Here is a 143,123-nt window from a genome sequence, read left to right on the forward strand (position 1 = left end):
ATAATATCGTTATCGCTATCGTTATTAAAGAAAGATACTCTTAGAGATATATTAAAAAAAGTATATTAGACTATATTATTTCTTTAACTAGCCATTTATCTAACTTCTAAAATTATTTATATATATTATCTCTATCTACCTTTATATTAACTCTCTATTTATTTATTATTATTAATATATCGACTAATAAAGATCTACTATCTATTTACTTCTATTTCTTTATATTAAATATAATTTTAATATTAGAACTCTTTAACTTATAAAGCGTTATTATAGTTTTTATAACTAAGTTAACCTCTTTAGCCCTATTCTCTTATACTTTTATTTTCATAGTCTTTTATCTATTTATTTTCACTATAATTTTTATATCTCTTATCTTTATCTCTTTTATCTCATTTATTATATAAATCTTTACTTACTTAATTACTTCTTTAACTATTAAGACTTCTATCTTTCTCTTATTAATCTTAATCTACTTTTTCTTCTTTATCTACTTAATATTTAGCCTCTTATTAATTATAATTATTCTCTTAAATTAATATCTAATAAAAGAATAAAGCTTAAATTTATATTTATTTATTTAATATAAATCTTATTTTATTATTAATATTAAGAAATCGTTAATAATAATAATAATATCGATTTATTTAGTCTATTTTTATACGATATTCGTATTTAGAAAGATATTCGACTCGATAATATTAGTAATATTAATCTTATTATATTTTTATTTTTATTTCTCTTAACTCTATTTAAGTAATCTCTTATATATATTAATTATCCTCGTATTTAATATATAGTTTTTTACACTTATTAAATCTTTAAATTATATATTTAAGATTTTTATAAATATAATTTTTTTATAATAATTATAGTATTCGATAGTATAGATCGCTATAATCGATTTAGTCTTATCGAAATACTTTAAAAAGAATTCTCGAATATAATTACTCTAAGATCGATTAAGAATAATATACTATTCTTTTAATATATCTACTTACTTTCTAGCTTATATTCTTTCTACCTCTATTATAAAAATAGCTAAATTCTTAAATAATAAATTAATTAGATTATTCTTAATAAATTATATAAAGTTATTATATAGATTTAATACTCGAACTATATAACTAGCTCGCTATTATATACTTAAAAGAGAATAAATATCTTTAGATAATAATTACTATATAATAAAATATATATTAAGATTATTAATACTTATATTAAAAGCGTCTATAATAATAAAAAGTCTAATTATTAAATTTAGTCTCTTAAATTTAATAGCTATAGTTTTTAACTTCTCTTTATCTATTTTATTATTATAAGTATAAAAAAGTTTTTTCGCCTTTCTTTTTATCTAATCTATATTAAGATATTATTAAGTTAATTAATTAATAATATTATAATCGAGTATAATATAATTAATATATAAAATTATCTTAGTAGATATATAATTCGATAACTATATTAAAAAATAAAGATCTTTAAACGAGCTCGATTTATATTATAGAGGCTTAATACTAAATATAATATCCTCGCGATTAATAAAAGTCTTTATAATCTCGATAAGTGTATTATTCGCGAAATTAATACGCGGTTAATAAATATTTAATATCTAATTATCTAATATAGTCGAGATTTTAAATTATAATATATTAAGAGTTAATATCTTTATTTTATAAAATTTACTATAATTAAAATAAAAGCTATCGCTCTATTATTATATTATATATATCTTATTAATAATAATAAAACTAAATTATAAGATAAATCTTATATTCTTTATAATAATTATATAAAAGTTTTTATTATCTATAAAGATCTCGAGATTAATAAGAATATATATATAGATATTATTAGCGATATTATATAGATTTTTATTCTTATTAATCTAAGTATTTAGAATAAAAACGCTAATATTAGATAATATATTAATCTTTAATTACTAATCTAACTTTAATATATTAAATAAATATATAAGAATTACTATATTACTCGATTTTAATAAAGATAAAAAATAAAAAATAAAACTCTTTTTAAAGCCCGTTTTCGCTATTAGAATAGCGTTTTTATCGTTAAATAAATAGCGAATTATATATATCTATTTCTTTTTAAATCTATTTTTAATCTTATTAAGATTTATCTACTATTACTAACTCTATAAAATAATTAGAATATAATACTACTTACTCTCTATATTAATTATATATTTTAAAATATAAGTTATAGCGTAACTAGTTTCTACTATTATATTAAAGATAAAATATTAAATATTAATATTATTAGCGATATATAAATTATTATTAAAACTATTATAATTACTTAACTCTTTCGCGCTTATATAATATTTAAAATTTTATTTATTTATAAGCGAAGAAGAGTCTATATCGTTATTTATAATTTGAGATTATATATAAATATTAAAATATTCTTCTTTCTACTTTTATACTCGAATATTAAATATATAACTTTTTTTCTTTTCTCTAGAACTAATTCGCTAAATATCTTAAAACTTTATATTTATTAAAAGAAAGAATATTTCTATAAGCTATAAAGAGATTAATATATATAATTTAAAAATATCTCGCTATCGTTATTAAAGAGAAAATCGCGTATCTAAGCGCCTCTTATAGTCTTCTTATTTACTTTAATTTATTTTAAATATATTAAGCGCGTTAAAATTATTTAAAATATATATTTTATACTTTCTTTAACTTCTAAGTAATATATTTTTAAGTTAATAAATATATATATAGAAGAAATAACTTTAATACTTAATTTTTATTAGATAGTAATATAATTAAATTTATAATCTAATTATTATATTTAACTTATTATATAATCTTTTAATAATATTAAATATAATACGCTATTATCTAGAATTTAATTATCGAAGAGTAATTAACTAAAGATAAATATTATAATTATTAGCGGAGAATATATATTTAAATAAGTTTATATAATAATAACGAGCTATTTAATTATAATAAAAAGTTTATATACTTATTTAACAATCTTAAAAGATTTATTAATCTCTTAATTAATATTAAAAGATAATATAATAATAATTAGAAAAATAGAGAAAGTCGCGATTTCTCGATAATAGAATAATTATTACGATAAATCTATATAAATTAATAATTTATATAGCAATTCGAGGGTTTTCTACTTAGACTCTAAGGGAGGGGTATACCGTAATAAGCTTGCGATATAATTGATTCCCGAAGCGAGGCACGAGTGTAGGGCTGGCTATAGGTACCCCGGCTAGCCGTGAGTCTGAATTACTGAGACTAGCCGGGTCTAGGTACGTCACTACTCTACTTTAAGTCCGTGTACGAATTAAGTCCGTGCCGATTTTTCCAGAGGTCTCATTAAATATCAACAGTGCTGCTCATGCTCCAGCCTCTGCAATCAACTCAACTTTATCACCAGTCCTCGCCCCTTTGGTAGCATACACACATCATGGCACTTCAACCGAAATCCGCGGTCAATGTCGTCTTCGGCGCCATGACCATTGGCAACGGCGTAGAGCAATCGCGGGTTAGCGACCTTGGTGAAGCGAAGCAGATCCTCGACATTTTTCAGTCCTACGGCCATAATGAAGTTGACACATCGCGATACTACGGTAGTGGCTCCTCCGAAGAATACCTGGGCAAGCTCAATTGGCAAGAGAGGGGCATTGTGATGGACACCAAGTTCTACCCGACTGTTGGGCGAGGCATGGATAAAGAGCAATGGACACACAGACCAGAGCATTTGAGGGAGAATCTGCAGAGGTCCCTCAAGGCGCTGAATGCGAAGAAGGTCGATATGTGGTACCTGCACGGACCGGATAGGACGACTCCTTACATCGACACCCTGCGAGAAGTCAATGAGCTACACAAGCAGGGTCTCTTCGACAAGTTCGCTATCTCAAACTACATGGCCTGGGAAGTAGCTCAGATCTGCGAGATATGCGAAGCACACGGCTGGGTCAAACCGTCCGTCTACCAAGGCATCTACAACGCCCTCAACCGCACCGTTGAAGCGGAGCTGTTCCCTTGTCTACGCCATTACGGTATGGGCTACTACGCATACAATCCACTCGGTGGTGGCTTTTTTACAGGTGGCTTTTCGAAAGATGCGCAGGTGGAGAAGGGCTCGAGATTCGATCCGGAGAAGTGGCAGGGCAAGATGTACAGGGCGAAATACTTCAAGGATGAATACTTCGAAGCGCTCGACATTGTGAAGCCGGCGGCGGACAAACATGGGCTTACGATGGCGGAGGTGGCGTTGAGGTGGATGACACACCACTCGCAGCTGGGGAGGAAGTATCCGGATGCGATTTTGATTGGGGCGAGTAGGTGAGTAAAGGGTGACGAGATTGCCTCCGAGGAAAGAGCGGCTGATTTCTGGCGTAGTACGAAGCACATTGAGCAGAACTTAAAGGACCTCGACAAAGAACCACTGCCTGAGGATGTAGTGAAAGCGTTGGATGAGGCTTGGGAGAAAGTGAGGTCCGTGACTAGCAGGTATTGGCATTAGGCCGAACGACATGGCTATGAGCATTCCCTGCGCACACAGTATTAGCGTGATGACTTTGCCGTTGCCCTCCAATTCCGCATGAAGCCACACTTCGCCATCTCCTCAATCCTCCGCCTTGTTCCTTTGCCTGCACTTCACTGCCCCTCCGGATTCATGTGCCAAGTGCCGAATTCGGTGCAGATAAACCGCTACAGAAGCCTGGCGAATGGTCTAGCGAACGCTGCGTAAATACCGCGCAACGCTAAGTACGGTTCTTATCCTGAGACCCCAATTTAGCAAAAGCTTCTTTACTCGCTATCTGATCGTCATGCCCTCGTTCCCGCCTTGTCACGAGGCCTAGGGTATATGGAACATTCTGTCTCCTGGATGTGGGCCTTCCCTCCCCATCCTCCAATCTACTCACCCAGTGCACTCACTCTCTGTACCCTCCCAACCAACCCCTCGCACCAAAGATACACAGGCGTCACTCTCCCAACGACCTCCCCCCCCCACCACCCCCACCACCACCACCACCACCACCAAAAACATGAAGCTCCTCTCCCTCCACCCCCCCGACCGCTCTCGCCCCCATACTCTCCGTCACCATCGCCATCCCGTCGACGACCCCGTACGTACCCCAACCCCCCCCCCCCCCAACATCCGGCTAAAAGCGAAAACAAAACCACAGCCCACGCCCTCCTTTCGACCCCGCCGCATGGGCCCGTCCGTACAAGCGGGCCCGGTAAGTCCGCCGCCTGCGGCATTGTGGCGCGGGGGATCCGTGCAGCTTGTCGCAGTGCGGGTAAGGAAATGGTCGGTGTCTGTCTTGGGGTTGAGCTGGGCCCCGGGGGGGGGGGTAGGAGGGAAGGAAGGTTGTTTGTTCCTTGGTTGTCTGGAGGAGGATTTATATGCGGGCGGGGATGTGGTGGTGAGGTTGGGGTTTGTGTTGGTTGTGGTGGAAGCAGGTTCGGAGCGCGTTTGATGAGGTGGAGGGGCTGTGGAATGATTTGGGTGAGTGGGGGGGGTTGGGTTTAGTCTTTTGCACTTGTTGAGTGGTGGAGACTTGTGGTGTGGGTCGGTCGGTCGGTCGGTTGGAGGACGGGGGGTTTGAGTGTATTTTATATATCCTAGGCCATATCCCATATCCCATATTGAAGCTTATGATTATGTTTAGTGGCGGCTGATGATGTTGTTTGTTTGTTGAAGCGAAATTGTTTTGTTCCAACCATGCTGCTCTGCGCTACGGGGTTCGCTATGAGTTGATTCGAACGTTGTTTTGTCATGATATTGGACTATCATCTTTTAGGAAAGTGTGCAGACATTGCAGATGAGATGAGAGTAGGGCCACAACGCAATGAGCTGGAGATTGTAATACTGGAGACAGTCATTTTGATCTTGCCCTCGTCTGCTATAGAAAAGCACTAATCAAGACTTAGATGTTGCAGACGCGATACTGTTGCCTGAACAGCAATCATTGGAACTAGCCGGTGTTTTTTCGCCGTCCTTTGACATGTGACGCATTCTAAGTCCCCATTGCTTGAAAAAACAGGTTACGATTGTCGCAGGCTTTATTGAAGTGACTATGTCGCCCCACTGGAAATTTAAGGCTCATGTCGACACCCCTTGCGGCGCCACCCAAATTTGATCTCTTGTCGTGTGCATGTCTCATTCGCTCCAAGGTGGCAGTCTCAGTATGTCACATAGAAGATGACATCTTATATCGAGCTGGGACGCCAATAACCTCCTTCAGTCTCCTACACGCTCTCGCCTTTCGAGCGATCGTCGCCCTTATGCTGTCCACGCTGCTGATCCCCCTCCGCGATCTCTTGCAATGCCATGGCGTCGCGGAGTCTTCGCAGTGGCGCTTCGAGTACTTAGTCGGCGTGTCCTTCTGTGTTGGTCTTTCTTCGGGCATTAGGAAATGGGAATATTTCCAGCTCGTCTATTTCAGAGTCGAGGCTTTTTATCTTGAATTGCAAACGTTCATGCAGGTGGTGTTGGTTGTAAATGGGTTGTTGATGTTATGGACGGCATTGCTTCGCAAGATGCCCGGTTTTGGCTTTATGGGTAGCGCCACGAACTCTTCTATTGGTGTATTGGAGGACTTCGGTCCGACAAGATTGGATGCACCAGTCAATGATGATTTAATGTGCGTTGCCGCGACGTTGAGAGGTGGCTCTCTGGGAAAACTATTTGAGTTGAAGACGAGAGGTAAGAGAGGACTGTGGGTCCAGGACCATCCGAGTCCTTAATCCTGCGGAGTGTCGCTTTCTAGTCTGAGGTTTGCGCTCTCGATGAACTGCTCCCTGTACTCGTTGGCCTTCTCGCTCGCATTCCTGATTGCAGTCAATCCCTCGTACAACGACTCGGGAGAATCGAATAGAGGTACACTCTTAAGCGCAATCATGTGTGTATGTGGAGGAGAGCCAGATCCTTCAGGCTGCGTGAGATGGTGGGTATACAGGTTGAGAAATTGAGCGTAGTAGATGGCGCTTATGGTGTATGCATTGCTGTCGTAAGCTTCTGTCCTTCCAAGACACTGGAGGCGGTGCATGCCTCGAGCTGCTAACGCGCCAACATGGCGAGCTCGTCTCTCCGCTACAGCAAAGGAGCCCCCGCCATCGTTGATTTGCACGAAGAAATTTGGCAAGAAGGGAGTGTCTTGGCGGATTGAGGGAGTGATGATCGTCCTCAGTTTCTCTCGAAGTAATCGATTCTCTAGCCCCGCGTGATGCCCTTCATAATAGTCAGGCCGAGCGTCGAGGATTCTTTGCGTCAAAGGCTCCAAGTTATCAAATTTTACCCTTTTGCCCGAACGGTAGCTGTTTTTCTCACCCATCAGCTTTGGGAGCACTTGGATCATCAGCTGGCCTTTGTCGTTTCTCGCATCATCGGCGGCCCTTGACAATGCCTCATACTCATCGGACATACGCAACGACGAAAGTGATGCCCGAGGCTGCTTTATGGCTTCAACCCACTCTTGGTGATTCGCAGGCCTTTTCCCATGGTATTTACATCGGAAGAAGTGGTTCTGGGTAAGATGGTGCTCAAAATTCGAGTCGTAAGCCGACGAGCCTCCTGTCTCCTCCTCTTCATCTACGGGAGACTTACGGTCTGGCTTAGACTTGCTAGCTTTTCTTGATGACCATAGAGTCGGTCTTGACAAGACTCCCTCGGGGTTTCGATGCTAAAATCCGATCAGTAAATGGCTGGATTCCATAAGCAATGAGGCCCAGGGAGAATCTCAACATTTCTTATGTCGGAAAGATCAGGACCACCGTGGCGCGCAAAATGACATACACTTCCGTAGCGTCCAGGATGCTCGACCGCAGGAATTGTTTTAGGAACACTCGTCTTCATCAAAGCGTTTTGTCGATTTAGTTCTCTTAGACAGTCGGAGGTCAAACGCAGCGTCGACAGCGAGTCCCAGTACGACCGTTCAGCTCGGTCCCAAATCCGATAAGAGTTCGTGCTCGACGAAGAAGACTTGCTTTGATTATCTCGATGTTCGATTGATGCGTCTCCGGTGTCTTGCTGGTCAGGCGGAAGGGTTCTCTGCTTCCGCTTTCGCCCCGTAGTCGGTGCTTTCGAGTCAGATACAAGTGTAGGCCTCGGCGAAGATGGGGGAGATGAATCGCAATGCCGGGTCCCTATTTTCGAGTGGGCACTGACCTTTTTCTTTCGAATCTGCTGGGGCTTTGCCATGATTATCTCGGAGATCCAATGCTACCGTGCTAGAACCAAATTCTTCGCGGAACCCTCATTTCGTAGACTTCTTAAAGGGTCCAAATCTCTTTCAAGTTATAGATGCTCTTACGGACTAAGTGTTGAAACAGAACATCATCAGATGAATAACCTGTATTGTTACGATTTTGAATAAACATGGTTTCCGTCAATTGGATTTTGTGGGATATTCTGGATCTTATCATCGTGCCACGCACTTACCTTACCTAGCTGATTCGGTCGTAGTACAATCTAGCGGTAAAGTCAGAAGTAGCCAAAGTACCTAAAGAACTTTGATGTAAAGCTAAGGTTTCGCGTTTCCCTAGCTTACATTATGACCATGTATGTAACGCTTGAAGTGTTCTCAGAACAGTGAAGAGACCTTCCCATAGGGTTTTGAGCTTCTGTATATCAGACCTGACATCTCTTCGCCGAAACAGTCAAGTTCCCCAACAGATATTCGGTCAACATTCGGAAGCAGAGTGAGCAACAGGCAGTTTGCTGCCCCTACTTCACCGTCGCCGATTTCATCGTGCCAAGCCTTCATTTCATCCTTGTCCGTACCTGGTGAGTCAATTCATTGAAGATGACATCGCATATGCGCCTGACTTCACTCAGTACTCCGAGCTCCCTGGCTCTTCTGCGATTTTGGTCCGAAAGCGTGCAATTCTCCACGATGACAATCTTAGGATAGAGTCGAAGACATCTGCTCTCTGCTATTGCCTGGATTTTCCAATAGGCTGCTAGACACTCCGAATTTCCCGCGTCCCAAACGCGAGGCGAATCGAACCTGGAGTACAACTCTTTGTCCACTTTATGCTGCCTCAAGGTCGCTCCTGCGAGGCTATGGACTAGCTCGCAGCACAGAGCAAAATTCTCGATGTCATACGACGCTGTAGTCTCGACGATCTGAACTTTGATTTCGCTGGGGAGACTGAAGAAGGTAACCACGGCGGCTGCCTCGAGGAGGAAGTGCGAGGATGTAGGTCTGACATCTTTGGCACTGGTGACGGAGTCTGCTAGCTCTAGTGCTGGTGATCCGCCTGTTAACAACGTTCAGGTGGACGAGCTTCTGAGGCGATCCATGCTCCAACTGAGGGCGTACGTGTGTGCTCACAACATCAGAGTCAGGCCAATCTCTTGGGACGATGCCTTCGAGAAGTACTGTCTCGTAACCCCTGCCCACGATGTCAGAAGCCTTGGAGATGGACCAGGCTGTTGATGACATGAATGGCGAAAATGTTGATGAGGAACGAAACTAAGGATCGACGAGAGGGTAGCAGGGTGTGTGACTGGCGTTTCATCGTGTGAGACCCCATGAACTAACCCGAACGGTCGATTACTTCTACGTCGACTCCCCGCTTTCGTCACCCTCCATTCACTACATCTCATACTGTCATCTAGTAAATTGATTGTGAACGAAGGAGTGGATAATCTTGTCGAGGCTCAAAACTCGTTTAGTCATCAACACACAAGAAAAAGTTACGTCTACACCCCTGGCACTTAGATTACTGTCCAGGCGTATTGTAAAGATCCAAAGTTCCGACAGGACAGAAAGCGTCAAAAATTGCGCATGGACCAAACCAATGTATCCCTGGCCCAACTACCAGAGCCAGGTCAAAAAAGCCATGTTGGGGCATCAGTTGGGACGCCTTTCACGTTGCCTTCTTTGGCAAGCAAGCATTCCCATATATATCCCAGCGTAACCATCCTCATCTCTTGCAGTTGCGTTCGGTGGCAGCGTAAGCGCTATTACTGGTCTTGACAGTAGTGGACGCAGAATACGAGGTCCTGCCCATGTGTATTATGCCCGCCACACAGCGGAGTTCCAGCATGCGAGTGCAACCCACATGGCATCTTCGTTCTGAATGGGACCAACGCTGATCTCGTCAGGTCCTGATGATGGAAAAATATAGCCTCCTAGCTTCCGGCTCCGTCGAAAACAGGACCCTCTTCGCCGAACTCGTCGAAAAGAGATCGTCTGCAGTGAAAGGTTTCTTTGATGCGACGGCCTCGAGTCCTGTATCCACACCTGCAGGATACTGTTCGGACTTCTTTTCCATTATTTGAAAATCGGCCCAGACTCTGATCGGCACTCCCGCAAAGGATCCAGCCCTCTTCCAGAGGTCTATAAAGGAATCTGGGCTGTGTCGGTAGATGGTCCTAGTTTCTCCGTCCTCTGTTTTGTCGAAGGGCGGCTTCAGTGGCTGCTCCATAGGAGGTCGCACACCAGCTTGGGAGCCAAGTATCAGACTTCCGGGTCTATGGGAAAGGAGACGGATGATGCGCGTTGCGACTTTTAGCTGGTTCTCGTAGTCGAAGAGATGAAGGAACATGTTGATAGCGATGATATCGGTTTGACCTGGGCCGAGCTTGGTCATCAAAGCTCCTTTCATGAAGTCTTCATTGTCAGCCAGGACGTCATCAGCCAAGAAGTGATGAGGGAAGGTATCCCTGTCACGCCATAGCTCATAGGAGAGGCCTTCGTATTGTGGGAATACATCGGAAGCATAAATCTTTTCTGAGGGTGCGCCATCAAATACGAGCTTTCGGAGATCTTGCCCCATACACGATCCCAGATCGAGCAGTGAATCTCCGGTCTTCAAACGTGGGAGGACCAGATTGTGGTAGAGTGGGTGCTTGGCTAGGCCGAAGCTGAGGAACCAGAACTCCCCAATGCATGGCCAGGGAAAGATACCCCAAGCTTTATCTCTCTATGAAGCCAACAAATCAGCCAACGTGAGTGGTTGCGAAAGGCCTTGGAGCTTACTATTCGGTAGATATGGTTTTCGACGTCTTTTGGTGGGACCTTGGCATACTGCTCGAATAGAGCACGTGCATCCACGGTCAACTCATCTGTGAGAACGTGATGATACCATGGCCAGGATACGCTGCGTGCACCATCAGGGACTGGGCCATCGAGCATGTGCGCCATTGATCGTCCGAATGTCAAGTACTGCGTCTAGGTAGGCGTGTAGATCTCGAACGGGGCGGATGACTCGATTTAATGTGAAGAATTGTTGATGATAGATTAGAACAATGTGAGAAGGTAGTTATATGCAAGGCTCGGAGATGAGGTCACAGCAGGAAGGTGCTTATTCATCCGTGCCCCCGTTCTGGCCTGAAGCAGGACCTTGCGCGTAGAATATGTGTTAAAGATGAGGCTGTTGTTCAGTCTTGTCTACCTATTCCATTCATTATAATGCCGTGAACTTGTTCAAAGCTCTAGAGTATGACAGGCACAGCGGGTTGTTCATCTGGCGTCCCTGAGGACGCGCGGATGAGGGGTTTTCGTATTGTACATCGAGCTCGCCTGATTACGAATAGATGATGAAAGTCATGAGTACGAAGGAAGGGTGACACCAGTTTCAAGACGCTCATATGTGACGTCGCAGAATTGTTTGATCTACCAATGGAACAGTACTGTTGGTGGAGCTGTTGGCTATCCTCTTACCTGCTGGGAATTTTCGAAACCCACTAACTCGGCTCGGCCCGATTGGCTGTCACGATTTGTCATTCGTTTCACGTTATCGGACTAGCGTCGGAAGCTAGTCTACCCTACGAACATTAAGGTACCTGACCTGCATACATGGTAGAATGAGGGCTAAGACGCTGTGGAAACTTGACATGTGATAATGCAGGTGGTTTCAGTGCTGTCGCCATCAGCTGGGGAAGTTCTGGAAATCGCTGTCGACTTTCCGCAGACTCTTGTTGCATCGGAAGCATTTCAGATATACGAGTAGAATCAAAAGCCAAAAGTATTCGGATCGCTATGGAATGTATGGACGTCTCTCAAGCTGACTATCCGGTAAAACAGAACCCCAAATCAGATCACAGAAATATCACATCCGTCTTGAAACGTAGAACAAACCTTTCCGATATACTTTGATTGCCCACATCTCACTCACAATCATCATCCATTGACAACTCACCACTCAAATCTACCAAAAATACCATTCAAGATCACTATGCCTGGCAAGATCTATGGGCACCCTCATCCTCGGCGTCGGCCCCGCAGGCCTCGGTCTCGCCCGGGTCAAACGTACCGCCCTTGTGCTCTCTCCCTAAAGTTCCCGCAACAATGGCATCAAAGCCATGCACACTGTCCTCGATTCCGATGGCGCCCGTCCCACGGAGTCCCGCAGGAAAATCAGAAAGCAGATGGGTAAATATGGAGACAGTATCGAGTTTGCCGAAGGCGAAGTTATCATGGTTCGGAAGGCTTACTTTGAGAATGGATTTCAAGGGTCTCAAATCGATGAGAAGGGCGGTAAAGTGTGCAGAGGAAGGAACATAGTGCTAGCGACGGGGACAAGAGATGTCTTCCCGGATATTAAGGGGTACGCCGAGAATTGGCCCTGTAACTTGTATGGTTTTTATCTTTCCACACACCGTTGCAGTACTAATGCAGGTGTTGCAGCTAACCAATGGTTTTTCTGCGATGGCTTTGAATGCTCTCATTGACCTATCGGACAGATCGGATTCTCTTCAACGAATCACCTCAACCATGCGATGATGGTCTGTTATTTGAGCGGTGACAAGCCGAACGTCACGGTCTTCACTAACGTCCATCTTCGGGAGATCCTGCATTGAAAGAAGCTATGGATGCGGCACAATCTACCGGCTATATCTTCGACGAACGGATCATCATCGAGCTGACCCGTACACCCAATGAGCAGAAGAAGGTAGGTAGATGTCCATTTCGGAGACTGTGGAAGCGTACGAATGGGTTTATTGATTGACAAGCCCCCCACGTAACCAGTGGGGTAACAGGTGATGGTCGACGGGCTTGGCATGGAGATCATTCGTACTATGTTCGGAAGCTACTTCAAAATGAACGAGCCATTTGGGGAGACCAGCGTCAAAAGTTGCTTTGTTGCGGGTGACACAGGCACTCCGATGACACAAATCACCATCGCTGTCGCTCACGGTGTCGCAGTTGCAGATGGAGTCTCGGCACAGCTATGCGCAGAGGAGGGTGAAAGAGTCCTGACAAGAGATAAAAACGTCAGCATCGACGAAGTAGATGTTGCTGAAAAACATACTACTCAATGTATGAAATAAGCGCCTTTTGGATAGCCTAGACCTATTGCAATGTTTCATTCTATCCAGAAAGCTTCGATAGAAAGAGTCTGTCCTATAATCTTGAGACGCCCCGCTCGGTACTTGCGGGGAGAAGAGTCTCGCGCCACGTGCAAGAGACTCGAGTTTGATGTCGCAAGTGGCTCAGATCACTTGGTACAAAACCATTGTAGATGGAGATAGTGGCTTCTCAGACAACACATGGGCCAACCTCGAACCCCGCCAATTTCAATTGGCTGAGCTGGTGTTGGGGCATTTGGTGATGATCAGGCTTATTTCGCATGCCGAATATTGGAAAACGCATCCATGGATCCCTCCAATATTGGTGGAATCTTCTAGCAAAATAGGTGAAGTCACGAGGCCGATCTCCGGGCATGTTTGTGTATTTAGACTGGAGCATGGCCACCTTCATACTTTCTTCCTTATCGTCTTCAATGGTCTTCTAGATCAGCTAGTTCGAATGGAGCTTAGTCTAGATTACTCAACAACCGGTCCCAACATCCTGGTCTTTCTGCACGATACATACCCCTTCCAATCCCTGTCTTCATCACCCTCTTCCATCGTCTTTGACTCGTTCCCTCATCCTCGCTCCTACCGTGGGACGGAGTGAAGTTCCTTGTTTTTGTTGGGTCCAAGGACAGCCTACCGAAAATCGTTTTGGGCTCATTTCCAGCGATCTTTACTCTTCAGCGATCCTGCAGAATGGAAATCCTCGGACTGCGCAATAGACTTTGATTCCGCATATTGAGACAGCTTGATTTATCTTGAGAACGTTATTTGGGACCAAGGAGCCTTGCTAAGACCCTTACCTCCTTCCTTTTTCGGACGGGCATGCCAACGTCTTTGCCGCCCGTTCCAATATTTCGTCGCATCTTAACCTGGCCGATGATGCAGATAGCTTCATTGGCGCATTCTGCGGCTTGTGCGTCTAGGTGCGCCGTGCTCATTGGCCTAGCCGACGGCTTCCTTCTTTGGGACTCTGGCCTTGCGTTGCCCTGCGAGGACTGCTGCAGTCCATCGCGCATGCAGGGCATGTGGCTAAAGTCAATTGGGTGATATCTCCAAATTACCGTTGCAAAACAGGGCAACACATGTGCAAGACAGTTGGCCACAGCTTCCCCACGCTCTGCCTCCACACACTTTCTCCGTCCTGCGCTATCGCGATGCAGGTCGGAATTGCGACAGGGTCGGCTCTACGAAAAGTGGTTTATGAATCTCTGTCTCCACACATTTTCTCCTACGTTCGCTATCACTATGCAGGTGGGATTTAGGGCAAGGTCAGGTCTTCGAGGAGAGGTTTATCACCATGCAGGTGGGGTGTTGGGGCAGGGTCAGGGCTCTTCGAAGAGAGGTTTATTACTCTCTGCCTCCACACATCTTCTCCTACGTACCCTATCACTATGCAGGTCGGACTGAAGTCACGGTAAGGTCTTCGATGGGTGGTTCATTACGCTCTGCCTCCACTCATTTTCTCCTTTGTACGCTATCGCCATGCAGGTGGGATTCACAGCAAGGTCAGGTCTCCGAAGGGAAGCTTATCTTCAACGTCATGATTTTCCCTCGCATTTGCGGCAACGATTCTGCTATAAAGATGGCATCGTCTTGTTAAATTCACGTTCCTCAAGATTACAAAAATCCGTCTGAACGGAAGCAAATTTGAAAAATATCATCCTCAATTACTCAAAATGCAAGCCTTCTTCCATCTGCTGCCTTTGCTGGCGACTTTCGTTCCCACCTCCGCTGCTCCGTCAAAAGCGCTCGAGGCTCGAGATCCTCAATGCGGCATGTACGACAGCGTCTACTCTGGGAGTTACTCTCTCAACACCAACGAATGGGGTGAAGCCACCGGCACAGGCTCCCAATGCTCTCAAATCAACGGTCTGGATGGCAATTCTCTTGCATGGCAGACAACCTGGTCATGGGAAGACAATGTCAACAATGTCAAGGCGTACACCAATGTCGCGTCCTCATCCACGTCTTGCCAGCAGATCAGTTCCATTAGTTCTATCCCAACGAGCTGGTCGTGGAGGTAAGTGCCCTCACAGACCCTGCTAGCTGCACGCACTGACATGATACGCAGCTACACTGGCTCAGACATTCGCGCCAACGTTTGCTATGACACCTTTGTCGGCAGCTCCTGCGACGGCGCCCAAAATTATGAAGTCATGGTCTGGCTCGGTCTCTACGGCAGCGACCTCTACCCCCTCAGCAACAACGGTTACCCTCCCACCCCAACCGCCTCGCCATACATCGGTGAAACCCAATTCAACCTCATCATCGGCACGAATCAAGAAGGAACAAACGTCTACACCTTCGTCGCTATCGATGATGCTACCGACTACAGCGGGGACCTTATCGCTTTCTACAACTACCTTGAGGCGAACGAGGACTTTCCAGGGAATTATTATATTCAGAGCATAACGGCAGGGTCGGAGGTGTTCACGGGGAGTGATGCGATGCTATCGACGTATGGTTTTTCGATCTCGCAGAGTTGAGAGGCGGCATGGAAGGAGAGTGCAGAAGGCAATTGTGTGAAGAGTATCATCAATGCGAGTTTGGATTTTCTGAAAGGCTCTCGACCGTCCGACCCTAATGTCCGGATTCTTCGTTCAGACCGTTCGTCTAGGACGGTGCAGGACTAGTCCGAGCGAGGTGGGCGGACGCACGGTCTGGACGAATAGATCAACAGTAATGTTTGTAGCGAATACTTGGTTAGATTTCGGGCATGTATGCGAGTATGATTGATGCACTTGTGGTGGTAATGTTAGGGCTGAGCTCGAAGATCTCTTATCTAGCATAGACAATTAGCTTCTTGAGTTATATATCAGTCGTTTCGGTACCAGCTTCTGAACTTGGCGGGACTATTATCACGGACAGTCAGGTTGCAATTGGACGGTCCAAGGTACTGGACGCACCACGGACGATGAAATAGGCTCAATTTGGGCTGTTCAACGGCCCTGGCCGGACGGTCCGGACGATCTGGAGCCTTGGGGCTTTCTGGTCTGTACCTTGATACCGAGATACTCCTGCAGTACTCGATGGATATGTACTGCAGCCAACCGTCTTTGTACCCGTCCCAGAGCACAGGACGAGGCTGCATACCAAACAACATTTCTCATCACCCACGGAAACTCACGCCCTAAGATATGCACTCTCTATATCAATTAAAAATTGTCCTGTTCATTCAATCAATCTGCTGTGGAGTGGCATGATGCTAGAATGGCGATCAGGCCGACTGATTCCTGATTATACATCAAAGAGAGTCAAGATTTCATATAGGTACGATGACTCACCGTAGCACATGCAGAAGTTGTTATCAAAGCGTCAACATCTCCCCTCAACAGCAATGCCAAGGCCATCGCTGACTAAGCTCTTTACTCACAGCTCGCAGGGTCTCCAACCTCTTTTTTTTTTAGCAGCAGACACCATACCATCCCGGCTTGAGCAGAGACCAGGGGAATTGATCAGGCCATTCAGTGAGTAGCATCTGGCCGCTGTGCACAGAGAACTAAACGTTACCGGGGTCCTCAGTGGAGCAAAGGACCGCAGACTTGCCGTCAGACGCCATCTCTTCATCATGGCAAATGACGGCTACTACACCGGCTACGATGGGCAGACCCGCTTGGAGGGGATGAAATACTACAATTCAGTGCTTCTGGCAGCCTGCAGCACCGCGGGGACAACACTGCACTCCCGCGCATCCCGTGCACCTCGTCCACCCTGTTTGCACCCATTGCCAGCGCAGCATGGATTCTTCGAAGCCAAGTGGGATGCTTTCAAAAGAATGGAGCTTGGCTCAATATCTCGAGATCCGCATACTCTCGCTTGGGAAGATCCGGGAGCCCAAAGCGCCGTCAACGGCCCCCGCTTGAGCCATCCACTCCGGAATCCACAACGTGCGCCGGCCCGATATCAGCGACGCTTGCCTCGCTCACTCCGTCTTCGGCAAAGCCTTCTCCTGCTTCGCCTGCCCAGTCGAGATGATCTAGCACGACGCCCTTCGTTCCTGCAATGACCGCGCCGTCTACCCATGCTATGGCGGCACCGTCGTCTCCACCGAGGAAGGCGCCAGGAGCGCCAGAGCGTTGGGCCCGACGATGCGGAGCGTGGTATTGCAGAACCGTGGCGTGATTGCTTGTGGGCAGAAGGTGGATGAGGCGGTGGCTTTGTTCATACCTCGTGATGAGTCTTGCCATGCGCAGACGATGGCGAATGCGGCAGCCGGGATGGGAGAAGGTGTATGTTGGGAAGGAAGAGGTGGAGATGACGCACATGAAGAGGGGGGATCCGAGGGAGATGTGGCTTGCTTTTCGCCGTATTACGATCAGGCTGTGAAAGAGGATGCGTCGGGGCTGGAGTGACGGAGAGGTAGAGATTGATATCGTTGCAACCTTCTCTTTCAAGCTTCTTTCAGATCTTGTATATACTTTTTGGCGCGGAAAATGAGACTGGGATTGGCATGAGAAAATGAAGTCAAGTTTTAACGTGGCCATCACCGTCTATGCCGCTATCACTATCTTTGCAGCTATGCAGATTTGAAATCACTTCCTCACATGCTCGCACGTATACACGACGCCAATGCTACCTCAACCCGAAACTCACCTGCCCGCCTACAAAAACTCAAAGCCGAGCTCCTACGACTGCATACTTCTCCTTAGCTTTCACATCCAGCCTCCTAGCCAACTCGGCCGCAGCGGTCCCCGCTCTCCGGCCAAAGACGGCACCAGAGGTCAAGCCTGATCCGCCTGGGTAGTTATCGTAGAACAGGGCGCCGAGCATCTCGCCAACGCAAAACAGGCCCGGCACTTCGTTCATCGAAGTCGAAGAGATGACGGCTGCGGTTTCCGGATTGACGGCCAGGCCCCCGAATGTGAATGTCACACCTCCGGTAACTTTGACGGCGATGAAGGGTGCTTTGTCGATCGGTAATGCCCAGTTTGATTTGGCCAAGGCTAGTCCGGAGGATGACGATTGGGTTGACATGCCGTCTTTGATCGCTGGGTCCCATTTGATGTTGGGGTTCTCCTCGCGATGTTTGTAGACCGCTGCGTTGTAGTCTCCGAAGGTCTGAATGAAGGTTGAGCGGTTCTGCATGCCTTTCTCGCTACAGCGATCTGCAAGCTCCTCGATTGTGTTGCCGCGGAGTTTCTCAACGACGGCGTCCCGGTATTCTTCGTCACGGAGCCATGGGATTGTGCGCGAGTCCCAGACTTGGAATGCGATGCCTTGAGGTTGTTGGAGGATGGCGCGGCCAAATTTGGCGTAGGTGAAATTCCTCATGTCTACGCCCTCGTCTACGAAGCGGAGGCCATCAGCGTTTATCATTACGCCTAATGGATATCCTGACTTGGTGAATTCGTTTGATACAGCACGGTCACCACTGTTTGCGGGGGCGTTGGCATCCCAAGCCGTGCTGTGACAGCCCGACCAATTCCCTGCTTGTTTAGCGGAAACATCGCGCATTGCGATCTCGAACAAGTCGCCGGTATTATAGGGGGTCCCCCGCACCGACGCGAGGTCCCATCCTGGCCCCAGATACTGCGAGCGCATACGGGGATTAGCCTCAAAACCGCCTGCGGCTAGGATGGTGGCTCCGGCGTTGATGGTGAAGGATCGGCTGGCGTGCTCGACGTCGACGGAGATAACGGCGCCACTGATGGGGTCCCGGTTGAGGCGTGTTGCAGCTGTTGAATAGAACACTTGGACACCATGTCTAGCGGCTGCGCGTTTGTGGTCTTCGATCAGGCCTTTACCGCCGTCTTGGGTTTTGAGAGCCATGCCGCCCCAAAACTTGTATCTGCAGGCACTGCCGTCAGCGAAACTGATGCCAAACGCCTTGCCAGCAAAGCTACCTACCGGCCATTTACCATATACGCTTGTCGGTTGAATGATAGTTGAAAACGAATGCCATTACGAGCCAGCCATTTGATAGCACCATTTGAGTCATCAATAAGAATTTTGCTCAAATGAGGATCTGATCTCCCCAAGCATATGCGTGCCATGTCTTTCGAAAAGTCTTCGCGGGTGTACGGGTCAAGATCAATGATTTTAGCGGTAGCATCGTCGCAGTTGTTGACGACGGAGAGAAGATCTGAGAGGCCATCGTGGACAGTTCGCATAGCTCCTGCTGTGAAGTAGGAATTGCCGCCAGCCCAATCTTCCGGGCACTTGTCAATGATTACGACCTTCTTTGCTCCAGCTTGAGCTGAGGCTATGGCAGCTGAGAAGCCCGCGTTTCCCCCACCGACGACGAGAACGTCGCAGCTCTGAGGAAGCGAGGGCATGGCGTGAGGTCTATAGGTAGAGCTGTCCGCAAAAGGTGTTACTGAAATGCTCCTATGATTTCAATTCGAATCACAGCAATCGCAGATGTGGATCAACTAGCAAAAGAAAGCTGTATCCTTCTTTTGAGACACTCTCTAGTGGACTTTGCACCACGAGAAACTGGTCTTCAAGGGTCTGACTTGGTCCGCATGTACAGAAGAAAGCAGCACCAACGACATGGATCACTGCGTAGACGGGATCTCTGACCTGCACTTGATTGCTATGGATAGCTCCGTGCTAGACGGAGCGTGATTCTCTGATGCTGGGAAACCAGCGGAACGAGACCATCAGTTGAACAAAACGGTACGTCAACCTGTCTTGCCTCCATCGACGGTCCGTCAGGTCCCGTCGAAGTTTGATATACGAGCCGATTCTGGAAGTCGAAGGTAAAGCGGAGGAGCAAACAGACCCCGCTTTTCGGCACTCGTGCCGAATCGCCAACGCCTTTTGAAGAGCATCCTCCATATGAACCCGTAGACGTGTTATTTTACATTGTTGGTGTGAAGTGGTTTTGTCAAGAACCGGTCGTAAAGACTTGGTAAGGAGTCTTCTGGAGAGCAGTGGACAAAACTCAGAAAAGACTCAGGCTTTCGAACAATACCGCTAGCTCGTGTACGAGTGCTAGCGCTGTATGTATGAATAACGTCCTGCGGCTAAAAGCTTGTTTTCGCGTAGACGCTACTACGATTTTGCGGCATCCAAAAGGAGACCGTCTACGGCAATAGTACATGCATTGCAAGGTGGGAAGCGGACATTAGAGAACGCTATTCTATCACTGAAGAACAGCTCAGCTGACCAGCGAGCTCACACGCTTAAGTTTATTAATATTGTTGATGGCTCAGTGCGTCTGCCGCCCTACGACTTAAGCAACGTCAGGAAAAGCTAGGATGATTTGCAATCTTCGCAGCAGAAGTTGCAAGCAGATGCTTCAGGCATGGATCTGATCCCGGAGGACGACTGTATCAACGAAGATGGTGGTGACTCAAACCAGGATGTCATGGACAACGTATCAGTCCTCTCATTGGGGGAAGAGAAGCAAGCCGGCGTCTTCGAGACAACTTCGGTAAATCAAGGTCCTCCAATAGAGGTTTGGGCTCCGAAGCCACAGCTAGGAGACAACGCCCGGTACCAGCTCATCGCTAATGCAACTTTACAACGTCAAAAAGGGTATCGTCTTCGCCAGTTACATGAGGTTGATGGCATTTCATGGGAGCTTATGATGCATAATCTCGACTGTCATTGGCATCCACAGCATCACAAGTTTCTCATCACTTATCGGCCAGCAATCATGCGAGATATTAGCTCTGAGAGGTCCTGGCTGCTCCAAGTTTCTGCTCTATGCGATCCTGGCCTGTAGGAGCAACTACTCCGGAAGAGTGTCGATTCGGGATGACCCCAGCGATCCAACAACAGCCGGAGGTCGATTCTTCAGACAATGCGACAAGGTGTTGAGCCAAGAGAAGCTCTTAGTCCAATCTAGCATCCCAACAATGGTTGGACTTCTACTAAATTGCTCGATGTTCAACTCTCGCGGAGAGATCTCCAAAGGCTGTATATACACAGGATATGCTTTTAGAAAGGGGTATGAGCTTGGGTTGCACCACGACAACATAGCGAACGCCGCAAACGGGTCTTCTGGGGTGCTTAATCTGTGACAACTTGCAGTGCCTGTACTTTGGGCGACCTGCGGCTATCTACATGCGGGAAGCGCACGTCTCACGCAACTTCTTTGAAACATGAGAAGAAATGAATATCTGGACTCCGTACGTGAATAGTCAGAGTCCTAATATTAACAACACGATGTGTGCACCTTTGGATCCATCCCCATTCTTTTCTGTCTCCACTTTCCAGCAGTTGTGCTTTCTCTCTCGGATCATAGCGCACAACATGAACCGCTTCTATGCCGTCGGAGCGTCTACCGCCATCTCCAGCTCAAGCTTGCAATCCATAGACATCAGTCTCACCGCCTGGAGTAGAAATCCAATACAAGACTTACTTTTCAAGCCCGGGTCTAGTGACACCAAACCCGCGCACCGCTCCGTTCCTCGGAACATTGTCATGCACCATGACACCTATTGGTCGATGGTCATCTTGCTCCATAGACCGTTCATCTCCAACAATCATCTGCGGTCGGCCAGTACTCCCGCAAATTCTTGGAGGTAATGCACCGCTCCGGCGCGCAAGATCACCAGTAATATGCTTGCCTATCGATCGATGTATACACTGAGAGGCGCAACACATGTTTTTGCGTATACTTTCTATGTGGCTTGTACTCCTCATGTCCGTAATGTTGCAGGATATGAGGGCGCGAATGGCGGCAAGTACACGTCTTTGGTGCACACGAGCCTGCAGGTGCTCGACAAATCGAACACACCTAGTTCTGGAGTCTCAAAGACGGCCAAGATCGTCAAGAATCTGATGATTGCCAATGGGCTTTCTCTTGTGCCGGATAAGTCATGGCCACCTTTTGGTCCGTTAGCGTACCGTCTGAGTTACGTGGAGAACAGTCAACTTGAGCAGAGATTCGCTGACTATGACTCATAGCTGGAGCAACACCATCATCTGTTGATCTGGATGCAATACTCCAGATGTTTCCAAGCTCAGTTCAACCATGCCTGACAACACTAGCGCCAATAGTTTTCAAGTGAATAGTAGCAATAAGTTGAAAACCCACAGTGATTATGACTATAGTATAAAAGGGACTGCTTTCCAACCCAATTTAAAGCACTAGACCTCTTCGCACAGAATCCGCTTTCTGGCGATCTACTTCGTGGCTTTAGGGAAGAACCATCGGCTTTCTCGCAGCCTGTCTATTCAAGATAACTGAAAATCGGTTCACTGGTCCACAAGAATCTTGCAGAATGTCTATCGTCGCCTGCATTCGGGACGCACGCACAGTCACTGTTCGAGTATCCATTTTCGCCAATCACACAGGCCAAACAGCAGACACGGCTATTTCTATATTGGCGCTCATTTACCACTGCATCTCTGCACACGTTGTATCGAGTGCGGCGCTACTGTTGTACACACGTGGGGATTCGTACGGCAATTTCTAGAATAGCCTCGTTTTGTGGTCGAACAGAGACTGGAGCTCCGTACTAGCGTCATAGTCCAGTAAATCGATGCTGTGACACCGACTGACAGGATCAAAAAGGCGCTCATCGACGACGTTTTGCTCCGCGAGCAGGCTGAGTGGCCTGTATAGGGGGCTCGGTGAGTGGTATGTCAGCGGTGAGGATCGGGTCGTATAATGTTTTTGAAAACGGGCTTGTAGGATCGGAATGTGCTGATTAATGCGGTCACGACTTTTGCGACGCAGTCGTTTGATACGGTGAAGATGCGGGTGCGAAGTCCCAAGGGGGAGGGGGTCGGCACAGGGAGGCAATTAGTGGTTTGCACAGAGAGGCTGGCGTAAGAGGGTTGTGGAGGGGGAGTAGTATGCGGTTGGGGAGGTTGGTGTTTAGTGGGGGGATTGGTGTCACGATTTATGGGTATGTTGCGACGGTTTTGTTGTCGAAGGCGGATTATTGTTGGAGGAATCTTCTTCCTGTCGGGCGAACCGTGTGCTGTGACACCCGGCAATTTTTCTGGGGTAAGAGTTTTCGTCACCTAGATTACGTGTTCGAGCTTGGATCACTGACACGGTAGTGCCTGCAGTAGGAACCTCTTTCCGAAGGGACCACGTTAGCGTAGATCCTGCTCAGATATGATTCCAAGAAGCTTTGCGGTGTGGGGAAAATTCTTGCGAAACAGAGCACAGTAAATGGTCATGTACGGACTATCGAATCCGGCTTTGTTTGTAGATTCACGTGGTAAGAACTCGCTAGTCTATTCTGTGATTCCCATAGAATACATTGCCGCTTGGTCTGCGTGAACAGAATCTGTAGAATCTTGCACTCGATGATGGAAAGATGTTGGCACAGAGAAACGAACCATCTGAGATCCTTCCCCTAGAGGCTAGCCCGCCCGTTTGACTCTTTGCTCTGCGGCGCTACTGAGGAAAGAGTTTAGTAACATACAGACAGTATGATAACATTCAGAGGAGCGATGAACTTACATCGTCTTCCGCAGATCTCTCGTACCCCATTCTTCTATGCTTCTCTTTCTTCGCGCGAATTCTCTCCTCCTTCGCCTCTTCTTGGTAGGCTTCGTCTTCACCGTGTACGAATCTTCTGTGTTCGTCGTCCCTCCGTCGAAGTCTCTCTTCTCTTCACTCTTCTTGCATGATCCTGTCGGTATTGTGTTTTTTTTTTTGTGGTTTTAATCTTTGAATATCATTGTTCCTTTTGTAGTGTGTGAGTTTTTTCCATGTACATATACTATGCCCCCTATTACATGATTTACAATACCGTTGTTCGCTTTATAGCCTTTATGCCGTGATAGATATGCATAATTATATGTCCCTTTATTGGGCCTAAAAATTGAAATCATTCCATTCATTTCGACAGAAGGGGATTATAAAGAAACAGATTTAAACAGGCGTTGAGATTTTCAATAGGATGTGAAGCCAGTGTGAGCCAGTACCGAAGCCGTGCGGATCATGCCCGTACCGATGAACATCCAAGATATCACTTATACCCTACAACTTAGCAGGTGAAGGTACAGTATCGATGCTTTCCATCCCGATCGAATAATAAGTAATATATACCTAAAAAGGCCATAAGCCTCTGGCACACATACTTAAAAACTACCCCAAAAACGACAAGAAAGTAATAGATTAACGATTAGATCCTAACTGTTAATAACAAAAAAAATAAATTGTTTATTTTTTATTTTATTTATATAATTGGTATGACCCTTACGATGTGCCTTTCCAGAATAATGCCCTATATAATCGTGGTCATACTCGCTCCGTGTATCAATATGCCTACAAGTCACATCGACCATGTTCTCCGCGTACGGCGCTAGCCGTCGGTGGTGGTTCAAAGTCATCGGGGGGTCTCCTTTGAAAACTCAGTATTAGCATAACCTCTTCGAGACAGGACCTTGAACAATGGGCTACTAAAAAGGTGTAATGAAGGCCTTCTGCTCCCGGTATTGTCTCGTAACTCGCAGCGTTGTCCCTAACATGGTTGGCTTCGTTAAACTTACCCTTGTAATCCTCGGTCTTGTGCTTCTTTCTCGGAGCCTTCGGAACTTCTTTGAATCTATCGTTGTATTCTTGCTCGGCCTCATAAGCGTCTACATCGTATGACTTGTATTGACGGTAGCGATCTCCCATTGGTGTGCCAACTGGTGGAGTATCGGGGCTTTCAATTCGATATCCAACGTCTGTTAAGGCAGCTATGGATGTTCACAGTCAGCACCTAACTTTCCAGTGATAGAACTTGCTATTCACGCCATAACATGACTTGCGACCCACATGGTGGGTTCGATTCGGGGTAGATTTCCATGAAATGTACGTACGTGAGCTCCCAGCTATCGGCGCTATGTCACCGTAGTAGGACGGATTGTAACCCCTGGCGAGTATTTCGGAGTCAATATGCACTTCCCCAGATATGGAATCGGCTGGTACGAAAATTCTAGGGACTAGAGCAAGGGTATCAAACCTTTCACCCGCTCCATAAACGTACCTAGTTGTGCGCTCCGAGAGTCTAGGATCAGTGCGTCTACTCCTAAGCGGCCATGTCCCAGGATTATCAGTCCGGGCTCGAAGGTCAGTTGAAGTAACCGGGAGGTTGGAATAATAGTCATCCGTAGTGTCATAGTCGCTCGGAGCCGTATAGTAAGAGCATATGGAAGAACCAGAGGTCGATGTTGAGCGTGGCATGGTGCCAACGAGTGAAAGATATGGCTAGGTAGTTGACCACGAGAGAATCTTTCTGTATGACTGTGGGCAGGCCTCGAAATGTTTGTGCGGACTTTATAGATATATGTAATAGAAGTTCTTGCGGGAGGGCGAGCCCCTCCTTTGGCGGGTTGAAGTTCCTATTTTGTCAAGCGAGCTCATAGAGACCCAGAAACCTGTGGTCCTGGCGGCAGAGCTTACTTGTCTGTAGGGAAAACTAGTGTCTGGTCTGCTTCTTGCTTCCGAAGGTCGTCGGCTTTCTACTGGCAGCAGCGCCCGACCGAAGCGCGCCAGGCTTGCCATGCAGCCTCCACCAGCAGATCGAGAACTCTCTTCCGAGCGAGACATAACGTTGATTGGAGCCGGGATTTTTGAGTCGATGTTGAGACGACGAGCGCGACCTGCACGGTGAACGCACAACATCATGTGGGGTACGCACAGCATCTGGCCACATGATGTTCTTTTGCCACCTCTGCAATGAGGGGACCACTGCCAGTAGGGTGCTTGCATTTTGGCGATGCCACCCGTTTTAGACACTAGCTTTTATCACGCAAGAGCGTGCCATGCAGGGCATGCAGAATGAGAGGCTTTCATCCGAGCTTATGCTGTTTCCTATAGGTCACCGACCAAATCCTTCGGGCTTGGCAGTCTACCATTCCCAAATTCTCCATTGGTGAGGGTGTTAAAAGATTGAATAATAGGCTGACAGACATTCGTAGTAGGCCGGCGGTGATGATTGTGGCAGGGACGTTCCTGGTAGCTGCATCTCCGTACTATGTTAGCCTTAACTTCAGCATCAACAGCCTCACTTGAATTATCCGGCGATGCAAACATCCTTTGATCCTGCAACCGCATCTGCTTTTTATTTAGGATAGTACGTGTCTTCGGGCAAGTCACCAAGTGATTGGCGGAGAGAACCTTCTCTTCCGGCGCTAAGCCCGCTGAGGCTAACTAGCGCGGCTCCCTGTTTTCGATATTCTGACTCTTTCAACATCTACAACTCAGCAGTGCATTGTTCAACAGTGACCAGCCGCGAGCACCTTTTTCTCATTCAGACAATCTTTGTCTCGTTGAATGTGCCGTGGTGCCCGTGCATCAACGATGGATGCTCAACTTCTACTCCCGCCTGTACCACCTGTACCACCAAATCCTTTTTTATCTCTTACGCTTGAGCTCAAACAAATCATCTTCTCGGCACTGCCAGATACTAGAAGCTTGATATCACTCATCCTGACATGCTCATCCTTCTATCACACCTTCCTCGATGCTGAGTCTCTCATCATCAAATCTATCCTACGCTCTCAAATCGGATTGGATCTCATATTCGACGCTACCATTGTATTCAAATCCACGACGCTTAAAGCGTATAGTAATGACGCAGCCATCGAGCTTCTTAAGTCGTATACCAAGCAGGATCTCGCATGTCTGTCCCAGATATGGAAGCTTCGTGATGCCTTAGCCGTTGGCGGCTTGCACGATAACATCGAGTTCTTCTCCAGAGATTTCGCTTCCTTGGCGCTGTCTATTGACCCTGTGACTGGACTTGACGAGGCATCGCCGTCTCCGCTATCATTGCTAGAATCCACTCGAATCAAACGAACCTTCTATAGGTACGAGCTCTTTTGCAACATATTCCGAAAACGTGAAGACATCCAACTCGGTAAGGCCGCCAGCGAGAGTCCGCAGAGCATCTTTTTCTCAATCTGCGCGCCTTGGGAAAATGAGCAGTTAGCTTGTGTCCGAGACTATCTCTTTAAACGTTTGTCTTTACGTATGTGCTCCCAACAGCTCCGGCCTTCATACAATTAGCTAATGAATCCAGCTTTCAACGAGGTGGCTGAGCATGACGTTGAGTGGGGACAGTTGGAGATGAATTATCTTGATGACCAGGATGAGCTATATGACTACTGGAAAGAACACTACCTTTCTCTTGGCCTGACATACCTTCGCCAGCTTGTTACTACACCCGCATTCGATGACCGTTGCCGTCTCTTAAAGGAGCACAAAAGAGGCCCCGCTTGCTCACTCTTTGACGCTTTAGAGGCACAAGGCTATGGCAACGGCCTCTCAATGCTCGAAAATTACACGGAAGAGGACGAACACGTTCATATCACTGCTCAACTTGCCATTGACGGTGACAAGGGTCCAGAAGAGGCATGGCGGTGGGCATATGCAGGGAACACCAATGCGGCTTGGTACAACATCAGTGAACAGGGAAGTCTTCGAAAACGGGGCTATGTAATGTGGGACTCCGCTCGACTTGCTCAATGGGGTCTCTTAACTTACGAATGGGATGAGCTCTCTCGAGATTCATTTAATAGTGAGGATCACCGTCGTCGCATGGATGAGATGAGGGGTTCCTTCAAGGCAAGACACGAGATATGGTGCCGCGGCGGCAGAGGTTGGTGGAGCGCCAAGGACGAGAGTCGTGTTGTATGGCCTCCGCCAGCTCCACCCGAGAGAGCCAAGACAATGGAACCCAAGAGATGCTGGGGAAATAGGGACGTGTGGGCTACCGATATGGAGACGTGGAGGGAGAATCTCTGACACCACAGATATTGCTTAGAGGAAATCAATGAACACCCTTGAACACCTTGCATGACTGCCATCTGCACTGAAAAGGCTCCACCGCCTAACGAAGCTCGTCGTCTGGTCGTCGAAGCCTCCCGATAAGACTGAGCTGATCAGCAAGAGAAGGCCGAATCTGGTACTCGACGATGCTGTATTTAACCTTGCCGCGCACTCTTCAGCTACATTCAACCAGCACAGCCACACTCGCCATCGAACATGGTTCCAATCTCACGCCACAACTGGGTAGATTGTTATCTTATTTCACTACGAAGAGACCCTGATGACGGAGTTGCTGCGCCTCCCCCACGGCCCGACACGCGTGGCTTAACCCGATTGGGCTACAACTTCAACAGCGCATGGGTTCTGCCTTGGTCTGGGTCGTAATTTCCTATAAATCTTGAAACGCTTTCACTCAAGAGTAATCCTTGCTTTCATGATCTACGAAATCAAGTTAAGATCAAGCACTCGCCCACGACAAAGTTCAATACGGTAGTCCTCGCTCTCCACTCACGGCATCCCTCCCGCGTACAATCAAACTCTCACCCAAACCCACCCTCTTCCCCCTCTCCCACAACCAAACAACCAACCAACCATGGCCCGCACATCCCCCCTCCACTGGCTCGGCGTCACCTTCCTCCTCCTCGCCGCCATCCTCCTCCTCATCACCACCATCTCCGCCCCCGTCATCGGCGACATCGCCATCTTGAAGGTCACCCTCGCCAACTCGAGCGACCTCCGCCACTCCAGCGTCACGTTCGGCTCCTTCGGCCACTGCGTGCTCGACGTCGCCCCCGCGCGCACCGACCAGGATTATTGCTCCCCGAGGAGCCTGGGCTATAAGCCTGCGGACGTCATGGGCGCGGTGGACGGCAAGTTGGGATTTCTCCGGTGGCGGTGATTTGCGACGGGGGGGTTTGGACTGATGGTTTGTGATTGTGCAGGCACGGTGTTTAGTCGGGCCAGTGCGGATGGCGTGGATGGGTTGACGCGTGTGATGGTTCTGCATCCGATCGCGTGCGCGATTGCGTTCCTGGCGTTCGGGCTGAGCCTGGGCGCGGGGGTTGTGGGGTCGGTTCTCGGCGCGCTGGTTGCGTTTGTGGCGTGGGTGGTGACGGTGGTGGTTATGGCGGTTGATTTTAGTCTTTTCGGGGTGAGTCCTTGGTATCTTTTCTTCCCTCTCTCTTCCGCCCCCTCCATTTTTTACCCTCCTTTCTTTGGCGGAAGAACGATGCTCATAGACAACAACAGACCGTCAAAGACCACGTCAACAAGCAGAATAAAGGCTCTCATGCCTTCTACTCGGTCGGCATGTGGACCTGTCTTGCAGCCATGGTGCTCTTGTTTCTCGGCATGTTCATCGTCCTCTTCACCTGCTTCGGTGCGAGGAAGGAGAAGAAGTCGGGTTCTGGCAGCTACGGTCACAAGACGAGTGCTGATAGTGGGGTGGGCTATGATGGGTATGCGACTCCGCGGACTACGAGGAGGACGAGGAGGAACAGGTGGTTCTGATTATGGAGAGGGGTAAGTGCAGCGATGTTGGGCGTTTGAGCGGTTCGGACAGATGTCAGCCATGCAAGGTGTTTTGAAGGTGTTTGCTTGATGTTTTGGCTCAGCTTGTGGCTATCTGATATCTCAAATGTTTTACTCCGGTCGCTTTAGCATCTCGACACTCCTCGCTTCTGCTGAGTTTGCGCAGACTTTTTGGAGAACTGTGATCGCCACTTGAACATTCACTGGTCTCTCCCTTCCCCCCCAGCTCACACTTTGAGCTACCTGATCCTCAGTCCCCGAAACCGCTTTGATATCCCGTCCGTAGCCGACTGGCTGATCCAGTTCTGTAACGCTCTTCCGCGAGGGGCATTGGAAGAGTTCTTCAATCCCGGTCCAGAATGTTACATTGCCTTAGCCTGATGTAACCCCAAATCATGTATCCACTAGCCATGGATCCTCGAACGCACCGAACCAGCCAGCTAGATACGCGGAGGATCCAAAGCATAGTGTATCACGCCTCGGATCCCCACCGCGGAAGATCATAACGTTCTTTGGTGTTGTAGCAGCAGTCTGGGGTGCTATCAGCGTGCGTCCAACGCCACGCATCTCTCGGGCCCTTATCGTCATCACCTGTGACTTATGGAGTGATCAAGAGGTCTTTCCCCTTCTCAGCGAATCCTGACATTGAGGAAGAAATCTCCATCGGTGAACGGCTGACCGGATAAATTTTGGTTCGTTGTACGTCTTTGCGAGAACGAGTCGGTGGAGGTATGCTGGACCGAACGAGAGGCAGCCATTAACAAGGTCCTGATTACTCCAGTCCGTAACGAAACGGGCTTTGCGGTTTCCCCGCCCCATCGTAGGCTCGGCTACATGTTTAGAGCTAGATCGATCAGCTTCCCGCAAGCTCTAACTGCGAGGACGAGAGGGCACATACATGTCGACAAGAGTGATGTAGTCTGCCACAAGATCAAAGGCTGCCTCTCTCCTTCGGAAAGTGACTCGAGAGGACTGCAACGTGGTCAGGGCATCTTGCACTAGGCTAGGGTCGATTTTGTATCGAAAGATGTTGGTGAGAATGAGAGCTTGTTATCGAGGAGGCGTCGTACAAACAGGAGCATGTCACCATAAGCGCATTCAATAATGCCACATCTGCTAGTGATGAGAACAGGGCTTGCTTGAGCTCGGCTGGGAGACCAAGGAGAGTGTTTGGAGGCGGTGGAGACGTTGCGGTCGATGCCCGAGTACAGAGGAAGCGTTGCGCTCTTCTGTATAGGAAGCCATGATGCAGTCAGCCCTGACCGTTCCAGAGCGTAAATTTTACTAGCTGCTTTTAATATGACAGAGCCGTCTCAAATAGATTTCCTGAGAAATTAAAGAACATGACATCGTTTCCTTATTATATAGCCATCATAATGATTCGACTCACTTAAAAGGTAAACCCTCTCTTGGGAGATATTGGTTGGGGAATGAAATTCGGTCGTCAGTTTTGGGGGTAAGACCGCGCTAGCAGTAATTATAGCCCCAGCATGCGTGACGATTGAAGGGTCTAGTAAAATTGGTGAGGCTACCAACACACAGCTGCCTGGAGTCTTGAAGGGATTGTCGCCGAGTCAGGAGAATCCAGTGGATGTGGTAGCCTTTGACGCCAACGGACCGTGTCGTATCATTCTTTGACGGGATTAATGCCACAGAAAATATAGTTTTGCGACCAAGATGTGAGAGAAAAGCCAAAGATGCCTGGTATCAGTGATTGGAAATCCATAATCTTGAGGAAACTGGACAGTGACTGGAGATATGCCAGTCTTTTGAGTATCTCAAAGAGCCGTCGTAATTAGGCATGACCCTCATGAGATGGCGGTTGTGATACTGATGAAAAGCACATCTTCTCTGGAATGCAAGTCACAGGGCGTCTATCCAAAAGCAACCATATCGATAGACCCACAGTCCTGAGTTCGAAAATGCATTGAAAGTGCATCCACGGAATAAGGTTGCTGTGAATTTTCCACGTTGCGCTCAACCTTGGTCCGGTTGGATTAGCTCTTCTCCAACTTCACCAATCTTGAGGGTGCCAATTGGCTGTTGTACTAATTTCACTGCGCGCTGCTGCATTGAGGCTGTGGTGGAATCGAAGTTTGTAGACGATTCGCCCAGCTTCTTCCATATCTTGCGGCCACAAACACAAAATCTATCTCTTGACGAAGATCGTGCTAAGCGTGTTTGACGCGATGATCATACAGGCTATGCCTTGAGACTTATGTGCAAATGAAGGCCAATGAATTTGTCTTCTGGATAATAGTCTCGAGAAAAGTTGAATATGCTGCCTCACGCTTATCCGCTTCGGGTGTTAGCTCGCTTCTAGCCGCCGAGCTTCCTGAAAATAGCCTCGCCGTCAAATTGGATTAGATTTTCCGCGTTTCAACAGCAATGCCTTCAAACAATTCCCAAGACGCCGGAAAATGCCCAACTCCTCAAGAAAGTCATGAATGAGAGGACAAGAGTCAACGCACTCCTAGGCAGCAATGATCTCAGACCTTTAACGCCTGGCCGCATGCATGAGCGCGTCTCAAGTCTCCCTTCGCTTCCGAATCCTCCATAACGCCTAACGTTGGGACTCCTATATAATCATGGCAGATCTGCAGCATAATCGAAAGGTCGGAGCTCACTCAAATCAAGAAACTTGGCCTTGCGATTCATCTTCGCCAAGGATTACAGTTGCACCTGACTCCCAACCTCCACCTACAGGGCGAAAGCGAAGACCCGGAACCCTATCCTCTGAGAACCAGAGTACTCATTCAGAACCATCCAATCATTCGAATCCTCAGGCAAAAAGGCAAAGGGTCTCGAGCTATCCTTCTTCCAATTCTTCTACCCACTCCTCGACCGACTGCTCTTGGTCAACCTGGGACAGGGCTGAACGTTCATACTGGGATTCGCTATCCCAATTGCGGCTGACATCGAATGCTTTACGTGAATTGAATCGACGGAACGCTCTGCTACGTTTCAAGGCCACTCCAAACGGGGAGAGTACTATCACCCGCAAGCAGCTCCCTACCGGCATCACTCGTTTTGCGCGGCGCGGTGGTCCTGATCTCTCAGACATCAGAAGAGTTTGCCCTCTTCCTCCTATCGAAATAGTCTTGCACTGATAGCATTTTAGCATCGAAACCCTGAGGGAGTCTCATCTACGCCAGACCCAATGCCACGAAATGGCAAGGGCAAAGCGAAGCCAGGACCGAAGTCCCCGTCAAAAGCAGGAGAGAAGGAAAAGAAGTCCTCAGCCTACGACGGCAATTACGAGCAGCATCTTATTGACAACAACGTCTTTCCTACGGACCGAGGACACAGAGCTGTAAATCACCAAGATTGGGAGGAAGTACTGATACAACCTCGAGCTTCACCATCCCGCAGCTCCGATAGGTCTTACAAATCGTTCAGAGAAGCCGCTACAGATGCGCGGGACGAGGTCGAGGTCATGAGCAATGCATTCCCTAAGCTCGTGGGAAAGTCGAAATATGCATCTGGTCTGAATGTACCCTTCGGAAACCTCGATTACATCACCGAAAAGATCGTCGTTCCGCAGCCTGACTGGTACCAAGGAGAACTTGCAGGGGAAGGTAATCGAACCCTTCGACGACTGCTAGACAAAGCCATAGTTCCATCAAAGCGCAAAGAAAGGCCCTTCTTGCCCACTTACTTTGCTGAAGCCAAGGGGCCCGACGGTTCCTTTATTGTAGCTAAGCGACAAGCATGTCTCGATGGTGCCTTAGGCTCTCGAGTCGTGCACAGTCTTCAGTCTCTAGGAGGGACGGGGGGCTTACGACGGCAAAGCTTACGCGGCAAGTGCGATATACCACGGTGAAGGGGATCTCAAACTGTATACCCATCATATGACACAACCCAGAGGACCTGGAACCCTTCCGCACACGCATATGACCCGAATCAAGGCAGGCAACTTAACTGATTCACCTCAGTCTTTCCGTGAGGTTCGAACCGCGTTCAGAAACGTGGGTGACAAGACCCACGAGTATAGAGTACAATTCATCAACGAGGCGAATCGCAGGAACGGAATTGTCAGTCCCCCACCGCCTACAAGTACATCTAGATCGACCCGCAGGCCGCTTTCCTGCCAGGCACCCATCTTCGAGTCTAGCGATTCTGACTCTCACAATTCTTCAGAAGAGGATAGCGATGACGACAACGACAAAGTGTCTTCAAGATTACGGTCCAAAGGAAAGCTACTGAAACCAAAAATCGTCTCCGCTGCGCCCAAAAGAGTCGCCAGAAGAGATCCATCTCCAGCGCCAAGGACCCGACGAAGGAAAGCCCCAGCTTCCAGCGACTCCGACCCAACCAGTTCGTCAGAAGAAGAAGAGTCCGGAGCGCCTCGGAGACGACATCTGCTAAAGCCCAAAATCGTCACCATTGCTCCTGGAAAAGCCACTAGGAGAGAACCTTCTCCTCTAAGGCGGGAACTCCGGCCAAGGAGAGTATCTCGCCGCCCCTAGATCGAAGACACTCATACAACATGCACGGGAGACTTCAGACCTTCTTATCTACCGATCCTTCGCGTTGAGAGGGAGGCTCATTGTTACGTATTCATCCATTCAAGCATCTTGACATCTAGTACCGATCTACCTGACAGTACTGCATTGTACGAGATATCTGCTGCCTGTCTTTGTTTGTCAGAGCTCCATTTCCCATCAGCGCCTTCAATTCAGCGATACCCAAGCCCCGCATGGCTGTATTTCAGTTTTTCAATTTTGGGCGATTTATAAGTAGATAGAAACCTATATAGCAGCCTTAGGCAGAACAATAGAATCTTCTCCAAGGTAAAGGTGATTCCCCTTGACTGAACAGAAACACGTGCACGGATCAAATACATAGATAGCCCCGGATGCGTACACAGGATTCCGTGGCGGTTGTTCTCATTGCTTGCGTCGTTTGTCGACAAGCTGAGATCCCTGCTTTCTTACCTTGTCGCCACCATCCACAAACTCAGAGACCTGAGTCAACGCACTATTTAACATCCTGACAGTCACAGCTCGTCGATGCCTCCTCTTGATGCATGGCTGAACACGGTTCATCGCCCAAGCAATCTTCAACAATCTCTCATCTCCATCTATCACCACCTGGGCCATTGACATAGGTAGACCATGCGACTGATGATATTGTTGTTACCAAGGTATTTCAAGCGTTACAGCAAGTTTCAGGATCCGTCTGGATGGTCCTACTGTCAGCTAGAGACATCCGCGCACTCAAGTTTCGCGAACTTACGCGGCATTTGCAGCCCGGTGTGTCAACGAAGAAATAGCGATCTTTTGGTATGAGATTACGATCCTCGATGAACTTCTTCAGACTTCCCTTCTCATGATCCAACGCCCCTAGTATTTCGATCCGCTTGGGGTATGGCCTTCGACGATGGCGAAAGTCTTTCACGAACCCCACAGCTTCTTCTACGAGTCGGCAGCACGGGCTTTGCTGACGTCTAGTCGGAGCAGGTACAATTTCATCATGCAAAAAGCCTCAGCGATCCCGCGCCATACTCTCAACATGTTGGACCGGTAGCTGTCATGTATAAGATCCAATCGCTCGATTGGTGGAAGTCGCTCGAAGGGAACATCCCCAGGAGCCATTTCATCATGGTAGTCCCGTTTCGTCCCCTCGAACATGTTGAAGGTGGTCTCTTCAAAGTCGCGCATATCAAATGCACAATCCAGCTTCCTGATTGGGGGCGGAACAGCCTGGATGTGAGGAGAAGGACGCCCTAACATATACCACCACGCAACACCTGTCAAAGTCCCGCCGATTGGAAAGTAGAACGTATTGTTCCTCTGTGAGAAGAGGACAACTTTAGCTTCAGCCCGCAGTTGACCGTTCACCCTGAGTAGTTGCCACATCGGTTTCTCGTGACTCCAACCGCTAAAACGATTCCGAATGGACTTTTCCCTACCCAGTGCAACATTTTCACGAACTAGCAGCAGCCTCAAGATCTGATCGCGGACCTCAGTGGGGAGGTCGAAGTAACGGAAAGGTCCTTCTCTCTTGAAATTGGGGTCAGGGTGATCACCGACGCATAAGGCCGCGACTCTAGACATCGTGGCCGTGTACAATGATTTGAAGAAACGTAGAACAGAGATGCAAGAAGCTAAAGTTGGAAAGTTATTGATGAAAGTTGTTTGGCAGATTTTCCCAGAATCGATGCCCGCATGACTAGCGCGGAATGCACAACTTTGTGCAATATCTCAGAGTAATTAGCGATTTCGAAATGGATAAGATTGCTTGGCAAAAAAAATCGCGCCCCCCCTCCGGCTTTGCCACCAAAAATCCAAAAAATCCAAGAAGAAATTATGTTTTTCTTATCTAAAATTATGAATATTAATTGTCAAGAAGTTTTTTCTTTTCTATATTAAATCTAGTTCCTTTAACAATAGTTCTATTAGTTTTTTTTTGTCAATTTTTTTTAAATTGAATTTTTATCTTTATTAAGTAAAGTGACGAAGTGAATATACTCTTCTATACAAAATCAAGATTATCAAAAATATTCTCTTTAAATTAATCTGAAAAAAAAAAGTAATAGAATTAATAAATTAGTATAACTTTAATATAAATAAGATTAATAAATAGTAAAAATTCATGAATATAGATTAGAAAAATATGGTTTTTCCTGAATTTTCTTGGATTTTTGGTTTTGGTAAAGCCGGAGGGGGGCGCTTTTTTTGCTAAGCAATCTTATCCATTTCGAAATCGCTAAAATGCTATGTCAAATTGGAATACCATCCTCAATCCCGCATGGTCGTTCATCCTCTATAGTAATGTCCATGCAATGAACGGAAGCACCAAAATCTCAACGTACCATAATCGCTCACTGCCAACTGCGCTTCTCCAACTCCTCATCCGTCCCTTCGGCTTCCTGATCTCCAAGCCCGGTAAACCTTTACCATCAGGTTCTCCTCAATTGAAGCCACCCGCATCAGTAGCCCTTCAATGTAATGTCTCCGAACGACGAATAGATGAAGTATGGATATACGACCTGACCGCAAAAAGCCATGAGGTCGACCGCAATAACCAAGATCGGACACGACGAGTATATTATATTGCTGGTGGTAGTTTTTGCATGCCCCCTTCGTCCGATCATTGGAAGTTCCTGACGGAATTGAGCGAGAAGATACCCTCTGCGGTCATCAGCCTGATTAGTCCCCCGCTTGCGCCGCATAGTCCTGCTCCTTTGATATTTCCCCGTCTCGTAAAGCTGTCCAAAACGCTCTTGAGCAGTGAGAAAGATGAGAGGGTCACTTTCGTCGGTGATTCTTCTGGAAGAAATGTCGTCTTGGCTGTGATGCTGGAGACCTTGAAGAGCAGTGCTGACATCAAAAGTCGCAACAGTGGGACTGTGGGTTAGTGGGTCCATTATGGGCTATAGCGTTGGTGGCTGTTTGATTAATCGTTTCATTATTATGCGTATACATGCGATATGCGATATACGATAGTAGAGAGATAGATGAACGTGGAGTATTATTTATATAGTACTAATTAGTAGTTCTTTTTTAAATTGTTTTTTAGAGTCATATTATTTTTTTTATTATTGAAGGATATTTCGATTATTTTAGTATACGGTATAAGCTATTTAGCTATTCTAGTATTTAAGACTATTATAGTTTATAAATATTTTAATTTATTTTAATTCTATTATAGTATATAACTATAAGACTACTTAATATTTCTAGTATATGAAATTATTTAATATATTAGTATTTAAGATTATTATAATTATATAGATATTTTAGTATTTAGTTATTAGAGCTTATTAGCTATTAAAGCTATTTTAATTATTAAAGTTATTTTAGCTATTTATAGCTATACGACTATACGACTTATTATTACTATTTAGATATATACTTTAATTATTTTATTTATAATTATTTATTTTAGCTATCGTAGCTATATTAAAATTTTAATTATTTTAACTATTAAAGCTATATAACTATAAGAATAGTTAGCTATTATAGCTATATAATATATAGTTTATCTATAAATCTAAAAGTTTCTACAAAATTTGAAATTGCTAATCGCGCGTTTATCGTAGAAATTATAAAATTTATTAAATTAGTAAATCTAATTAGAATTCGTCTAAATTTCGTTAATTTAGTAATTATCTTAATCTTTTTCGTTAATTTTATTAGTTTAATAATAATATATATAAAAAGAAAATTTAATAATCGACGTTATAATAATAAGATTCTATAACGATAAGTATTAACGCTAACTTAAATTTAACTATAAAATTAAATAATTTAATAAAATTAGTTATATAGATAATACTCTAATATAGCGTATAATAATACGTATATTAATAATAATATATATTAATATTATATATATATAGAATAATACTTAGAGTATATTAAAGTATATTACGTAAAATTTTAAAGTTATTAAAAATTTTTAAAATTACTAAATTAATAGATTAACGAAAGAATTTAGATATAAATAAAGTCTACTAAATAGACTAAATCGTACTAATCGTACGGACTCGACGATCGTACGAAATTAATTTTTAGATTTGGATGTTTTTTAATTAAGTCGACTATCTTAGATATCGTGCTATTTAGTTTTTAGTTATTTTAATTATTTAGTATTATAGTTATATTATTATTTTAGTATTTAGTTATTATAGCTATATAACTATTTTAGTATTTAGTATTTAGTTATATAAATATTTTTAATATTATAGCTATTTTAGTATTTAAGTATTAAGCTATTATAGTCATATAACTATTTTAGTATTTTCAGCTATTTAGCTATTATAGCCATATAACTATTTTAACTATATAGACTATTATAGTATATAGATATTTTAGTATTTTAGTATTTTAGCTATTTACTATTATAGTTTAAAGATATTCTAACTATTTTAGTATTCGAGTTATCGTAATTATAGAAATATTCTATTATTTTAGTATTTAGACTATCGCAATTATAGAGATATTCTATTATTTTAACTATTCAGCTATCGTAATTATATATTTAGTTATTTTAGCTATTTGACTATCGTAATCTTAAGATATCTTAGTTATTTTAGCTATTTAGACTATTATAATATAAGTTTCTAACTTTTTAGTTAATCGAGCTATTATAGATATAGAATATTCTAATTATTTTAGTATATAAACTATCGTAGCTATAGAGATATTTTAGTTATTTTAGCTATTTGACTATCGTAGTTATAAGTATCTTATTATTTTAACTATTTAAACTATTATAATTATAAAGATATCTTAACTTTTAGCTATAGAGACTCTTAATTATTTTTTATTTTATTGTAGCTTTAGGATATCTTAGTATTCTAGCTATTTAGACTATCGTAGCCTTAGATATTTTAGTATTTTAGCTATTTAGACTATCGATTATAGAGATATCTTAGTATTTTAGCTAATTAGCTCTTAGCTATAAGAGATTTAACTATTCTAGTATTTAGCTATCGTAGTATAAGAGATCTTAATTATTCTAACTATTTAGTTATTATAGCTATAGGTATCTTAATTATTTTAGCTACTTAAATTATTATAATTTTGAAATATTCTATTACTTTAATTATTAAGATTATTATAATTATAAAGATATTTTACTATTTTAATTATTTAAGTTATCGTAGTTATAGGATATCTTAGCTATCGTAGCTATAAACATTTATAAATCTAAAAATTAATTTGCATTTCGCTGAGTTCGCACGTAGCATTTAGCTATTTAGCGACTTTATTATATTTAAACTCTTTTTATTAGTTTTTTGTTTAATAACTTTAAAAATTTTTAATAACTTTAAAATTTTTATATAATATACTTTAATATACTCTAAGTACTATTCTATATATATATAATATTAATATATATTATTATTAATATATATATTATTATACGTTATATTAAAGTTTATCTACGCGACTATTTTTTAAATTATTTAATTTTATAGTTAATTTAAGTTAACGTTAATACTTATTATTATAAAATCTTTTATCGTAATTATTATTAGAACTTTTCTTTTTTATATATATTACTATTAACTAGTAGAATTAATAGAAAAGATTAAGATAGTTATTAATTAACGAATTTATAATTTAATTAGTTTTTAATCTAATAGTTTTATAATTTCGATATACGCGCTTAGCAATTTAAATTTTTAGAAACTTTTTAGATTTGCAGATAAAGATATCTTAGTTATTTTAGCTTTAAGACTATTATAGTTATAGAGATATTTTAACTATCTTAGCTATTTAGACTATCATAGTATAAGATATCTTAGTATTTTAGCTATTTAGACTATCGTAACTATAGAGATATCTTAATTATTTTAGTATCGAGGCTATCGCAGCTATAGAGATATCTTAATTATTTCAGCTATTTAGACTATCGTAGTTATAAGGATATTTTAACTATTTCAACTATTTAGACTATCGCAGCTATAGAGATATCTTAATTATTTTAGCTATTTACGCTATTATAGTATAGAAATATTTTAGTATTTTAATTATTTAGATTATTATAGTTATAGAAATATCTTAGCTATCGTAGCTATAGGATATCTTAACTTTTTACTAATTAGCTTCGTGTTTAAATTCTTATTTTTTTATTTAGATTATCGTAGTTAGAATATTTTTTTTCTAGTTTTAGCTTCGCTTATGAATTTTTATTTAACTATTTAGTTTTTTTAAACTATTTAGTTATTGAATATTCTGTTTTTAGTTATTTAAACTATTATATTAGACGTAATATTCGCGTTAAGTCTTTATTAGTAAAAGTCTTATTTATATTATTTAGTTTTATTTAATACTGTATTAATATATTAGATAGTTTTTATTTAGTTATTAATATTTATTTATTATATATTGATGAGTTTTCTATATTAGTTTTATGTTTATAGTTATTATATATTAGATAAAAGTCTTATTTGATATTGTTTTATATAGTTCTTTTTGAGACTTAACTTATGTTTTTTTTCTTTTTCGTTTTTTCTGCTTTTTTATTATAACGCTTTCTTTTAAGTTTTATTTAATATTGTAACGCTTTTTTTTAGCCTTATCTTAATATAACGTTATCTTCTAGATCGTTATTTATATATTAATAATCTTTCTTTTAGATTTTTCTTATATTATAATTTTTTTTTTCGTTTCTTATTATTTTTTTCTAAATTATTTTTATAATATTATAACGCTTTCTTTTAGTTTTATTTATATTAATACGCTTTCTCTTAGATTTTTTTTAATATTTACGTTTTTTTATCGTTTTTATTACTTTTTTTTAGACTTTTTTTTATTTATATACGCTTTTTCTGTTGTTTTAATAATCTTTATAGTTCGCGTTTTTATATTGTTTTTTTAACTAGTTCTTCTATAGAAATTATAACTTGTTTTATAATATTGTTCTTTTGTCTATTCGCGCTAGTATTTTGTCTTTTATTTACTATAATAATATTATTAAGTTCTTTTAAGTCTTTTTTTTACGACGTCTTGTTTGAAGTTTTTCTAGGCTGAGTTTTTTGAGTTATCTCTTAATCTGATATTTAAAAGCTCTTAATTACTCTAGTTTAAATATGCCTAATTATATATTATATATCTATTTATATATACTTATTTTTATATAGTCTTCTTTTCGATTAATCGTAATAATAAGATTATAAGTTAGTAGTCTTTTAGACTATAGCGTTAATAGCTTTTAATTAGCTTTCTTTATTTTAATATATATATATATGCGTATGCGATAGTGGGGTGGTAAATGTGCGTTTATTTTATAGTCTTATTAGTAATAAACTCTTTATTTAAATTTTCTCTTTTGGCTTTTTTTTTTCTTTTTTTTATATATAGCTTCTTTTTTCTAGTTTATCGCTTAGTATAGGTTTTTCTGCTGGCCTTTTTCGAGTTATTTGCTTATCTGATGTCTAAAGCTCTTCTGTCTTAGTTTGATATGCCTATTTATATCTATATATCTACTTTATATACGTTTTTCTATATGGCCTTCTTTTTAGCCCGGCGAATTTGATGCTCATCGCTCCGGTCGTGGATCTCGGCTTCACCAATTCGAAGATCCGAGACGTAGAGAGATACGATCCTGTATTACGTCTACCTATTGAGACTAAGACAGCAAAGTCTTGGACAGACTCCTGGGATCTCTCAGATCCAAGGCTTTCCCCTGTACTTGCAGATCCGACAATCCTCAACGAAAGACGCGTGAAGGTACATGGTTTGACTGGCGGCTATGACATACTCACCCCGCTGGAATATGTGGAGAATGGTTGGAGTGGGAGAAGCAGATGTATTGCTTTCCAATCGCTTTCGCCTATCATTTGCCTGACGGTGTGGAAGGGAAGGATTGGATCATTGATGTGCTGAAGAGGAACTCGTGAAGTTCATTGTGGCAGTGAATGGTGGGGAATGGGGGTTGGGGGGGCCAACCATGTAGAAGCATGATGAGTATCAGGTTTGTACCTTGGCTTGCAGCGTTGTCACTTTGGGTGCACACTGAGTGGCAAAAACACGCTATGCCGCATGAGACAATCGAAGTGATGAACAACACTTGACACTGTGATCGGCATCGTATCAATCAACTACGTCTTCCATCCACTGCGTGACCCACACCACAGTTGAAATGTCAAGTAGACAGCCAGAAGAACGGTCTCAGATAGGGGAACATGCTTTCAACCCTCGTTTGGGCAGGAGGCATCCAGACCAGCTGGCACCCATGATACCTTGGGGCCAGCACGAGCACGAGCACGAGCACTATGATCCCTTGCCGTCAATCTCGCCATACAGCATGGACTTCAACCCTCAGTATACACCTTCGACTGATGCGCATGCTTATAAGGCGAGCCCCCACGTGAGCGCAGATCCAGCTCTTTACCTTCCGTACCAAAGTAGCTTTCCGCAACAGTCCGCTTGTGAGGGACGCGGCCGTCAGCAACCATCCCCTAACGATGGATACAAGTACAGCCAGCGACAGTCCCTGTTCGCCGATAATGCAGTTGCTTACCCTCAACACTCATTCCATTTGTCGCTCTCGACCCTGACAGATCAAAGCCATCATCAGCAAGCGTCCCAATACTATGGACAGATATACCCTCAGCAGCCTCACCAGTCGAGCAGCAGTATATCTCTTTACCCGTTACCACAAACCCAATACTACCCGTACCCATTCCAATCCACTAGCAGCGCCGCCGCTTACCCGTCACCACAAACCCAACACCACCCCTACGCCTTTCAATCCACCAGCAGCGCCGCAGCTTACCATATACCACCAATCCAACACCACCCCTACGCCTTTCAATCCACCAGCAGCGCCGCAGCTTACCCTATACCACCAATCCAACAAGCTCCACCAATCTTCTCCGACAGCCCAAACGAACATTACGCATCACCGTCCTTGTCTGATTCACCAGCACCACAAGGCAATCGATCAGGGAGAATGGCAGGGTTGCGTCGCGAGTCCAAGAAAAAGCCAATAGATTCTCGAGCCGCCCTGCCAGACAGCCAACCCAATGCCTCAGCATCCCAATTATCACACTCTTCATCCACTCGGCCATCCAAACTATCCACACGTGCCAAAGCCAGGTACGACAGGCTCGATGCAGTCAATGGAATTGTCATACCTTCTAGAGTAGGTCAAGGGGAATTGCCCAAGAACGTCACAAACTACGCTAGCGCCGACACTCCTCTAGATCTAACCTGTCCGCTCTGCAAAGGCGGCTTTGCCAAAAGGGATCACGTCAAATCCCACTTCCCGGCCTGTGTAAAACGCAACGGAAATCCGGTTGGCTTGAGGTGGAATGATGGTTTACCTTTGTCTAGACGTGGTCCTAGGGCATCATGTCACCAGGTTGGTAGGGAGGATGGAGCAGGGGTCATCTTCAGGTGAGAAGCTTTGGTGTCAAGTGGGAGGGGGAGAGCAGCGCTCTAGGTCGCTTTCCCCGTTGGGATGCTTCAACTGAGTGGTGCGATATCTTGTCGTTCGCACGTCGATCGCACGTCGAATGCTACTATTCTCTACGCCCATACTCGATACCGTCGAACTGCGTCTGTTGCCTTGGTTGCACGCAAGTGAGGAGAAGGGGGGAGGGTCTTCAAGCCGCGCATTCAAAGTCACGATCTGGATCCTCTGCGAAACATGTATTAGGCTGGCAGTATCTTCCTCTCAGAAGCCAGCATGGCGTCTGTTTCCTTCGGTTGGATTCACGTGTCAATCGTTTCGTCACCTCCGGTCCATTCTTTACCTGTCACATGCTCAGATGATTTGCTAGCTTAGTCGCGTACAATAGAAGAGTGTGCGCTCATACAAATCATTTGCAGGCTGTTCCCTTGAATTGTTTGCAACCAAATTCATAGACTCTTATCTTCCCCATGTGTTCTTTCTCCAAGGATGCAGTCTTCATTGCGCCCAGTTCGCTAGCCAGGTCTGCAACAGAAGACAGTACCTGATTACAGGCCGGTCTTCAGAAATCGTGCTTGCTGAGAGGAAAAAGGAATACAAGAGTAAAGTACCTACTCTAGGCGGGGTAAAATGAGGTTCGGCATGCCTTGCCAAGAGGACAGGGGGTTTAGAAACCACTAGAGGTCAGCCACCAACCTGAAACAAACTTCCATCAAACGCCGTCAGCATCATCATCTTGAGCTTCACCCCAATAGTCTTCAGCTCCAGCGTGCGGCGTGGGAAACACCAACTTAGCTAAAACGCCGTTCCACGCCATTTCTTCAGAATTCCATGCTAACTTGCTGACCTCTTTGACCTCACTCGTGTTGGCTTATTCGTGGCTTTGCAAAATTAAAAAGACTATGGTAGTAGATACCGATAGGGTAAAGGATGTCACGGTCTCTTCCTAAAGCTCGCCTTCTCCCTGCTTTCTTTTGTTCGAGTGGCATGGCTCTGTGGTTTAATGTCCAACATGCAAATCTATAATCCTCGCTCTTCAAGAGCCATTCTTGGCTCTGTCGGCGTCTTCGTTCTCATCGTTTTCTTCTTTCTCGTCCACCATTTCCAGGGTCTGTCCGTTTATACCCGAAGCGACTTCGATTCTTCAGACACACATGATGAGCTGGTTGGTCCAAATGAGGGCGGTCCGCGAGTGCGGCAGGCGACTACCAATTTGCACGATGAATATGATCCGGTTTTTGAGCGTGCAATAAAATCGCACATCAAGCATGGCGAGGCTTGGGGATCGCCGACGCATGTTCTCAGGCATTCCATGTTCGATGGAAACTCGCAGTATAATAAGCTCTCATATCTACAAATGCTGCTGCTGAATGAGATGGCCAGGCCTTATGGGCAGCGAGCGGGTTGGATCGTGTCAGTAACCTTATTTTCGACCACTTGTAGTAGATCTTTGCTAGAGGAGCTATGACAGAATGCTGATACTCATTTCAACAGCTGGTTCGACGCCGACACCATCATCTTGAACCCAAAGGTGCCGTGGACGACCTTCTTCCCACCGACCAAATTTCCCAACATCCATCTCATCGCCTCCAAAAACTGGGATGGTTTCAATTCCGGCGTCTTCTTCCTCCGCGTGCACGAGTGGTCCGTCAAGATGCTTGCGGATGCCCAAGCTCTACCATCCTTGCGACCAGAGATCCCCATAAAGTGGGCGGATCAAAGCGCTATGCTCGAATCCTTCTCCAGACCCCAGTTCCGTGACGCCGTGGTCTTCCAACCCCTGCATTGGTATAACGAATTTCAATTGCAAGAGAACATGGTGAAGGATAGACCCAAAGTCCACCCGGGGGACATGTTGATCCATTTTGCGGGGTTGATGAAGGATAAGAGGAAGTTCATGGGGCCGTGGTTGGACAAGGTGGAGAATATGGCGGATCAGTGGACCGTCCCATTGGTGAATACAACATACTTGAGAGACGTGAAAGCATACTGGGATATCTATGGCCAAGCGAAAAACATACTCGACAGTGCGAACCATACTATTTCGTCGATGTCGGGTGATGCGGAATTGATGCGACCTGTGGTGAAAGCGTCCGAAAAATTGCAGAACATGGTTTGGAACTCCGCGGGGGATATTGAAGGCATGCGAAGTCATACAGAGTTTTTGGCCGATACTCTCCAACAGGCAAAGAGTAAAGATGCAGCCGCTAAAGACCAGTTGAGGGCAGAGACGGCCCAGGCGGGAAGCTCTAAGGCTGGAACACTGGACTCGGGAGGTTCGAAGACGGAGATGGCAATCGTGGAGCATTACGACGCTGGAGTTGCAGTCTCCGCTGATGAGGATGCAGTGGGTTCTCATCAAGTACTGCCATTGCCGGCAGGTGAACCAACCGCTGCAACGTGAATCTATTCTCCAGAAAGGGCGAAGAATATGTCTGTGTGCGATCGTGATTTCCGAAACAAGCTAGTGAGGACTCTACACGCGGCAGGCATTGTCACTACTACATAAAGGACACCAGGTTTCTCTTTGAGTGATGGGTACTGTGTCCGCGAGTCCCGATGAACATGGAAAGCGTCATCCGGTCACAAGACTTCTTGTAGTCTTCGTGCGAGGGGAGAAGGTAAGCTATCTGGGAGACTCATAGCGAATTGGCTTGGTTGACGGCGCCACTAGGATGAGGCTTGGTCAGTCCGGAGCAAGAGGATATCCCGTTGGCCGCATGAGTTACTGCATCCTCAGAGACTGTCTTATCGATGCATCCAGATGGGCAGCTCGGGTAGCCGCGTTGGATCATTGCCGGCGAGCGAGAGAGTGGGGGACGCGTTGTGCTTTCCAAAGGCAAGGATGCTCTGGGACTCGAGCTGATGCTCCGGCCTCGAGGAATGCATTGGGAGTGGTTCTTAACGAATCAGCTTTCTTTCGCGATACAACATCGATTGGAGATCTGACTGAAATAAACAAATCCGCCACTATCCCTCGTGCATTTCTTTGCGTGCTCTTTTAAGACGATAGTCAAAGATATTTGAGATGGACGGGACAGGGCAGCGACTGTTCAATGACTTTACCATTCTCATTTATAAGAACGTAAGTGGGTACAGCTCCTTTGTCTTCGAGAGGGGGGCTGGTGGGTTCGCTTCGGAACTGTTGGAAATCATGCTGCAGCACCATAGTGTGTTGTAGCTACCCCTCACGGTGGCAATGACAATATGGCACTAGCGTGGTTTTGCATAGTATTTAAGGCCTACATCACACTTAGATAGCTACTAAATCCATAATCTCTCTTCAATTCCAATGGGAACTGCGTCCAATTGAGCTCGTGTTGGGGTTGATTGTACCAAAACGATTAATAGATGTCTTTGAAATTCAATAGATGCGCTCCCACAAACAGTTGTAGGGTCTCGAGGGGTCCTCTGCTACTCCTTCAGAAGAGTGAGGTAGGGTTAGGGCTGCTACTAGCGCTGTTGAGGAGTTTGCGTGTGTGCGTGTGGAAGATAGCAAGACGCACTAGTCTAGTGCTTAGCCAAGCTAAGCCCCTCAGCGCCATCCTAAAGTATGCATTGATCTCCATTCGCGGCGACCAAACCGAATAGCAGCAAAACAGAGCTCACCGTACTTCCGAGGTCCTTTTCTATGCGAGATCAATCAGTAGAAGCTGCAAATGTGTCGGCTGTCACCTATTCCCGCTTTGTCGTATGCGCGACGAATCAATGGGGTTTCAAAGATGCCCACCAGTGCCCTCTTGCTAGTACTTCGACCTCTTGATAGTAGAGCCTCCCTTCACGTTACCACGCTTATCGCTGGGGCAATCATAAGAAGTGCACCATGAGACTCGGCGTACAGCTACCGTTGGCCTTCTTGTCTTTGCACCTCGGCCGCTTCACCCTGGCTGTGGATACCTGGTGCGGGAAAGCATACAGATCCAGGTGTGAATCTTTCTATTGTGCATCATGACCACTTGGAGTCGCTGGCTAAGCTTTGCATGCTCTAGTGACCCCGCCGTTGACCCTGGAGGACGAATCGTTGCACCACCCAGATCGCCTGCCCCATTGCTCAACCTGAAAATCCGTCCGCGTGCGCAGCCTTATCTCGAAGAGGACATTGTTGGGACTTTCATCGTTGATGCTCCTGTAAGAAGACCTAACTCATACAGAAGAATCTTGAAACTAACATGATGCATCAAATACAGCTTTCGTACTTCTATGGACAGCCCTACGATAACACACTCTTTGGCCAACAGAATGACAGAGCTTTGAAGCTCTTATCTAATGTTTCCGAATACAACACAATATCGTTCTATGTCAACAGATCAGATGATGCGATTCGACCTATCTCTTATGCCACAGTCAAATTGAACTCGACGGGCACTTTGTTTGACTTCGATCTGAGCGAATTTGAACCTAGATTTGAGCCATACAATCTTTCAGTCGTGGCTATGGACCCGAATAACCATATCTACATGGCGTCAACGCAACTTTTGCGACTGCCAAGTCGTTCTGATGGCGGAAGTGTTACCAAGATTGACAGCCTTCACGGTGGATTACTTGTAAAGGCTACCACTATATCTAATAGTAGTTCTGGCGCATGGACCCCGCTGTTTCCGTACTCTTTCTATCTTGACGGAAATTGGCTCGGCGAAGATCCAAAGAATATGAACGTCCTGAAGAACTATGGCTACAATGTACTTCACATTGTCCCTGCAGGCGGTCTTGGTTACGATTTCGAGCAGCTGGATGAATGGCTCGATCAAGCGCAACAGCTTGGCTTATGGATTATGTTCGACATGAGGTGGCAGTACCAGAACGCATCAGGTGTAGACTGGCAGGTCAATCAATTGAAGAGAAGACCGAATATGCTCCTTTGGTATACCGCAGACGAGCCAGGTACGCTCCCTGGATGCTTCAGTGCTCTGGCTGCGAGCTGACAACACGTGTTCCAGATGGGCAAGTGGATGCGTTGAATGCACCCAAGCGAGCATATGATCAGATCAAATCCCTTGACCCATATCATCCCGTTTCACTTTGCCTAAACTGCGAGAACTATCATTATCAAGAATACTCTACAGGCGCTGACATCATCCTCTCTGATGTTTATCCCATTGGCACAAACACGTCATGGTCCACCCAATACGGGTAAGCTCTCTCTATCCTCTCTCCACAACATTCGGGATGCTGAACGTTTTCGTTTGCAGCACCGTCTGCAACTCCACCTACGGCTGCTGCGGCTGCGACAATTGCCAAGGCTACAACAACCTATCCAACGTCCCTGCCCGCCTAGACATCTATCGCGAATACCAAATGCAGCTTGGCCTCCCGCCAAAGGTCCTCTGGGGTACACCGCAGGCTTTTGGCAATTCAGAGTTTTGGAAGCAAACGCCGACACCGGAAGAGGAACTCGCTATGACTCTGTTGAGTGTCAACCATGGCGCTAAGGGTATCATTATGTGGACGTTTCCGACGACGCCAGACTTGACCGATGTTACGAGTAGGCTGGCGAAGGTGCTGACAGGCACTTGCGCTGAATACTTGCTTGGAGCTGATATCATAACGGGCCTGGCTGTCGATGGGACCAGCGCGGTCGATGCAAGCGCATGGAGGGTTGGGAACTCCATCCTTCTGAGCATCGTCAATTCGGACTACCAGGACATGACAGGGCCTGTCACTCTACATCTTCCTGCTGAAATTGTTGCAACAAGCATCAGTACTGTCTTATGGGGCGATGCAGAGTGGCGTGTGACAAACGTGGACTCCAAAACGCAGATACAGAGATCGGGCTTACAAGGTTTGAGCTCTGACATCCTTATTCTAAGCTTGGAGCTGCCGCTATTCGTGGAAGAACAGGATTCAACGGCAGTAGCTTGATAACATCATCCTTGAGGCCCTCATAGTATGTTTAACATGTGCTTATCGGCCTATGGTAGAAAGATGTCGAATCTAAAGATGACTAAGAAACGGAACAGAATGGACGTGAGAATCGAGATAGCCGAACCATGCAACAACTCACATCAAATCAAATGTTAGAGTAGCTCGTCAACCACACCTAAGCATGCGACAGACCGGTTGCTCCAAACGCGGCGAGGCTACGTATACGATCAAATCCTGATCAGTGTCTGCTAGTGCCATATTGAGAATGTTTTGCTTTGTTTGGGGTTCCCGAGATAGTCGCAACTGCTGGGCACGTGCTCTAACCAGCACTTGCTCCATCACCTGATGTGGCTCAATTCTGCACGCAGGATTTCCGCGGCTCATCCCCCTACCTACCGTCGTCATCGCATTTCCAAGAATAGCACAGGGTACTGGAAACATTGAAGCCAGAGCAATACTACGAGTGGTATTAGACGAGCTTGTCACCTCGTGGAAACTCATTTTCACCCGCTCATATCTTCACCCAAAAATCGTACCATAACCACACGTTCCTTCCATCACACCATTTCCTCAGCACCTCACCCATTGCATCCAAAACTCCAACCCCCACCCTCGCCAACTCGTAGAGTACCAATCATGCACTCCCCCACTCCCTACCCTCTCCCTCCTCAGCATCCCCCTCCTCTCTCCTCCGCAAACGCGCCACCATCGTCAACTGCAACGACCCCAGAACCGGTCTCTCCCCTCATGTCGGTTCACCCTCAACATGAACTGGCTAAATCACCACCGGAGCCCAGATTGAAAAGAAGAAGCGCGCGACTCCAGCAACAACGGCGACGAAGGTTCATTCGTGTGAAGATGTCCAGATGTGGTCTTCATGCTTCTTGCAGCGGGCTAGTGGCGGCAGCGCTGCGGATTGTGCGGCGCCGGGGGTGGGATAATTGAGTGTGGGGGTGTTTGGGGAGGGATGTGCTTTGGCGAGGCGCGGAGGGTTTGTGGGGACTTGGGTTGTAGGTGCTTATTCGGTTGAGTTTGTGCTTTCTGCGAGGACGGAATCTGTCCTCACAGTCATTTTTCTTCTACTGTTCGGTGGGTTTTGTATTCGACATCTTCCTATCCTGGGGTCAGGCACTGGATTTGGTAAGCGAGTCCAGAGATTTGCTTATCTTTTGGGGCATAATTTAAACAAAAGGGCATGAACAAAGGGTTGACCGAGTACTGTGGTGCATAGTCACGGAAACTATAGAAGAGTAAGTCGTAATAGATAGCAGCATCTGGCACGTAATCTTATATAATTTCCATCTCACAATCTTGTGCTGTATACTTCCATTACCACTGCCATACACACCGGTACACTATTTAATCCGAAGTATCGAATAATCGGGATCATCACTACTGACTTTTGTGAATCTTCACGAGTATCTTCGCACCGCTCAGTTAGGCTTGCATTCACCTGTCGAGGTCCTCATACGGACAACAACTCGTCTTGTTCTCGTCCAGTAAATAATACTGATGCGCCTCGGTCGTGCCCTCAGTCCCATACGCGGACAAATCCGGACTTGGTTCAATCTCATCGTAAGCAGGCATCAGCTTCCTGACTGCGCCTACTGCGGCTCGTCGTTTCTCCGGTGTTCTGAAAAGATTGTCAAAGACCCATTTCGGCTGCATGGCAACTGTGAAGTAGGGCGCGTGACGAGACCGCCGCTGCTCGTGCGCGGGTGTCATTGCGGCGGGGAACCAGGGCACTCCGTTGAAGCAGAAGGCCCATTTGGGGGCATGCGTTTCTGAAGGGATGTCTGAGGGCCACGGCTGTAGATCGCATGTCCGCAAACCTCGAAGTAGATCCCAGAATCTTTGTTGGTAGGACTCTACCGAGTTTTGTGTGCTGGATCTGGGGTGAATGATGACAAGACTGGTATTTGGCCCTAGCGAGTGGGATTGTGGGAGGTAGGCCCGCATTGCGTTGGCGAGGAGGCGGAGGTTGCGCGGCTCGGTTGGGTCTTCCGAGTGCATGAAGATGTAACGGTGCTCGTTGTGTCTGTAGCCGGTCGTGGCGTAGATGCAGGGAAATTTCTTGGCTCCTGGCTTTCGTGCAACGAGGATCGATTTTATCTCCTCGTATGCTTGACGCCGCCAGCTATCGCCTGGAAGCTCTTCGCACTGAGCTCTATGATCATTTTAGCAGCGTGCTTGAGGCTAGGTGATGAAACATTGTTTTACTTCGTCAGGAGATCCGCATCGTCAGTCTGTATCAGACCTTTCTCAACGCTGATTGGCGAATCGTGGTTGCAAGTCGCGCGTGGTCTGAATGCGTCCGTGACATGACGAAGCTTGCTCAATGAATCATCCAAAGTAGAACGAGCATGTTTCGGCCTCGAAGTCACGACCGCTGCAACCACGAAGCCGAAGAAGAAGGAGAGGACACTTAATGTAAGTAGCATGGCGCTCGTTTTCCGAAGATGTATTCAGGGGCTGAAGGTGGATCTCATTCAGACTGACATACTGCTGAAGAGAAGACGAGGATTATATAGTAGGCTAGCATGACCCAACAACCAAGCCGAAGCTGCGTCAGATGACGTTGAAAAGACATCTCCACGGCAGGAAACTACGTGTAGTTGACGCCATTGACATTGTCTTTCAGACCGACATTGAGAGTTTTAGGTTCATCACAAGATCTCGGTAAAGCAGAAGGACGGTAGTTGTAGTAGAGTTGGTCTCGGCTTACGTTGTGAGACTGTCGAGAATGCGGTTCTCGGATACAATTCCGATGTCAGTAGAGTCCTGATATTATACTATCTTATTCTTTAAAGATTTATCAAGATTTCTTATAGCCTTACGAAAAAATATTTTTCTTTTTTTTTTTTTTTTTTTTTTTTTTTTATTTTTTTATAAAATAAAAAATTTTTTTATAAAAAAAAATTTTTTTTTTTTTTTTTTATTTTAAATTTTTTTTTTTTAAAAATTTTATTTTTTTTTTTTTTTTTTTTAATAAAAAAATTATTATTATAAAAAAATAATATTTTTTAATTAAAAATTAAATTTTAATTTTTTTATTTTTAATTTTTTAATTAAATAATTTTTTTTTTTAATTATTTAAATAAAAAAAAAAATTTTAAAAAATTTAAAAAAATATAAAAATTTTTTTTTTATATTTTTTTTTTATTATTAATTAAAAAAATTATTTTAAAATTTTTTTTAAATTTTTTAAAAATTTAATAAAAAAAATTTTTTTTTTTATTTATTTTTTATTTTTTTTAAATAAAAAAAAAATATAATTTATAAATTTTTTTTTTTTAAAAAATATTTTTATAAAAATTTTAAAATTTTTAATTAAATATATTTTTATTAATAAAAAATAAAATATTAATTTTTTATATTTTTATTTTACTTTTATTATATATAATATCTTTTTAAAAATTATAAAAGTCGTTATTATTAAATATTTATTATATATTCTATTAATAACTCTTATAAAATTTTATTAATATTTATATATATATTATTATTATATATAAATATAGCTATTAATAAAATTTAAAATTAATTATTTTATTTATAATTATAATATAATTATAAATAACGAGTAAAGGCCTATAAATTAAATTTATAATTATTTTATTTAATTAGAACTGTCGAGTAAATTTAGTAAGCGATTTTTAGTAAGCGATTTTAAATTCTTTGCCTTTGAAAAATTATAAGATCAAATTTCGAATTTTTTTTATTTTTAAAAAGCGTAAGCTATAGACTATAATTTAAAAAAAAAATCTTAAAATTTAAATAGAAAATAAAAAAGTTATTCTAAAATTAAATAATATATATCTATTTTTTTATTAGAACTGTCGGCAAATTTAATAAGCGAACTTTAATAAGCGATATTTAAATTTCTTACGCTTTAATAATTATAAGACTAAATTTAAAAATTCTTTTTTTATTTAAAAGTCTATATTTTATTCTATAATTTAAAAAAAAATCTTAAAAAGTTAATAGAAAATAAAAAAGTTATTCTATATATTAATAATATATATCTATTTTTTTAATAGTTATAAATGCTAATTTATTTATTCGCGATATTTAACTAAAAAGCGTAGATTTAATAAATTTATAATTAACTATATATATAAATTTAAGATTTTCTAATTTAGCTCTATCTTATTCTTTTATATATATTAATATCTAAGAATTTAATTTTATCTCTTAATTTAATTATTAATTTAAAAATAAAATAAAATATTAAATATATATTTTATATTTAAATATTAATATAGTATTATTTAAAATCTATCTATTAATAATAAATTTTAATTTAAAATTAAGTTTTATATTATATTATATAATAATATAAACTTTTATTATAAGATATTAATAAGATTATTAGTTTTTAAATTCTTTATAATTATTATATATTTTATATATTTAATTAATTTATCTATTAAAATTAAAATATTATTTAAAATATTATTAAAATATAAATTTCTTATAAATAATAAATCTATAATAAAATTTAATATTATAAAATAAAATAAATTTATTTTATTTAATAAGATCGATATTAACTTACTATATAACTTATAATAAAAAATTTATATTTTTAAGTAATTAAGATAAATACGAATATACTTTATTATTTTACTTATTATATTTATTTAATAATACTTAAATTTAATATTCTTTTTCTTAGCGTAGCATAGTAGTAATAATAATAGAAAGCGTATAGATTTAGTAATAGGGCTATTAGTTATTATATAGCTAATAAAGAATAAAGTACTACTATCTATAACTAGCTATATAAAAGAAATAATAATAAAATATATATAAAAGAATATAGAAGGGATATATATATAGAATATAAAGAAATTAGATACGCTAATACTCTCTCTATCTAGTAATATTTAAATATCTCTATTTTAAGATTAAAATTATATATTATTCTAGCTTATTAATCTAGATCTTTATTTACTAATCTTATTATCTTAATAAAGTTACTAAATTTAATAGTAATTAATACTTTAATAAAATCGTTAGCCTTTATATTCTTTATAAATATATATTTATATCTTAGCGTTTAATTAGCTATTAATTCGCGTATAAAATAATAAATAATATTAATATAATATAATCTTTTATAATTTATAGAGTTCTTTATTAGATCTATAACTCTTTTATTATTATATTATATTATAGATAATTCGTCTAGCTATTATTCTAGCTCTAATAGAATATATTATATTTATATTATATTCTAAGTAATATTAGAAGTAGTTATATATTCGATTTTATATATAAATTATATTATAATCTTCTACTTAGTAGATCTTTAATTAATAGATCTATTATTTAATATTATAATTATTCTAACTATTAATTATACTATAGATATCTTATTAATTTAATTAATATCTAAATAGTTAAATAGTTATAGTATTATTATTTTTATAATCTCGAAAGCTACTTTATATATTTTAGATCTCAGCTAAATATTATAATATCTTTTTATATATTTACTAGTATTAATAGTTTAAATTAAAAGAGAATATAGTTAGTTTACTAATAGTAAACGCTATATTTAATTATATCTAAGTAGTTAAATAATTAATTTCTTCTAAGTTACTCTTAAATATAATAACGTCTCTTAAATCAGTTATATATATATTAGATATAAAAATAAAATAATTATTTATATTTAATTTTATTAGAATAAGCGAAATATAATACTCTCTTATATTATAAATTATAAGAATCTTATTAATAAATATAAATTAACTTATTTTAAGTATTCTTATTAAATAATTTCTCTTAATCTTTATATCTAGATAGTATATATATAGATCGAGATTTATAGTATTAAATTGTTAATATAGAAGTCTCTTAGCTTAATTAATTATTAATTAATTAATAACGATTTTAATATTATCGATATAAACGATTAGAAAATAATCTCTTTATTTAATTAATAGAGAAATAGATATAAGTTAAATTATAAGTGTATAAATTTAATTTTAAATAGAAACTCTACTAGCGTCTTATATTACTTATAACTAGATTATTTTAATTTATATAATACTCTTAAATAATAAATAGACTCGATCTCGATCTAATTTAATAAAGTCTTCTAGCTATTTTATATAAATCTTATATTTAAGTTTTATATATAGAAATACTATTATAATATTAATTAGATTTACTTCTTAATTGTAGTATATAACTAAGACTAAGAGAATCTTTTATATAATTAACTTAATAATATCTAAAAAGATTTCGTTATAGTTAATATCTTCTTATTAAAGAAAACTCTTAATAATATATCTAGTCTTATAGCGTAGAATTTCATTATATATTTTTAGCTTCTTCTTATAAATCTATCTTTTTTTAAGAATAGTTTAATATACTAGTCTTGATATTAGCTTTTATATCTTTATCTTCTATAATAAGTTCTATTACTTCTATATAGCGATTATTTATTAAAATACTTTAAATTTATTAATCGCTTTTTTATAAATATAAGATTTAATATTAGATATAAGCGATATAGCTTATATTAACTTAATAAATTTCTTTTTTAAAATATCGAAGTTAATCTATTTATCGTCTTAAATAATATAATAATTCTTTAATTTATTCTTAATTCGCTATAAGCGTCTTAATAGATTAGATATAGATAAATTTAATATATTAAAAATAATACTTTTCTAGTTATTTAATTTAGATAAATTCGAAATATAGTTAATCTCGAGATTTTCTAGATCTATAGACGGATTTTAGACTGTAACCCTAGAGTCTTCTCTAAGCGTATTTATTATTATCTTACTATTTATAATTAGTAAAGAAGAAACTTTTAAGAATAGTAAAATTCTTCTAGCAACGATAATAGTATTTATAATATCCTTATCCTTTAATATCTTACTTAGCTTATTCTTAGTATTACTAAAAAGCGAGATAGAAGTCTAAAGAGATCTTTATAAGATATTATATTATCGTACTAGATAAGATTTATATTTATTCTATAGTCGATATTAATTAAATCTCTTATAGTTAAATAAGATATATTTAAACTCTTATTTAGCTATTTTTCTCTTTTATTTATACTTATAATTATAAACGTAAATCGTTATTTTAAATAGTCTTAGATAAGCTATATTTAACTTCTTTTTAATAAAAGCCTTATATAATATTATAATTATCTTTCTTAATAAAGTTATAGATAAGTAGTTTATATTTAGAATAGCTATTCTAATTATCTTAGTTTATAGATTTAATAATAAATCTATAGTTATTAACTAGATATATACCTTCTAAATAAAAATATTATTAATATACTTATTAATACTATTCTATTTAGATAAATCGAATATAATTAACTCTTATTATATATCTTAAGAGACTAGTTAATCTCGAATTTTCTTATTATTATACTTATTATTATTATTAGAATGAATATACTTAAAGATAATATAAAACTATATTTTAATTATAATAACGAAGTTTTATAATAATTTAAGTACTTAATCCTTGATTTTTAAGAAATTTATCTATTAAAATTAAGTCTTTTAATCGATCTTTATAAAGTAGTAATAATAATCTCCTTTAAAGCGAGATAATATTAATTTATTATTAAAGAGATCTATATAAATATTATTAAAAGTATTTTCTATCTTAATTATTAATTTATAACTTAGAGTTTTCTTCTATTTTTCGTAGGTGTATAGCTTATAAAATTGTCTTTTAGTATTATCTATAATTTCTATTCTCTTTATTATAGTTAATAGTCTAATAACATTATCGAAATTTAGATAATTTAATACTTAATATTATTTAATAGCTATTATCTTATAATAATTAGTCTTCTTAATAATCGCGATTATAGTAATCTCTTTAATTATTATAACTTTAAATAATATAAGTCTTAGCTTATAAAGTATATCTATTAATTCTCCCTTAAGAATAATATTATTATTATTATTATAGACTTTTAAATAATTCTCTTTTTTAATATAAGTAAGATTATTACGTTAAAACGTATTTAGAGAGAATAAATTTATAAATAGATCTTCGATATAATAGACGTTTATAAGTATAAGTATATATTCTTTATTCTCATCGTTATTATTCTTAATAAAAGTCTTTAATAGAGTATTATTTATAATAGTAGCTTTTAATATCCTTTCGTTAGTAGTCTCGATTAAAATAGAATTTTCGAGAGATATTAGTTTCTTAACGAAATAGACTTCGGAATATATTATGTGAAATAAGGCTATATTATCGAAATATTAGTTATTATTATATAATATTATAATAGTCTTCGCATAGATCGCCTTTACTATTTTTAATTTTTCGATGAATTCGATAAAGGTAGACTTACTAGCCTTCTTCTTTTTCTTAAATTCCTCGATATAATTTTTATTCTTTTTAATTTACTTAGCGAAGGTCTAATCGAGATTAGATAGCTAGTAGATTCTATTATAATAGCGATTATAGTTATTATATTTAAATCTAGAGATAATTTTATAATTATTATTATTATTACGATTATTACCGTCGTTTCTTTTATTCTTATTATTTATAAATATAATTTTATTATTAAAATTATTAATACTAGTTAATTTCTAATAACGTTCTTTATTAAGAAGTTATTTAATAATATAGTCGAAATTCGATTTTAATAGTCTTTTCTTAACATCTTTACCTCGACTATTTAAGATAATTTTTATAAATAATTTATAAGAGAAGAGAAGTCTATAAAGAAAGAATATTATAATCTTTTATATATATTAATAATTTAACTTAGCGAGTTTTATTTTAATCTTTTTAATTATTTTAATATATTTAATAACTTCTTTATAGTTAGCTAAGCTTATACGATTAATAATTCTTTATAATACTTTATAAGAGATATATTCTTTAAATTTATATATATCTTCGAGTACTTTAATTATATTATATATATTATAAATATCTACGATATAAGTATAGTTATCTAATTTAAGAGATATATAAATATTATCTTTAATTTATAAGTTAGCGAACTCTTATTTATTATACTCTTTATCTTCTTATAGCTAGATTAGTATTCTAGCGAGAATTAAGTATATTTTAGCTATTTAATAATAATTATATATTATTTAATATTAGTAATTCTAATTAAATACTCTCTTAAGTATAGAAATATTAACTATTAATAAGAGTATAGCGAATTTAAAGATCTTCTTAAACTATAATTATTTAGACTTTATTTAATTTATCTTCTAGATTCGTAAATCGTATAATTTCTATAACTTCTCTAATATAGATATAATAGACTATTAATCTTTACTATCTTATTATTCTAATTTATCTATTATAGCTAGAAGAACGTATATTTTTAAAAAAAAAATTAATATAATTAAAATGTTGATATATTACCAGTATTAATTAAAAGCTTATAACCTCTCAGCGTAGTATAGTAGTGGTAATAATAGAAAGCGTATAGATTTAGTGGTGAGGTTATCAGCTATTATATAGCTGATGAAGAATAAAGTATTGCTATCTATGGCTAGCTATATGAAAGAAATAATAATAAAATATATATGAAAGAATATAGAAGAAACGTATGTATAGAATATAGAAGGAACTAGATACGCTAATACTTTTTAATATATTTATAAATAAAATATTTAATATTAAAACTATAATAATTTATATAAAGAATCTTTTTCTTTATAGTAGAATTATTAAATATATAGATTACGAGATTATAATATAATAATTTATTCTCTCTAACTTTCTATTTTAAAAGCTTATTTTATTTAATAGCGTATTTTTAATATTACTTCTTATCTATAATAAAAGTATTTTTATATTATAACTTAAGTAGTTATATTATTATTAATTCTTATAATATTAAATAAAATCGTTTTAATTTTAAAAATTTAATAAATTAGAAATTAGAATAATATTATAATATTTAAAATATATATTTATCTATTAAGTACTTTCTTATTTAAATTAATAATTTAAATATTTATAATAATAATATTATTTAATTACTTTATTAATATTATAAATTTAATTATAGTAAATATATTTTTATATTTTTATAAATTAAATGAATATTTTTAATTATAAAGTTTATTTTATAAGATAGAAAAAAAGTTATTATTATTATTCTCGCTATTATCTAATTTAATAATATTAAATCTTCTTAATAATATATTTATAAAATTAAGTTTTTTTTTATAATATTTAATTATAAAGTTAAATATAATTAATTTTTTAATTTAATAAATCTACTTTATATTAAACTCTTTTATTATTATAAAATAATATAAATTATTATAATCTAAGATTATATAGATAGAATACTAATTATTTTATAAGTAATATCTATAATACTTAAAGTCTAATATAGTTATATATAGTTTCTTATTATATATATTCTAGCGAAACTTAGCGTATTTAAATTTATAATTAAAAGATATAATAAAATATTATTATTTATTCTCGCTTAATTAATTAAATATATTATCTATATTTATATTAAAAGTATTAATCTTTATAATAAATAATATTTTTTAATTATAATATTTTAATATAAATATAATAATAAATACTCGCTTAAAAATTTTAAAAGTCTTATATACTTTTTTATTAAATATAAAGAATAATTTAATTTTATCTTTATTTATTTTTTAAATTAAATTTATTAAAAGCGTACTCGTATTTACTAGAATTTATAATCTATTAGAATTTGTAATCTTTAAAATCTAATTCTTATAATTTATTATTTCACAACAATATAATTAGAAATTAGAAAAAAAAGTTAAAAGAATATAAAATATAATTATTATAATTTTAATTCTTTTTATAATTAAGCTTGTATTGATAAAGTTATATAGTAATATAGTAAGATATAATCGTCGAAGTTTATTACGCTATTATATAAACCAATCGAAATTACCTCGATTTTAAAAATTCTTAAAAATATCAAAATCGCAATTCATATTATTTTAGAATTTTTTTTCGAAATTTTTATTATAATGTTGTGGAATAATAATAATAATAATGATTAAGTTTTAGAGATTATAAATCCTAGTAGATTGCAAATCCTAGTAGATTGCAAATCCTAGTAGATTGCAAATCCTAGTGAATACGAGTAGTTATTTATAAAAAATCTTATATAAATTATTAATAGAAATTTAGAAATTTTAAAAAGATTAAGATATTCTTAATAGACTCTAATTCTAATTATTTAATAAAAATTTTAATATATAATAGCTATATTTAAATATTATATTAATTTATTAAAATTTTTATAAAAATAACTTTATTATAATTAAAAATATATTTTAATAATTTTATATAAAGTTAATATTTAATAATATATATAATATTTTATAAATATACTTCTTATATAACTCTTTTATCTTAGAATAAATAAATAAATTATTTAAATATATTATATAGAAAATATTAATATATAATTTAAATACTTTATTTATATAAATTTAGAAAATTATAAAGATATTTATAAGATTAAAAAATATTATTAAATATTTAAATTAGCTATAATAAGTTTAAAGAATAACTTTTTTTATTTTTTTTTTATATTTATATTATATAATATATATTATAAATATTAATTTTAGTAAAATATTCTATATATATAAGTCTTTTTAATATTTATAAAAGTAGCGATAATAAATAATTATTTTTAATAATTATTTTATTAAGTTTTTAATAATTAATATATAATTATAGCTAATTATTTAATTTTTTTATAAATAATATTAATAAGCTAATTTAATTAATTAAAGATTAAATCTACTTTCTCTTAAATATAATATTTAAATAATTTCTAATTACTATAAGCTTCTTATATAATATATTACGAGTAAAGATCTATAAATTAAATTTTTAATAATTTTTTAAATTAAGACTATCGAGTAAATAGATAAGCGATCTTTAATAAGCGAACTTTAGTAAACGATATTTAAATTTCTTACGCTTTAATAATTATAGAATTAAATTAATTTTTTTTTAATTTAAAAGTCTATATTTTATTTTATAATTTAAAAAATAAATTTTAAAATTTTAATAAAAAATAAAAAAGTTATTTTATATATTAATAATATATATCTATTTTTTTAATAATTATAAACGCTAATTTATTATTAGAGACTTAATAATATATATAATAACTCTTTATTATAGTATAAAGAGAATATTATCTATATAAAATAATTATAAATATAAATTTTATAATAGAGTAGAAAAATTAAAAGATCTTAATACGCTAAGCTTAATTAAATTATAATATAAGTAAGATTATTAAAATCGTAATATTACTCTCTTCTTTAATTTAAAGCTTTAACGACGATTATTATATAGTAGATATCGATCTTATAAAAAGTATATCTAAGCGTATATAAAGTAATATCTTTAAATACGTTAACTTAATATTCTATTACGAATTTAAAGTCTTCTCGTAAGTTAATATACTTAATATAGATTAATAATACTAATAAAGAAGATTATTCTAAAAGTCTTTTAAATAATAAATAGAAGTTAATAACCTCGGAGTAATAATAATAGAAGTCTATTATTAGATTCGAATTTTTTTCTATATTCGTAAATGGTTATTAGGATAGATTTTCCTCGATCTTAGAGCCTCTATATCTAATTTTATATATTAGATATTCTCTCTTACTAGTTAAAGAATTATTTTTTCGTTTATCTAGTTTAAATTAAACTATTTCTTTAATATTATAAATTTTATCTTTTTTATTAACGTCGATAGATGACGGCGAAGACTCGATCTATTCTAATAGTAGATTATAATTTTCTTATAAAAGTCTAATTAATATTTATTCTATAAAGAGACTTCGATAACAATAATATACGCGAACAGAGAGACGAAAGTGAGTATTCTTTCTTTTTCTAACTCTTCACTTCTTATAAATAAGACTTCTAGATCTTTAATAGCGACTTAATTAAAGATATATAATTTTTTAATTCTTATAATAATTTAATAAGAATATTCTTTTTTATATCGATAACTTTTAGAATTATATCGATCTATTTTTTTATTAATAAATTTATATTTTTATATAAAACGAGTAAAGATCTATAAATTAAATTCATAATTTTTTTTTAATTAGGACTATCGAGTAAATAGATAAGCGATCTTTAATAAGCGAACTTTGATAAGTAGGCTATTCGACTGTCGAGCGAACTTTAGTAAGTGATATTTGAATTCCTTGCGCTTTAATGATTATAAGACTAAATTTGAAAATTCGTTTTTTATCTAAAAGCCTATATTTCGTTCTATAATTTAAAAAAAAAATCTTAAAATTTTAATAGAAGATAAATAAGTTATTCTATACGTTAATAACGTATATCTATTTTTTTAATAGTTAACGCTTTAATGATTATAAGACTAATTTAAGAATTATTTTTTTATCTAAAAGCCTATATTTCGTTCTATAATTAAAAAAAAAAAGTCTTAAAATTTTAATAGAAAATAAAAAAGTTATTCTATACGTTAATAACGTATATCTATTTTTTTAATAATTACGAATATTTAATAATTACGAACGCTAATTTATCTACTCGCGATAACTTAGTCGATTTAATTAAAGAGTATAGCGAACTCGAATTTATAATTAGCTATATATATAAATTTAAGATTTTTAAGCTTAGCTCTATCTTATTCTATTATATATATTAATATTATTATCGCTAGAATAATATTTAATTTTTAAATATTTAAAATATCTATTTTCTTTTTAAATTCTATCTGTTAATAGCTTAGAATATTTATATTCTTATATATAGAAATTTTTAATAATAATATTATTATTTCTTTTAATAAAAAAAGAATTATACTAATTATTCGAGAGAATAGAGTTTTTATAATTATTATTAATTTTATTAGTCTCTTTCTTACTTTTTAAATTTAATATATTATTAATAACTTAAAGATTTATATTTAATACTTATAGAAAAATAACTAATTCTTAAAAAGTATTAAAAGTTTATTTTAAATTTTTAAATTTTAGATATATAAAGATTAATTATTTTAGATTAAATATCTTATAGATATTAGTAAATCTTAAGAGAGTAATAACTATAAAGAATTATATATAGAAATTCTTAAACGATTTCTTCTTATCTATTATTCTTATATTAAATTTAAATTTAAATATCTTAATATTTAACTTAATAATTTTATTATATATTTCAAATATATTATCTAATTTATTAATTATTTCTTAAGCGATTTAATATAGATTTAAGATATCTTTATTTACTTTTATTTTAATAACGTTATATATAATAGACTTATAATAATTTTATATATAATCGATTTTCTTAAGTTTAATAAAAAAGATTATAGTACTTTATCTAAACTTCGCTTTAAGATATTAATATTAATTATCTTACTTATCTTAATTATTAATATTATAAAAATTTAAAATATTAAAATATTATTTATTTAATTTTATACTCTCTACGCGATTCGTAATAGAAGTATAATATAAATTTCGATAAATATTATTAATAGAAATATTTAACTAATAAGATATAATCTTTATATCTTTCTTATTAAAGTTTTTTAAATTAGCTAATATATAAGATTATTACTTCTTTAACTATTACTCTTTATATTTTAAATCTTATTTAAATTTCTTATTTTTTTTAATAAGTTTTATAGTATTAATATAATATCTATTATATAAATCTTAAAGTCTATTATTAATTTCTTACTTATAGAATAATTAGCTATTATTATTATTTAGCTAAATAATAATTATTAATATTTTTATCTTAATTTAAGCGATATTCTAATTAAATTCTTTATTTTATTATTAAAATATCTTAATATTATAACTAGCAGTTTAAAAGCTTTCTATTAAAATCTTTAATTTATTATATTAAATATTAGAAGTTTTAATAGCGCTTTCTACGAAATCTTATAAGTTAATAATAGAAATAAAGATTATAATAAACTCTTCTTTAGTAATATTTATAAGTTATACTTCGATATAACTTAAATTAAATTAAAAAGTTTATAGCTAGTATTAAGCTAGTAAAAGTATAAAGAAGATTTAATCTAGAATCTAATTCTTTTAATATATTAAAGATATCTATTTTCTTTAAATTTTTATTTAATCTAACTAAATTAATCTTTATATAAATAGAAAATCTTTTTTTAAATAATTTTTTAAATAGTAAGCTTCTTTAGCTATAACTACTAACTTCTTAATAATATACTCTCTTCTTAACTATATATTTAATATAATTAATAAATAAATTACTATTACTTTAGAAGAAAAATAGATAATATTATATTAAGAATTTAATAATATATATAATAACTCTTTATTATAATATAAAGAGAATATTATCTATATAGAATAATTATAAATATAGATTTTATAATAAGATAGAAAGATTAAAAGATCTTAATACGCTAAGCTTAATTAGGCTATAATATAAGTAAGACGATTAAAATTATAATACTTATTTATTCGCGATAACTTAATTAATTTAATTAAAGAGCGTAATAATTTTAAATTTATAATTAGTTATATATATAAATTTAAGATTTTATAACTTAGCTCTATCTTATTCTATTATATATATTAATAAATTAAATTATTTCTAAATAGCTTATTAAATAGTAGATTAATAAAATACTTAATTTAGATATATATATTAAGATTATTAAATAGCTCTTCTAAAAAGACTTTTAATAGATTTTTAAATTATATAAATATATTAAAATCGTTTAGCTATATAATATTATATTATATAATTTTATTATAATTATTTTTATTTTTTTAAATAAAATCTAATATAAAAATCTAATAAATATTTATTTTAAATTATATATAATTATTATATTAGTTAATAACGAGTAAAGATCTATAAATTAAATTCATAATTTTTTTTTAATTAGGGCTATCGAGGAGCGATCTTTAATAAGCGAACTTTGATGAGCGATATTTGAATTCCTTACGCTTTAATAATTATAAGACTAAATTTAAAAATTTTCTTTTTCTCTAAAAGCCCATATTTCGTTCTATAATTTGAAAAAAAAATCTTAAAATTTTAATAGAAAATAAAAAAGTTATTCTAAAATTAAATAATGTGTACCTGTTTTTTTATTATTAGAGCTGTTCGACTGTCGAGCGAACTCTGATAAGCGATATTTGAATTTCTTACGCTTTAATAATTATAAGATCAAATTTTAAAATTCTTAAAAATTCGGAAAGCGTAGACTGCGCTTCGAAATTTAAAATTTAAAATCTTAAAAAGTTAATAGAAAATAAAAAAGTTTTTCTATATATTAATAATATATATCTATTTTTTTAATAATTGCGGATATTAATTTATTTACTCGCGATATCTAATTAAAAAGCGTAGACCTAATAAATTAATAATTAGCTATATATATAAATTTAAGATTTTCTAGTTTAGCTCTATCTTATTCTATTATATATACTAATATAAATTACTTTATATTTATTATTATAATATCTATTTATTTCTTATTACTTATAAGAAAATCGCGATAAATCTAAAATTACTTATATTAATAGATATCTAAATTAATATTATAAATTTAAAAAAAATTAAGAATAAAATTATATATTTATATATTTATAATATATATCTTTAAGATATATCTTTTTTTTTTTACTATTTATAAGATTAAAGAATAAATTATATTTTCTATATAAGAAGCTTTAATAATTATTAACGCGTATTTAGATTTAAAAATCTTTCTCTTTAATAAAAGATTATAATATAAAGATTTTTTTATTATTAATATCTATTAAGATAGTTATTTTATACTTTTTATTTAATATAATAATTTCGTCTCTTAATAATAGAGAGTAAAATTATTATTTAATTAATAATATATTTAATACTATAGAAATAAATATTAAACTTTATCTTTTCTCTTATTAAAACTATAATTATATACTTTAGTTTTAATAATATATTTTAAATTTAAATTTTTTTTTATAATATTCTAGATTTTTATAATTATAGTATTATATTTTAATAAAAAACGTCTTAAATTTAATATAAAGGTTATTATCTTTAAATTTAGTTTATATAAATTTTTAATCTTATAACGTTAAAAAGAATAAACTCTTCTTTTAATTCTATTAATTCTTTATATATTATCTTTTAAACTTTATATATTATTAATTACTATTTCTCTAATTATTTATATTATTATTAAAACGAATTTTATTTAAAATAAGAAGCTATTTTATTTTTTATAATCTTTATTTTATTTTATATTCTAATACTATTATTATAATATAATATAAATAATAAATTAAATAATCTTCTTTATTACTTTTAAAGAAATTTTCTCTATCTATTTTTTTATATAAAATTTTTATATATTTTAGATAATTTATATAGTAATTTTATTATAAATAAAGTATAATAAGATAGATATTAAAGCTAATTATTAATTATATATTTTTTATAATTACTTTAATTAACTAGTAATCTATATTATAAAACTTAATAATTAAATTATAAATTTAATTTAAATATTATTCTTAATATTTCGCTTAATTAGATTTCTTAATTTCGCGTAATATTATATCTTTAATAATTCTTTAAATTTACTTTTTAATATTAATTAAGAAAGTTAAAAAGTAATAAATCTATTTTTTATTTATATAAAAATTAATATGAGATATTAAAATAATTAAATAATTATATTTTTAAAGAAATATATTTTTAAACTATAGTTATTAAGATATTATATATTAAATATTTTAATAATACTTATTTATCTATAATTTAAATCGTAATAATAATTATCTCTATATTTATAATAATATTTTTATATATTTTATAATTTAATTAACTTCAATTTTTTAATAACTAATTATTTTTTAATATTAAATTTTAAAAAATATAATATTAAATTTATAAGATAAGAATTTTTATTTATTAATAAAGAATTATTTAATATAACGTTTTAGCGATTATTATTTTTATTAATAATATTATTAGAATTTTTATCGATATTAGAATTAATATTAGAATTACTTAATTCTATAATAGATATATTCTAATAAAAATCGCTTATTAAATTAAAAACGTTATTATATTAATATATATAAAAGAATAAGATAGAGCTAAATTTGAAAATCTTGAATTTATATATGCAGCTAATTATAAATTTAGAGTTACTACGGTCTTTAATTAAATCGACTAAGTTATCGTAGATAAATAAATTAGCGTCCGTAACTATTAAAAAAATATCGCTTATTAAAGTTCGCTCGATAAAAAATAGATATATATTATTTAACTTTAAAATAAGTTTTTTATTTTCTATTAAAATTTTAAGATTATTTTTTTAAATTATAGAATAAAATGTAAGCTTTTAGAAAAATAAAAAGTTATAAATTTAGTCTTATAATTATTAAAGCGTAAGGAATTCAAATATCGCTCACCAAAGTTCGCTTATTAAAGATCGCTTATCTATTTACTCGATAGTCCTAATTAAAAAAATAATTATAAATTTAATTTATAGGTCTTTACTCGTTCTTTATAATATAAAATTCTAAAGTATAATTCTATTAATATTTTTATAATTATTAAAAAAAAAATTTAATTATTAAAATAAAAAATTACGTTTTAAATAATATCGATTATAGCGATTTAATTATTATTAAAATTTACTTATATTTACTTTTAGATATTAATTTAATAGCTATATTCTTTATATAGAAGTTAATTTTAATTATTAATATAATATAATTTATAATCTTATTAAATCGCTAATAGATTAAAATTAATAATAAAATTAATATTCTTTATAAAAATAATATTATTCTCTTTTAAGTAAATTTAAATTAAATAAAAATAAAAGTCTTTAATAATAATTTATTTATATTATATATTATTTAATAAAGAAAGAATATAATATTAAATTTAAAGAATATAAATATAATTATTGAATAATTTAAATAAAGAATAATATATATTAGTTAAGAAATATATATAAAGTATAAAAATAGAATTAAATTATTTATAAAAAAATATATATATATATATCTAACGCGAAAAGTTTTAATATATAAAAAAAGAAATATTATATTAAAAAAAATTATAATATTTTAAAATTATTATTAACGCGATAATCTTTTTATTTTATAATTTAAAATATAGTTTTAATATAAAAAAAATATTATATTAAAAAAAGTTATAATTTTTTAATATTATCGTTAACGCGATAAGCTATTTATATTATATAATTTATATTTAAAAAAGTTTTATTTAATAAAAAAGAAATTATTTATATATTTTAATTTATATCTATTTTATAAATTTAGAAAATTATTAAATTTATATTATAGTAGAATTATTATAAAGAGACTTCATAAGCGATATTTCCTCTATTAAATTACTACTTTATTTAATTTTTTTTTTAATCTTATTATAAAGTAAATCTTTTATTATATAGATATTATAAAAAGAAAATATTATTATTATAAATACTATTATTAGTCTCTAAAAAAATAGAATTTATACTATTTATTATAATAAAAAAAAAACTTTTTTTTATTTAAATTAATATAATATATTCTTATAATAATACTCTTATATCTTTAATATAAATTTTATTTAAATATATCTTATTTATTCTTTTTTTAGATATATTACTTTAATAAATCTATATAAAAAAGTTTTATTTATATTCACTTCCTATCGATATTATTAATTTAATTAAAAGAAAGTTATTAACTTAATTTAATATTTATATACTATATTAATTATTTAAAATAAATAATTATTATTATTAAATTATTATATTATATTATTTTTAAAAGATAAATAGATAATTATTTAAAAAGAAGTAATTATAGATTATAAAATCTTAAAGTTATAAAATCTTTAAATAGACTTTTAAAAACTCTATTTATTAGTATATTTTAACTACTTTTAAAACTTTTTTAATCTAATCTAAGTCTATATTATATACTAGATCTTATTAGCTCTATTTTTATACTTAATTTAAAAACTAACTTAATTACTATTCTTATAAATATATTTAAAGATATATTTATAAATCTTTATATTAATATAAATATTATATTTAATTAATAAATTAGAGATTATAAGCTTATTATCTACTAATTCTATCGTAAATAAATTAGTCTTAACTATTAAATTTTTTAATAAATCTATATTAATAATATATAAAATATTTAAAACATAATTTAGATAATAAAATAATTTTTTAAGTCTTTCTATTAAATTATTTATTATATATATTCTTATCTAAATCTTAATAAGATAAAATAATATCTATTTTATTAATAATATATTAACTATAATTTCTATAAAATATATATCTAATAATAATTATATAGAGATTAAGAAATAAATTTTAATTAAAAATTTTAATATTAATAATAATATTTATCTTAGTAATATTAAAAAATTAACCTTTAAAATATAATATAATATAATAAAAATAAAATATATAATAAATTTTATTTTTAAAATTCTATAATATAGATATAGATAAAAACTCGATTTCTTATTTATAAAATTAATTAGAATTAAAACTAAGTAATATTTTAAATAATTATACTTTACTCTTATAGAAGTAAATTTTTTTTTTAGATAATATTATAAGATTAATTAATAGAAATTATAATATATAAAAAGCTAAATTATATTAGAAGTATTTTTAGAAATTATTATTTATATTAATTATCTATATTAGAAAAGAAGCTTAAAAGTTCTAAGTAAGAGAACTTTAAATTATTTAGCTTATATACGTCTAATATACGCTTAGCGAAGTCTTAACGAATAAGCTTAAGTAAGCGATCTCTCTTAAGTTTTCTTTACTTTCTTAAAAATTAGTTTTACTATTAAATTAATATATAAATATATCTATCTTTCTAATTTTATATTATTATATAACTTTAAAACTCTTTAAATCTAATAATTTTAATTCTTTAATTTTTTTTAGAGATAGCGATTTAAAATTAATATAATAATTATTATTAGAGTATAATCTTAATATTTATAAAATAAATTATTATCGATTAATATAATATTAAATTAAAATATTATTATAGTATAATTAGATATATTAAAATATATTATAAACTTTAATAAAGAGATTTTTTTATTAATTATAGATAATAATTTAGCGAAGAAATCGAGTAATAATAATAATAATAATATTATTATCTATAGTTAAAAGAGTATTTTTAATAATAAATAAGATATTAATAAATAGATTAATAAATTTATTTATATTTTAAATAATAGAATAGAATATATTACTTATTATTAAAATATATTTATATAAGAATATTATCTTTAATCTCTAAAAGCGGAGATTATTTTACTTAAATAAGATAAAATATTTATAAATTATAATCGTAATGATAATAATAATAGATTAAGATTATTAGCGACTTTAGAAATAAAGAGAATTATAAATAATATTAATTTTAAATATAATAATATTATTTAGCGATTTTAAAAAATAATTTAATTAGAGAAATTATTAATCTATTATAAAAAGAGTATTTAAAAATATTAAGTTCTAATATAAAAGATAAACGAGGCGTTTTATTTAATTTTGAAAAACTTTTTTATTAAAAAGAATAAGATTCTTTAAGCTTATTAATCTTTTAATAATAATTAAAAAAAATTATAAATTAATAAAAAGAATAGATTTTTAAATTATAACTATATATAATAAAAGTTTATTAACTTTTTATTAAATTAAATTAAAAATTTAATAAATCGCGAATTTAATATTATTTAAGCGTATATAAATATTAATTAAAGATAAAATTAAATTATACGTTAATTTAATAATTATCTTCGATTATTAAAAGTTTAAATAAATCTCTATATTAAGAATTAATAAGTATATTACTTATTTATAAAGCTTTATATAAATCTTTATTATTAACTAATTAATATTTAAATTATATTAATTAAATAAGATAAACTTTTAATACTTATAATATACTTAGAGAATAATAATAAAAAGTAAGAATTTTTTAGAGAATATAAAGTAAGTAGTATTTCTAATTTATAAGAGAATTAGTAATAAGAAAATTAAAATTCTTAATATAAGAAATTATAATTATTATAAAGATAAAACGATTTCAATTTAAGAGATAAACGACTTTAAGATTATAAGTTTAAAAATAAATTTAAAAATAATAAGTTTTATTTAAATAATATAAAATATTATAATTATAAAGAAAAAGAATATTACGCTAATATTTATATTAAATTAAAAAAATAGAAAATAGAAAATTTTAATAATATATCGATTAATTTAATTAATAATTATAAGCTTTATATAGTCGACTCGATAAGAAAAGAGAAATTTTTATTAAAGACTTTATAATAATAAGAATAAAAATAGAAGTAATATTTATTTTATTATTAATTTATAAAGATAAAGTATTTTTAAATAATTAAGATAAGTTATAAACTTTTATTAAAATTTATTTTAATAATAATATAGAGGTAAATATAATAAGCTAGCGTTTTACGATTAAGTAGAATCTAATTAAAATTAATAATCTCTTATTAAAATCTATATAAATAAATAAAAAATTAACTTATTACTATAATATCTATTTAATTATCTATTATTTATAAAATAGTTAAAAGCGTATTAAGTGCTATAAATATATTTTCTATATTATTAATAAGAAAGATTTCTTAATAATTTTAAATCTTTTAATTTTAATTAATAAGTAAATTAAGATAAATATAAAAGATTAAATCTAGCATTTCGACGTTAAAAAGTAATTATTTAAGATTTTAGCGCTATAATAATTTGCGAATATTTTAAAAAAATATAAAATTATTTATATATTAATTATAGTTAAAATAATAATTATAAATAAAGAAGATAAAACTAATATAATTAAAATATATAGTATTTATATAAATAGCGTAGAGATTATTTTTAAACTTTCTAATAAGTTAAAAGAATATAAAGATATATTCTTATTAAAAGAAGTAAGTTAATTATTATTATATAAGAATTATAATTATACTATTAAAATTATAGCGAAGCTATTATTTAGCTTATTATATAATTTATCTAATATAAAATTAATAATATTAAGAATCTATCTTAATAAAGCTCTAGTAAAAAATTAAATTAGATATTTTATAAGTTTAATAAAAACTTTAATTCTATTTATTTTAAAAAAGAATAAAGATTTATATTTATATATTAATTATTATAAACTAAATAAAATAATTATTAAAAATTAATATTTATTACTCTTAATTAGCGAGATACTTAATCGTCTAAATAATTTTAAGTAATATATTAAATTTAATTTAAAGAATACTTATTATTATATATAAATTTATAAAGATAATAAGTAAAAGATAGCGTTTTATATATATTATAAATACTTTAAATATCTAATAATATTATTTAATTTAATTAATATTTTAATAATCTTTTAAATTTATATTAATAAAACTTTAATTAAACTAGTTAACTAGTTTTATATAATATATTTAAATAATATTTTTATATATTTTAAAATAAAGAAGAAATATCTAAATTATATAAAGTAAGTATTTAATTAATTTAAATAATATAGTTTTTATATAAATCTAAAGAAATATAAGTTTTTTATTATTAAAGTAAAATTTCTTAGCTTTATAATATTTATTATTAATATTATTATAAATAAATATAGAATAACTATAATTTAAAAGTAGTTAAAATTAAAAGATTATTATAATATATAAATCTTTCTAGAATTTATAAATTTCTATTAAAGATTTATTTATTATTATTTCTAAATTATAAACTTTTTAATAAGACTTTTTAAAAAAAGCGAAAAAGATATTAAGTTAGAATTATTTCTATAACTCGATATTATAGAGTATATATTTAAAAAGCTAAAAAGCGTCTTTATAATTATATCTCTTCTTAAATATTTTAACTCTTAGCTTTTAATTTAAATTAAAATTAATATCTTATTATTCGCTATAATAAGTATATTAATCTAGCTATATATAAATAAATAATAATATTTAATTACTTTTTATTTAAGAAAGATAATTAATATAAAATATAATTATAAAATATATAATTAAGAACTTCTTATAATTATTATAATATTTAAATATTAACGCTATTATCTAAAAAGAAGTTTTTATTCTATTAAGATTTTTATTAATTATAATAATTTAAAATATTTTATAAGATAATTAATATTAAATAGTAAATAAGCTCGCTAAATAATAAAACTCTCTCTATATAATTTTTTAATTTTATATAAACTAGATAAAATAAATTCTATTAATATATTTTTAAGACGTCTTAATTATAAAGGCGAAAACGAATTAATTAATAGACTTCTTCTAACGTTATAATAAAAACTAATTAAAATTAAAAGTCTTTTAAATTTTATTCTAATTATTATTAAGATAGCTTATAAAGATAATATAAACTATATATATAGAAAATATAATCTTAATAATAAATATCTTATTATATTAAATAATTTAAATATAAATAAGAGTTTTTTAGATATTAGTCTTCGAAAAGAAATATTTATAAAAAAGATAATATTTAAGAATTTAATAATTATTATAATATAAGAAACTTATTTAAATATAATATATTCTTTAAGACTTAAAGAATTTTAATCTTTAATAAGAGAAAGCTTAAGTAAGATATTTATTTAATATACTTATAATATAATTAATAAGCGATTTAATTCTATTATTAAAACTATTAATTATAAATAGCTTATTTTATATCTAATTATTAAAATATTAATAATTAATAAAATAGTATATAATATAAATAATAAACTTATTTATAAATTTATAAAGATATTTTAATAAGAGAACGCTTTTATTAAATAGTATAAAGCTAATAAAGTATTAAATAAGCGAATATAAAGTATTAATAATTAAATTTAGAATAGCTAGAGACTATTAAGATATAATAATAAATTATATATTTTTAAAAAAGACTTAATTTAAGAAAAGCTATTATAATAATTTTATAGCTAGATATTTTAATATTAATAAGATATTTAAACTAATAAATAGAAAATATTATTAAAATAATATTCGCGTAAATATTAAGAAGTATATTAATATATATAATATCTAATAGCGTATAAAGATAAAATATTATTATCTCTATAGTAAATTATATACGCTTTCTTTATTAATAAGATTATAAAAGAAAATTATAACAAATTTTATTATAAATCTTTCTTTTAATAAATATAAAGATCGCGTTTATAACTTAATTCTTATAGTAATTAATTAATATATTAAAATATTAAGATATATATTTATTAATAAGATAATTAATATTATATAATTAAAGAAGTTATTTATAAAGAAAATTATTCTTTAATATAGAGTATTAGAAGATATTATTATAGATTAAGAATTTATCTTTATAAGAATACGTTTTAATTAGAAGTTTATTATTAGTTAAAAATAAAATATAAATTAAGTATTATCTTTTATTTATAAATCGATAAATAAACGAAGCGATAAAATTAGACTTTAAAATATTATCTAAGAATATATTATTTAGAGCGATAAGATAATTAGATAAAGCTTTTATTAATCGCGAAATTTACGTATTATTAAAGCGAGTATAAAATAATTAATTATAATTTATTCTTCGCTATATATAAATATTAATTAAAACTTAAATTAATTATTAAAAATAATATTATTAAGAAAGAAGTATTTAAATAAAAGAATATATTAAAAAAATTAATATAATTTAATAAGAGCTTATAAGATATTAATAAAGCGTATAAAAAACGCAGTTAAAGTTTTATAATAAGAATTATAAATTATAAAGATTTAATCGTAATAATCTTATTATACTTTTTATAAAGAATTTAAAATAAAAGAGATTAAGTAAAAAGCTTTCTAATAAACTAATTAGTTTATTTTATATTTAGAAATATATTAAAATATAAATATATTAATTATAGCTATCGCTTATCTATTAAATTTATTTTATTTTTTATATATTATTATTAAATTATATAAATAAAAATTAGAAGATTTAGATATTTCTAAATATTTTATTTTTAAACTAATAAAAGATAATAAAGAGTATTTAATAGAATTTATATATAAGAAATATATAAAAAAAAATAAGATAAAATATCTTATTTAATAAGAAGATTATTTTAAAAAGTATAATAAATAACTTAGTAAAGAAGTTATAGAAAATACATAAGATTTAATTAACGAGTTTAATAAATAGAATTTATAAATATAAAAAGTATAGAATATAAATATCGAAAAAGAATTTAAAAATTAACGATTTTAAAAAATATTTAAAAATAAAGAATCTAGTTATAAAGAATCGAATCTCGAATATTATAATAAAAAATAATATTAAAAGAATTAATAAAAAGTATTAATATTTAAAGATAATAAAGAAAAGATTATATTATTAGAAGTAATAGATATTATAATATAAGATATATATACGCAAAATAGCGAGCTAGTTAAATCTCTTAAAATCTCTATTAAAAATATTATTACTAGCGTTATTATTATGGCTGCTGTTACGCGTATAGCCTCTATTTATTAATCGTATAGCCTCTATTTAATAGACGTATAGTCTTTATCTACTAGACGTATAGCCTCTCTAATCGAGTTAGTAATCGCGCGAAAGCTAATTAAAAATAATAAAGAATCTATATTTAGTCTCTTCGAGCTAAATACTTTTATAGTAGAATAGATATAATAGTAGAATTAACTTTAATCTTATCGCTCGTTTATATTTCTCGTTAATAGTAATAGCTCTAGATCTATCTTTCGATAACTAAATAGATATCTTACTTAATACGTTTATTCTATATATATAATAATACGTAAGCGTATTATATCTAGTTAATTAAATAACTACTCGTTTTAAACTATTACGTAACGTATTAGAATAGATAATATTTAAACGAATTAAGTCTTTATAATTATTTATTTCACTTATAATTATAATTATATCTATCTCTATACTTATCTCTATACTATAAGCGTTATAGCGAGAAGATTTATAATCGCTATAGTAGTTACTTTAACGATTAGATATTATATAAGAAGAACGACGAGATAAATAGATTAAATAGACTATAATAGAAGAATAGCGAGATAATCTTATATAGGTCTATATATAAAATAACGAGATTATATTTAATACGTTTCTCGATAGATAGTAAATATTTAAATATAATAGACGTATTTTTAATAGTAAATAGAGAGAATAGCTAGCTAATTAGCTATCGTCATAGAGAAATTATTTAAAAATCTTATTAATTAACGAATTAAAATCGTTTAATATTATAAATCTATAGAAAAGAGATATAAAGAGACTTACTCTACTATTATTAAGTATCTTCGTAAATATTATAATAGATATAAGTTCTTATATTATTTCTAAATATTAGATTTTATTAATATTCACGACGATCGCTAACTTAATTAGAAGGACTGATACTTCTAGTATAAGATAGAGGTATACGTCTAGAATAATAGAGATTAAACGCGTAATAGCTATCTTATTAATATTAAGATTATCTTATTATTATTAATTATCTTAAATCGCTCTTATAGACGAATTCTATCTTATTATTCTCTTCTCTTTCTCTTTATTCTTCTCTTCTTTCTTCTCCTCTTCTTCTTTATTCTTCTCTTTCTCTTTATCTCTACTATTATTTATCTTATTTTTATTATTATTATTTTTAAAATTTAAACTTAGCTTAAAATATAAAAGATATATTTATTAATAAAAGATTAATTTAAAATATATTTAATTTAAGTATGAAAGATAAGAAATAAATATAAAAATTATAGATATATACGATAAAGCGTATAACGTTATAGATATTTATAAGAATATTTAGAATCTTTTAAAAGATCTTTATTTTATTAAGCGAAGTCGCTTTATTATTTAACTTCTTCTTTATTTTTAAATAATTTTTAATATATTAAATCGTTATTAAAATTATATTAAAGTATTTATAAATAATTTTAAATTACGTAATAGATATAAAATTAAGAATATTAAGAGTAAGAAGATAATAAATAATATAAATATATTATAAATAAACGCGAATTATAATATTAACGTTAATAATAATATATTTATTTATTAAGATCTTTTGAATAAATTAATAAGCGCTATAAATATATTTATTATATATTATTTATATAAAAATTTATTATAATATAATCGCTATAAAGATAAGTATAATAATAATATTTAATAATTATATTTTTATTATTATTAAATATAATATTATATAAATAAATAGCGTATTTAAAAGACTTATCGAATATAACGATAATAGATATTCTTATTTAATATTAATAGAGATCTAGCGCTATAAAGAGCGAGTATTATAAATTATAACTATTAACGCGTAAGAAATATATATATAATAATAAAGTCTTTAAAAAACTTACTACGATAGCTATAACGTCTATAAAATATATTAATTAAATATATATTTACTATATATTAGTAATAAAAAGCGTAGATTATTAAAAGTAATAAAGAAGTATTAATAAAATAGAAAACTTTTTAAAGAAAAAGTAAATATTATTATAATCGTATATTAATTATATATATTATATATTTAAATTATAATACTAGTAGATACTCTATATATTATTATATTTATATTTAATTTATAAAAGTATATCTAATATTATCTATTAATATTATATACTTTTATTATATATTTATAATATATTATATTTATACTATATTATTATAAGAAACTCTTTTTCCTTTTTTAATAAGATTTAAAGAATTTTAATAAATTTTTTTCTATATTTAGATTTAAAAATAAATCTTTAAAGAAAGAAGATAATTATTAGAAAAGAAGTTTATAAATTCTAAATAAGAGGATTCTAGATTATTTAGCTTACATATATCTAATATATATTTAATAAAGTCTTAGCGAATAAGCTTAAGTAAGCGATTTCTCTCGAGTTTTTTTTACTTTCTTAAAAATTAGTTTTATTATTAAATTAATATATAAATATATCTATCTTTCTAATTTCATATTACTATATAACTCTAAGATTCTTCGAGTCTAATAACTTTATCGAATTAAATTAAGTTTATTTATTATTTAAAGTATTATATAATTTAAAATAAACTAATCGCGAGTAATATAAAACGCTAATAGAGTTTCTATTTAAAATTAGATTTAGATACTTATAATTTAACTTATACTTATTTCTCTATAAATTATATAAAAAAATTATTTTTCTAATTATCTATATTAATAATATTAAAATTATTAATAATTAACTATTAATTAATTAGATTAAAAAATTTCTATATAAAGAATTCGATATATAAATCTCGACTTATATATATACTAATTAGATATAAAGATCGAATAAAATTATTTAATAAAGTATTAAAAATAAGTTAACTTATATTTATTAATAAGATTATTATAATATATAATAGAAAGAAATATTATATATTATCTATTCTAATAAAATTAAATATAAATAATTATCTTATTTCTATATCTAATATATATATAATTAATTTAAATAATATTATTATATTTAAAAATAGCTTAAAGAAGATTAATTACTTAATTACTTAGATATAATTAAATATAGTATTTACTATTAATAAATTAACTATATTCTTATTTAATTTAAACTTTTAATATTAATAAAAATATTAAAGAGTATTATAGTATTTAATTAAGACTAAAATATATAGAATAGTCTTTAAAACTATAATAATAGTAATATTATAATTATTTAACTACTTAGATATTAATTAAGTCTATAAAATATCTATAATAGAATTAATAGCTAAATAATTATAATTAGTATATATAATAGAATAAGATAGAGCTAAGTTAGAAAATCTTAAATTTATATATATAACTAATTATAAATTCGAGCTTATTACGTCTTTTAATTAAACTATTTAAATTAGCTCGCTAGCCCTTCTAAGTTTTCTTATTAAAAATTTATATATAGAAATCTTATACTCTAAAATAACTATCTTTCTATAAATATTATTTCTTTATAATTTCATAAATTATAGAGTTTAGTATACGCTTTCTAACGATATAAAAATAACAAAATTTAGTCTACTATTAATAAGTTAAGTTAATATTTAAATATTATAGTTATATTAAATATATCCGAGATCGAATAATAATCTTTCTACTTATTTATTATATTTCTTTTATAATTTTATTAATTTACTAATTATAAATATATTCGCTCTTAATATCTCTTATTTAAATATTACTAAGTATCTAAGATATATATCTCTTTCGTCTATCTTTTAAATCTTTTATTAATATTTTTATTATTAATAATTAAGATTATAAGCGAGCTTAATAGCTATTTACTACTATTTATAAACGCGTTAAAAGACTCTTAAAAAGAGCTCGAATGAATTTATAGCTATCGTTCTCCTCTATATACTACTTAATTAGTCGCTTAATTAATATTATCTACTTTATTAGCTTAATAATTTACTTAGTTAGATTATTAGCTAGTTACTTAATTAGTTATTTAATTAATTACTTAGCTAGTTATTTAATCTAATACTCTATAAAAAAAGAAATAAGAGAAGAAATTATAATAGATAAATATAAAGAATATAGCGGAGAATATTACGGAGAATACTATAGAGAAATCAAGCGATAATAAGATTATTATTATTAAAAATACGGCTTAACTCTTTAAGATTCTATATTATTTTAATTATTTATTTAATTAATTACTTAGCTAGTTATTTAATCTAATACTCTATAAAAGAAGAAGTAAAAGAAGAAATTATAATAGATAAATACGAAGAATATTACGGAGAAATTAAGTAGTAATAAAATTATCATCGTTAAGAATATAACTTAGCTCTCTAAAATCTTATATTATATTAATTATTTACTTAGTTATTTACTTAGTTAATTACTTAGCTAGCTATTTAATCTAATACTCTATAAGAGAAAAAGTAAGAGAAGAAATTATAATAGATAAATACGGAGAATATAGCGGAGAATAATACGGAGAATACTGTAAAGAAACTAAGCGATAATAAGACTATTATCGTTAAAAATACGGCTTAGCTCTTTAAAATCTTACATTATATACTCTCTATAATTTTATATTAAATTATTACTTAATAAGCGAAGAATATTACTATAACTTAGTTTATTATCTTTATTATATTAATATAATATATTATTATAATAACGTTATAAGAGAAGAATTTACTACGATAATTATAGTTAATTAAATCTCTATAGAAGAAATATTAAATAATATATATTTAAACGAATTAAAATTATTTAATATCTTACTCTAATAGCTATTTTATTATTTAAAAGATTTTACTACGATAGAAGATAATATAGAATTTATATTACTAATTAATATATTATCTTTATTTCTTTCTAATATTTCGATACTTCTTATTATAAGAATATAGTCTTTCTCTATTTTTTATAGATAATTATTATAAATTAATTTTTTATACTTAATATATCTTTCTAATTAAGTTTTAACGCGTCTCTCTTTATATATATATATATATCTATATATTATATAGATTAAATTAATTTTATAGTAATAAAAGTAGATTAAAAAGATATAGTAAGTAATTAGAGTTTAATTTAACTTAGAGCTAAAGCTAAAATTTCATTTAACTTAAAAGAATTTAACTTTATAAATTTAATTTATAGATCTTTACTTATAATAAATAATAAATCTATTAATTAAAAATCTATTAAGTAGAAGATTATAGCTCGATTTATATATAAAGTTTAATATATAATTACTTTTAATACTACTTAGAATATATAATAAATCTATTAATTAAAAATTTATTAAGTAGAAGATTATAGCTCGATTTATATATAAAGTTAAATATATAATTACTTTTAATACTACTTAGAATTAATATATATAAAAGAATAAGATAGAGTTAAATTTATATATATAGCTAATTATAAATTTAGAGTTACTACGCTTTTTAAATTAAATCGATTAAATTATCGCGAGTAAATAAATTAATATTTATAATTATTAAAAAAATAAATATATATTACTAATATCTAAAATAACTTTTTTTATTTTTTATTAAAATTAATTTTTTTTTTTAATAATAGAATAAAATATAGGCTTCTAGATATTCTTTTTTAAAAATTTAATCTTATAATTATTAAAGCGTAAGAAATTTAAATATTACTTATTAAAGTTCGCTTATTAAAATTCGCTTATCTATTTACTTAATAACTCTAATTAAAATAATAATTATAAATTTAATTTATAAGTCTTTACTTATATAATATAAATATATTATATATTATTAGAATTAAAATAATAGCTAAATAAGTTATTTATAATATAATATAATAATAAGAAAGCTATAGATCTAGTAGAGAACTCTATAAACTATAAAAAATTATATTTTATTAATGTTAGCTATTATTTTATACGCGTATTAATAATTAACTAGACGCTATAATATAAATTTATATTTATAAAAAATATAAAGATTAACGATTTTTACTAAGTATTAATTATTATAAAATTTAATAACTTTATAAATATAATAGACTTAGTAAATAGAGATCTAAATTAATAGACTAAAATAATATATAATTTTAATATTAAAATAGAGAATAGTAATAGTAGTTATTATATCGAATTTATTAAATAAATATAAATAAGAATAGATATAATTAGTCGTTAATTAGAATAATAATTAGAATAACTATTTATACTTCTAAATATAGAAATCTTAATCGAGATATCTTATAGATATATTATTTTATAATATAATATTATAATTATATTATTTCGTAATATATATTACTAAGATCTCGAATTTATTAAAAGTAAGATATAATATTTAATTTTATCTCTATTATATTTAAATATAATATAATATTACTTAATATAAAATATTCTATAAAATATATTATATTATTTCGATTAATAAGAATATCTAAGATCTAATTCTATAGAGATAGATGAAAGTAGAAGTATATACTTTTTTTAGATCGAAGTTTATACTTTTTTTAAAAGTATATACTTCTTATAAAAGACTTTCATATTCTTATTTTTTCAAGATATTACTTTCTTTTAAAACTAAAGCTTTTTTTAATATTACGCGAATAGTAATAGAAATAATATTTTTATTTTTATTTTAGATATTATATTACGAGTATATATCTATAAATTAAATTTATAATTTTTCTTAAATAAGAGCTATTAAGTAAATAGATAAGCGATCTTTAATAAGCGAACTCTAATAAGCGATAATAAATTCCTTACGCTTTAATAATTAGAAGACTATATTTTAAAATTATTTTTTTATCTAAAGATCTATTTTTCTTTCTATAATTTAAAAAAAAAAATCTTAAAATTAAAATAGAAAATAATAAAGTTATTCTAAAATTAAATAATATATATCTATTTTTTAATTAAGGCTATTTAGCTATTAAGCGAACTCTAATAAACGATATTTAAATTTCTTACGCTTTAATAACTATAAGACTATATTTAAAAAATCTTTTTTTTTTTAAAAGTCTATATTTCGCTTTATAATTTAAAAAGAAATCTTAAGATTTTAATAGAAAATAAAAAAGTTATTTTATATATTAATAATATATATATATATTTTTAATAAGAGAGCTTAAGAGAGCTAGTAAGTTAACTTAGATAGTCTAGCTAAAAGACGTAATAACCTCGAATTTATAATTAATTATATATATAAATTTAAGGTTTTTTAGCTTAGCCCTATCTTATTCTATTATTAGTATACGAGTAAAGATATATAAATTAAATTTATAATTATTTTTTTAATTAGACTTATCGAGTAAATTTAATAAATAATCTTTAATAAGCGATCTTTAATAAGCGATCTTTAATAAGTAATATTTAAGTATCTTATCTTTTAATAATTATAAGATTAAATTTTAAGATTTTTAAAGTATTTAAAAGCGTAAAATATACTTTATAATTTAAAAAAAATCTTAAAATTTTAATAGAAAATAATAAAGTTATTAAATAATTAAAATAGAATAAGAGATTTTAATAATTATAAATACTATTTATTTATTTATAACGAGTAAAGGCCTATAAATTAAATTCATAATCATTTTTTTTAATTAGAGCTATCGAGTAAATTTAATAAGCGAACTTTTAATAGACGATATTTAAATTCGTTACCTTTAAATATCTATAAGACTAAATTTAATAGTTCTTTTTTATCTAAAAGCTTACATTTCGTTCTATAATTTAAAAAAAAAATCTCAATATTTTAATAGAAAATAATAAAGTTATTTTAAAATTAAATAACATATACCTAATTAGACTATCCGGCTGTCGAGCGAACTTTGATAAGCGATATTTGAATTCCTTGCGCTTTAATAATTATAAGACTAAATTTAGAAATTCTTTTTTTATCTAAAAGCTTATATTTCGTTCTATAATTTAAAAAAAATCTTAAAATTTTAATAGAAAATAGTAAAGTTATTAAAGGGTTTAAATTAGAGTAAGAGATTTTAATAATTACGAACGCTAATTTATTTACCCGCGATAACTCAGCCTCGCCAAGTTAAAAATGAAATTCAATGTGGGGGAAAATTAACTATTAAATCTCGAGATTATTATATATAATTTTATATTATAATTTAAAGAGAATAGTTTAAATAGCTATTAAAAGCTTTTAGAAAATAAAGCTATATAAAAATCGCTTAATAATAAGTCTAATTATTATATCTAAGCTTAACTATTATATTATTAATCGTTTTCTTAGAACTTATATATTTCGTAGTCTTATATTAAACTACGTCTTAAACTTTAATCTTCTTACGTATATCGTAGACTTTATTTTTACGTTTAGGCTTCTTTCTAAGACATTTACAATCTATAGTAGTAGTATTATATAATAAAAAGATAGAAAATATAAATTTTTTAATAGGGAATTATTTAGCGCTTATATTAAATTTCATTTTTAACTTAGCGAGTTAGTCGATCTAATCAAAAGACGTAATAACCTTGAATTTATAATTAACTATATATATAAATTCAAGATTTTCTAATTTAGCTCTATCTTATTCTTTTATATATATTAATAACTTAATTAATTTAATTAAAAAGCGTAATAACTTTAAATTTATAGTTATATATATATAGATAGCTATTACGCGTATAGTCTCTACTTAATAAACGTATAGTTTCTATTTATTAGACGTATAGCTTCGCTAATTAAATTAACGGCCGCGCGAAAGCTAATAAATACTAATCGAAAATAATAAAGAATTCGTAAAGCTAATAAATACTAATCGGAAATAATAAAGAACTTATATCTAGTCTCTTCGAGTTAAATATCTTTATAGTAGAATATAATAGTATAATTAATACTTATCTTATCGCTCGCTTATATCCCTCGCTTAATAGATAAGAATTAAAGCGTATATTTATATCTATCTCTATACTTATCTCTATACTATAAGCGTTATAGCGAGTTTACATCCTTCTTCTACCCACACGATACCATGCTACCTTGTTCTTTCCATTGCAATTCAGCGGAATCTGAAGTGCTTGGTGTTTGCTATCATCAATCAGATTGACATTGAGATTGGAATCGGTGCTTTGTATTCTTACGGTGAAGACTCATCTTTGATGCCTCGTACTCTACCAAAGCTGCTGAACATTCCTTCTCCCCGAGCCGAATCCAAACGCGTTTTCTGGAGGAATGGCCACCAGCGACCGATCTGAGCAATTAGCTCCAGGCCAAACCGTCATGATACCATCTCGATCAGGCAGAGCCTTCACCATGAAGAAAGGTCAACGGCTGACAGTCATCGATCCACGGGGTGAACAGGTCTCCGATTTGCTCGCGTTCAACACCCACGACCTTGACGAGGTCATTTCCTCAGGACGTACTCTCGACTACGCTAGCCGCATCTACCTCACCAAAGGCGATCCGCTGTACTCGAACCGTAGCAACGTGATGTTGCGCATCATCGAAGATTCTGTCGGCCGACACGATTTCCTCCTCACGCCATGTAGCAAGGACACCTTCCGCATCATCTACGGCGAGAAAGAGCCGCACCATGGCTGCTTTGGCAACCTATCCACTGCGCTGATGCCATACGGCATCTTATCCGATCGTATACCTGTCGCCTTCAATTGCTTCATGAATGTGGCGATTGATGGAACCACGGGCCAGCTGTGCGTTGATCCGCCGAAGAGTAAAGCGGGTGATCACATTACATTCGAGGCTGAGATGGACTTGACGATGGCGTTGACGGCTTGTTCGGCATTGCAGTCAAACGGTGGAAGCTTCAAGCCGATACATTATAGAATCGACGATTGAAGTCAATGGAAGCTGGACATCTGGCAAGATTTGGGGCGGGAAGATCTCTGGCGTAAGCCGCTACGAGTAGTGTTTTAAAGTACGGTACTCAAGCCGGTTTCTAATATCTGGCCACTTAACCTATCTGGGAAAAGCGCATCTTTTTTCCCCATCCTCAATAACTTCTCAACCAAGACCATTATGAAGAACACTCTGGTATAACATATCTTCTGCTGATACTCTTCTATAATTTTGTAACAGAAAGTATGTTTAAAATTGTCCACGTTGTCAAGCAGTGAGGTGGTGGTCTTAGGCGACCTTACTCAATTAGGCTTAGGTGGCCCCGCCTTGAGTACACACTAGTTGTAACTAGGCCTTCCGTCAAATTGGCATTCATTACCTTACCTTTCTCCGATAGTCACATATCTTGAACCGAATATCACCTTGGCTTTCTACATCTTTGCACAGTCTTAAGGCAATCCAGATGACGTCCATGGTCTCCTCGAGCTTAGTATTCGTCATGATGGCACTTCACGCACTGCCTCCTTGGAGGGCGTGGCATTCCGAGAGCGCAGTCTGGAGTGAGGCCGTAGCATTGGGTAAAGCAAGTTGATCCATCGTCTCCGCACAGACAAACTACATCCCCTCGGCCAGTAGGCTTTCGGCTGGCGTTTTGACAGGCTATCACGATAAGGTTTCTCCTCACGGGGGCTTTGGTGGCTGCTGTCACATTACCAGTTGACGCCATGGACTCAAAACTGCCTATCATCCGCCGCATACCATTCCTCCTCGCACAACCATGACTACTGCGAAAAAATGATCAGCGACTGCTTCCAGTTGGCCCCAGTTGCGTGCTTGTATTGACGTGCTATTCCAGAGCCATTGTGATGGTGGATTCCTCATCGTATGAGAAGAGGAAAGACCCTCACAACGAGCTGAATAATCATGGCCTGCAGCTTGGAAATGATGGCTTCGTCGAATGGAAGCTCGATGAAAAGCAGCACCCGCGAAATTGGATCATTACGAAGAAGGCATACAATGTCGGCCTGGTTTGCTTCTTCGAGTTTTGGATGACAGCGATAAGTTCATCTGGGGTATGCTTTCTTCCTTCATTATCGATGAAAGCGTCGCTGAGGACTACCCTCATAGACTGCTACATCCAATTCAGGCCGCAAGGATTATTGCATCAGCAGAACAGTGGGCTATTTTGTGTTCACATCGCTGTGAGAGATGCTGTTTGCGCTTTCTAGGTGGCGTGACCAGTTGACAAGCTGCAGATACCTTATCGGACAAGCGATAGGAAGCATCTTCTGTTCACCCATCTCCGAAACGTTTGGCCGACGCACGCTCTACATCGTCGCGATCACAGTCTATTGTATCTTCAGCGCCATTATAGCAGCTGTACCTTCAGTCATTGCGGTATGCTTCGGACGGTTCTTCACAGGCTTTGCCTCTGCCATTCCTGCCACCGTCGCCTTCGGCAGCTTCGAAGATCTGTACGAAAGCGAAACACGGATTTGGATAGTCTATATCTACACCTTGGCAGGGAACATGGGCCTGGTATTGGGACCCATCTACTCCGCTTACGTGACCACATACGCTGGATGGCGTTGGGTCTTCTACATTTCCACCATCGTCTCTGGGATCGGCATCATCGCCTCATTGTTTCTCCACGAGAGTCGTACCAGGTACCTCTTAGAGTTGAAAGTCAAGGCAGTACAGAAGAGGGCTGGCAACAATGCTCTCCGCATCGCTGAGAGGCAAAATATCACACTACGATCCTTCGCACAAGATTGCCTCTTTCGTCCTCTGAAGTTCCTGGCCACCGAGCCTATCGTTTTCAGCTGCGCCGCCCTGATGGCCATATCCTTTAGCCTCATCTATGGGCTCACCGAAGGTCTTAATGTCGTATACACAGAATTGGGCTTCGCTGAGTCCACGACATCATCGCTATCCTTCGTTCCCATTCTAATTGGCCTACTGGTAAACGTCCTTCCTCGTATTTACGACCAGAGAGTTTTCACCCGCTGTCGCAAAAAAAGTTCCCTCCGCCCCGAAGCCAAAGTCAGCTCCTTAGTCACAGCCTGCCCCGCTCTCGCTGTAGGCCTTTGGCTCTTCGCTTGGACCATACCACCTCTTGTACCGCACGTCCACTGGACAGTGTCCATGATCGGGCTGGTGCTAGTCGGCTACGCAACCAACGACCTTTCTTACATACTTTTTGGCTACCTTACCGACTCGTATGGACCCTACGCAGCTTCTGCTTGCTCTGCTCTCAGCCTGTCGCGCACGCTCATGGCTGCCGTATTTCCGCTATTTACTTACAGCATGTACACTAGCTTGGGTGGTAACGTTGCAACAAGCATCTTCGCAGCTGTTGCAACGATGGCTTGCGTTACCCCTGTGGTGTTTATCAAGTATGGAAGGAAGCTTAGGGAGATGAGTCATTTTGCGCAAGCGGATGGATGTGAGAATCAGAGGGACGAGGAGACCCCGTCGAGAAAGGAGGAAGAGAAAGTGGAAAGAGGGCAAAGAGACTCTTCAGCAAGCACTGTCATTTTGCTTGGTTCGTGAACGTGGCATCTAACGAGTTTGATATGTCACCCTACAATATCTTCCTCCTGCTTGAGTCTCCAACGATTGGACTCCTATTGTCGAAAGTAGGAGTGCATAAGAATAACCCTAACCCTGATTTCAAGGAGCCTATTCAACGACGATAGATGGTCCGCCAAAGGAGCGTGGATCATAGCGTTATCCTATATGGGTGAATCAATAAGTGCAAAGGCCACTTCCCTCATTTTCCGAAGTGACGCGGAGACAAGGTTGCGTCCTTTAGATGGCCGCTACACCCCGAATCGGAAGTGTGGCAGCCATGTCAGCTTCACAGTCTGCAAGCAGTCACAAGGGCTTGCATTGAAGGACAGCGGCCGTTTATTCCGGTCGTCGAGTATTATGCAGGTAAGCATATAACAGCGCGTACCTACAGCCTTTGTCGGCTCAGGTCTTATCCCTGCCAGCCCACACCCTTAGGACGAAGCTGACATCTAGATTTGCCGAACGGACAAGATAGGCGCCGCGCATGGGGAAGCGTTGTGTGAGTGTCCCCATCCTCAAAAGGGAACATGGGTCACTTGCCTAGGCTCAGAACAGAATCAAGTACTGGATCTTGCTACGGTGATGGTGCATCTCCTTAGTTCAAAAGGCTCACTTGGCTCCACGACCTGCAAAAAACCGGAATGGGCTTGCATCGAGTCCTCGTATCGAAGTACTATTTCGTGATTTCTGCAGAAGACCGAGAGGGTTCCTGCAGTCTGCGAACTGTAAGAAGGATATTCAATTGGTGCATTACTACGGCAGCCTGTAGTCCGACCTCCCTACCGTTTTCAGTCCATTTTCTCTGTAGGGATTATACAGCCACATGTAAGGTCTATACACCCTCAACCCCGCGTAGCAGAAGAGCCTTCAGTATCGGCTTCGTTGGCGTAAGAAAGACACTAACCTCATTTGAGCATGTCGAGTAGCTCTCACGAGCGCATGGCTAAGTAGAAGACGAGGCTGGCTTGCTCGAGACACGATAGGTGGGGGGTTCCATGGCTTGCATGAAGCATAAGACGGGACCGGCGAAGGATGAATGCAGTCTGCAGTCTGCACATGTGCATTACCCGCACCAACATCTGCTTCCTGGGTCCTATGACTGACAAGCCATAGAAAAGACATCCTTCACCTAGGGTTATTGTTTGCACACGTACAACCCAGCGTATGAATGCAGAGCCGAAGGAGCCCGTAGGATCATCCATAACCGATGAATCATTCTTTGACTCCTTACGAGTATAAGCCGTATCAAATGTCGGATAGAATGTCGGATCAATTGTATCATCATCGTACTCTGCCGACCTCCGAGCTGAGCCGAGTCTAAACCTTGTTGTGATGAAAGTTACACAAATGATGATTGCTTGCATATGAAGAGCGGTCAGTTGGTGAAGCGAAAGTATATTTCCTTCCTGGGTCCGGGGTCCTGCAGGATTATGCCACCAGCTCACACGGTAAGCTCTTATTTCATTGGCTAAAAATTTCAAGAAATCTCCCGCATTATTGGCTTGGCGTGCTTAGCGCTTCTTCTTTCGGCCAAAAATCCACTAGCAATCTCTGTAACCCCGGAACCCGGGCAGGATAGGACACATGGAAGTTCTAGATTTCGGCACGACAGACTGTTCAGAGCACGCGAGCCCAGCATTCCGGTTCTGCGCAAGATGTGATAAGGTATGATATGATACTTTAGAGATTCGGCAAACCCCTGTTCATCGTGAAGTTGCATCTCAAAATTGCACAATTTCATTTTTGCGGGGATTAAAATAAAATCTGTATGGTTTGGCTTGGCTTGGCTAAATCTTCAATGTCCTAGCCAATCGGCTTTCACCTATGTTGTAATCATGAGGGAAAGAAGAATAAATAAGCATGTCTGGTGTGGCGGGGCAATTTTAGAGTTCAAAGTTGCTCGGATAAGGAGCCTAAAAATAAAGAAAAGGATCCGTCACGCCATGTCTTGGCAGTTGCTTTGGCGGACTTCATTCCGTCCTACTCCTCCTTCCTTAAAATATCCACCCCGTGTGTAATAAGGGAAGTTGAGTCTTATCTAACGGTTATCCAGGCACCCCCCATGGATTGTTCTTGAGGGTGTCTACCTACGTTAGCTATTAGCTGAGCTTGATTAGCACCGACACGCCTATCAGATACTTTAGGTAGGTAGGTCAAGAATAGCAATACGAAAAGCAAAATTGATTACCCTCACCCGCAATTACCCACGCTTACTCGTAGCCTCCAGAGAAGAAATGCAACCCCCACTACGAAACCCTGTACAGACTACTAGTCGAACGGAGGATTGACCCCCAGCGCATGCAGGCAATATGCAGGTGAGAACCGAGGAATGATCCAGATCTGACTTTTCATGTAGCTGATCCTTTGGCCAACTGGCCTATCAAGGAATTTCAACACCCCTCTCGCTTATGCGAACCTCTCAACCTTGCTGGAAATCTTCGGAGTGCGGAGATGCCACCGAGCTAACAATCCTTAGCGCTATAAACGTGCAAACGCATAAAAATCATCACGAGGTGACATTGCTAATATGGGTAGCCATACTATGAAGGACTAAGATACTGATCTGTGATGAAGAAGCAATCTATCAGGCGGCCCGTTCGCTTGGCCACCGTGACCATTCTCATAGCCACCATGACTTTACCGTCTGAGGGTGTTCTGGCCGAGATCCAGCTTATTCAACAGCTTTCACCGGCCATGTGGCGTGTCCGAAAACTGTCAAGATGCAAATCTTCTCACTCCCGAGCTCCATCGTGGCTCGTCCAAAGAGAGTAACGCCGGCAGCCTCGACCATGGACCCTTCAAATGATCTCCCCGGATTGGGAAAAATCCTGTATGGTGCCGCTCGTAGGCAGGTACATCCAGGTACGCCGAGACTTCACGCAGGGGACGACAGACGTAAGAACCTCCTCTCTCCCCGTCTACTTCTACATTCAAGGAGTCGCACATTCGTTTCTGCTCTTGTGTCCTGTTCGTTCATGACAGACAAGCTACGCACATCGAGTCACATCCGTCATGATACTCCCACGATGGGTCGTCACTTCGGCGGTGGCTTTGCTTCCACAGGTCTCTGGCTTTGCATCAACGGACAGCCCATCAGATGCAGATCCAGCGCAGTCAGGCTATCTGCCAAACCACAACATGGATCCAGCAGTCGTTGATAGCGCCGAGTTTGGTTTGCTCTGGAAAGTACCCTTTAACTACCAAGAACAGGTGAGCAAGGCGTCGAACCTCGCCATTAGAGGCATTAAGCCCCATATGGATCCTGCTGCTAATATAACAATCGTAGTTCTACGCAAAGCCTCTGGTATATACACCAAATGCTGGTGGAAACCAGCTTGTTTTCTTGGCATCTTCGCAGAATTGGATTCGGACCCTAGATGCCAAGACGGGCGATCTTCTCAACTCTCGACAGGTCCATACGCCATTCTTGCAGACCGACATTGCTTGCACAGATATCCCCAATTATATCGGCATCATTGGAACCCCCATCATAGATACTACTAGCGACATTGTGTACTTTTTCTCCAAGACTTATATCCCGAATTACAGATACGCGGGAGACACTGGCGCTTACAACGGAGTCTATTACTTTCACGGCGTGAATATCAACACATTAGCGGACACTTTTCCACCTCTCTTGGTCGACGGCGTTCCGGCCGATAATGATCCGTTGAAATATTTCATTGGAGGGACCGTCCTGCAGCGACCAGCCTTGACTATGATTGGCTCCGTTGTCTACGGTGGTTTCGGCGGTCACTGTGACTTGTTCAACTATACAGGTCAAATCGTTGGCATCGATATCAATCTGCAAGAGGTTGTGACCAATTTCGTTACCGAAGCTGGACCTCTAGTTCCTCAGACCAATGTCTGGAATGAGAACCTTGGCGGAGGCCAAGGTGGCATCTGGATGAGCGGAATGGCTCTATCGACTGACGGTGAACGTCTCTTCTGGGTATCGGGGAATGGTGACGGTCACCAAAATGTTGATGCGCCTGCCTCCGGAAGCAGCGGCTGCCAAACGCTGGGTGAAGCTTGTGTATGTGTACTGGTCTGGACCTGTGAGTCCAGGGTGCTAATAGACTTGTAGGTCAACCTCAACATTGGTGATGGCGGTAAGCTGCTTTTGACAGATTACTTTCAGCCTTACGACTATCAGAATTTGGACGGTGGTGATCAGGACTTTGGCTCGGGTGGTATCGCACTTCTCGATCCCACGGTTTTCTATGGCACCGGTGTTTCCAAGATGGCCGTGACAGCTGGTAAAAACGGTAAGATTTACATCCTCAATGCCAACAACTTGGGTGGGTACAGAAATGGCCCAGGCGGAACCGATGGGATCATTCAGACGATCACGACGAACAAAGCTGTCTTCGGTGGCTCAGGATCCTATCCGCTTGAAGGTGGCTACATCTACTCGACACCCATCAACTATCCTACATACGTGTACAAGCTTGGCTTCGACGGTAACGGTGTTCCACTGTTCACTCAAGTCGGTGCGACTACCGAGATCTCTGCTGGTCGTGTCGGCGTCGGTATCCCAACTATCACCACCTATCAAGGCAAAGCTGGCACAGCCATTCTATGGATGTGTGATCCTGACGCCGGTTTGCGGGCTTGGTATGCCGTGCCGAACCCGGATGGCACCATGAAGACGATCAATCTGCCGCAAGTCAACGGATTGAACAAATTTCAGCGCCCGTCTTTTGGAGACACCCGCCTGTATGTCACAGACGCTGAGGGAACCGTCTATTGTCTGGGCTCTCCCGTCAATCTACCTCTGAATTGTACTTCGCCTGTCGACTTTGGCAGCGTTGCTCTTGGGAGTAGTCAGACCGAAACGGTCACTTGCAAAGCTGTCATTGCCATCAACGAGATAACCAGTATCACCACTGGCGATGCAAATTTCCAGGTCAATGCTGCGAATTTGCCCCAAGGGCCAGTCGCAGCAGGTACCACATTCAGCTTTCCCGTCATCTGGAACCTTAGCACAATACACAATGGAGATGCAGCAAATGCCTCATATGGCAATGTCTCACCTGGTGTCAAAAGTACTGCATTAACACTTACCACTCTCAACGGGGTGGGAGGATACTCGACAACATTTCCCATCAGCTTGACGGGAACAGAGGTGTCGCAGGACGCTTTTCTCGTCATAGCTCCAATCACGGTCGACTACAGTGGGCTTGTCCTTCTGAATTATCCAGAAGATGTTCCCACCAATTCCCTTTCCTTTACCATCACCAATGCGGGGTTGAGCCCTCTCACTATCCTTGGCTATGCGTACACTACCGATGACCTCGACGACGATGACATAGACTGGACCAACACTACGTTTGGTGGCGCTACGCAAGATCTTGGATACGGCTTCACTGCGAGCGATCTGCCTGTGGTGGGCACTGTCATTGCAGGGGGGGCCCAGATATCAGTCGACTCGACCTTCACTCCTGTCAATGGAACTGGTAACTACGGATCTTTCTTCGAGGTATGGAGCGATGGAGGATCCCAGAACATCATTTTGGAAGGCTCTGCCTCTACCGCACCAATCGCAAATTTCTCCATCAGTAACGGCGAAGGCGGTTGGTTGCCGCAGAGCACCCTTCTTATGGATTTTGGCGAGGTTGTTCCGGGAACATCACCATCATTGCAAATCCGCATTTGCGACGTCGGTGGCTCGGTGCTCGAAGTCACCAAGAGCAAGCCTCCTAACGGCGTCTTTCGTCTGGATGATCCTACTGATCTGCATGAGTCACAGCAAATTCCTGTCGATCAGTGTGCCTACGGGACTGTCATATTTGCCACTAACGCTGAGACTCCAAACAATCCAGATCAAGTTTATACAAATAGCTGGACTTTGAACACCGGTATGTGAATTCTTGTGCTATTTCCTACATCTCCGTCTCTAACATGGCAACCATTAGATGATTTGAACTTTGGCGTCCACACTGTTCAGATACAGGGTACGGTGGTGAGCAGAAAAGTGGGACCGACAAATTCCTCAGGCTTGCCTATCTACTCGTACCTAGGCTGTTTTATCGATGATGCCCCGGCGGGGCGATTGCTTCCCACCCAGCCATATGATAATAGCTCGAACACCAATGGTCTTTGCCAAACGGAAGCTCAAGCAGGCAACTACATCTTCGCCGGTACTGAGTATCAAACCGAATGCTGGTTAGGTGATACACCACCACCCAGCCTCTATCAAGCCGCCGAAACCTACTGCACATTCTCCTGCGCCGGCGATGCGACTCAAGTCTGCGGCGGATTCGGCGGTTATCTGAGCGTCTACTACGACTCCACCCGCTATACCCCAGGAAACAACACTCAGCCTGCCGGCGCACCAATCACTGTCAATCAGACTGGAAACTACAACTACATTGGTTGCTACTCAGAGGCTACAGTTGGTCGCGCACTTTCTGGCTTGGCGCCGGCAATTCCAGCTGGCATTGGCAACACGGTCGAGAGCTGTGAGGCTTCTTGTCAGGGGTATACTTACTTCGGCGTCGGTATGTACATTCCAGAGCAAGCTTTTCCCGTTCATCTCACGATTCGAAAGGCAAGACTGAAGTAGAGGAGTCTTTTGACTGCCCCGAAGCTGTCTGAGCCACTACTTGAACATCTGCCTCGAAGAAGGAACGCTGACTCCGAGCTCTCAATAGAGTACTCCAACGAGTGCTACTGCGGTAACACGATCAACGCTGGCTCAGTCAACCAGCCTAGCTCGGATATCCTTGTCAACGGTTGTTCCATGCTGTGCGGTGGCAACGTCTCGGAGTACTGCGGCGGTCCGGATAGGCTTGACATGTACCAGCTCGATGGTAGCTTGCCCTTACCCACCTCGACAACATCGACGCCGGGGACGAGCCCGACACCAACGCCTGGCGCGCCTTCGGTTGTGCCATCCGCTGGTGGGTTCAGCTACATTGGCTGCTATACGGATAGCACGGCCAATCGCGCGCTCACAGGGCTTACGAATCCTGTTGCTGGTGCAACGCTGACCATCGAGCTCTGCGCCGCTGCTTGCGCTCAGTTCACATATTTCGGCGTCGAATACAGCGCTGAGTGTTACTGCGGGGATGCCTTGCTAGGAGGTTCGGCTCTAGCTACTGGTGGAAGCGATCCAACCCAAAATCTGTGCGATATGACTTGCGACGGCAATACTAGTGAATACTGCGGCGGTCCGAATCGACTAAATACGTATCAGTACAATGCCTCGCTCGCCTCTGCTTCCTCGGCTGTTCCCACTGTCACCAATTCAGCAACGGTTTCTGGCATTGCGTCCGCATCGAGTACCAGTTCTTCTACACCAGCGCCCACACCAACTGGACCGATCACAGTCCAAAAGGGGGTGGGGTTCTCGTACTTAGGATGCTACAGCGATAGCGTCAACTCGAGAGCTTTATCTGGACTCACCAACCCCGGGGTCGCAAGTCAGAATGATGTCGAACAATGTGCTTCCGAGTGTAGTGCTTTCACGTATTTTGGTGTCGAATACGGAGCTGAATGCTACTGTGGTAGCGCCATCAACGGAGGATCAGCTCTCGTTGCCGGAAGCACCCCGGACGTTACTGGTTGCAATATGGTCTGCAGCGGAAACGCGACAGAGTACTGTGGTGGCTCGAATCGGATCAACGTCTACACTTACGTTGCTGTGACCTCGTCAGCTCTTCCGTCAAGCTCCATTGCATCGTCGTCGGTCATTGCCTCGTCGAATATCGGAACATCATCCAGCATTACCGCCTCTGTAATCTCTGCTGCTTCCTCAGCCTCTGTCATCTCCACAGCATCATCTATCGCGCCCACATCCACTGGTCCGGTCCACGTCCAAACGGTCGGCAACTACGTCTATCAAGGTTGCTGGAACGACACCCAACAAGACAGCAACACTCGCACTCTCAGCGGATTTGCATATTTCAATACTTCCGGTTTGACAGTTGAGCTGTGTGCCGCTCAGTGCACTGGTTATGCGTGGATGGGTGTCGAGTATGGACAGGAGTGGTAAGCAGATCCGCACTTGGTATAATTTGAAAAAAGTTGCTGATGGGTATCTAGCTACTGCGGGACAGCTCCCAATGTCGGCAGCGGTATACAGCCCCAGACTGACTGCAATGTACTATGTTCGGGCAACAGCCTGGAATACTGTGGAGGTGGCTGGCGACTGGATATGTATGAGATCCAGAACCGTCTCATCCCATCATCGGCATCTTCCATTGCATCGACAATATCTTCCGTTGCCTCCACCTACGCTTCCTCCGCCAGTGCTGTCTCTTCTGCCACGCTACCAGCATCTACTAAACTATCATCGACCAGTCCAAGTCTTATGACCGTATCCTCCAGCGTGATCTCGCCCTACAGCGCATCAACTTTTGCATCTTCGGTCTCGGTAGCCTCGTCATCAAAATTTTCGCTTTCATCGTCCGTACTAGGTTCCACTATAGGCTTGGGCAGCGTATCTTCCGCAACTCCATCCGCGATCTCGTCCCCTGGCTCAACTTTGTCCAGCAAGCCAGCCTCGACCTCCGTCTCATCTGTCGGTGCAGCGTCGTCGATCATGTCATCCTCCACAATATTGTCTTCCAAATTATCATCGTCCGCCACGCTCTATTCCACCACACTATCCTCCTCCGTACTACCCTCGAGCAAACCCTCGTCGACGACGCTCTCGTCTACCAAAATGTCCTCGACCAGTATGTATTCCACTACATCATCATCTGGTCGAATCTCCTCAACATCGCTGTCCTCTACCACAAAACTCTCAACCACCATCTCATCCACCACCTCATCCATTAGACCATCATCCAGCAAACTGTCCTCAACATTGCTATCCTCTACCACAAAACTTTCAACCACCATCTCATCCATTAGACCATCATCCAGCAAACTGTCCTCAACATCGCTATCCTCTACCACAAAACCCTCAACCAGCGCATCGACAATCTCATCGATAAAGTCCGCACACCTTTCCTCCACGATCTCTTCCACCCTCTCATCCACCGTCCCTTCAATTCACACCCCCACCGTCGGCGAGCTCTCCTCCTCAGGCTGGTCCTACCTCGGCTGCGCCAACAACTCCGTAACGCCGCGTGCCCTCTCCGGCGCCTCCTACACCAACACGTCCGGCATGACCGTCGAGTCCTGCCAATCCTACTGCAGCACCAACGGCAACAACTTCCCCCTCGCCGGCCTCGAATACGGCCAGGAATGCTACTGCGGCTCCGGTCTCCAAAACTACGCCGCGGTGGGCAAGTCGGGCTGCTCGGAACCGTGCGCGGGCAACGCGTCCGAGATCTGCGGCAGCGCCAACCTACTCAGTCTGTACAACCTGACGAGCTACCAGCCTCCGTCCACGGTTCCGCAGGTCGGCTACTACGTCTCCCAGGGCTGCTACAACGAGGCGCCGAACGGGCGCCTGCTCGGCGGGCCCTCGTACTCGAACGCCTCGGGCATGACGGTCGAGTCGTGCGTCCAGTTCTGCCAGGCTTCGACCCCGACCATGCGGGTCGCGGGCGTCGAGTCCGCCCAGGAATGCTACTGCGCGTCCACTCTGCCGGGCTCGGCGACCGCGGCGAGCTCGAGCGGTTGCGACGTGCCGTGCTCGGGCAACCGGAAGGAGTTTTGTGGCGGGAGTGGGCTTTTGAACCTTTATGAGTATAATGCGACGAGCGTGAGTGCGCTGGGCGTGCCGGCTACGGGGAGTCAGTCGTGATTGGGCATGTGGAGGGTGGAAGGGGAAGGGGAAGGGAAGGTGGGGTAACGACTTATGACATTTGACCTGGTTCTGGGGGTCGGAAAAGCTTCACTATGCGGATGTTAATATTCTAATCGATAATTTGTAATAAATCTAATCTAATTCTGTAACTCTTCTGACTAGCGCGACATCCTCTTCTGCTGCTGCCTGAAGAGAATTTCATCCTCACTGCTGAGGGATGAACAGTCACTAACTATGACCTTTAGTACCCCCCCAATCAATACACCCCTCTCTCACCCACCTCAACTCTTAATCCCTATCCTTCTTTCAAGAACCCCTACTCCTACACACCCTTTCCTTTCCTTCCCTTCCACGTCCAAACCCAAATCGTTCCCTCCCCTTCCCAACCCCCACCCACCCATATCCTCCCTACAACCAGTAACGCAACGGAACCGCTTCCCAACCCACTTCGCGCATGTGGGCAGGAGACGACAGAGCAGGCGCTGGCCGGGCAATCAATGCTAGATTTCTCGCGAGGTTGGTCCGAGGGGTGGATCCAAACTGTTTTGATTGCGGGTTGGAAGGCTAGGCTTGCTCGGCGGGTCGGCCAAGTTGGGCTTCGTTTCGCTCAGAGCCTCTTTGGGGCCGAGAGAGGGCTGAACGTCATTGGGATCGGGATGCCCCCGCAGTCCCGGCGCGTTGTTCTACTTCGCATCTGGGATCGGGGACGCGATGGAGGGACGTACGTACGTACGGCGCCGGGTGTGCGTGTTTGATGAGACGGGGATGGCGTACCGGAGCTTCGTCGGGCTGCTTTCGGTGAGGGTTGCTGTTGGGTTGGGTTTGGCTCGGGCGGCGATGGAGGGAGTCGGGGTCGGAGCGGCCGTGGGGGTTGGGGGATCGGCTCGGCTCGGCTTGTGCGCGTGGAGGTTGGATGACTGTTTTGGGGGGCTTTTTGGGGGGGGGGGGGGGGGGGGGGGGGGTGGGGGGGGGGGGGGGGGGGGGGGGGGGGGGGGGGGGGGGGGTTTTTTTTTTAAAAAGGGGGGGGGGGGGGGGGGGGGTTTTTTTTTTTTTGGGGGGGGGGGGGGGGGGGGGGGGAGTCGAGGGGTGGGTTGTTTTGGCCTGCTCTCGCTTTGTGGAATGAAGAGGTTTGGTTGAGAGGGTCGATGCAGAAGAATGTGTTGTATTGTGAGTGGTGATGGAGCGAGCTTTTGGCAGCTGATGGGGGTCTCGATCTTCGTAGAGACGTGGATGGCAGATGTGGAGAGTTGATGGTTCAGGTGCTTGGCTCTGCTACCTTTTTCATGGCGTTGTGTCTCTTGGTCGATGTCCGGTACCGTAGGAGTCGAAGAACGTCCTGGTGGTGGAAATACTAGAAGAGCACGCGGGAGACTTTCCCACAGCCATCTGGACGTTCTGTGTGCAGCTGTTTCGTGTGGAGCTGTTTTAAGTAGGACCCTCCTGAGATGCGAGAAATGCTGTTGCCATGAACGGACAGAGTGTTGAACTTGCTTGTGCAGCCTGAGGGTGGACGACCATCGCCATGGACTTTTCTGGCAAGACTGCCTCCTGCCGTTGAGTCTTGACCATGGCCCAGAAGCGGCCAAAGAGCTCCTCAGTGCACTGACTGTACTCAGCGGCTATTGACGTGGCAGTTCTGAATGTGTTCGTCGACAGTCTCACATAGCTCCAAGTGCCCGCTGTCTTTATTTACCGCTCGTTCTCCCAAAGCTCATTATCTCATAGGACAGTCTTACAATGGCGTACGCAAACATGGTTCCATTTGGACAGCCGTGCAGTCGAGGCTAGTCTAGGCGAGTGCTTAATGAAGTCTGCTTGTTTCACAATTGTTCTGTTTTACCGCTCAATATCAGTCCTATGCCAACCTGTTTTCCAGTCGCTGGAAGTCATGTGTGCCAAGTAGGGCCAAAACATCCGTAATATATAATGCCTCCCTTCTCCACATAAAGCCTTCTACAATATCACTAACATCATGAATCAAGAGTTGTGAAGAACGCTGTTCATACGACTGTATCGTCAACGTGTTCCAAACTCTTGCCTTTTCGTCTTGAGGATTCAGCAAACCATCTTTTTCACCTTACTGCTACTCTGTAGCTAAGGACCTACCAGATTCTGCTCTCACAACACCCAAAACGCAAACATCATGGCATCCATCTCAGCCACTGATGTTCCAATGTCCCGCATAGCGTGATCCGCCATGCCGACTTGAACGATCTCAAGCGACCGCATCGGATGGACAAGGCGTTCAACCAATTGCCGCTGTTTATTTCTGAACGATTCGCACATTTATAGGAGCTGAACACTATAGTGTTGCAGCTCTATTGAGGGAGAGGTCGAAGATGGCGCAGGCGCAAGAAGGGGGTGAGGTGCAAAAGAGGACCAGTTTGTATACCTACTCATTACTAAAATGAAGCATATCAAATCCCTAATTTTTTGCGCTAGAACATTTATTCATCAGCTTACCCAGCTTGCGTGATGATCTTCCTTACCCGACATGCTGAAGATATGCAGGGGCTTGTTGGTGGTTACATGTGTAGTTGGCGACCGCGCGGTATTTGCGCGCTCTCCCCAGGCGCATACGACATCAAAGCGCCAAATTCGACGTGTCAAATACCGCATTTCGGAGCAGAAACCCGAACAGTCCTAGCAAAAATCACCAAGGATTGAGAAACGTTCGTGGCGAGGATGAAGGAATGAGGCACCAATAGCCATATCGATAGCGTGGCAAATCTTCTCCTTCTCGTCATGATGACTTCATTTCCAAACAACTCTTCAAGCTTGCCGCCCGCCACCACCCTCCACTCACAAACACCCCGCCAAATTTTCGCCCTTCCCTTCCTCGGCTGGTATCACGCCTTCACCGAACCAGGCCTCATCCTCGTCGTCCCTCTCGCTGCCCTCAGCTGCATCGCCTGCATCGCCCTGTCCCGCCTCTTCACCAATATCCTGGACAACATCTTGACCATATGGGCCAACAGTCCTCCGTCCAACCAGGTCGTGCTGGAAGCGGGCAATTTGAGGATCGAATTTGGCTGTACGAGGGAGCCGGTTCCGTTGGATTTCATCGCGGAGTTCGTGGCGAGTCATAGAGATGCGGTGGAGAGAAGGTTCGCGCCTGTTTTTACGCGGGAGTGGTGGTGGGAGTCGGGGAATAGGACGAGGCTTTGTTATGCGGGGTTGAGGATTGTGGAGGGTGGGAGGGAGCCGATTCCGCCGTCTGGTTAGTTTTGAATAGGTATGGGGCTGATGGGATTGCTCTATGGTTGATGCTCCTGGGCAACGTAACGTTTGAGCACGTCCAGATACAGATCTAGAGTAAATATTGTTGAATCGCAGTGACGCTTTATACTCATTTTTAGGATCATCTTTCCCGCTCTCGTACCCATCCATCAGCTTCACATACTCTGTCTGGCCCTGCCTTGGCCCTGCCTTGGCCCATCCCTCAATACCTTCGGGCAGGATATAATAAGGCTCCGCATATCCGTGATGCCTTCATCGAGGATCAAGTCATCAAACCAGCCCGCAGCTTGCCTGCCACGTTCCCGTGATGAATCTGGTAAGTATATTGCTGTGTTTGTCAAGCGCAGTGGTCTAGATTCGTGCAAGGTCTCTTACTGCAATAGAATATCACCGTCCTGATGCGTGCGGCTACGCAGAGGTTCCGGACGGCGTGGAGACTGTGATGCAGCGTCTGGGCCAGTAGATCCAGAGATCCGATGATGGTATCGCCCTGGGAGTGGAGCGGTCAGTTTGCGCATCTGATTGACGAATGGAGGAACGTGCCGGCCTCGAAGTCTGTCTGGCGCAGATCGATGAGTAGGAAGTCCACGCCGGATTTTGACTTTGGTGAAGCTTTGCTAGGAGAGGGGAGCCGGGGATGGAGTTCGGTGTGGTGTTGTGTGGAGATGGGTAGGTGGCGTGCTGGGGAGCTGAGGGTTCTTGTTGTTCCTTGGTTACTAGAGGAAGTCTTGAGAGGAGACGGAGCTACTTTTAGCAACCTACCGCGCATAGTCCTCACACAATACCACATTTTGAGCTTCTGGGGGATAGCAAGAGGGTCGAGCGGAGAGCGAAGGCGGCGGCAATCACTGAAAAGCCAGATACAAGGTAGCAAAAGCGCCGGATGAGTCAGTCGTAGCTGGTGTTGGTATGAGCGCACAGAGTGATGGAGTGAGGAAGGATATTGTAGAGCTGGAACGGATATCGTCAATGGAGTCAACGTGATGGGAATTCGAACTTGATCTTAGCGGGGTTTTGTAGATAATAGACAACAACATATGGACGCAGATACAATACTGGTACGATGTCTGTTGGATTTGGAGGACTTGCGATTTTGTTCGCTGTATCAAGAACAGCCCTAGCCTGAAGCATTGAATGAACTCGGTGATTGTTGGCACAATGAGAATGTGATCAACGGTATGCAGCGAGAGGTCAACGAAAACTGACGCATTCGATCTTTGTACATATCGGATTTCTGGACTCATTTTTATGTCATACCCAAGACCTTCGGTGCCAAGATTATCACTATCGAGGCAAAAGCTCTCGAACAACAGACTTGTATCTGTTCCAAAATTTTCTGTCGGTGAAAGCAATTCGAGAGGCTTTCTCCCCTCCGAGATGACGAGCCACAATGGGCTCTATCTCAACTACGGCTCGGCAACCTTCACGAGGATCTTTCCCTTCGCGCGCCCAGTCTTCAATCTCTCAAATGCTCTGATAGGTCCCTTGTCCTCCATGCCGTACACCTCATCAATCAAGGCCTTCACCTTGCCCTGCGCCATCCACCCCGCAATCTCTTTCAAGTGATCACTGTTGTTTGCCGCTCCCAGGAACTGGAATGGTCTCTTCCCACCACCAAGGAACCCAGGCCACATCATTCGACTCAACAAGTTGTAGATCTCGCCTAGACTCAATCCTCCACCAACCTGCACATACTTGGTCCCTGTATGTGTGAAGTCGTGACATTGCCAGTACAACTCGCTCGGCGTGCCTACATTGTCGACTATCAAATCGAACTTCTGCATCTTCTTCAGTTCGGCAACAATGTCCTTGCTTTTGTAGTCAATGACTTGATCAGCGCCAAGAGACTTGCAGAGCTCGACATTGACGCTTGAGCAGCTGGTGGCGACATAGCAGCCTTTGACTTTCGCCAATTGAATGCCAAAACTCCCTACTCCGCCGCTACCGCCGTTGATGAAGACCCGGTCCCCAGACTTGATGTTTGGGACGATGCATTGGTATGCCGTCAGGGCTGCGGTGCCAATGCAGGCTGCATCATCAAGACTTACTCCCTGAGGCAGAGGCACACAGCCTGATCTTGGCGCAATGGTGTACTCCGCCAGAGTGCCGTACTGTGTGGGAGCGTCTAGTTTTCCGAATACCAACTGGCCCGGCTTTAGATCTTCGGTTGAGACCTTCTTTGAATTGGCACCGCTGGCTACGACACGGCCGGCGAAGTCAAGGGCTGGAGAGGCGGGTTTTTTGATTATAAGATTGCCGAGGATAGGTAATTGGGCGAACTTGTAGTCGACTGGGTTGAGAGTGGAGGATAAGACCTGGACGAGCACTTGATCTGCTGCCAGTGAGTTGGCGTTGGGCGGCAGAGGGGCGGTGTTGTTGAGTTTGAGGTTCTTCTCGATGCCACCAGTGGTCTGGGAGAACTGCCATGCTTTCATTGTTGTGGGGATTGAGCTTGACATGATGATTGATTTATAGACCTGACTCTTTGTATTGGTTGTCGAAATAATAGTACATATATAAAATGGAGAAGTTCAGGTGCGTCTGCAATGCAATGCAAGAGAAGGGAAAGAGATCCTCGAGGAAATTGCGACGAATTATTTGATTTCTTGGCAGGGCACGGATCTCGGAACTTCGTACAGCCGTCGAGCTAAGATTAGCCAATTGCGACCTAGCTTCAGTCCTAACCTTAGCGTGCCAAGCGGGTGACAGAAAAGCCTTGACACTAACCTGCATTAAGCTAGGAGATCAAGGGCCGTCCCACATACAATTTCACACCCAAATTTCACCCTCTTAGGTCATAAATGAGTGTGTAATTAGTATGCCTGAAAGGATCCAGGCTATTCTAGACGGTGATGGACAAGTGACAGGCTATCAATGGAGAAACATGGTATTTGCGCATAGAAATTTGGTGGGGGAAGGCCGTAATCTCCATTTGGTTAGTGTCCAGGCTTTTCTGTCACCCGCGTGCGTGCCAAGTCCAATGATCTTGGGAGATCGAGATTGTGTAAAGTAGAGTCCTCTCTCGTCTGGACCCTCTTTTCACAGGTACTCAGGGTCGAGTAAAGCATCTGCGAGAGCATTAATGAACCATCTTACTCCGTACATAGCCATGTCTATAATGAAAACAACCCCTGTCTTGGCTCCTTCTATCACATCGATTCCACACAAATAGCTAGGCCAATTAGATAGGTGCCAAGAACTGAGTCTTGACCCATATCCACAACTGCACGTACACAGCTCGCATGAAGAGTCACATTTCACTGGGTTTAGTCCCATGTCGTACAGCCCTCGGTCCCGGGGATCTAGTAAGATATCGCGGCTGAGACCTATGATCCTGGTTGCCTTGAACAGAACTCCTTGGTTAATGTTCATCGTCCCGGCTTTGTCGGGGTGCCACTTCTTTGCCTTCCGGCGATAGGCTCTTCTGATAACTTTTGATGAAGCACTAGCTGATACGTTAAGGACCTTGTAGTGATCAGGGTAGTTGAGCCAGGTTAGATCCTGTGGAGTGAGTGCTATGACATGACAGGTATTAGCTTTGGACGTTCTATGTTGTTGGATATTGTTCGTACCAGCATCATGGTCCCCGACAACGGAATCCGAAGAATTCTCCAAGATCGCGTATCGCGAGCAGAAGAGACCGCCAACGCAAATGATAATGAGACAGAGCAACACCCAGGCCCGCCTAGGACGTCTGTCAACCGTCTCAACCTCAACACAAGCTTCCACTATTCCAGCAACGGTGGTGGTGTTTACGACATCGGTCAAGGTAGCGTTTTCAGCTTCCCGCAGCCTGTCCAGTAAATCTTTTTTGAGGCCGCCGGTTGGCAAGTCGCGCTTCCTTAGCTCAGTCTTAAGTTATTTGCAGGTCATGGCCGTGAAAATTTCGGTAGAAGTCATGGTGAATCTTTCTAGTCGAGTGGTTCGCTTGAGAGATGTATTGTTAAACAGATGCTAGGAAAATGAACACCGTTGCAGGGAGGGAGAGAAAGAATATTTGTGCCAGCAGTGCAAGAACATAAAAATGACGCTCTGTCCATCTATAAGTCTACCAACGACGAGGAAAACAAATAGCGACGGTACCCGAGACGAAAGATCCTCACCCATTGTCTCTTCTTTGTCCGCTCTGTTCTTCGATTTGAGCTAGTCTGAACCCGGAAACCCTTTCGGAGAGATGGATAAAGCCCAACAAAGATTTTCAGTCAAATAGACTAAAGGACATCGGTCGCGATCAAAAGCTCTCCCAAAGTTCTTTGTTGACGCATTGCGCACCCTTTATTTGTCCCAAGCGTGAAACTCTCGGGGAGTGAGAATCCAATGGAGCTCCAAGATGTAGCCATGATGATCAGCTGGGTGGACCCAGGGAAAGCCGCACGAAGATCGTCCAAGGGATGGGGAACCTGACTGTTTTGCAAAAGGCGCAATTCTTCTGCCATGCACCAAGTCCACTGCCGGCGAGTCGAACGGGCTTGAAAATCTACCATAGATTCAAGTCTCATCTTCAAGATTGTGGAGGCACCTTTGTCTGTCGATCCAGGAGGTTTGATCGGTACTACTCTGAAAGGAGTTTGACATACGACACAAGTCGAGGCACCAACTGGGCTGTTATGAGACACATTACAGCTCGGACTGCTTTTTATAGAAGTCAAATCTCCTGAACTCCCTCAGGATGAGAATTGAGATACTGCTCGTAGATGGCGGCGTCGTTGGTGGCATGGAGGAAAAGGTGTAAGGAGAATATGTTGTCAAGTGATCCGTATTTTGGGATCCTGGAAATGCAGGTCCAACCATCTGAACATAAGTGAAAAGGAACAGGCAATTACAAACACAGAAAACCCCACGTCTGATCACAGGAGCGTTCGTGCTCTTCGAAAATGTGGTGTCGCCATGTTTGATGCTCGATCCAACGGCATTTCGAGACACGCCTGCCTCAAGTCAATGCTTGTGGCCGAAGAAGACAAGATGGAAACAATACTGGTGAGTAACTGACCCGATCAATAAAGGTTACACCCAGGCAAACAGAATCTTCAATCCTGACGTTTTGAATGGAGCCACTTGATTAAGCACTGCGTATACTTGATGCGAGGAGTGCCTGCATGCCTTGTCAGCATCTTGAGCAACTAGAATCCGGTGATATGCGAGGCCGTTGGAGGCGGTGTGAGCTGAAATATGATGAAATACTTAGAGCCAACGGTGCGACGGCATCCATTCGGCATGGTAAAACTTACAGCCGACCCCAAACTTCATTGGTATGGACTCTGCATAAATTTGATGCACGCGCAGCGACCCCACAATATCTTCTTTGATTCTAGCGCGTGCGATAATTCTGACCCAAGAAGGCCTGCGGAACATCTAGGAAAACGGAGATATTGAGCAGTCAGTATGTGTAAGCTGCACGAGGGATTTTGTTCGTCACTTGCAAGACATTGCATGGTCAAAATTGGTAGTTGATTCGCGCGCAAGGCCGAGGTTTTGGGTTTCAGAACGGACGACAAATATCCTCTCTTGTTGTCACCTACCTTCGGCGACTATAATGACCTACGAACGGCATCTTAAATCTTATTCCTTCAGGAATCACCCTTCGTTGTTCCCGTCCACCACCCTTTCCAAAATCAGAACTCCCAACATTGCAACTCGGGTTATCCAGGTCAATGGCGATTCTGGCACCGTCTCCCACGCCAGACCAGCTTCAGGCAGCGCTTCAGAGTCTTCTGGATGGACCTGCGGGCATACCGCCTACTGGAGTAATACCCAATTTCGATAATCCACCAAACAAAGATATCTACCTCTATGTAACTGCCACTCTAACCATATGGTTCGCAACCTGTGCCGTCATCATACGCATCTACACCAAGCATTTCTTACTCCGATCCATGGGATATGAAGACTGTAAGTGTTGAAACCCGGTCCATTGCGGGTTTAAGAAGGTTGACACTCTTCAGATACTTCAGTTATAGCATGGGTAAGCTTTTCCTACAGTGAAGTACGGTTGTTTCAGTGTCTGTCGCTGACTTTGGTAGATCAGCTTCATTGGTTTCGCCGTTCCGTCTTTCCTGTGTTCAAAGAGTGGCGCTGGCACTCACATGTGGGATATACGACTCAAATCCTTTTTCCGTGTACTCTACGTAAGATCTTTTATCTGAAACGAGACAACGCCAAATCGACACTGACAGCACTTCCAGTGGGTCAACATCACTGCAATCACTTATGCGATTACAGTAACCTTCGTGAAACTCTCCATCCTTCTCCAGTACCTCAGAATCTTTGCACCTTCCAGAAAAGGAAATCTACCGCTGTTTCTTGCAGTCCATGCCTGTATCTGGAGCTTGCTCACGTTCTACGTAGTGGACATCTTCTTCTTGGTTTTCGCATGTACTCCCCGTGAGAGAATCTGGAATCCCCTAATGACCACCGGTCATTGCTTCGACGGCAATGCTTCCTATAAAGGTAGTGGAGTGTTCAACGTGTTATCGGACTTCGCAATACTCATCATTCCAATGCCAGTCCTTTGGAACTTACAGATGTCTTTGGAGAGGAAGATTATGACAATGGGAGTCTTTGCTACAGGTTTCTTGTGAGTATACGTTCACTTGGCATCTTTGAATTCTCTTTGATGATACAGATGCGGATGATGTTATAGCCAGGAAGTCTTACTGAACCTCACTGAAAACAGCGCTTGTGTGACTTCCATCCTACGAACATACTACACATGGCAAACAGTTGAAACTCTCGACACAAGCTGGGATCTACTCTTTATGGGACTCTGGACTTGGGCGGAGCTTTCAACTGGAATCATTGTTGGTTGCCTTCCCGCGCTGCCCAAATTTTTTCAACACGTTGGCCCCAAAATCTACCGAACCATACCTGGAACGGGACCTAGACGCAATTCAGGCGCTGCAATTGACACACCCCAAGTGATTGCCCTCGCTAAATTCAAAACACCATTTGCTAAATACGGCGTCGGACCGAGTGTGTCCGACTCATCGAATGATCCGTACAGTCTCCGCGCTCGGCTCCAATAGGGATCTGTCATTCTTGATGGATCTGACGTATCTCTACCACATCCAACAACTTTCAGTGCGCCGAATGAATGTCCGGGCCAGGACATTGCCACGGCAAGAAATGATTTAGAATACGGGCAGCGAGGAACTTGATTCGCGTGCGCCACAACATTCATGCAACGTTGAGCTGGAGGAGAAATAGCCCTGTGTGCTCTTCATAGCAATGCAATACTGGATTCAACTGTTCTACATCAAGGTAGACGTTTAACAATTCGTGGAGACGCAATGAATTGACAAAGCCTCAGTTGAGAAACCTCAACACAAGTCCGCCCATTGCCAAAGATCACTCAGACAACGGAAAAGGCGCTCGAGGCTCTCCATCTGTCCGTAGAACCACCATACGCCCAAATTTTTGGCAGTGTGATCCAGAGCAACTGGCGACAAATCGCGAGAGACGCTCTGTCCTCGATAGAACGAGGGAGACCCTACATGGACCCATGACCTTTTCTCATTATCCAAGCAACACGGACCGGCTTTCCACGGACGTAAATATGCAAGGTTTAAGACTTTCAAGCTCGCAGGCTCATCTAATAGCAGCAAAACCTTTTCGCGCGTTGAAAAAGCGGAGGTATGAGGCTCGCTGGTGGGCCTGCCACGACTAACATGGGGTGCTGTTATGCAGGTGAGCTGAAGCGGGAGTGGGCGAGGGAAGCGTCCAGCAAGATCTAACTAAATCAACTTGCTGCTCTTCTTGTGGAGCGTCGTTGTTGTGCAGTAGCGTCAAGCGGGCGTGAACCAGGGAGGAAGAAATCATTGGCGGAACAAATTCATAGGTCATCCCGACCCGTGAGTTGAGTCTTGGCGGTCTATGAGGATGATCAATCGTCTAAATACGACGTCTGCCTATGAGGCTAGCTTTCTCTAGGCCACGAGATCCCCAGAGAGCCTACCTATGCGCATTGATCCGTAATCATCGCTAGAGTATGTGCATACCTAGCAACACAGCAGAAAGATGCCTTGTTTTCGGGGATCACTTACGAACCCCACATGCACAGTTTCTGTCTAGCGTAAAGAAGGCCGTGTTTCGCTCCGGGCGCGACCGGTTTGGATCGATCCGCTGCCGTGCTGGCTGGTACTCTACAGGCGTGTCAGAACTCCAATCTGTATTCGTCCAGTCCGCAATGCTGACTGTAGCTCGAGGGACACTGCATCCCGACAAAGAAAAAAAATGTGCGCCAGCAGCCATGCGCTATCTCTGCATTGCGCCCAATCAGGCGCATGACCGCCCACGGCCTAAGAATTAGACTCGATTTCGTCCCATGCGGCTATATGAGGACAATACGGCTGGGCGTAATCATTACGCGGTAACAAGCGAAATGATAGGGGCGGTTGTTCGTGAGTCTAGCTTGCATGCATGCTTTAATAAGCCCTAAGTCCCTTTTTGAAATTGTGCAAGATTGGCAAAAATCCTCAGCGTCCTGGAGGGTGATTTGACCTTCGTGACCCACAATGACGGTTCTAGATCTCGATCCAACCCAGTCACGTGCTATGGGACACTCAAAAGATATCTGGGCGACCTGTCAACCATCTGTCAATCCCGGAACGAGATTGGGGCAAGAATCTATGCGTTTGACGACTATGTCTTGAGAGACTGTCGAAATAAGGTTCCCAGCCTCCTCCCAGCCACCTGTTGGAACAACCACCTAATTTGCATGGGGTACAAATACTGACCCAGGGGAGTCCTGAGATAGAATAATTGATGCAACCTACATATCGCATGCCTGAATTTTGACAGAGACTTGGGTGCAAACAGTATCGCAACGCGAGCACGGCACGTAGAAACTCTCCGGTATGGAATTGCTATGGAAAATAGACAACGGTTGAGGTATGAAAGCTACTCGACTGGACACTTTCCGGCGAATGATAGACGGAGCTTGCGGGTAGGGCATTGAGGTGCCACAGATGATCAAAGGGTGAAATTGCAAGGAGGTTTTTGTGGGTCAAAGCATTGAGTCTCGAGGACGTCATGAATTGCAGCCCGTGTTTGCATGCAATGAAGTCGTTCGATCAGATCGATTTCCACTCTTCATTCTCAGATGGAGTGCAGGGCAATGAGGTGCCAAGGTTATTGTACAATAACGTATGTATATGTACAACCTTGCTCGATTTGAAAGACTAATGCATCCACGATATCCCTACCACCTAGTTGTTCTTCCAGTGATCAAAGAAGCGTCTATCAGCGCCCATGCACCTCCGTTACACGATCATTGATCCACGACTGTCCCGCCCTTTGACATTTGTCCAAGTGTCTCACCATACCCTCAGTCGTGTACTGTTCGTTCCAGAATCTTTCTTCGTCTCCGTATTCAGCTCGTTCCAAGCACCCGAGGCAAGAAAATCCCCACTCAATCTTATCGGTCCCGGTGATCAGGGTGGGAAAGCGAACCGCTGCCATGAAGCGTTGAGGCTCGAGCCCGAAGCCAGCCTTGTATCCAGCGTGGTCGTAGTTCATACAGTCCATGTCTCGCATGGGATCCTGAGCCACGGGGCCACGGAGTGCGACTCTCGTTTCTAGCTTCGCTTTTTCGTAGTGGTCCGTCAGCTTCTTTCCCATTTGGACATTCAGGCCAGCTTTTCTGGCCGCTCCATAGGCGACCATAGCGACTCGCTTTTCGCCCTTTGGTTGTCTGTGGGTGGATTGCTTATGTCTCAGACCGTATGAGCCTGGGATGGTCAACACCGTGGGCATTTCATCCATTGTCTGTGCGTCGAAGCGGTACAAGGTTTGTGCCGACGCTTTGCATATAGGTAGGAGATCCTCAACACTGATGAGACAATCCCAGCAGCAGCGGCGGCATTCTAAAAGATACAAGAAGGCACCGAAGCGGCCACAGAGGAAGCACTCATGGGCGAGGAGGGCGTCAAACACATCGTTGGCCGTAAAGTATTGTGCTGTGTGGGTACTGATCAGAGCACGTAGGGCATTGGGAGAGTGAGTGACGACCTTTTTGTAGGCAGGTACGGAGTCGACCAGGCAGCTCGCGCGTCTGCTGACAGAACGTAGAAGTGTCAAGGTGCTGAGATCGGTATTTGAGAAGATGATTTGTATGGTCTCTACGGGCAGAATATCGAGACGCCCGAGAGAGGCAGTTGCGGGCTGTATACGGCAAGCCAAGTGTGCATTTGCTGATGTCTGATCGAGAGGGCAGTCATTCTGAAGGTATTCAGTGTTGATAGTGCGGTCGCAGATGTCACCCCGCGAGTATGTCAAAGCGCGGAGCGTGGAAGCAACTATGGTGGAGGCCATAGTCCTGGTGATTAGAAGGCTGAGCAAGATTGTAGTCACAGCAAGGTGAAGATATATAAGGCCTGCAGGTGTTTAAACCACGCTAAAACGCCTTAGTGGCTTGGCTGCAGCTTCGTAATGTGCTAGGAATAGTGCATGGAATGTTGAGATTGTGCTTTGAAGAGCAGGGTGTTGTCTTCGCAAGTCAGGAACCTTTGAAATGCAAGTGAACATCCCATCAGCGGATTTCAGTGTGAGCTTCATTCCTACATTCCGCTACGGAAAGTGGGCTTCCAGAGAGCAATACTTCACATTAAAACCAGCCGGGCAAATGGATATAACGAGGGTCTGTCGTCTTGAAGCTGGTAGGCTTTTCCAGTCCGGGACCAGTCTGGACAGTGACGATGGTTGGTAATCCCGTTTACTTTTAACGCTTCCCAGCCATGTATATACCGAGAGTAGGGAGCCCACGCTGGCAGTAGCTCATCGCACGTATACCACTACATCTCCTTCTTCAGGCGTATACATGCAAAAGCTACAGAGTCTGCTGCTGATCGCTGTTAGAGATCTCCAACACCGGACCCGTGTAATGATGTCTCCCATACACAAGCCAAAATAGCATACTGAAAATTATGACCCCGCCGTATACCAAAACACAATATTTCATATCCTGAATGTTCGGGTTCTTGGCAGTTGGCCACATGGAGAAGAAAGCACCGAGCAGGAATACTATAGCTTCGATGGTGACTGGGACGCCGAAATGTCCAAGCCGAAGGGGGCCCCAGGGGATCTCGGATTCGGGGATCGAAGAGGAGTGCAACCCTCTATCCATAAAACTCTAGAGAATTCAGCTCAAGTACCAGGGTTAACTCCCCAATGCTAATTACGGAAATGCAAAGCATTTGAGCGGATTTCGTAGTCATGACTACAACACCTTTTGGTGCATACGTGAGAGCCTTTGTCCCGTTATACATGGGGTCTACCATGCCTTGATAGGACTGGAAAATTTCAAAACAACCTTTGACACTTCTGGAACATCTTTGATGGGTGTCATTTCGAATACTGTCACCGCAAAATTATCATCCGGGCCTAAAATACCATTTTCAGCGGCTTGAACGCCCGACGTGCCAAACCAATAAAGTCGCAGATTGCTTCCGCTTACCCGAACCATGTGTCATCTTCACCTATAGACGGTATACCGGCTGCACAATCGCAAATAACCGTGAGAACAGCTGTACCCGCGTCGCCCGGTGCATAGGCTGCAACCGCTCCCAGCCGCACAACAGGCTCGACCGCGCATGTGTCATCGTTTTTGATTAAGATCACCACCCCGAATCCGATATGGATCCTCCTCGGATCCAGCACAGCTTAAATACCGCTCTAGAGATCCAACATCAGCCTGCCGTAGATGTCCCAGCGGAACTTGGGGCATTATGTTACAAGGTTCAAACCCAAGTTCGGTTTCTAAAGGTGGTACGAAAGTCCATGCCTGCAGGCAGCTTGAGGGGTTCGAATCGATATTTAGATTGTGCTATCACAGTTGTACCACGTTGGTGGTAAGGGAGGACGAAAGAGGAAGTGCTGGCCGAGGTCCCGCGGACGCGTTGAGTACGGGGACGAGCCTCTCATTCCAAGCTTCATTCACCAAATACAACGATAGACTGAGCAGAGAAAACTTCATTGTCTCTTAATTGAGAGGACTGCATGACGAAGAGGGTATGAGCGCATGGTGTGGGCCTGCTGGTGGAAGCTATGAGGTTGATGCCGAGACGGCAAGTATCTCAAAAGCCAACCCAACGATAAAATGGAATCTTCGTGGTATTGAGTTATGATCTGCTTTTAACGAGGTAATAGTTGCCCATGTTTTCAGAGTGAAGTGTCTCTACGGAAGTGCTATAATCTTATACAGCCAAGGTGAGGAGAAACAGTAGGAAACGGAGCGGATGCCAGCAGGATCGAGCGGCGAGAAGACCGAGGTTCGGGTGCACAAGTCAATAGAATTGCAAGTTCCTGCAGGCACTAGTAGTAATACAAACAAACTTGTGGTTTGGTTGCATCCACTAAGAGACCTTTTTTAAGGTTAAAACCCGAGGGAAACGACAGCAACAAGTGAAAAATAAGGATTTACGAGTAAATACAGCCAGTATTATGTCGATGACCTGCGGGCAGTACATGTTCAGACGATTTGTGTTGTGCATGAGTAAATGGCAGATCGCAGCCGCTATCAGGTCATTGTGTAATTGAGGAAGGAGCGAACCAGGCCACAAATCGTGCTCGAGCCTGGTCTAGCGCCCAATCGCCTGCGTTGCGAGGGGTGGTTGGCCCACGAGGGATGATTGGTAGCCCACGGGGGTACAGGAGCGTCCCTGTAGCTGTCGCTACCTTGCCGGTTGAATGCGTAAGAACACGTTCTGGCCGGCTCAAAATCACCCCAGTCCCTGACCCTTCCGTTACTGCTGCTTGCATAGGAAGATCCATGATCATAGTCTCTTGCGTATGTGCCTCTCGAGGGGTCACCGTATCGAGGACGCTCCGGAGAGCCCCAATACCTGTTACCGCGATCATAACCGCTCATATACGAATGTCTTCTGCGGCTGCCATGTGAAGAAGGCTCTAGATCGTCCTCATAACCGTCATCGAGATCAAACTCGTTCGCACACGAGTGTCTTCGGCGACCGCGGGGTGGGGGAGGCGCCGGATCGTCCTCATACTCGTCACCACGATCATCGTCGTTCGCGTATGTGTTTCGTCGGCGGCTGCGGTGTGGTTGAGGCTCAGGGAAATCCCATTCCCAGTCTCGGCCGTCATCTTCGTCTGCGTACGAACCTCTCGAAGACTGCCTGTCTCGTGGAGGACGGTCGTCCTCATGTCCCTCACCGCGACTTGGAGCTATATAACGATTCTGGTTAGCGATAGCAACAGGACCACAAGAGTGGAAAAAGAAAGATAGAAGACACTCACGAAGTTCATCCGGCCCAAATCGTCTGGGATAAAAGGTGTTGTTTCCATCGGTGTCTGTCACAACAGACCAGGCTTGCGAGCTAATGCATGCGTCATCAGTATCTATTGAAGCCAAAGTTGATAGTAGTGCAAGTACGAGGGTAAGGACGGTGTGGTTCTGTACTTGAGACTACGCCCCAACGCTTGACGAATGATTTCGACGTCTTGAATGGTAATATCGTTATCACTATACTTGACCATGAACAGCCGTCTACCAGCCAACTCAGGGAATTGGTCTTCGGAACACTCTAGCACATCCACTCGACTCTGGTGTAAGCGCTCCGCTTCTCTGCCAACGGTGAGAACACTTGTCCCGCTATTTTACGATTAGCATCTGACCTGGAGCTCAGCTTTTGGGGTCCTACCCGACAAGGAAAAGAACTTCCCCCATGATAATCGATTTGTTTTTGGAAGTCTCACTCGACAGCCAGGTTTTTTCCGTAGACGGAGAGAAGGAACAAAAGAAAGTAAGTAGAGCAGCGGAAATAGCTTCACATCTACTTCGTACCATCCCGAATTTGGACGAGCATACATCAAAGCTGCGTGATTGTGTTAAGGCTATGCGTTCGCCAGAGGCCACGCAGATACAACCGATAAACTCCGAGAGTCGCACAGTTAGTAGCAAAGGAAAACATGGTCATAGTGTTATTCTATTTGTCAAACAAAGTGTTTAGGTTCTGGCGAGTAAAGTCAAAAGTGTTAAATAAAAAGCGGAGTACCGAGCACACAGGTGGCTGGAGTGTCTGACACCTGACAGTGAGTGTCTCCTGTTATCAATGGCAATGAGTAAGAAGCAAGGATGTGACGCTCGGATAACGAGCGCCAAGAAGGACCTTAAATTTCTGAAGGCAGTGAAGCGTCGGAGCTGAAGTGAACCAGACCACCGAGAGAGAGAGCAAGCAGGGAGGATGATGATACGAGGCTCGAGTGCTGATAACCAGAGAAGCTCCGAGGTCGTGCACTTCGCAAAGGTTGTAAAGCTTTGCGCCATTCTTCGACTCTTACCCGTTAATGATATCATGATTTTGGACAACCTATTGTGCTACAGGCTCTGCAAAGGGTCAAGTCAGCAGGGTGTGGGGACAAGATGGAACTAATAGTGTTTCCAGCCCACCATTTGGACTGTGTGGGAGTGTTGGAATCAGCCAATAGGAGGCCAGCATGTCTACACACTACTAAGTTCCAAATAGGTGTTGTGACTACTCCTCATGGTGGCAAATGGCCTTATGGTGGCAAATAGCCTTAGCGTGGCTTCACATCATAGATAGGTAGTCACCTCCATCCTTCCTACATACTTCTTCATAGAACATGACAATGAATAACTATTCTACATGATATGAGACCATTGAATGCACACATTATCCAATAAGAATAGAATCATCGCAAGAGGCGAGCTTCACACTGTAGCTTAAAGCATCAGCTCCTCAAGGTTTTTTCTGCAGCAACGAGAGGTCAAAGGCCCGGTCTTCAACAATCTCCTTGCGCGGGGCTTGACCGCATAGTCATCAGGGCCTGCCACAAAGCTTCCAATTTGTAGTGCTACCTATTGGAACGCGAACAAAGCTATAGGAGACCTGACGAAGGGAGTCTGGATCACCTCGACACTTATGTACTCTGAGTATCTTGGACTCAACTTTCAGGTCTTCAGGTTAATTTAGCCAAACGGGCAGACTTCGGACGTCGTTATACGATCCTTCTCTGCAACATATTTACTGCTGCAACAAGGTCTCTCAAAGTAAGCTAGACTTGGCACTACCTTGGCCTTTGCTTCATGGAGTAACTACAGCGACCGCGCTAACGGCGTTCCCCTTTCTGTGGGCTTGCCTTTTGTAACGCGTCGTACTCATAATGCCTATCGCAAGACCAAAGGACTCTGTAGCCTGGATCGATAAGTTTGAATGTGAGCTTGATCGTCTTATGGACACCAGGAGAGGCGAGACGTCTATCAGCGGGCCTGTCATTTCACTTCGGTCCGTGCTTCTCATCAAATGCCATTTGCGGGAAGACGACGATAATTCTCCCTTTATTTGTTCTCCCCCGCCTCGTCACTTATCACAGCATAGAGCATGTTTCGCTCCTCTGCTTTCTGCTGGCGCTCATTGGCGTCACTTTAACTCTGTCTTTCACGCCCTTGATGGCGGAGATCGCGTATGAGGTCGAGGCGAAGCAGAAAGCTAAACCTGGCATGTATGGGAAGAAGGGTGCGTATGTGTAAGCTCATAGGCTCTTCCATGTGGCATGGGCTGCGGGCCTGGTGGTGGGGTCGATGTGGGCCGGGTATGTAAAGTCAATGGCAGGCTGGGGGACTATGGCCTGGAGCCTGCGCATGTTAGGGGCTGTTACTGCTGGGACGACGTTGGGGTGGATGGGAGGCTCTATTATCCAGCTGAGCATGAAAAGAAAAACTTTTACGGACTTGGGATTGAGAGAGGAGAACAATCGGTCTTGAGGGGGCATAGCCGATTGGTGACTTAAGGCCACTCGGAGCACAGGGATAATGGAACATTGGTCACACAGAGTGCTTACAATCGGTCATCTACTTCCAAACTCACCGGCACCTAATTCCAAACGTAAAGGACCCGACAATTCTAGGCCTTCCTTTCAGCGAGCAGGCGGTTTCTCTTTCGCAGGTCAACAACATTGGACATCCCTTCTATGAAGAAGACTGAGCAGTGAAATAAACACTAACACCTGAGAGATTGATTTCGCCATGAGGAGAGTGTAAAATGAGACTGGACTTCAGGAAGAGAAATGATGGGAAGCGACTGAATCATTGTTGTGAGCTGGAGAAGTTTGATCCATCCTTTGACCCCATCCGACAAACCAGGTTCTGGCGCATGGGATAATTTTCTCTAATATACATGTACGCCACAAAGAAACCAATGAGATGGCAAACTTGGAACTTCTCGTTCAGCAATGAGGACGCCACCCAACAAACTAGCATGCAAAGTAGCATATGAAGTAGACCACCGCACCGTTTAATGCGGTTCCAGCTGAGCTGCATGTTTCGGTATTAATCATCTTTGGGTTTGGATCAAAGGACACTTGTGGTATGGTTGTGTCATTCAAGGGGGCGCTTAGGTGGTGCGGCGGGGTGACCCATCTCATGTATACCATAGAATAGTTGGGATCTTCTGCTTCCAAGGCCCATAGCTGAAGAGGGGATCCACCCATCTGAATGACAGACTGGTTTTTACTATCATCTGCTGGCGAGCGCATCCCATCGAGTGGCCAGACTGTAGTTGGGGACATGTTGCCCATGGCATTGTTGAGATTGTCTCGAGCCCAGAGCTGATAGTCTGCGCTACCGTCGGTGCCGTTGCGTTGCAAGCCGCATACCGAGCAGGTACCAGGGGCGTAGGGAGCACTGGGGGGAGGCCGTTGGACCGGTACCGTCCAGCAATTATTAATATTATGGTTGTTCGGATTGTAGTTTACGACGCCGCCGTCCAGGACAACACCGTCTAGGGTAGGTGGGAGGGGAGTCCTAAATCACTCTATCAGTTGCGGCATCGAGAGAGCGGGATTTGCGAGTAATACGGTGCTGGGGGTGGATCAGCCGCTTTAGCTGGACCCGGAGCTGGAGCTGGGCCCGGATTTGGAGCTGGAGGTGGGGGTGGAGGTGCTGGCACGGCAGCTCGTTGCTCTACACGGGAATGGGGAGCGATATCGAAATCACTACCACCTATAGGCTTCGCGGTAGCTTTGAATGATGCGAGAAGAGAGACAAGGAGGTAGGAGGTTTTCATGGTGATAATTGCTGACGGGAAGTTGGATTAAGACTTGGTGTGTGTGATGGCTGCGGTGATTGCATGAAGATAGGAGTTGTATGAAAGTAGGAAGCAAAGTGTCCGGACTGAGAATTGGTGTCTTCGATGGCTGTAATAGCTGTATGACGATAGGAGTCATAGAAAGTAAAGTGGGAGTCAAGCAATATTTATACATTTGCAGCAAGTCTGCCTGTCGACATCACTTGTGAGTCATCTGGAGCCGAAAGATTGAAATAGATGAGAACGTAGGCAGCTTGATGTTTTCAACAATGCGAAACGAAAGGGTTCGGTGTCGGCTCCGCACGTTGGCAGTTAAGTGACTGGCTCCCATAAACGAAAGACCTTGTTTCATCTCTTCGTCCTACCTGGAGAATAACTCATTTTGTGCATGAGACAACAGAAAACCAGGGCGAAACGTATCGAGCTGACACGATTGCTGTCTGAAGAGAGCAGCCAGGGTATCAGCCTTGAATGTTGAAACTGTGGCCAACTCTATTTCGAGAGAGCCAGTAAGATGCCATATTCTCGTCCGGTGACCAATATCATGAGCGTAGCGCCGTATCGCCGAATCCAAGCCGAACCAATGAACCGCGCGCTTGGCACCCGTCAAGAAAAGTGTTATCGCCTATCCGCGAATTGCGCCAGTGATTGCAGAGTGTCGCTCTATTCAGGCACAAAATGATAGTTCGAGAGCAAGCAATCGGGTGAGGTGTCATGTCTCGTCTTGGTCGATGGCATCTAGGCTTGAGAGTGGCGTTCTGGGTTCTGCAGCAGGATATCATAGCCATTCGTACAGCTCTCGAGTCCGTCAGCTTACACCTCAGCGGATGAGAAACAGAAGGAGGCCCTTCATCGAATTGTGCCAGCGAAACATTCTTAGCGTGCTTTGGTTTTAGCTGTGTCGATAATGTTTCAAAAGCGTATCACGTAAACAGATCGAGACCAAAACCTCAACGTCTATCTGGTTTGATCTAAGGCGTAGTCTTAGATCTTGTTGCCTGGCAAAAGGAGAAAGCAGGGTTAGGGTTAAAGTCACAAATTTCGTCAAGGCAAACAGAAAGGCCCAGCTTTACTATGGCCTTGACACTCACTTCGTATAAGCGAAGATGGCTTGTCGAACGCGTGGATTTAGCTCTCTCTCTAAATTACTTTTGCATATTGTGGCTACCTCCTCTTACTCTTCGCAATAAATCAGAATTTGGCTAGGTCCTAAGGCCCAGCCGCACGCAGACAGCGGTCCACTATGCAACTCAGCCCTAGGAAAACTCCCTCTATGTAAAATAGAAGACCTAGAGTCTAAGTATAAGAAAACGCTAAAAAATAAAGCGTAAATAGATAAGAAAAGTTTAAAAAACTTCTTTTTATAACGAGAGAAATAAGAATAAAGAGTAAGAAATAAGAGGAATATTATCTATTTAAGACTTTTCTAATATAATAATCTTAACTATTCTATTATAAGTATATACTATATCTCTTTTTTATTAGTCTCTAATTAAGCTATAGCGATTAATATTATTTTATATAATATTTTATAAAAACTATATATATAAATAAATTCTAAATAATAATTAATTAGATTTTAAGATTTAATTATATATAAATAGTAATTTATTATATAGCTTAGCCTTAGAAAAACTCTTAAAATAGATTTATATTTAATAAGAATTACTAGCTCTAAGCTAAATAAGAATATTAAAAATAATATAATATAGCGAGAATATAAATTAAATACGTTTTAATATATAGATAATATAAGTTAGACTTTTAATAGCTAAGTAATTAAATCTTATTATTATGTTTGTTATTATTCTGTCTTTTCGCCTATTTTTTTAATTATGGTTTTGTATGTTTTTATTTTATGTTTATGTTTGCTTAGCCTCTATCTCGCCTTTCTACTGTTTTTTTTTATTATTATTTTTTTTTTTGTTTTTTTGTTTAGTTTTTTTTTTTTGTTTGTTTTTTTTTTTTTGTATTTGTTGTTGTTTATTTTTTATTTTTTGCGTGTTTGGCGTGTTAAATAGGATAAATCTTATTATTAATTAAATCGATATCTCTTATAAAAATAGCGATTTCTTTATAAAAAGAGTATTCTAAGTAATAACTCGAGTAATTAAGTATATATAAAGTATTACGTAATATAGCGATAATATATTATCTTATAAAGATCTTATTTAAATTAAATAGTAATAATAATTTACTAATAGAAAAGTAAGTAAATAAGTTTTATAGCGAATAAATAGAGTAGACGTTATTATTTATAACGATAATAAATAAAATAATCTCTTTTTTAAATAAATTTATCTTTAAGATTAATAAGAATAGTTTTATATAATAATTATAAAGCGTAATTAAATATCTTATAATATACTATTATTTAAAATTACTATTCTCGAATTTAGTTTAAAACTATATAAATTTATCTATATAAAGAAATATAATAAATACGAGATAAAAGAAAGTATATAAAATAGCTTTCTCTAGAAAAATCTTATTAAATTAAATAAGAATATAAAGTAGTAAATATTATATAATTAGACGACGTTCTTTAATATCGATCTTATTACGTAATCTATAAATATTAATAATTACTCGCTATAATAATAAATAGTAAAAGATCTTAAGATTCTCGAATTCTATATTTATATAAGCTAATTAAATATTTATAAGATAAATCTTAATAGATTTAATCTAAATATAATAGTTAACTAGATATACTATCTAGTTAATAAATAATTAAATAATAATAAAAAACGCGATAGTTCTCGATAGGATATAAAATTCGATATAAAAGACCTTCGCTATTTAATAGCTACTTCTTATTTTATTAGCTAGACTCTATTAGAGATATCTTATAATATTATAATTTAGAGAAATCTCTTTATATTATAATTTAGATAGATCGCGATTTAATAATTTCTATATAGACTAAAAGCGTTTAGCTATAAATATAAATTAGTAATTTTATTAAATTTAAAGCGAGAGAGTAAATCGATTAAAGTATTTTACTTAATAGAGATTTAAATTATATTATAAACGATATCGTATTAAGCGAATAGTATAATTATTTATCTAAGCGATACTATAGTCGATCTATATATAGAATTATTATAAATATTCTTAACGATAGCGTTATTATTATAATAGAGTATAAAATATAATTAATATAAATAGAGTAGTTATTTATAAATAGCTATAAGAATAATAAATATCTCTTTAAATTAAATATTCTTCTTATAATAGTGAGTAGCGAAGTATATATTAAACGTATCGTCTAGTTTAGAATAAATAGCGATATTCTTAAAAATATATTCTTCTATTTTATATTTATTAGAAATATTTATTTATATAAAATAATAACGATATACGACTATATAGCGAAATAAATATATTTTATTTTATTTAAATAGAAAGATATCTTATTAGCGTAGATTTACTATAATTATAATAATAATATAATAATATTCTTATTTTTTAGATAATACGAAATAGAGCTTTCTTAGAAAAGTTTTATTAGAAATTATTACTTTAACGAAGAAGAATAGTAGATTTATTATTAATTTAAGCTCGTTATAAAGAATACTTCGCCTATTTAAAAGAGCTTTTATCGATTTTCTTATTTATTTTAACTTATTAAAAGAAAGTCTAATCTTTATCTTCTCGCTATTAAATTAAATTTCTAAAAATTTAATAAAAGTACTTTTCTTATTCTTAATATAATTTATTTTTAAACTATAATTATTATAGATAATATTAAAGTTCTTATTAAATTAGATTATATTATTATTAGATAAAAGAATAGCGAAGAAATCGTCTAGATAGTAAAATATAATACTCTAGAAGAGAATAATAATAAGTATTTAATAAAGGGTCTTAGCGAATAAATTAAAAATAAAAGACGCGATATATAAATTAAATAATAAGAATCTATTAATATAATAGAAGTTATTCTAAAAGAAATCTAATAGCTAAAAGTTTAACTCGATTATAGAGATATATCTAAATATATTAATAAGATCTTATTTAATTATAATTATATCTTAATTCTAAGTAAGTAAAATATCGATAATATTATCTAATATAGTATACTTAAATACTCTATAAATTTTATAAATATAATAATTAATAAAATATAGTTATAGAAAGAAAAGATTATAAATTCTTCTCTAGCTATTATTATACTTTAGAATAAGATCTAATAAAAATAAAATAAAGTATTTTAAGAGTTTTATATCTAATCTTATTAGACGATTATTATTCTTTTATTTTTAAAGATCTTTAAATAGTATCTTAGATATTATAGCGATATTAGAGTAAGATTTACTTAATAATAACTAATTAGAATCTTAATAATTTATTTTAATATCGCGAGCGATAATTATAAGTAAGATATTAATAAATATTTAATTGAGATAATTCTTAAGCTATTTCTTTTAGTCGTCTTTCTTTAATAGATTACGTCTTTTTAGTAGAAGCTTACTTAGCGAGATAAATATATATAAAAATAACTTAATTATTAATTTAAGATCTCTTAATATTAATTATAATTAAAGAATAAAAGAAGATTTTATATTTAGCGAGATAATATTAACGAAGATTTTATTAATATAGCTAATAATAGAATATAATTAGTTATATATATTATATATATATAAATAGTAATAGCTTTAAGCGTTATAGAATTTATTATAATTAAATTAATTATAATAGAATAATTAAGAGTTTTAGATATTTTAATAAAAAGATATAAAAGTAGTATTTACTAGTCGAAAAGATATAATATAATATAGAATATTAATCTATTATATTATACTCTAATATAATATAGATTATTAAGATTTATATAATCTTATATCTAATATAATATAGAATCTTAGCGAGATATATTACGATATAATATATCTATAATATTATATTATAAAATAATATATATATGAAATATTTCGTTAGAATTTCTATATTTAGAAATATAAAGTAGCTATTCTAATTATTATTCTAATTAACGACTATTCTTATTCGATAAATCTAATATAATAACTAGTACTATTATAACTAGCACTATTATAGCTAGTACTACTACGACTAATACTATTATAACTAATACTATCATAGCTATTACATAATAGTAGACTATTTAAATAATAAATAGTAATAGTTATAATAGTAATAGCTGTTAAAATATTAGATATATAATATATAGAACGAATAGATTAATTCTCTAAAATCTCTTCGAGACTAGATTCTAAATACAATATAAAATTAGATAACTAAAGAATACGGTAACTGAAATACGCGAGGATTATATTTCGATAGTAGCTATAATAGTAATAGTTATAATAGTAAGTAATAGTTATAATAGTAGTAGCTATAATAGTAATAGTTATAATAGTAATAGCTATAATAGTATCAGCTATGATAGTAATAGATATAATAGTATTAGTTATAATAGTATATCGAATAAGAATAGATACGATTAGTCGTTAACTAGAATAATAATTAGAATAGCTACTTTATACTTCTAAATATAGAAATCTTAACGGGATATTTCATACATATATTATTTTATAGTATAATATCATAGATATATTATACCGTAATATATTTCGTTAAGATCTCGAACTTATATTAGAAAAATGAAATAATATTCGATTCTATTTATATTATATTCGGATACGATATAATATTACTTAATATAAAATATCCTATGAAATATATTATATCTTTTCGACTAGTAGTAGTATTATAATATATCTAAAATAAAGTCTAATTTAGATATAAATTATATAGTAGATAAACTCTTAATTAAATCGACGAGAGTTACTATCTTAAGATTCGATTTTTTAAATAATTATTAAGTATTCGCTATATATAGATATCGTCTTAATAAAGCTAAATTTTATTATAAATAAAGATTTTATAGAAATAGTATATTAATTAAAAGATATAGATAATTAATAGATTAGAAATATAGTAATAATAGTTTAATAGAGCTTTTTAAAGGGATAGAGTAATTATTTTATAAGTAAAGAAATATATAATTTAGCTATAGACCTCGAAGTATTAAAGAAATTCTTTAAGTTTCTTAATTTTCTTATTATTATTAGCGAGATAATTAATAAAACTATTAAATAGTTTATTAAGATATTTAATATTAAATATTCTATAATAGATTTATTTAATAGATTTCAAATTTATCGCTTTAAAATAAAAAATAAAAAGAGCTATTATAAGATTATTACTTTAATATAAAAAGAAGCGATATAATATTACTTTTATTTTAGATAGTATTAATATTCTTTATTACGATAAAGCTAAAATTAATTATAGAGTTTAAAGAGATATAGATAATAATTAAAGAGGTAAAGCGAATAGAAATAATTAATAAACTAATAATATAAAGATTTAAAGTATAAATTAATATATAATAGAGATAGCTGATAAATAATAAATATGAATTTTATTAACCTCGATTTATATATAGGCGAGTTTATTATAATCTTAAAGTATAGTATTTTTATCGATTTATTCTTATTTAAGTTTTTAATAAGCGAATTATAACTAAATAATATAGAAATTAAGAATTAAATTTAATAAGATAAGTAATTTTATTAAAGAATCTAGCTAGTAAATAGAAGATATAATTATATAAGAATACGCTATACTTTATATAAGCTACTCTAACGCTAAGGCTATTTTAATACAAAATTTTTTAATAATTCGATCTATTCTTTCTCTATCTATCTATTACAACTACAACTATATCTAACTTATATATCGTTATTTAAAAACGTATTTAAAAGATCTTAGCTATTATTATCTTTAAAATAAAGTTTAAAATTCTTTAATTAGTTATTAAATTTAATATATCTTATAATTAGCTTCTAAATCGTTATAATAGAATTTTCTTTAAAAATAATTACTCTTATATACTTATAGACTATAAAAAATAGACTCTTTATTAATATATATAACGACTCGATAGATTAAGAATATCTTATCGTTATTCGATATTTAAAAGAATTATAAATTTTATTCTTCGCGAGCGTTTTAATTAATCTAAGTACGTAAATAACTATTAATTTATACGATTTTTAAAGTATAATCTCTAATATAAGATATATAAATAAAAGTCTCTAATATCTTAATAAAAGAATATATAAGCTAGAGACTATTCGAAACTAGTTTAAGCGTTTTTAAAGTATTTATTAAGAGTTTAAAGTATAAGTAAAGAATATCTATATTTTTAATAAGATTAAGTTTCGAATTAGAGTAGATAAGAGTTAATAAGTTATTATAGAAGAAAGAGAACTTTTACTATATTAAGTAAACGTGAATAATAAAGAATATATTATCTTAATTAAGAGTGTCGATAGTTTAAACTATACGCTTTCCTCGATATTAATTTTAACTAAAAAATAATATCTTAGTAATTAATTTTAAGAGAGTCTTAATCTCGATACTTTATAGATTATTAGTAATACTAGATATATAAATAATAATTTATATAAGATCTAGATTAAGTATTTCGATTATTTTATAAAGAGTATTAAAACTAGTATAGATATAATATTAGTATAGATGAAATAGATAAGAATAATAAGACTATCGAACTATATATATAAGAAGAAGGTATAATATAATAGAAGATGCCTTCGCTAAGGCCCGCTAGCTATAGGGCTAAGTAATATATTAAGAATACGCTTATAATACTACTCTCTCCTCTTAAATAGCTATGATCTCTATAACTAATAGACCGAAGATGTAGGCCTATTACTTGCCTTATATCTTTAAATATTCATAGTCTATATAGGCCTTAGCTGAAGATAATTAAGATCTCGGAGATATAGTTATATCTTAATAAGATTCTTTAAGTTCTTCTCTCATTCAGTCTATCTATCGTAGACCTTCGAAAGAAGTAAATAATTTCATCGTATATATATGTTTTATACTCGCTGAAAATTCATAAAAATAAAGAACTTTTAATATTAGTATGTTAGGCTAAATTAGTATCTTTCTTCGACGGCGGCGGTAATAGCAATATCGCGTCCCGGAGATTTCGCTAGCGCGTTGTCTTACACTTTATTATAGCGTTAAAGAGCTTTTAATTTAATTAAAATTTATAAAGAATTAAATGAATAATAATCGAAAAATGATTTATTATATAATAATTATCTAATTCTATATTTATAATAAAGAAGAAATTAATAAAATAATATAATTTAATTAGTTAAGGTCTCTTAAATCGAATCGAGTCGTAAACGCTAAAACTCTAATTCAATATTAAGTAAGTTTCTTTATGAGATGTTATATAATCGATATCAATAGAGACTATCGACGGCGATAGTAAGGTCTATAGATAATATACTATGGCTTCGAAAGCTTTTTAGACATATAATAATAAGAAGAGTCTACTTAATAAACTTAATATGAGGCTATTAATAAGCAATATAAGCCTAGGAAAATCGATTTCCCAGTTATAAAAAAAGAAGGCTATTCTAACATCGAATAATTTTAATTCGTCTAAAAATACGATATCTAAAGTATTATTAAGTCGCTTATAGAAAGCTCTAATAACTAAGCTCGTATACTTCGTCGACATTTATATCGAATTTGAAGTATTTGCTATGCTTTTATATATAAGCCTAGTTTTTATTCGTAAGATTCTCTATCTTAGTAAGACTTAAACCCTCTATATTAAAAAGTAGAGCGAGTTATAATTAAGTATTTATCTTTCTTTACATTAGCCTTAATCTTTACTTTTATATATTACTTTACAAATCTTTAAATCTTCTTTTCGACGAATTCCTTAGTAGATTATTAATATTAAAGCTATATTCTTATAATATATTTCTTTAACTTAAATATAATCTAATTTCTTATTAATAGATTAATTAAGTTATATAAATAAAGTTTCGATTTCTTTCGTATATCGTTTATTAGACTATTATTTCTAAAATTATATTTAGTATATTTAATGAGATTATCGTAGAATTTAAGAAATAATTAATTTTCTTAATTAATTTTATTATAAGTATATTAATAGATTATCTTAAGAATAAATAAGAGTATCTTATATACGTTACTTAAATAGTCTAGAAGATTATTAACTATAGAGTATAAGCGATATCGTCATCTAATAGATATATATTAATTAATTTTCTCTTTAAGTCTTACTATAATATATATAATTTTAAAAGTATTAATAAGAAAATAATTATTATTATAGATAAGCTTATCTTAGATTCTTATTTTCTAGTTATTAAATAATATTAAATCAGTATTTATAAAGATAGATAAATCTAATAGCCTTAGACTAAGTGGCTATTTAATTTGCGGTTATCGATTTGCTTTAAGTATCTTAAAATCTCGTAAAGTAGATGATAGTAAGGATGGAGGCGGAGGCGGAGCAGAGATGCCAGGCGAGTTTTAGCCTTATATCTTACTCGAAACTCTATAATATCGCTAATATAGGTTCTTAGTAGATAGAGATCGCTATATATGTAATATATGAAGTTATAGCGAATTTGAAGGCGAATATCTTATATATAGATTTTTATAAGTAAGATAGGGCTAGCTACGATATATAGAAGATTATAATCTAGAGAGAGTATTCTTATATCGACGGTGTGGAGGGCGATATCTTAGTGTTGATGTAGGTGAATTTGAGGAATTTATAATATATTGAATATAGATAAGAACGGAGCGGAGAAGATAGGCGTAAAAATGGCGATTTTGGCTAGGCTTCCTTATAAAGATTTATTATAATATCGAATAGTATCTTAATCGAGTAAAATAAAGAGATCTCTGGAATTTCGATACTATGAAGGTATGCGCGAGTCGAGAAAGGTGGTAGATCTCTATATTAAGTGTTGAAATTTATTTCTTCGCGAGGGTCTATAATACTCGTTTCTTAATTAATTAAGTCGTTATAAAGACTATAAGTACTCTAAATAGTATCCTTTCGAATGATAGAAAGTCCGTTAAGAGTTTATTGGTTGGTGATAAACTTTTTGCGAGGAACGAAGCGGAGAAGGATTTCTTATATTCGATGTAGGGGAGTCGGTTTTTGATAAATTAGACTACCGTTGATGGTGTAGGTTATTTAATATAAGTTCTTTCGAATAATGATAAGGTGTCTGTATGATAGAAATACCCAGCGTTTTCTTTATTAGACTTAGTCGCTTACTTCGAATAGAAAGTAAAAAATCTATTAATTCTCTTCGCCGAGCCGAGGAGGGTATAAAGAAGTCTTATTATAATGTTAGAATTAATATAAATATAATATTAGTATAGATAAGATAGAACGAGGATAATAAGACTATTAAACTATATATATGAAAAGGAGGTATAATATAATAGAGAATACCTTCGCTAAGGCCCGCTAGTTATAGAGCTAAGTAATATATTAAGAATACGCTCGTAATAAAGAGAAGATATATAAAGATATATAGATTACTATTATTTAATAACTATAGTAATTATCTTATAAGAGAGATACTTAAAAATATAGAGAATAATAATATTATTTTATTCTATTTACTCTTATACTCTATATATCTATATTAGCTATTAAATATAGATATCTTTTAACTATTTAAGTATTAATATATTAAGATAATCGATATCGTAATATATTAAACTAGCGATAATTATTTAAAGATTAATTTCTTAGCTAATTTTTAAGTAATTTATAATCTAGCTTTTATTAAGTCTATTATTATATCTATATAATAAGAAATAAACTTAATTTTCTATAATTCTATTATTATTTTAAATTATTTAACTAAATTTCAGCGGAGAAACTTTTTAATAAGAAATAAGACTTTAGAGTAAGAGGTATTTAATTCTTAAGAATTAGTCGATACTATATTTTTTTTTTTAAATTTTATAAAAAAAAAAAAAAAAAAAAAAAAAAAATTTAAAAAAAAAAAAAATTAAAAAAAAAATATAAAAAAAAAAAAAAAAAAAAAATTTTTAAATTTTTATAAAAAAAAAAAAAAAAAAAAAAAAAAAAAAAAAAAAAAAAAAAAAAAAAAAAAAAAAAAAAAAAAAAAAAAAAAAAAAAAAAAAAAAAAAAAAAAAAAAAAAAAAAAAAAAAAAAAAAAAAAAAAAAAAAAAAAAAAAAAAAAAAAAAAAAAAAAAAAAAAAAAAAAAAAAAAAAAAAAAAAAAAAAAAAAAAAAAAAAAAAAAAAAAAAAAAAAAAAAAAAAAAAAAAAAAAAAAAAAAAAAAAAAAAAAAAAAAAAAAAAAAAAAAAAAAAAAAAAAAAAAAAAAAAAAAAAAAAAAAAAAAAAAAAAAAAAAAAAAAAAAAAAAAAAAAAAAAAAAAAAAAAAAAAAAAAAAAAAAAAAAAAAAAAAAAAAAAAAAAAAAAAAAAAAAAAAAAAAAAAAAAAAAAAAAAAAAAAAAAAAAAAAAAAAAAAAAAAAAAAAAAAAAAAAAAAAAAAAAAAAAAAAAAAAAAAAAAAAAAAGATAATAGTTTAATAGCGATAGTCTAATATATAGCTATAATCTTTACGATAGACTTATAAAAACGCTTAAAGATTATTAATAATAACAAAAAAGTAATAATATAAATAGAAGAATAATATATTTTCTAAATGAAAATTACTTTCGTCTAATATTAGAAAAAAGAAAAGTCTAAAAAATTTCTTTTTATAATAAGAGAAATAAGAATAAAGAGTAAGAAATAAGAGGGATATCGCTTATTTAAGGCTTTTTCAATATAGTAATCTCGACTATTCTACTATAAATATATACTATATCTCTTTCTTAATAGTCTCTAGTTAAGCTATAGCGAGATAAACGTCGACGTCGAGATAATAAATTTAATCGAGATTCTTTTCTTATATTTAATAGCTTTCTTATATTAATTATTAAATAACTTTATTATTAATAATTTAATATATCTTAAATTACTACTCTATCTACTTCTAATAAGAATAAATTAGATTAAACTCTAAAGTAGTAAAAAAAATCTACGAAAATTAGTAAGAGATAGATATTTCTTAAAAAATATAATAATCTTCTTTAGCGTATTCTACTATTTTTAAAGTATTAATTAATAATAATTAAGTATCGAATAGCTATTAATTATCTTTTAAGTAATCTATTTCTTATTATATATATTATTTAAATCTTACTTAAGAGAATCTTACGATTATTAAAATAGATTAATAGAAGTAATTAATGTAATATAAGAAACTTCTTTTATTTACTAGCGAGATTTGAAAGAATTAAAGTTTTTTTAGAACTTCGAGTTTCTATATAGTAATTAATAAATTTATAATTAAGAAGATAGAGCGTATATCTTATTTTATTATAGCTTTATATAAGTTAATTAAGAAAGAATATAAGCTCTTTATAATTAATAATAAAAGATAATTTCATAAAGAAAATAATATATTAGACTCTATATAATAGATTTAGACTATATTTATTAAATTATATAAATGTAATTAAGTAGTAATCGAAATAATAGTATGGAGAAAACAATTTATTGCCTCTCGGCGTTTAACGGATAGCGGTTAAAAGAATATCGTTAGTTACAACCCTAACCCTAACCCCTAAGCATCGAGTATAGTGCCGCTAATGCTCAAATGTATTTACAAAGGAGTACATTTCAGATAATGCTCAAATGTATTCACAGGAGTACGTTCAGAGCTGACGAGAGATAGTAGTCGCAGTAAGAGCACATGACTGTTCGCGATATCTCTCTCGGTCGCCATCCCCCTGTTGAAGTACCACAATTCTAGCAGCCCCGAGTGCCCAGATTTTGCCCATCTATTACTGCTCAAAGTCTTGGTGCGGCGACGAAGGCGGTCTCCATATCTCGTTCGACACATCTGTGGTTGAGTCTTGCGGGTTCGGTTGCATGATTCTTTTTGGCCTATCCTCCAGCGGCCAGCCGACTCGCTTCAGCCTGGATGGCAGTTCATAATCGCCGGGAAGGACTTTGGGCTTGCTCGAGGTCCGCCCCCACAGGAGACTAATGAGCAACGTAGGTTTGAGCTTCTCGAAGACGGGCTTTGTGACCGGAAGACAGGCATTGACCACACCGAGTGACGACTCAAGGCAGGTTAAAAGCGCGATCAGCGCGTACTGACCTGCAGTATTGTTGGCGGTGATGTCGGTTGTTACTTTGATCCGGACTAAGGTGATGATGCAAATGCTGTGGCAAGCATTAGTACTCGAACGGTCAAGTCGCGCTTCGCCCAGAGAATAGGAAGGGTAGGAGCAAAGTTGCTCTTACGCTATACCCATTGAAAACAGTCCGCTCAAAACAATCTTCGTTCCGGTCGGCATTTGAAGCCCCCATAAGACGGGCATTGGCAATGCGACGGTTGTGATGTCCATCAATAAATTGAAGACTCCAATGAATAGATCTAGAGACTTTTGGTCGCCACAAGACCCGTGTATGGACTGGTCCCAGTTGAAAGCGAAGGGTCGGCATATTAGACAACATGCCAGCACTGTTGCTGTGAAGTAAGCCAAATTGATTGAGAGAATCCCATAGCACGCGATGCGAAAGGATTTCGTGCAGAAAATTCGATTGTACAAGAAAAGGACTGATGCGCGAATCAGTGTCACGGCGGTGATCCAGAGAAGTTGCCCTACGAGCAAAGCCTTTGTGTTTTTAGTAAATTCTGAGCTGCGAGGCATAAGCGAATACCACGAACCTTGTATTGAAGGACTACAATGTCGGAATCTCCGGCGACACTCCTCGAGAAAAAGCCCCAGTAGACATACGCTAAATAAAATATCAGAACATAAAGCATCGAGTGTTATGAAGCATGCGTACAGTGAACTGAAACAGAGGTGGAAGCCAGTGTAAAGACCTGATGTCAGCTTAGCGTGTCGTACGAATTCCTCACTCGAGGCAATGAGTATACTAGGCCTCCAACGCATAGGTAGTCATTCCATTCAAGTCTGTTTCTCTTGATCATCCGAGCCCATAACCGAAATATGAGAGACATGAGCGCAAGGAAAGCAAAAACGGATATGACAGAGACATGCATGATTTTGGACGGGTCGCAAGTAGCGCAGTCTGCCATTGTGTTTTCTTGGAACGTAAGACTATGACTCGCGAGATTGAAATGGCGATGGAATTTCCGCGTTAGAAATGTCTGCTGTGTGCAAAGTAGAGGAGAAAGAAAAGAAGAAGGGAGCGGAGACAGATGAGAGTTTCAAGCATTAGGAGAGATGATTACGGTGAAGTCAGTCGTAAACGTGTGGAATTCACGGAGATCAGATCCTACAAGTTTGAGATTATGCCTCAAAATCTTCCGACAGGTTCGAAGAACATATGTAGATGTACCAGCTGAAATTCCGAGAAGGAGAGGAAAGGGATTCGTCCGGGTTTGAGATTGGCTCGTGAACTGATCAACTTGCGGAGGTTACATGCACTCCACTCGCAAGAAGAGACAAATGTAGCTAAGCACGATGCACATGTCCTTTTTCGACGAAGGATTCAGCCTCTTCGGCTAAAAGATGTCGATTTAACGATACAGTATCAATATCAAGAAACGTTGCATACTTTAGCCGGACCCATCAGCCCTCAGCGAACCAAGCAATTGATGCCAGAGAAACACGCTAATTGCGGGGGACCATACGAGTAAGCCGAGCACATTTGCCGAGGCAGCTTATTGTCTACTTCCACGCATTGCGCAAGCACTGCCACGCTGAGATTACAACGGTGGAAAAAATTAATGTATGTGTTGCATGAATGCAGGAGATGTGCAGTATTGATGGGGGCGGAGCAATTTTCGGATGACCTATGAAACCGATGCCGCCTCCTCCCGACCCGACGTTTGATCCCGGCGTCTTCCGTTATCAAGTACCTTCATTCTATTTTACCATATTGCTACATCTAAAGCAATGACTTTTCCTGTTAAAACGTTGAATGAAAGCCATCAAGGGCATCTTCATGGACTATCATCATGGTTCTGGAAGCTGGAATCTGGCTCCGATAGCTCTAAGGCTACTTCAATTAGTCGGTAGTGAGTACAAGCCGATCGTCTCGATATTGATTTTCAATGGAAGCGGCTGTATAGCTAGCGATGCAACATAGCCACAAAGCTTATGCCCTCTCGTTGCGCGCGACCGCGATATGAATGTCAATGTCGAGAAGCGGAAAGGGTGTGGCATACCTTACGTGGACGCTTAATAACGTCAACCAGGTTCTTTCCCAAAGCTGTCGCAAAAGAAACGATACGTTGATATTTTTCATTTGCATTTGCATTTGATCCTTTATCAAAATCACCCAAGTCCTTATATTGGAAAGAAGTCTCTAGCGCCAGAGCGACTCCCTTGCACTCCACTTTGCGCAAACGCAGAGACGTATGCAAGGTATATTCGATCATCCAACGTGCTTCGATCCATCTTCAGCCTTGACGCCTACCACACTAGCTGTGAAACACTAGCCTACCTGTCAGGGTCCTTCTCACGCAAAATGTCTTCTACATCTGCCCTCAGTAATGGTCTGCTAACTCAATCCACGGTATACCATGGCATGTGGATCAATTGGTCCCAGGGATTTGTGAGAGGGGCAACTCTCACGACTACTACCACCGGTGGAGCAATCCTGGTTGCCCTCCTAGCCTTGTTTATACAATTCATGGGCAGCCACATGTGGGAAATATTACGTTTCACAGTTCATCAGATTAGAGTCGGCAAAAGGCCTCGAGACGGACTGTACCATCAACAACAGGTATCCTTCGGAATTCTTCTCCAGCACATGCAGCTGGAGCCTTAATGCAAGTCGGTTGAGGATGGCGGTCTAGGATCCGCAATCCAGTGAGGCGCTCTTTGCCATTAGCTTTCGTTGCTTTAGCCAAATCAGACACCCCAAATCTTACTGCAGCCATCAACAATCTCAATGCTTATTCGATAAAGTATCTCTCGGACAGTGCTAGCTACGCCGGCTCTTGCTATGCCTCTGAGGACACATGCCTGACTTGGCAGGATTGCTCGACCTTCCCGGCCTCCAAATTACCCTTAACGCAGACTAATACCTCATGTCCAGTCGATGCGGAGATTTGTACGGCACCGTCGATTAAGCTGGATACCGGGTTCATGGACTCTGACCTGTCATTCGGTATGAACGCTCCTCCTCAAAACAGAGTTAAGTATCGCAAAGTTACCGATTGTGCCCCCATTGAGGTAAGCAAGTTTCCGAGCAGTTCCCTTACTGCCCCAACCGAGACCAGGGTCTGAAACCAGGCTCCGAGAGGCCTTTTTTGCTGAGCTTCTTCCGGTTCTGTGGTGCTCTTCAAAGTGACATTTTGACCGGAAACATCTACTAGGCAGGTCAATTTTCGGCCGTCAAACAAGAAAGCTCTCAGGGCGCTAATTATAGGGTGAAGAGTGCTTTACCTGAGTTCCAGTACGTGGAGCTGTATTATGGTACGTCTAAAATACTCGGTTTGGACGGTACTGTCACGCGGAACTATACATATACCACCACACCTTTCTGCTGAACTTCACAGACGAGGCCGAGCATGGCTTTGCAGACATGTTTGACTACGGTCTCTTGTGAGCAGTGCCTCGAACCGATGATTCATTCATTTCCTTTCCTTTCCGAAAAAAAGAGCTGCTGATTAAATCTTCCATACAGTCCAACGACTTTCTTCCCTGGAAGCCCGCCATTTAGTAGCTCCTTTGACCTTGTGTCCCAATTGAACCGAGAGGACGCCGACGTCAACTTGGCATTTTGTCCGCAAATTCGATCTCTTTTCCCACGCTAGTTGATGATCCCCGGTACTCAGCCCATTCGAACCCGTTTCAGACGATAGCTAATGGCATCGAATTTGGAGACTCGTCGGGGTGCCCGAACAAGGGTAACATATATTTCCGAGACCGCCCAATCAATGTTTTGGCTTGTACCGAACAATATCAGTTATGTGCACCAAGTTCGACTCCAGCGTGTACTCCTCTTATCGGCATCAGTCTGCTCCACGAAGCGTTAGGAGGCCTTGGCCTAAATGATGCCCAGGCAGCTACTGCACAGGTTCTCTGGAACGCTTCGGGGAGTCTCAATGGTGTGATTGGGTCTCTGGGTACATGATCACTGCAGGCCCTAAATTCGAAGGAAGGTTCCGTCCAGGGTTTTCTCCCTTCGAATCAATGGACTTTGGAGGCCGAAAGCTGGGCTCAAATCATTCTAGCCGACATGCAACGTTCGGTCCTTGAATATGCTACCGGACCCTCGAATCCAAAGACCTTGCCATTTCTTGTACCACCTAATGGACCCTCTGAGGAGCACTTATACCATAACCAGCGAGCCCGATCTGGCCAAGCAAAGAACTTCAGTGTTTTTGCCATCGGGTTGATGTTAGGACTGGGCTTGCTCGTTATATGTGTCAATCTAGTCCTTGACCGCCTTGTTGGTTACAGCAATGTGAAAAGGATTTGAAAGACTACCGCCGGTTAGCGTGGAAATCGAATGGGCTGTTTCAGTTGCAAAGATTGGCTCACGAGGAGGCAGGCTTTGGGACTTGGGAGCGCCGTGCAAAGAATGTGCCAGTCACCGCTCTGGGCGAGACACTCGCTACTCTGGACGTGAACTACCCAGAGCATCCTATGGTGCTGAAGACCCCAGTGTTGTCAAATCAGCCTATGCAGCCAAAATCCAATACCACGCATATCGGTAGTCCACAGACGACAGACACCACCGACATCACTGCTTTATTTGCGGGAATCGAACCGAAGCCTGTAGATGGAGAACATGAAGCGGGTGGGCCTCCTTTTTAACACATCAAACTCTATACACTAACTCCTCTCGGCTCAATAGAGCATCCTAATTCATCATCATCGGCGAACAGCACTGGCGGTCCAAATCTCGGCATTGCAATGCAGATTGAGTCTACGCCTGGTAAGCGATTACTTGGGCCGGGACCGAGAAGGAACTCTTTGTAACATGGAACGTTCGTGGAAACGACTTTTTTCAATGATTTCAGATCTCAAGTCGGTTTATCAGGGCTACATGAAGTACCCAATATTTCATATCTTAACTGGCTTGCCATAGAATTGCTATAAAAATGTTGTAATCTTGCTACTCTGCCTGGTCGCTCATACCATTGCAGACTGCCGATCAACTCACAGCCCAAATGTGACAGAAGCGCTCTACTAAGTGTGAGGCCTCCCACAGAGGCAGCTCAGATCATTTGAAACTCCCAGAAAACGCATTGAGAGGTCGACAAGGCTCTCAAGTGCCAAGCTTAGTTCAGGCCTGGCCACCACTACCAAAGCCATATGTGCACGGCCTGGATCTGTGTACAGAGTTCACCTTGGAGTTCCAAATTTTCGAAGTAACCGCTTCGGAGTCCCAGTAACTTTCAAACCATTTTCTCGATTCTTGACCTAAGTCTTGAGATTTTGACCGTGAATTTGCATGCCAGCATCAGAGATACGTCTCCGGATGTAGCAGCGCTGAATCTAACCTTTGGCAGTGGTGCTGCGATAACGCGCCTTCCGTCCCACTGGCCTAGAGATGCTAAGACTGCTTCACCGCTGCTATGGGGATTTGAGGTTTCTAATGCCCAGGATGGGAGGACGTTTCCAAAATGCACAGCTGTATCGTTCCGTTTTATAAGTTGAGATCATTCCAAGGAGCGAGGATACTGCTGGCTAAAGAGATCGTTGCATTCGATTGCATGCCACTGTGGTCGCGGTGAGTAATGCGGCTCGGATTGCTGTTTCAGCTACGCCCATCCTATCCTGAGCGAAGTGGCCTCAATGAATGTTGCACTGTCTAGTCGCTCGCGGGAGGGAGGTCTGGGGCGGACATGGTCGAGGAGTTATACGTTGAAGTCGAGTGGTTAATGCCGTTGTTATTCTGGGTAGTGACGGTGTACGCATCGAAAGACGACTACTTGCTTTTCAATGTCGTGTACCACAGTCTTGGATTGCGGACGGCGTGACGTAACTCCAAGCAGGAGGTTCTAGCTGACGTGAGTGACGAGCACGTCTACGCCAGATTTGGGGATGCTGTTAGTGGGGGGAAAGAGAAAGCTCGACGACGATCTCGAGCCTCAATAGTCTTTTGATCGCCCGAGAATAATGAAGCATACTGAAATACCCCATAGACCTGATGCTGTTGAAACGCAGCTGGGCAAAACCGAAACTCTTGTTGAAGTATTTGCCGCATATCCGCCAGACGCATATTGCGGTTCCTAAGTGAGTGATATCCAATCTCTGTGTCTATGAGTTTATGCGCCAATGGGTGTGGCGAGAACGTTGACTCGCCGGCCGTATCCCTTTTCTATTAATGGCAAGTTGCGGAAACCGAAGAGATCAACCTTGGTGATTCTTGATGCCCTGGACACATGTCCTTATAATCACCGCGGTGAGAAGACGCGTATTCCTGGCGAAATGTGACAAGGTGTGACTCTGATCTCGATCACATTTTTTTCCCACTCAGCAGAGCCGAGGCTAGTACTGAAAGGAGTGGCATTCACGTCTATTCACCAAGAGCGGGATCAGTAGAGGGTCTCCCCTCGGCTATGGCGGTTGAATAGACACAGCTTCCCATATGCCCCTTGTGTCGTCGAGACCTTGCCAGGCAACCTCCTAATACCTCAGGCGATACATTTACGTGCGGTGCATCCAGATCTCCCAAGATCTCGTCATACTTGCCTGAATAACCTCTTCATTGTCTACAGGGTTGCTGTAAGGCCCATGGTGTCCCTGCAGATAGGCTGCCTTGCTGTCTCCGGGAGCTTATAAATCAGGAGCTTGAACTTGGAAGAGGCGATCGATAGACACAGAAAGTACAAGTAGACAAGGATCATGTTTCATAGACTCCCTGTGTTGCAAATAACCAGCTTCTCATGACGTAATCTGTGATGGTTTGGAAACGCGGCCTGAATTCCGCGCCGAAAACTTTTACCCGCAGTCCTCAGCTAAGACACTTCTTTCATTGACACACCACACATTGCACATCCCCTGACCAATACTTATATACCATCACTGCTGCGTCAAAACAAGGCCTTGAACACTACAATACACCCCAAAGGTTTCGGGCATGTCTGCGCTATGAAGGTACCGAAACTCGGTCAGCCCACCTGAAGAGCCTGGGTGCTGGTCTTAAACGGCTTCGAAGCACAAGATTGAACCGTGTCGAAATCATCTTTTCATACCTCGAAAAGTAAAGACTCCCACAGAAATGCTTTACGGTACAAACGGTTTAGTGAGGGCAAGGTCAATGCTTGCCCAACCTTCATCAGAAAGACATCTGCAAGTGGTAGAATAAGAAAGCACTGCAATACCCGTATATAAATATAAGGCATTCACCGCGAAAGGAGGTTCAACACTCAGCCTTCAATGACCTTACAGTTCTTGTTATGAAGACTCAACTGATACACGTCTACACCGGACTGAAAGTGGAATAATTGAATCTCGACTTCAGAGATGCCCGATACCAGGAATCTGCGTCGTGCTGAGTCCCTGCGCTGTAAAACTTTGAGGTCTCTGTAGGGACGCAATATCGATCGTTGCGAGCGATGAATCTTGTGAGTAAGTACAACCCCTATAGTAAGTAAATGTCGTTTCACATGCTGTCATTTGGTGGACGGGATTTCCGTATGTGATGCATGCTATTACATTTTATCCTTTGCTTTTGGTGAAAAGAAATTGAGATACAACAACGCCTTGCTGCCTTTAACGCTTCCAACTGCATGCATTGACTTCTAAAAGCTGTCGGGGAGAATGAATGACAATGGCAACTGACGCTTTTGAAATCGAAGAAGTAGTAAAGATGCTGAGGAGAAGCTGTGGTGGATCCTGTGAATGAGCATCAAGAGCAGAAGCCGGCGAAGGGTAAGCTAGGGGTTGAGCATCGAAGACTTCTCCGGTTTATTGGAGCTCTCGGGTAGTCATTGGATAGCTGTCTTGATAGTCGGGACTCTCAGCTACAGTTGGTTAGTAATCCGTCTCGCCTTCTGGCACACATCAGGACAGTGGATTTACTCACGATCCATACCAAAAGACCTAAAAGTAGAGTCTTGAAAAGATCTGCCCATCCGGCATGCACAGTTCTGTGACATTGCCTGGCACGGCCCCGGTCCTACAGCATTTGATACAGAGCGAATTCACACCAAAGCACCACTTGCGAATGTTCTGTAACGTCACTGCATTGACGGTTTTGCGGATGCCGCAATTGGTGCAGACATTCATCTGTTCGACAGGCACGACCGTGACCTCCACGAAGCCAGCCATGGAGGCGCCGAGCCACTCGAACTTTTCGCCATAGCTGTAGACTAGGATCTGGTCAACGCGCGAACTCTAGTCTGAAGCGGATTGTTTGATGAGTTGTACCTTTGTTTGGGACCCTAAGAGGACTCAGCCCTGGCACAAACTCCGGCTCCGTCTTGCTGATCACGCCCCCAGTGGCTGGAATCTCGAAGACTTCGCACAGCTTCAACGCGAGGGCCTCTTCGGGCACCGAAGGTTTCATTTTCATAAGCACGTGGCGAGACACCTTGTCGTGTGGCGACACGCAGCGGAACATGATGCGAACTGGGGTCTCGTTGGTGGGACCCCCTACGAGGTATTTCGTGCCGATGAAGGTCGAGGATGTAGGAGGAGGGTGAGGGCCGATGAAGGTAGGAGGAATGACTGGTAGTTCAGCGCGGTTGAACGCCTCCTGACAGACATATCGGTTGAGCTCGTCTAGTGTCAGAGGTACACGCACGCTCGAGGAGGGATGGGTGCTGGAAGGTGGGATCGCTGCTGATGCTGAGTTCGGTGATGACATCGTTGGCGATAAGAACGAGAAATAAGGGAAAATTTTCGAAAGACTTGAGTTGGATGAAAGAGAGAGTAGTTGCTCGCCTTTTAACACGGGCCCGAGTGACGTGACAGCGCTTGGCGCTTAGAGCCGATCGAGGTCGTCTTCGAACAGCTTCGATTTGACTACCCCAAAATCCATAGTACCTTCGACTCGCTGCTAGAACTCCCTGGCAAAAGCAGCCTCCTCCTCCAGCTATCACCACCTTTGAAAAGCTGGGCTGCCTGGCAAAAACTTGAGGCAGTTGTTGTTTCTACATATCGACCGAGTTCTATCCCCTAACCTTGCCTGAATATCACAGTCAGTTACATCCGTGCTTCATCAATTGGAAGGTACCTGCAATCTAATCATATCAGAGCAGGTGTCGACAAACCGGTTTCCCCCCCTCTACATTACAGTACACAGGCCCGTCAACCATGAACGAAGCAGCTCAAGCCGCACAACAATCCCATACCTACAACACAGCAGATTGGTACGACCACCATGACATCTACAAGGCAAAGCAAGAACAAGCCAAAGATCGTGAGAACCGGGTCAAAGAAGCATCTTCGGGCGTTCTCTGCGTCGTTTGCAACACCTTCAAGGCACTGCCGTGCGTCTACTGCAAGAATGCGCCTTCTCCCTCCGGAGACCCCGTCCCTTTCGTTTACTACTGCAGCAACACTTGTGCAACTTCCGATTGGCCGAACCACGAAGCATACTGTCTAGCATCCAAAAATCGCAGGGCGTTGTTTGAAGTAGCGGAGGTGCTACAGGAAAAATACTACACTGCTTGTGCAATGGATCTCCTGGAGGTCTGCCAGACGGGGCTCAACTGCAGCCAGATGGTGCGCTACGATAGACAATCTCTTCAACGACGCATCGATGCCATATCCGAGAACAGGGAACAAGATAAAGCTTTCTTGGGGTGCTTCGGTGGTAACAACCCTATGTTATTCAGGCGTCGTGAAGTAACAAAGCATTTTGAAGGTGAGAAATCTTCCTTTGGAGGTACTATATGCAATGATGGTTTGCACTGCGATGCTATCAGAGATCTGCGTTGGTCAGGTTCAACTGACGTATGCTTAGGTCTAGACATCGAGATCCACGAAATGACTATCTGTATGGAGGATCGTACTCGTCGCTTTTCATTCGAAGAGCAAGCAATCTCAATCATGGACCAGCACGAAGTCCTGCAAATCACGATGAACAACAGTGAGAAGTACGTTCTCGACATAGCAGGCGCCCAGTTTGGACTCTACGCCCCTATTGTCCCATTCCAGCAATATGTCGACAGCCACGTTCGCGAGATAAAAGGTTACAAAGACTTTGTGTACGCATAGTTCTACGAAGATTCGACCACGTGAGAAACACTTGCGCTGGATTACTTTCGCTCCTCTCGGCTGGGACAGCACGACCGACCACTTAGTATGCTTTCGACCTTTCTACACACTTAATACTCTGGGTGAAAAGATGTTATGGCGCGAGAGAAGCTTGATGTTATCCAGTACGAGAAGCGTGGAGGCTGAGGCCCCCACTGACCGACGTTAGTGAAGTGATGCTAATGCAGTTGATCCATGTAGTAATCAGTGAATGGCTTGTCTAGCAAAGAGAAGAAAAATAGCGCACTTGTTGTTGTAGATTTCCACTGCAGTTGGTCTGTCTGCTATTGCCGCAGTTGGTGAAACCCTAAGACGAGTTTCAACACTAGCAATCAAAGAATCGAATTGAACAGGCGATAGTAGGGGCAAAGCACCAGTTTTTAGCCAGACAGTCCCTGCTTTTCAAATACCCTATCTATCACAGTAGTCTTGCACTATTCAAACCAAAGGGTCAACTTGAACGTTTTTCAAACCGCGGTGCAGTTTCCTTTGCCGTCGAATGCAGTATCCGTCCTTCGTAAATGTTACCTAGCCTTAGTTCCCAATTGCACAGAGATCTACCTTATGTGTAAGAACCAGCACACGATATTAGGTAGACTGCGGAGGGTTGGCTCTATAATGGTTGGTGGTACGTCAGTCTGCCATCCTTCACCGCGACTTGCTTCCCAGATTCTGTCATGGTCTGATGAGAGCTAAGCTCAATGTGGGTGCAGCAATAGAGATTCAAGATGAAGCGCTGGCGCACCCAGAAAGGACAGCAACTTGAAGAGCGAAAGGTGTTACAATTTCACAAGCGAGATACTGGCGCTTATTGAGGCTACAAAGCCTACGAGATGAGAGGTTGACGAGTCATACATCATGGCGTGGAGTTTGATGAGGACCCCGTTTCTACTTTTCCCTACCATTCCCGTATCGCGCCACGATATGTACCACGCGACATTGCATACTGCACAGAAATATTGCCGTTAGACTTTCTTGAGTATGCCGTTGGGATGCCGTCTTGCTCTCCATACAATCACGGCTTCAATGAACGGAAGAGGCCTATTGCAAAGTATTTCAACTTCCCGGCCTCGGCCAACTCAAGCTGGCTTTTCAGTATCCCTTTCACGCTTTCGATGCCTGGTTGACCTCGAAGCTCACTGAAGGTATGAGAGAGCGAACGTGATTGCCCATTGCACACTACTGCACACCATCACTTCAAGGTCAGCTCTATGATACTCTCCGCCTCCGGCACATCCGTCCAGATCTTCTGAATTTTCAACCCCGCCGAACCTACCACCTCATGCCACTGCCTCTCCGAGCGCTCGGTCGCTGCCAAACAGGCCATCATAGTTATATCAACTTGAGCTGCGATAAGGCTACATTTCTGGTTGGGGAGAACGAGCTCATTGAGGAGGATTTTGGAGTAGCCTGGCGTCATTGCTGACGCGAGTTGGGAGAGGATGAGCTGGCAATGGTTATCAGGCCAGTCATGGAGGACATTGCGGAGATAGTAAGCACGTGCGCCTAGCTAACAGATTAGCATCAGAGTCTGAAGATCAAGTACTTCAGGCTCAGACCTTTGATCGGCTGCGGAGTGAAGAAGTCATGCACAACAGTTTCCATTCCCGGCACTGGCAACGCTTGCTCAATCGTATCCGGTAGGTCCTGCAGCAGGAACCTCCCAGGCAGACTTGGATGCTTCTTCTTAATTGCTTTGACCTCATGTCCGCGTGCGCCGCCCACATCTACCAACATG

At 37.8% G+C, this 143,123-nt stretch overlaps 32 protein-coding genes across 32 annotated transcripts in view; 17 read left to right on the forward strand and 15 right to left on the reverse strand.

Annotated features, from left to right (window-relative positions):
* Nucleotides 1-3,459: 3,459 nt before the first annotated feature.
* On the forward strand, nt 3,460-4,749 carry HO133_003495 (uncharacterized protein; the record flags this gene model as incomplete). Its single annotated transcript, XM_037294417.1, has 3 exons — nt 3,460-4,340; nt 4,398-4,488; nt 4,567-4,749. 3 exons carry the CDS (start codon nt 3,460-3,462, stop codon nt 4,747-4,749), a joined length of 1,155 nt encoding a protein of 384 aa, XP_037149798.1.
* Nucleotides 4,750-6,748: 1,999 nt separating this feature from the next.
* HO133_003496 (uncharacterized protein) lies at nt 6,749-8,205 on the reverse strand (the record flags this gene model as incomplete). The annotated part of the gene is made up of 2 exons (XM_037294418.1): nt 6,749-7,687; nt 7,801-8,205. 2 exons carry the CDS (start codon nt 8,203-8,205, stop codon nt 6,749-6,751), a joined length of 1,344 nt encoding a protein of 447 aa, XP_037149799.1.
* Nucleotides 8,206-8,766: 561 nt separating this feature from the next.
* On the reverse strand, nt 8,767-9,451 carry HO133_003497 (uncharacterized protein; the record flags this gene model as incomplete). Its single annotated transcript, XM_037294419.1, has 3 exons — nt 8,767-9,266; nt 9,329-9,335; nt 9,389-9,451. 3 exons carry the CDS (start codon nt 9,449-9,451, stop codon nt 8,767-8,769), a joined length of 570 nt encoding a protein of 189 aa, XP_037149800.1.
* A 661-nt stretch (nt 9,452-10,112) lies between these two features.
* HO133_003498 (uncharacterized protein) lies at nt 10,113-11,158 on the reverse strand (the record flags this gene model as incomplete). Its single annotated transcript, XM_037294420.1, has 2 exons — nt 10,113-10,937; nt 10,994-11,158. 2 exons carry the CDS (start codon nt 11,156-11,158, stop codon nt 10,113-10,115), a joined length of 990 nt encoding a protein of 329 aa, XP_037149801.1.
* Nucleotides 11,159-12,318: 1,160 nt separating this feature from the next.
* HO133_003499 (uncharacterized protein) lies at nt 12,319-13,287 on the forward strand (the record flags this gene model as incomplete). The annotated part of the gene is made up of 3 exons (XM_037294421.1): nt 12,319-12,583; nt 12,805-12,908; nt 12,997-13,287. The coding sequence occupies 3 exons, from the start codon at nt 12,319-12,321 to the stop codon at nt 13,285-13,287; spliced, it is 660 nt and encodes a 219-aa protein (XP_037149802.1).
* A 1,703-nt stretch (nt 13,288-14,990) lies between these two features.
* HO133_003500 (uncharacterized protein) lies at nt 14,991-15,800 on the forward strand (the record flags this gene model as incomplete). The annotated part of the gene is made up of 2 exons (XM_037294422.1): nt 14,991-15,334; nt 15,386-15,800. 2 exons carry the CDS (start codon nt 14,991-14,993, stop codon nt 15,798-15,800), a joined length of 759 nt encoding a protein of 252 aa, XP_037149803.1.
* A 1,359-nt stretch (nt 15,801-17,159) lies between these two features.
* On the reverse strand, nt 17,160-19,589 carry HO133_003501 (uncharacterized protein; the record flags this gene model as incomplete). The annotated part of the gene is made up of 3 exons (XM_037294423.1): nt 17,160-17,634; nt 17,954-19,102; nt 19,162-19,589. 3 exons carry the CDS (start codon nt 19,587-19,589, stop codon nt 17,160-17,162), a joined length of 2,052 nt encoding a protein of 683 aa, XP_037149804.1.
* A 2,279-nt stretch (nt 19,590-21,868) lies between these two features.
* HO133_003502 (uncharacterized protein) lies at nt 21,869-22,173 on the forward strand (the record flags this gene model as incomplete). The annotated part of the gene is made up of 2 exons (XM_037294424.1): nt 21,869-21,878; nt 21,926-22,173. The coding sequence occupies 2 exons, from the start codon at nt 21,869-21,871 to the stop codon at nt 22,171-22,173; spliced, it is 258 nt and encodes an 85-aa protein (XP_037149805.1).
* Nucleotides 22,174-23,620: 1,447 nt separating this feature from the next.
* On the reverse strand, nt 23,621-25,399 carry HO133_003503 (uncharacterized protein; the record flags this gene model as incomplete). Its single annotated transcript, XM_037294425.1, has 6 exons — nt 23,621-23,623; nt 23,687-23,801; nt 24,530-24,572; nt 24,721-24,912; nt 25,036-25,151; nt 25,203-25,399. 6 exons carry the CDS (start codon nt 25,397-25,399, stop codon nt 23,621-23,623), a joined length of 666 nt encoding a protein of 221 aa, XP_037149806.1.
* A 1,119-nt stretch (nt 25,400-26,518) lies between these two features.
* HO133_003504 (uncharacterized protein) lies at nt 26,519-27,964 on the forward strand (the record flags this gene model as incomplete). The annotated part of the gene is made up of 2 exons (XM_037294426.1): nt 26,519-27,188; nt 27,240-27,964. The coding sequence occupies 2 exons, from the start codon at nt 26,519-26,521 to the stop codon at nt 27,962-27,964; spliced, it is 1,395 nt and encodes a 464-aa protein (XP_037149807.1).
* Nucleotides 27,965-28,580: 616 nt separating this feature from the next.
* On the forward strand, nt 28,581-29,497 carry HO133_003505 (uncharacterized protein; the record flags this gene model as incomplete). Its single annotated transcript, XM_037294427.1, has 3 exons — nt 28,581-28,882; nt 29,129-29,138; nt 29,237-29,497. The coding sequence occupies 3 exons, from the start codon at nt 28,581-28,583 to the stop codon at nt 29,495-29,497; spliced, it is 573 nt and encodes a 190-aa protein (XP_037149808.1).
* Nucleotides 29,498-32,678: 3,181 nt separating this feature from the next.
* Nucleotides 32,679-33,987, forward strand: HO133_003506 (uncharacterized protein; the record flags this gene model as incomplete). The annotated part of the gene is made up of 2 exons (XM_037294428.1): nt 32,679-33,212; nt 33,283-33,987. 2 exons carry the CDS (start codon nt 32,679-32,681, stop codon nt 33,985-33,987), a joined length of 1,239 nt encoding a protein of 412 aa, XP_037149809.1.
* Nucleotides 33,988-34,935: 948 nt separating this feature from the next.
* Nucleotides 34,936-35,577, reverse strand: HO133_003507 (uncharacterized protein; the record flags this gene model as incomplete). Its single annotated transcript, XM_037294429.1, has 1 exon — nt 34,936-35,577. The coding sequence occupies one exon, from the start codon at nt 35,575-35,577 to the stop codon at nt 34,936-34,938; it is 642 nt and encodes a 213-aa protein (XP_037149810.1).
* A 6,541-nt stretch (nt 35,578-42,118) lies between these two features.
* Nucleotides 42,119-43,381, forward strand: HO133_003508 (uncharacterized protein; the record flags this gene model as incomplete). The annotated part of the gene is made up of 2 exons (XM_037294430.1): nt 42,119-43,077; nt 43,123-43,381. The coding sequence occupies 2 exons, from the start codon at nt 42,119-42,121 to the stop codon at nt 43,379-43,381; spliced, it is 1,218 nt and encodes a 405-aa protein (XP_037149811.1).
* A 1,024-nt stretch (nt 43,382-44,405) lies between these two features.
* HO133_003509 (uncharacterized protein) lies at nt 44,406-45,797 on the forward strand (the record flags this gene model as incomplete). Its single annotated transcript, XM_037294431.1, has 2 exons — nt 44,406-44,806; nt 44,888-45,797. The coding sequence occupies 2 exons, from the start codon at nt 44,406-44,408 to the stop codon at nt 45,795-45,797; spliced, it is 1,311 nt and encodes a 436-aa protein (XP_037149812.1).
* Nucleotides 45,798-47,216: 1,419 nt separating this feature from the next.
* HO133_003510 (uncharacterized protein) lies at nt 47,217-49,252 on the forward strand (the record flags this gene model as incomplete). The annotated part of the gene is made up of 5 exons (XM_037294432.1): nt 47,217-47,317; nt 47,383-47,521; nt 47,581-48,274; nt 48,331-48,523; nt 48,583-49,252. The coding sequence occupies 5 exons, from the start codon at nt 47,217-47,219 to the stop codon at nt 49,250-49,252; spliced, it is 1,797 nt and encodes a 598-aa protein (XP_037149813.1).
* Nucleotides 49,253-50,704: 1,452 nt separating this feature from the next.
* HO133_003511 (uncharacterized protein) lies at nt 50,705-51,696 on the reverse strand (the record flags this gene model as incomplete). The annotated part of the gene is made up of 2 exons (XM_037294433.1): nt 50,705-51,422; nt 51,476-51,696. The coding sequence occupies 2 exons, from the start codon at nt 51,694-51,696 to the stop codon at nt 50,705-50,707; spliced, it is 939 nt and encodes a 312-aa protein (XP_037149814.1).
* Nucleotides 51,697-85,043: 33,347 nt separating this feature from the next.
* On the forward strand, nt 85,044-85,667 carry HO133_003512 (uncharacterized protein; the record flags this gene model as incomplete). The annotated part of the gene is made up of 1 exon (XM_037294434.1): nt 85,044-85,667. The coding sequence occupies one exon, from the start codon at nt 85,044-85,046 to the stop codon at nt 85,665-85,667; it is 624 nt and encodes a 207-aa protein (XP_037149815.1).
* Nucleotides 85,668-86,533: 866 nt separating this feature from the next.
* Nucleotides 86,534-88,220, forward strand: HO133_003513 (uncharacterized protein; the record flags this gene model as incomplete). Its single annotated transcript, XM_037294435.1, has 2 exons — nt 86,534-86,729; nt 86,947-88,220. The coding sequence occupies 2 exons, from the start codon at nt 86,534-86,536 to the stop codon at nt 88,218-88,220; spliced, it is 1,470 nt and encodes a 489-aa protein (XP_037149816.1).
* A 3,033-nt stretch (nt 88,221-91,253) lies between these two features.
* Nucleotides 91,254-97,944, forward strand: HO133_003514 (uncharacterized protein; the record flags this gene model as incomplete). Its single annotated transcript, XM_037294436.1, has 9 exons — nt 91,254-91,451; nt 91,528-92,277; nt 92,329-94,102; nt 94,265-94,744; nt 94,898-96,236; nt 96,291-96,322; nt 96,369-96,385; nt 96,549-96,768; nt 97,280-97,944. The coding sequence occupies 9 exons, from the start codon at nt 91,254-91,256 to the stop codon at nt 97,942-97,944; spliced, it is 5,475 nt and encodes a 1,824-aa protein (XP_037149817.1).
* A 2,121-nt stretch (nt 97,945-100,065) lies between these two features.
* Nucleotides 100,066-101,034, reverse strand: HO133_003515 (uncharacterized protein; the record flags this gene model as incomplete). The annotated part of the gene is made up of 2 exons (XM_037294437.1): nt 100,066-100,216; nt 100,760-101,034. The coding sequence occupies 2 exons, from the start codon at nt 101,032-101,034 to the stop codon at nt 100,066-100,068; spliced, it is 426 nt and encodes a 141-aa protein (XP_037149818.1).
* A 1,559-nt stretch (nt 101,035-102,593) lies between these two features.
* Nucleotides 102,594-103,646, reverse strand: HO133_003516 (uncharacterized protein; the record flags this gene model as incomplete). Its single annotated transcript, XM_037294438.1, has 1 exon — nt 102,594-103,646. The coding sequence occupies one exon, from the start codon at nt 103,644-103,646 to the stop codon at nt 102,594-102,596; it is 1,053 nt and encodes a 350-aa protein (XP_037149819.1).
* A 3,192-nt stretch (nt 103,647-106,838) lies between these two features.
* Nucleotides 106,839-108,209, forward strand: HO133_003517 (uncharacterized protein; the record flags this gene model as incomplete). Its single annotated transcript, XM_037294439.1, has 6 exons — nt 106,839-107,076; nt 107,130-107,149; nt 107,208-107,312; nt 107,370-107,405; nt 107,709-107,761; nt 107,861-108,209. The coding sequence occupies 6 exons, from the start codon at nt 106,839-106,841 to the stop codon at nt 108,207-108,209; spliced, it is 801 nt and encodes a 266-aa protein (XP_037149820.1).
* Nucleotides 108,210-110,424: 2,215 nt separating this feature from the next.
* Nucleotides 110,425-111,495, reverse strand: HO133_003518 (uncharacterized protein; the record flags this gene model as incomplete). The annotated part of the gene is made up of 1 exon (XM_037294440.1): nt 110,425-111,495. One exon carries the CDS (start codon nt 111,493-111,495, stop codon nt 110,425-110,427), a length of 1,071 nt encoding a protein of 356 aa, XP_037149821.1.
* Nucleotides 111,496-113,698: 2,203 nt separating this feature from the next.
* HO133_003519 (uncharacterized protein) lies at nt 113,699-114,483 on the reverse strand (the record flags this gene model as incomplete). The annotated part of the gene is made up of 2 exons (XM_037294441.1): nt 113,699-114,376; nt 114,436-114,483. 2 exons carry the CDS (start codon nt 114,481-114,483, stop codon nt 113,699-113,701), a joined length of 726 nt encoding a protein of 241 aa, XP_037149822.1.
* A 2,928-nt stretch (nt 114,484-117,411) lies between these two features.
* HO133_003520 (uncharacterized protein) lies at nt 117,412-118,223 on the reverse strand (the record flags this gene model as incomplete). The annotated part of the gene is made up of 2 exons (XM_037294442.1): nt 117,412-117,961; nt 118,015-118,223. 2 exons carry the CDS (start codon nt 118,221-118,223, stop codon nt 117,412-117,414), a joined length of 759 nt encoding a protein of 252 aa, XP_037149823.1.
* Nucleotides 118,224-131,023: 12,800 nt separating this feature from the next.
* On the reverse strand, nt 131,024-132,291 carry HO133_003521 (uncharacterized protein; the record flags this gene model as incomplete). Its single annotated transcript, XM_037294443.1, has 5 exons — nt 131,024-131,408; nt 131,490-131,863; nt 131,917-131,987; nt 132,039-132,075; nt 132,130-132,291. 5 exons carry the CDS (start codon nt 132,289-132,291, stop codon nt 131,024-131,026), a joined length of 1,029 nt encoding a protein of 342 aa, XP_037149824.1.
* A 1,397-nt stretch (nt 132,292-133,688) lies between these two features.
* Nucleotides 133,689-134,774, forward strand: HO133_003522 (uncharacterized protein; the record flags this gene model as incomplete). The annotated part of the gene is made up of 4 exons (XM_037294444.1): nt 133,689-133,716; nt 134,262-134,398; nt 134,542-134,641; nt 134,725-134,774. The coding sequence occupies 4 exons, from the start codon at nt 133,689-133,691 to the stop codon at nt 134,772-134,774; spliced, it is 315 nt and encodes a 104-aa protein (XP_037149825.1).
* A 633-nt stretch (nt 134,775-135,407) lies between these two features.
* Nucleotides 135,408-136,153, forward strand: HO133_003523 (uncharacterized protein; the record flags this gene model as incomplete). Its single annotated transcript, XM_037294445.1, is given in 3 exon segments — nt 135,408-135,620; nt 135,632-135,971; nt 136,029-136,153. 3 exon segments carry the CDS (start codon nt 135,408-135,410, stop codon nt 136,151-136,153), a joined length of 678 nt encoding a protein of 225 aa, XP_037149826.1.
* A 3,072-nt stretch (nt 136,154-139,225) lies between these two features.
* HO133_003524 (uncharacterized protein) lies at nt 139,226-139,991 on the reverse strand (the record flags this gene model as incomplete). The annotated part of the gene is made up of 2 exons (XM_037294446.1): nt 139,226-139,494; nt 139,553-139,991. 2 exons carry the CDS (start codon nt 139,989-139,991, stop codon nt 139,226-139,228), a joined length of 708 nt encoding a protein of 235 aa, XP_037149827.1.
* A 449-nt stretch (nt 139,992-140,440) lies between these two features.
* HO133_003525 (uncharacterized protein) lies at nt 140,441-141,346 on the forward strand (the record flags this gene model as incomplete). The annotated part of the gene is made up of 2 exons (XM_037294447.1): nt 140,441-140,993; nt 141,093-141,346. The coding sequence occupies 2 exons, from the start codon at nt 140,441-140,443 to the stop codon at nt 141,344-141,346; spliced, it is 807 nt and encodes a 268-aa protein (XP_037149828.1).
* A 1,231-nt stretch (nt 141,347-142,577) lies between these two features.
* HO133_003526 (uncharacterized protein) overlaps nt 142,578-143,123 on the reverse strand; it is a gene marked incomplete at both ends in the record, with an annotated part of 1,362 nt that continues 816 nt past the window's right edge. Inside the window, 2 exons of the mRNA XM_037294448.1 lie at nt 142,578-142,891; nt 142,945-143,123. The exon at nt 142,945-143,123 is cut by the window's right edge and continues 521 nt beyond it. Of these exons, the coding sequence (XP_037149829.1) occupies nt 142,578-142,891; nt 142,945-143,123 (493 nt within the window). The remainder of the gene's footprint in view (nt 142,892-142,944) is intronic.

Source organism: Letharia lupina, assembly GCF_014066315.1.
Source record: "Letharia lupina isolate WasteWater1 chromosome Unknown contig_17, whole genome shotgun sequence".
NCBI lineage: Eukaryota > Fungi > Ascomycota > Lecanoromycetes > Lecanorales > Parmeliaceae > Letharia > Letharia lupina.